Genomic DNA, 144,179 nt, shown 5'->3' with positions numbered 1-144,179 from the left:
TCATGGCCTGACCCTACTGAAAGAGAAATGTCACTGTAACAGATTAAAGCTCACTCTCCTACTCTTCCAGTATATTAACTTAATTTACACATGTTTTTAGCAAGGTGGAGTTATCTGGGTTATTTGGGTCTCAGAATGCATAACCAACTCCAGGGATGAGAGACCTCTGGCCCGCCAGCTGCTGAACTACATCTCCCATCATCCTTCACTGCTGACCATGCTTGCTGGGGTAGCAGGAGTTGGAGTTTAACAACATCTGGAGAGCAACAGGTTAGCTACCCCAGCTTACTCTGTCCAAAGCTAAAAAGAGAACTCTGGATGACAGTTCAGAATTTCTGCAGTAATTTCCGATGGCTAATGCCTTTCTATGATTCAATCTGCAATCCTGCACAACAGGGCTGGGAAACCTGTGGGGCTTCCCATGTTATTGGCAGCATGGACATGGCCAGAAATTGTAGCATAGTAATACCTGGTGGGCTACAGGATCTTTACCTTTGCTGTACATACATCCTAAGTACACGTGCCAGTAAACTACCTGTAACATCATCTTGCCATGCCAGAGTGTGGTACAGCAGCTAGATGACTTACCTGAAATCTTCTCCCTTCAGCGTTTTAAATGTATCATGCTGCCTGTCATAGCATGGAATTATATTGTCATTCCTCTTCAGGCTGAGGAGTGGGTCAGTGCCAGGAACAAATCCTTTGCAGATCCTGTTCTCTTCCATTTGGTCTGCCATTCCAGCAACTGGGGTAGGCTAGTGGAACAGGAATAGCAGGTTTCAGAACATTGCTTCTAAATATACAGCTCCATGTGTGCGTTCCCAAGACTAGGAATCAGAAATACAATTCAGATCAAAGCTGCATTGAAGACACTGCAAGGTCATGTCCATAAGCTGGTACAGTGACCTGAAACAGCACTGAAATGAATAAATTCAGGACTGGTGTGTCTTTGAAGTATATTCAAAGAGTAACAGCAAGTATATATATATATGTGTGTGTGTGTGCGCGCGCGCACGCGCGCGATCTTTTTTATATACTTATGCATCATACAAACAAGCATTAATTAAACTAAATTAAATTAATACCAAAATGGGGGGGGGATACAAAAGCAAAAATACAAGGATATAATCATAACATAAACTACAATAAAAAAATTAAACATTATATTCTCCTAAAAAAGAAAAAGAAAAAAGAAGAAAATTAGAAAAAAGAAAAAAAGTGACTTCCAACTAACTCCATGCAGATCTTTCTTTCTCATATCACTGGTTATCTGTAATGATTACATTTTTGGAGAGATGTCCCAATTACCTGTGAGGTTTTTATTCTAAGCTAAACCAAGTATGAATCTGGCAAATACATTGATGCCTTAGCAAATATGTTGATGATTGGGGGGGGGGGGAATGCAAAGCATATCACCTTAATGTGAACTCCGTATGTGCTACAACAAGGGTATGGACTGGATCCAGCTTGCTGGCCAGATCCTGGGTTCTCAAACCTTTGGGCCATTATACAAGTGGATGGGGCCAATCACCAAATGTCACACCATCCAGTGACCCATTTTCCTTCATAGTGTGGCAAGCCCAAGTGGGGCTTGAAGTTACTGCCCTTCAGCTGACAGGGGTTGACTTAAACCTCCTTTCTGCTGTGCCAACATCTTCCCCTCAATGGCACAGCTGTTCCCAACCTGCTTGCTCTCACTGCCTATCAGCTGATGGGCAGCGACATCAAGCCTCCCTTGCCAATGCACAGGTAGAAGCACACCTTATGGTACCAGATTGTGCACTAGAAGCAGCATTTTTCTTTGTTCCAGACCTGCCAACGCGTTTGATGATGTGTGCGGTTTGGGGAAACCAAACCTTGACAGCCAAGTTGGGAGCCATGCCAGGTCTAACTAGGTGTGCAAACTGGCGGTTCCCCATGACCTTGGTAGGAAAGCTGACCCCTTTAGGACTACCGGGTTTAGGATTTCTAAAAAGTCAATGTTACCAGCATTCTTAGGGACAGCTTGGCCGGTGCATCTTTCAGGAGTCCCTGGAGCCGGGCTAGCTGGCAGCTGGCTTTGGGTCCACTTGCAGTGAGCTCTGTCGATGGGCAGCATCGATGAACTTTCAATCCAGTGTTGCATCGTATCTCTTTTGGAGGCTCTTTTGTTCAGAAACATGTCATTGGAAAATGATAAAACAGAACTATATTATGACAGATTTAGATCCTTAACCCACTTCTAAGTACTAGCCGTTAACGACTTTTGCCTCATTCGTTCTGGTAATGCATCTCCAAATCATAAGCGTAGATTCTTTAGATTACATGATTAGGGACTTCCACTCTGCCATGGACCACAAAGGAGTGCAGGTTGAGCCCTCCGGGGAAAGCCAGAGCTTTGTAGAGAAAACAAGGTTACACAAAGGCGCTGTGGACCTCAAAAAACCTGAAAGGGTTAATTTCAGGTGCAGGGGGATCTGGCTGTGCCATTAGTGATCTCTCTTGCCTCCCGGATCGCTCTGAAAAGAGCAGAGAAGAAAGGTGAGATTGAGGTCTGGGCGCTGGGATTCATCTTTTATCTCTGCAAAAGTGAAGGCTCTGGTTCCTTGTGGATTATAGCAATAGAGTCTCCGTGATTTAAAAAAGGTAAAGGGACCCCTGACGATTAGGTCCAGTCGTGACCGACTCTGGGGTTGCGGCGCTCATCTCACTTTATTGGCGGAGGGAGCCGGCGTACAGCTTCCGGGTCATGTGGCCAGCAGGACTAAGCCGCTTCTGGCGAACCAGAGCAGTGCATGGAAACGCCGTTTACCTTCCCGCCAGAGCAGTACCTATTTATCTACTTGCATTTTGACGTGCTTTCGAACTGCTAGGTGGGCAGGAGCTGGGACTGAGCAATGGGATTTGAAGAAGTCCTAGGCTCTGAGGTTTAACCCACAGCGCCACCCACGTCCCACCGATTTAAAAAAAACCAAATCCTTAAAAAGAACTTGGAATCGATTGGATGTAATTTGTTTTGGAATGATTTGGTTAGTGGCAGGGTCAAAAAAAGAGGTCTGTCCCAACTGCAGTGAGATACAAAATGCATGGAAACTACTTACAAATTGTAACGTCATAGAAGTCTTCCCTACTGTGAGATTTAAAGCTAAAACTTACTACAGAAATCTTTTTATACTCATTTCTGTACCGCTGTCCGTAATTTTTGGGAGGCTCTCCTAAATTTTCATTAGCTCAAAGGCTTACTGCCAAAATCATCAATTGCATTTGTTCAGACAAATACACTCCAGGAAGCCTTAACAGTAAGAAGCTTGGTTTACATATTAAAGGTTGCAGTCCTTTTTACTGTAGGACTGTTGCAACCATTTCCCTCCCTCTCTGCCTGTGCAACCACAGAAAATGCAACCTTTGCAGGTTCATTAAAAAGGTTAGCCAGCCTCTCCAGGAGAAAAGCCTGTTGCTTAAGTCATTGGTGACATTTCCCCACCTCCATCACAACACATTCAACAACAAAGATCCTCATGCATGACAGCCTTCTCTGGGAGCTGCTGTAGCATTTGAAAGCTTGCAGTTGTGGGGTGCAGTAATCTCTGCAGGCCATTCCCACAAAATTGTTATTTTTACACATAACAGCTGCTGTAGGATGACGTCCTGCACCACTGCTCTCAATTATGTAAAGGGAACCTGGATTTCCTGACAAGCAATGGCTAGAACCTCCCGTAACTGCGTAGTAGAAATGGGCATTTTGCATCAACACCCTTAGCTCAAACATGTGCCTTGTGTTAACACACACTTTTTGAGATGCTGGATAAGATGTAAAAGCAAGTGACTGCACGCCAAAATAGCTCTTTCGAACCTGGACAGTATTTCTATATACTGAATGTGTACTTGCAGAGATGCACCACTTCTTAAAGGAGCTAAAGCCACTCCAAGGAAAGGTGTGGAAGCTAGCATCTACCTTCTCTCTGAGTATCAAGAAGCACATGGGCACATGGAGGCTTCTTTTTGTAAAGCTCAAAATCTGCATGTCTCTTGTCCCAAGGCCATCTGTCCCGGTCCGGAATTGTCGTCATGTCACTGGCTTTCACGTGCTCCTGCCATGTCTAAATGAACATTGCAAATCTTTTAGCACAAAAGCTGTCTTCCTGAAACTTCCAGCACAGTATAAACTTCAAGTCACACAGCAATATATGAACATGTCAAATATACCATATTAACGGAGGACAAACGTAACTTCCGTTAAGCAATTTCCTTAAGATGAAAAAGAAGAAAGCCAGCACACAGATACTAATATTTTGTATGCTGAGATAACATCTCAAGACAGTCTGTGATCTATTAGTTGATCTTGTTTCTCAAACAGCAGGTTCCCATGCCAGATGGCAAATGTCTTTTGAACCTGAGGGAACTTTCCAAAGCAGTTTGCAAAATAGCATGGGTGACAGCTAGTCAAAGCAAATGGTGTCTTTTAAAAACACACACCAAAAACCCACCTATTTGATTATCACAGCTGCTGCTATTCTTTAAATTTATTACCCACCTTTCGGTCCAAGGGTTACATTAATGTAAAATACAGTTTTAACAATGGATCCCAGTCAGTTTCAGTGGTAGATAACACTACTGAATACATGCTTTAGCTGATTAATCAGCAAGGACAAATTTTAATTACTCGACCTAAGATTAGAAGATGCATGACTAGGCAAAAAAAATCTTAATTTCACGAATATACTCATGGGATCTTCTCACAAGCTACCAACAGGATGCAGAAATGCATGTGCAGTTTCTTTTCACAACCAAACAACCAAAGCTCTTTTCTAACCCGCCTTTCCACTATATAAAAGTCTTCAAACCAGCTTAGAATAAAAATGGGCAGAGCAATTCTACTGGATCTGGGCCAGAAGCACTATGGCAAATCCAGAGCTCTGTGGAGAAGCTTTATGCCAGCATCTTTTATTCTTTGGCTCTCCGTTTCATCTTTAGTGGTCTGTAGTGTTTATTCTTCTGCTGGTTATCTCCCTCCGTTCTGGGAGTGTTGAAGATACAGGAGGGATATGGATTCAGCAGATCCAAAGCCGAGTCTCCCTTTTACCTCTGGTACACAGCTAACCTACTGATTACCCCAATTTTTGCCCTCTCTGCCGGTAGAGACCTAATGGTAAAGAAGTGATGGCAGCCGACCTTTCTGTTGTGGCTGGATGAGATTCCAGGGGCTCTCTCTCTGCCTGTGGAGAGGGAGAATCTACAAAATGCTATAGTCCCTTGGACAACCTTGCAGGACCACAGGACTGCACCAAAAAGTCACAAAATAAAAAAAGATCTTAAGGGTGCAATCCTGCACATACTTATCTGGGTGTAAGGTAAAGGTACCCCTGCCCGTTCGGGCCAGTCTTGCCAGACTCTAGGGTTGTGCGCCCATCTCACTTAAGAGGCCGGGGGCCAGCGCTGTCCGGAGACACTTCTGGGTCACGTGGCCAGCGTGACAAGCTGCATCTGGCGAGCCAGTGCAGCACACGGAACGCCGTTTACCTTCCCGCTAGTAAGCGGTCCCTATTTATCTACTTGCACCCGGAGGTGCTTTCGAACTGCTAGGTGTATCTGGGTATAAACACCATTAAACACAGCAGGGACTTGCTTCAAAGTAAACATGCACAGAGTTGTGCTGTAGATCTACCAATAAACACAGCAGTACTGTTTAAAACACAGCATATACCTGGGAGAATAAAAACAGTAAGTTCACACTGTTCAAGGACACACAGCATGTTGTCTGCCTTGTGCCTAAATGATCACAGAATCATAGGATGGTAGAGCTGGAAGGGACCCTGATAAGAAGGAGGAGGAGGAGGAGGAGGATGTATGGTAGTGGAGAGTGAATACTGGGCCTTGATCAGAGACGAGTGTCAAATTTGCTTTTGCCACAAAACTCACTGGATGGCCTGCAAGAAGACCCTGTCTCTTAAATCTTCCTCACAGGGTTGTTGTGAAGATAAAATGCCACACGGAGTAGATTACAGATGTGGCAGGAATTTAAAATCCGCCATTACCTCACGCAGCTCCCTCACTCGTGCTTCGTCAGGCTTACGAGGATGCCGGTTGGATTCCATGCTGCTTTTATATCCGGGATACACAAACCCTCCTGGCGAGAGCCACATCATCTCCGATTGGTGCATGGACTCCTTTAGTTCGCTGTCTTCATCTACTGGGTCAAACATGGCTGACAGATATTCATGATTGTAAGCAAACCTGTTGCCTGGATTCTAAGAAAGACAAATGTTTCTCTCAGAAAGAACTCTCATCCTCTATGTTTCTCCACAGAGAAACAAGTTTTGCTAAAAAGAGCAAAGCCTGAACTTTACAACAAAATTCTGTACATGTTCCTAACACAGCAATGATAATTGGGTTGGATTTAGAGTGTACAGAAAACACTTAAGAAACTTAGATGTCTAGAAATCCCAGATACTTAAATTCACTTCAGAAGATAAAGCAATATTATTATGAATTCAACGACAAAAATCCGGCCCTCCAAGTAAGACATGAGGGATGCACTCCCTTAAAATGCTAAAAGGTGAAATTCTGGAGTATTTTTTATTCCTCTCTCTCTCTCTATATATATATATAAATAAATTAAAAATACTCCAGAATTCCACCTTTTTCCATTTTAAGGGATTGCATCCCTCATGTCTTACACATATACACACACATATACACACAAAACACTATGAATCTGAACCACTGGACTCCCAAATCTTCACAAAATTCCTAGAAAAAAATAAAATTCCAAAATTTAACCAGACATACCAGAAATCATTAGATCAATCTTTTACTCTAGCAGAAATCCAAAATGGGGTGTACTAATCTCACCTCTGCCATCTCTTGACGAAGCAGCTTCTTTGCAATTTCTGCAGAATTTAACGTCTGACAACTGTAATTAAAGATGGACTTGCCATCAGAAGGGAAAGCCCTGATGATTTTGCTGCCTTCCTTTTTCACCATCTTGCTGAGCAGATGTATATTCTCAATATTAGACTGGAAGAAAAGTTAACACATGTAATTATTCTGGTCTTGTTAGAGAAAAAGAAATGTACTTTTGAAAATAGACACAGGACTTCTGCCATGGAAAAAGTCGGTAGCTGGACTGGCAGATAAGTCAAATCAGTAAGCTGTCCCCACAGTAACTCAGCCCACTGTCAGATCTTCTAAACCAGCCTTTCTCAACCATGGATCCTTTCACCCCTGACCACCAGTCCTGCTAGGTAGGGATGATGGGAGTTGTAGCCCAGCAACAGCCGGGGACCCAAGGTTGAGAAAGGCTGCTCTAAACAGTCACCAGGCAGCACATAACTGAAGGCGAAGATGTAAATGGAGTTGGAGCTCTAGCTGTGGGGTCCAATGTTGTCCTATCCTTGCTGCCAGCTGCCAACCACTTTTCTTTGGAGACATTCAGCTTCCTATTTTCCACTATCAACCAAGCTAATTTAGTCACTGTAATAACGTTCATATTTTAGAAGTAAATACTTGGAACTTTAAGAAAACATATGGGGCACTAAAGACCATCACCTGCGCATCTTTCACAGAGGCTCTAAAACCCAGCTACTTGCTTAGTCTTTGTTGCCCTAAAGGTGTCAGAATCCACAAAGGGCTCCTTCCCCTTATGAGCTGGCTTTTTAATGAACCCTCAGGCCTACTAGCATAGTGCTCACACAAGTCCAAATAACAACTTCTCCTTTCTGGGGGGGTGGGAGATCCTTGTATCCATTTTGTTCTTTTTCCTTGTTAAATTTGCTAAATAAATAAATCCTCTATGCCAGTGACCTGGGCTGCTGTTCCTAAGGTGTGAGTCCCACTCGATTCACAGGGACTTTAACCAGCTTATGATTTCTGACAGGGAACAATGCAGAGATGGAGAGCCTGCTGGCTGTCCCATTGCCCCAGACCACTGACTATGCTGGCTGGGGCTGATGGAAGTTGGGAGACCAACAAAAAATGGATGGCTGAAGATTCCCCATCCCTGATATGTGTATATGTGAATCACGGGACGACAGAAGACCTCTTCACATGAGCAAACTGTGAGAAGCATCAGGAGCTTGCACCAAAAATAAATGCAGCAGGGTGGGGAATTTGAGCATTTTCTCGCTTTCAAACTAAAAACCCCTCATGTGCATGCTATAATATCACAACTCCATAAAGAAGGCACTTTGTGAGACATAGACATTATCTGAACAATCTCTTTAGATAGGAATAGGCAATCTGTAGCACTCCAGATATTGCTGGACTACAGCTCCCATCATCCTTGGCCACGCTGGCTAGGGCTGATGGGAGCTGTAGTTCGACAGCATGTGGAGGGCTACTGTTTCCCCTTTCCTGTCTTAAGACAACCTTTCATTGCTGTAGCACACACACCTGGATAAAGTCTTCTGGTGTCTGACTTTCCATTTCCCTTTTTCTAAGTAGGTACTCTTCGTTGTGGTTATCTAGAGGGAAATGCCTATATTTTCTCACATACGAATACTTTGGTGGAATATCAAACATCCCTGAGATCTCTGGGTGTTGCTGGATGAACAAGTCATCCCTTTTCAATGGGATCCCAAACTCTTGGCTCAACACTGTGATCATTTCTGCAGATGGCAAGAGATCGTGATGGACCACATCTCTTAACCTCATACTGCGGCAGATAGAATCAAGCCTGAAGAACAAGGCAGAGAGAGAGAGAGAGAGAGAGAGAGAGAGAGAGAGAGAGAGAGAGAAAACATAAGCATGTGAGTAAGGGTGACCCAGCAGACACTGTGTACTTGGCTTTCAAAAAGCTTTTGATAGACTCCCTCTCCAATGATGATGATGATGATGATGATTTACTGAATTTATATACCACTCTATCCCCTGGGGTCTCAGGGAGGTTCACAGAATAAAATCAAGATATAAAACCACAAAATACATAATAAAAATAAAAAACGACAAGACAGTAACACCCACCCACCCAAAAAAACAACATTCATGAGTATGCTTAGAAGACATGAAGTAGGAGGTCCTCTTATGGATCAGTAATCATCTAAACAACAAGAAGCAGAGAGTAAGAATAAATGGGCAGATCTCACAATGGAATTATATATATATATAAATAAATAAATAAATAAATAAATAAATAAATAAAATAATTAAAAAACAACACACAGTATTCCAAGCATAGTTGCACCACAGACTTGTATAATGGCACCGTTCCAATTTTAGTATATGTGCTGCCGAAGCGAGCACATTTGAATGAGTGGACATGAGATTGTAAACAAGTTGATAATTTGTTTGGAAAAAATTTTTAACGATGTAAATGGGAGCGGGAGACGTGAGGGAGTCCAAAGAAGTGTTGAAATTGTTGTAAAAGAAGTAAGATTGTTTATTATGTGTGCATTTATATTTAAAAACCTTAATAAATATTTATAAAAAAAAAAAAGACTTGTATAATGGCACCATGTTATTGGAAGGTTTTTCCCCCTCAATCCCTTTCCTCGTGATCCCTAATACGGATAAACAATGGGTTAACATCCATCATGAACTCAAGAATCCTTTCCTAGTCAGTCATGGCAAGTTCAGGTCCTATTAAGATGTAAGTGGACTTGTGCATTGCTTTACAGCTGTTTACACTGGACCACATATGCCATTTTAAGGGCAGTTCACCCAATTTGGAGAAATCTTTCTCAATTTCCTTACACTCAACATGTGATCAGGGACCCCAATACAGTAGGAGCCCTGATTAAGTGAAGTACCTAGTTCAAGGGAATGAATGGAAGTAGAAGCCCCCTGCAATCCTTCTCCATGCAACACAGGGAAGCTTGGGGACTCAAGGGTATCTGCTATGGGCACAACATTGGGGGCAGGCCCTGTACATCTGCTCTTCCCCCATTTGCATATTCAGATGACTTCCTGAACATACCCTGAAAGGAAATGATGAAGCACATTGCCAGAGGAAAGGATCTCAAAACTGAGCCGAATCCAATTATTAAGGCAGCATAGTGTGATGAGACTACGGAGAATCAGATGATTTCACACACACCCTCTACATGTTACCTTCTCTTCAGCTGAGATGAGATAGGAAAAGATAATCAAAAGTGCTATGAAAATTCTCTCCAAAGGGTCTAGTGGAGGTTCCTCCTCTCCTCCACAACCAACAAAGGTATATACACCAAACTCTAAATATATATAGAACAGTAAGTCAGAAATCCAAGAACAATCAAACCTGATCAGAGCTTCAAAACACGGAAGGGGAACCATATCCCTGATATATAACAAAGGCTGATTCACAATATTAGATAGTGGCTTGCAGAGACGGATATGAAGAAGGATGGCTTCAAGGTCTACATACAGGCGCTGATGAAAAGAGAAGTGTGAGTTATAGAATATTTGTAATCTTCCAATTTTAGATTCACGCAACCTGTAAGAGAGAAGGAATAGGACAGCATTGACCAAATACTTCATAATCTTGTGTTTCCTGACATTTCATAGCACCTTTCCCCTTTCTTAGTTAGTCAAGGGTTTTTGACTTTTAAGTATTATAAAGCTCAGATTAAAACCCTGTATGATAAAGAAGAGAAGCAGGTATCATATCAACAGCAACTAATGCAAGAAAACTTGCATTATTTTAGGTGCATGCATGCATTGCAAGAATAATCATTTTAAAGGAGGCATTTCCTCCTATGGGAGAGATAAATGGAATACCTAAGATGGTGTTTATGAGAACTTGTATTTAAAAAACAAAACAAAACCTTAAAAGTGCTAACTTGAATCAAGCACATCTTGAGTCAAGCAAAAGTTTTTTTTTAAAATTCATGAATACTGCTCCAAGAACATATCCCAGTCCTGGAAAGTTGACCCTACCATATCACCAGTAGGGTCAAATTAGCCAGTCTCACAATGATCTTAATTCCTATCTTTCCTATGTGTTAATTTTAATAGTACTTTAGTTGCAAACCTATAGAAGAATCATTTGGAGTAAGTCTCACTGAACTCAATGGAACACCCATCTCTGTAGGATTGAACTACCAAGCTCCATGTCAAAAGGCAGTCCTAAACATTTTCTTATTCAATTCAGGTTATGCTTGGCATATACACAGATGCTGACTTCTGGAAAAACTTGAGTGACTCCTGCTTCACTGTTTTGGTAGCGGTAGTCCTGTGCTGTATAGAAATCTCATGGGGTGGGGAACCTGTTTGCTCTATTTCCCGCTTTCCTAATTTGCAGCGGCATCCGTAGTCCCATGAGTTTCAAAGGAGATGTGAGACTGACGACGCCAGACTACAAAAGGGCTTCGATTTATTTTGTCAGTGCACACTTCTCTAAGACCTAGCCCTTTCTGAAAAAACAGCTAGTGAGGTATACAATATCTGGCATCTCCAGGTTGGGTTGGGAGGCATCCTTAGAACTCCCACCTGTATTTCTGGGGATTTTCTAGGATGCAGCTTGTAGTGCTCTGAAAAACTCCAAAACCAGCCTGAAGCAACAAGCATAAATTAACACATGGGTAGGCAAACAATGGCCCGGGGTCCAGATCCGGCCCAACAGTCTTCTAAATCCAGCCCGCGGATGGTCCGGGAATCAGCGTATTTTTACACAAGTAGAATGTGTGCTTTTATTTAAAATGCATCTCTGAGTTATTTGTGGGGCATAGGAATTGGTTCACCCCCCAAAAAAAAAACAGTCCGACCCCCCCACAAGGTCTGAGGGACAGTGGACCGGCCCTCTGCTGAAAAAGTTTGCTGACCCCCGAATTAACATATGAGCCCTTTGATAATGAAACCTGTTCTGATTCTGCCTCCAAGTGCATGAAATGACTTTCACACAACCTCAGCCTTCTAAATTCTTTTCCTCCATCTTGCATTCCGTCAGGTGACTCCTTTAAAAGTGACTGGCACTGTAACATGTTAACATTTGTACATTATGACGCTAGCAAGGAAGAATGAAATTAAAAGTGCTCCACAACGTCTTAGTATTGTCTGCGAACTCTGATTATTTGGTTTAGGAAAGATTGTTGGAAGTGAAAGAGAAATAAACCAGTACATTACTGTAAATACAGTTATAAAACAAAATTAACATTAAAGGAAACAGTTTGATTACAAACAGCTCAAGTGGCCGTAAAGCCTTTAAGGGCCAAACTAGATGAGATACCGTTAGAAACTGCATGGTTGGCATTTTAAAAGTAAGGAGAAAGACCCGGTGCAGATCAGAATCCCCCTGGCAGCTGAGGGGAGTTAATTATTTGCCCCGCAGTGTGGTCCCAGGTCACATCAAGTGCCCTGCACCTGCAATTTACATCAGACATATACCCCAGGTTGCTGCAACCTGTTGAAGTCCATCTTGCAGCAACTTGGAGGACGCTGTTTAATGGAACAGCCTTGCCTCTGAAATAAGGCAAACACTATCGACGTATACTTTCAGTGCTTGCTAAAAATGTTCCTGTTCACCCCAGCCTTTCCTAGCCATTGAAACTCGGGTTGTGGCAATTGTTATGCATTCTTGTTTTTAATGTTGTTTTTATCAGATTCTTTTATATTATTGTGGCAAGCCACCTTTGAATTTATTTTAAATGAACGGTGGCAGATTTTTTATTTTTATTTAGAAAGAAAGAAAGAAAGAAAGAAAGAAAGAAAGAAAGAAAGAAAGAAAGAAAGAAAGATTCATTCCATTAGTATGAAAGGGAATTCTTTCAGTGCAAAATAGGAGGCATGCAAGAACTCTGCCATGAGGGGAAAGAGTTAATGCCTTCCTACAAACACACACACCACCTGCTATTTACTTTAAAAAGATATCCACAGCAACTGCTAACTGCATAAATTACCATCTAATCTACCGTACTTTCTCCCTAGGAAGCAGGAACTGCAGCTCAACATCAGACATAAGGTGTGCGCCTCTTCAGTGCCAAGACAGCATTGCACTAGCAAACTTCTAATGGGCAAAATGGGAATGAGGAAAACCAAGTACTGCATTAGACCTGTCTCATTATTTTCATAATTGAATGGTGCATTTTTATTAAAACACAGTGAAACAACCAAAGTACCCCAAAATCTTGCTGCTGAAATTTTGGGCTAACTTTCAATTTTGAAAGCATCCTTGAACAGATCCTGAAAGTCCCGTCTTCTATCCCTACGTGAACTAGTAGAGCAGGGTTAGGAAGATGGTTGCTAAATACTGCAGATTTAGAGCATCATTCATGACAAACATGCTCGTCTGATCACTGCACACCAGAAGCACATTGTAAGAAAAAAGAAGCAAATAAACAAATGTTTCTCTATATACGAAACAGTTATTAAAAATATGAGGTTGAGTCTGACAAATCACCTTTGTAAAAAGATCACAGCAGAGGAAAATAGGCTTTAATTGCAAAACGTTTCTGGTTACCTGTCTATTCGCTTATTCCATAACCTCTTAAGGGCTTTATTCTTTAAGCCTTCCACGATAAGAAGGTGAATGGATCCGTCCAGAATATGAAACCCAGTAAGAACGTCCAGCTGAGAAATCTCCTCGTAAGTCATCCTGTTATTCAGTTTTAATGCATTAAGAGATTTATGAATGATGCGTAGAGGGTACGAATCCAGTTCTAGAGCCTCTGCGTTGATTTTTGTAATCTCCTGCAGCAAGTAACCTATGAGGGAAGTGTTTTTAAAGTCGAAAACATAGATGATGCAGCCATAGGGGCAATAATCATCTTTAGTGTCCTCTGCTTCTTCTTCAGGAGTTAACGGTACAGCTATTTCAACTCTTACTTTAAGAAAGGCCCCTGAGCACACATAATGCCCCACTGGCATCTGGGCCACCGGAGAGCCGTCGGCAGCCTTAGCCTTCCGAGTGGCACTCGTGTCCTGAACGGAGCAGTTGTGAATTGGAGCACAAAAATTCAAGGCCTTTTCACCTAGCAGTAGTTCAGCCAAGCGGATTTTGGCTACCCCATATGGGTGCCACACTTCCTCCATGCCTTTCATGGGATTCTGGGCCACGTATTTCGAAGTGACCGAGCTCAAATGGCTGAGCCTGCGGTCTCCTGGCTCCTCTCCAAACAAAGAAGGCTTTACATCGACATCTTGCCATTTTTTGTCCCGATCATGAACCTCGATTTCCAAGGGTGGCCCTCTTAGATACTCATTCAGTTCGTCACGTCTTATTGTTCCTGCAAGAATCACGTTGGTATCTTTAAAGAAGACATGAGAGCCATGATCCCGGTCTTGCGTTCGATGTGGCTCCATATTATGGAATTTGTATTTGCAGTAAATAGGAAGGCATGAACGCTATCAAAAGGAAAGAGCAGAGAAGGAAGGTGGGAGGGGGCTGTTTTGGTCTCCTTTATCTCTCAGAAAATATATATACACCTTCTTTCAGTAAAATTAATCAAGTATGAAATAAAAATGCACCTTTGATTGAGGTCAGTTTAGGCTAGCCCAGTACATTTTGCTGCCCAAGACACAGCAGCATAGCACCAGTTGCCAGTGCCCAGGGCAGGCAGGGACAGATAGGGGGCGCCATCCCAGCCCTCACCACCGACAATGATGGAGCAACCCAGCCCCACCAAAGCAAAGTGGGGTTGCACTAAGCTGCCTGCCCACCCACACAGGGGGGAGTCAGCCGGCACAGCCCTGTGTGGGTGGAGAGGAGCGCCAGGCCAGGCCATGCTGGAGGCGCCTGGTTCACACCCCCTCTGTGTGCCGGGGCCATGGCCCCCTGTCTACGCCATTGCCAAGGCCAAGCAGCAAATGACCCACCCCACCCTATCATGGGTACCCAAGGCTGATGAAAACTATTTTGGTACTCAGGGCAGGAGAAGCGCAATAACAAATCATCAATTTGCTGTCTTTTTATGTTGCCCAAATCAGTTCTGCCTGAGGCACCCACCTCATTCTGCCTAGTGGTAGGGCTGTCCCAGCCATGTAGCATAATCCAAGGCAGATTGGTGTCAGGGATAGGCAATTTGGAAGCAGCAGCAACAACCTGGTGGTCAATGGCAGTGGCAGCAGGAAGGTGAGAGTGGTGGCCCTCACTCTTCTGTTTCCCCAGTCCACTGCCTGAACTTGCATATTCAGGGAAGGGCCTGCCTTGAGGTGAGTGGGCAAACATGCTCCCTCAATGATTCTATGTGTATATAAAAAGTGCAAACAAGAGTTCTGGATGGGGGGACTTAAATGTGCTAGGTTTTCCACCACCACGTGTTATGTAAATGCAGCGATCCAATTTGGCCACAAGTTCACTTCAGGTCATCTTTAGATTATAACTGTTTTGCAAATAAGAAATGGGGAAATTACAAATGTAAGAAGCAGGAGCTTTTCAGAATTAAATTCTGTTTCCCCCAGAATGTCACATGTAGTTACTTGAGAAGAATGCTCTGAATTACCTGTAGCTCTTTAATTGGAACAGGGGTGTCTGGTAAGCACCTTGCGGAGTTAATCTTAATAATCAGTGGATTTAATTCATGTTTCTGTTTCTCACTCATCAGAGTCCCTTCAACAGAAAAGCTAAGGTATGCGTCCCAAAGTTTAGGGGATTTCTCTCCTAGCTGACTGACCACGCAGCGTTGTCCTGGAAGTGGAATTACATTATTTATATAATCAGTATAGCAGCAGTACTAAAGAAGCAATATGTTCTATGTCATTGCTTAATAGGCTTATTAAACAACTGAGCCTCTTGGGCTGGCTGATGAGAAGGTCAGCAGTTCAAATCCCTGCAATCGGGTGAGTTCCTGTTGCTCTGTCCCAGCTTCTGCCAACCTAGCAGTTCAAAAGCACACCAGTGCAAGTAGATAAATAGATACCGCTGGCAGGAAGGTAAATGACGTCTCCGTGTGCTCTGGCTTCCGTTGCAGCAGAAGCGGTTTAGTCATGTTGGCCACATGGCCCAGAAAGCTATTTGTGGACAAACACTGGCTTCCCTTGGCCTGAAAGCAAGATGAGCACCACACCCCATAGTCACCTTTGACTGGACTTAACCATCCGGGGTCCTTTACCTTTTTTAGGCTTATTCTCTGGAGAAACCACACCACATCATTTGGTCATTTGTGCCACTTTAACAAATGCAAGAACCTGCAGAGAAAGAAGCAAAGACTAGGGCAACCTAGCAGTGCGTTCTTTTCTAGCCAACCCCTGTCACAATTGAAAAGGAAGGAGGGAGCTCCTTTGGGGAAGGGCCACAGCTCAGTGAGAGAGCATTTCCTGAGCATGCAGGAGAGCCTTGCTTCAATCCCCTGCTTCTCCAGGCTAGAGAGCTACTGCCAGTCAGTGTAGACCATGCACAAATGATGGACTCATGGTCCTCCTGTCTCAGTATAAGGCAACTTCCTATGTAGGAATATGACCACCACGTATGACCATGAGTGGGACCCATGGTGTTTTTTTTAAAGGTTTCCTTGGCCTAGACTAGACCTGCTCCCTCCCTTTATTGCTCATGTGTGCCCAACTCTCTAAACATGCTTCCAATCATTGCAGTCCTGCAACGGAACAACATGTGAAATCAACAAGCAGCATCAAAGAGCATCTCTCCCCTCTCTCCCCCATTACTACCTCCTTTCCAGCTCTCCTGCTGCCAACACTTTTAATACTGAATTTTAAATTGATGTAACCTGCTTTGACACCTGCTGGTGAAGGGCGGGCAGTAATTTTAATAATGGTGGTGGTTGTGTTAGTATATGATAAAAACAAACTACTTAGGGGAAAATGACACATAAAACTAAATTGCTTCCATTTTATAAGCGTGATCTTCCCCCCTGCTCCGTTGCTCTTAACCTTCTGACTGCAGCATTTCTTACTCATCTGCAGTCTGTAATTTTGTCTTCCATTCCCCTGCTCCAGCTTGCTTATTTTTACCTCTCCAAAGTTAGTGCCTAATTCTTCTCTCCATTATGTCAGCTACTGGCTTAAAAAGAACCCAACTGTTCATTAGCATCAGTCTCTCTTTCTTTCTCTCTCTCTCACTCATTGCCCCTGTCACATATTTTCAGCCATCTCCTCACAGTCAATGAATGGACAGGCCTTGAACTCAATAGGGAATCCTATTTCTCAAGGGTCATTTTTAGAAATTGTCATTGGACTTGGAAGTGCTGCAGATCACCAGCAGGGGGCAGGGAAGGTAAAGGACCCCTGGACAGTTAAGTCCAGTCAAAGGCGACTCTGGGGTTGCGGGGCTCATCTCGCTTTCAGGCTGAGGGAGCCGGCATTTGTCCACAGCCAGCTTTCCAGGTCATGTGGCCAGCAGGACTAAACCACTTCTGGCGCAACAGAACACCGTGACACAAACCAGAGCGCACAGCGACACCGTTTACCTTCCCGTCACCTATTTATCTACGTGCACTGGCATGCTTTCAAACTGCTAGTTTGGCAGGAGCTGGGGCAGAGCAACAGGAGCTCACCCCATTGCAGGGGCCAGCAGGGGGAGCCCACATGCCAGCAGCAGAACTTCATATTGCACATGAAAACAGGGTGCCAGAAGAGGGAGCACTCCAAAGGAGAAATAGAAGGCAAAGGCTTTGCAAACCTCACTTGCAACCACACGGCATGGAATACTTTTAGCATTCATTGTACTACATCTGTTACAAGTATGCACTAATCAGAACAGAACTGAAGGGAAACAGCCTGTATCAGTAGTAGTGCAGATTTGCTGAACAAAATTACAAAGCGCAAGAGAAACTGAGAGAAGCTCTGAATGTGCCAGAGCGCAGTCCAATTAATGCATCAATGCCCTTGAAGCCTCAGCTTCAATTAAAAGCAAAATGTCCGGAAGCATGCAGCAAAAAGATAATTTGTATGTAAGCTGTCAGCTGAACCAGCAAAGCAGCATGCAGTCTCAGGGGGTTGCTGCTATGTACCTTGCATTCCTAATAGAAGTGAAATCACCATGAGCTTTTACCTTTCAGGCTTTTGTAGTTTGGGCAGCAGTGATGTCAAAAAAGAAAGTGCACATCTCTGCAAATTGTATTAGCTGAACCGTTCAACAGCACAGCAGGCAGGCAGAATGTTCCTATCACCCAACATGCAACATTTTAAAGCCTTATTGAGGCCATATTTCCTGTAAGCTGCTATATTTTTCCTACGTGGAAATATACAGCAGTAGCTAAATTGCATGCACACTGGCTGCAGGAAGAAGAAAAAAACCTTGTGCTCTTTATGTGTGTTTTTCTATACAAAGATTTGTTTGGTGGTGGATATATGAAGCAGCTCTAAGATTAATACCTGCACTGATCTGAAAGGGGGGGAAAGTTCTTGAACTGCAGCCTTTTAACTATATTTAAAAATTTTAAACCCCAACCTTTTCCTGACACTTTATTTTGACAGTTTTTGCAAGAAGAGTTATGTTTGCAAACACTAAGAAAAACCCAAAGGAGAAATCTCAGTAATTTTAATGTCTTTCTTAATTTGCAATACAACAAACCCTTATGAGGGCCAGTCAATTCACAAAACCACTATTCCTGTTACTGGCTGAGTCCAGACAGGAAAATGTACATTAGGAAGTGGGATCTATTAGGCAAATAGATCCACGGAAGACGCTATCACTACCACTCTCCATGCTGCTCTGTTCCATCTGGAGCAGCCGGGGAGTTATGTGAGGCTGCTGTTTGTGGATTTTAGCTCTGCTTTTAACACTATCCTCCCCCATAGACTGGTGTCCAAGCTAGAGGCGATTGGACTCTCCAACTCCACCTGTCTCTGGGTTTTGGACTTTTTGTCAGAATGTTCTCAGAGGGTTAGAGTAGGGTCACATATGTCCACAGCCCTTAGCCTTAACACCGGCTCACCACAGGGTTGTGTGTTGAGTCCCCTGCTCTATACTCTCTATACGTATGATTGTACAGCCATTTATTCCAGCAACAAAATCATCAAGTTTGCTGATGACACTACGGTGGTGGGGCTCATTTCAGGAGGGGATGAGTCCGCCTATCGGGACGAGGTGGAGCGGCTTTGTGCTTGGTGTGGAGAGAACAATCTGGCTCTTAATACGGCTAAGACCAAGGAATTGGTGGTGGATTACAGGAAAAAAAAGGCGGACATTCAGCCCTTGTATATCAACGGGGAACGGGTGGAGAGGGTGGCGGAATTCAGGTTTTTGGGAGTGACTATCGATCAGGGCATGACTTGGAGCGCAAATACCACTGCTCTGGTGAAGAAGGCCCAGCAGAGAATTTATTTCCTCAGACTTTTAAAGAAGAACAATCTGAGTGAGAGACTGCTGGTGTCCTTCTACCGAGGCTCCATAGAGAGCATTCTCACATACTGTATTTGTGCCTGGTTCTCCAGCTGTACAGCTAGGAAGAGGAAGGTGCTCCAGAAGGTCATAACCACAGCCCAAAGGATTATTGGTCATCCCCTCCCATCTTTGGAAGAACTGTACGGTTCCCGTTGTCTTAGGAAAGCAAACAATATCCTGCAGGATGCATCTCACCCGGGACACAGTCTGTTTGTACTACTGCCTTCTGGCAGGAGATACAGAAACATCAAGTCAAGGACAAATAGACTGAAAAATAGTTTCTATCCAAGAGCTGTGGCCTTCTTAAATGCAGTAACTCGATAGTGTGACCTGGGAGTTTGATGGGTGTGGGTGTGGGTGTGGCTGGAATGTGGTTTGTTTGGTTGTTGTTGTTGTTTTGCTTTTGTTGTTTTTAAGGGATGGCATCCAATTTCGTTGCACTTGTGCAATGTTGCACTTGTGTAATGACAATAAAGAATCTATCTATAAAGAATCTATCTAAAATGTACATTAGGAAGTGGCAATCTGAATCCTTTGATCATAGAACTCCCACGCCTGTTATCCTTCTAACCAATACAGCAGCTGTGCCTGTATCTCTCTGCCTTAACCTTCTCATTTGGAGCCTCTGAGCATGCACAATTCCACTTCTGTACACAGCCTGGCAAACTGCCAGCACTAATTAAATACTGACAGGAGTAACATCTTCAACATCATTCATAAGCAGTATCTCAAAGGCAGGGGTAGATGATAACTGAGGAAAAGTGTCACTCAATTGTCTACAGCAGCCTTCCCCAATCTTGGAGTCCACAGATGTTGTCAAAGAGCACTCCCCCCCCCCATCTCCACTCAGCCTGGCCAACCATCAGATATGATGGGAGTTGTAGTCCAATGATATCTGAGGGCTCAAGGTTAAGGAAGTCTTGTCTATAACATGAGGCAATATCCCCCCCCCCAAAAGCTTCACTCACCTTTTGACTTCCCCCCTCCTCCAGCTATTTTAAATTTTGAAAAGTTTGTCCTTCCTTTGCCTTATGGGTGTCAATTACTAACCTAAGTGTACACAGATGGGCTGGTAAGTCAATTCACGCTTGTGGATTTGTTGACAAGGCTGGTCTACTTCGAATCCACAGAAGCTTTCAGAACTCACTAGATTTTCAGCACAACAAGATGCCATCCCCTTTTCTACTCACAGATATATACATGTTATGTTCTGACTTTACAGACAGGATGTACTGCTTCGGGCTATCTGAATTTGTCCACTTTGCACACTCTCTTGGCAGAGCCAGTATTTGTCCCAGCACTTACAATGCAGCTTCTCACAATAAAACAAGCCACCCCCCTCATTCACCTCTGTGACAAGCTGCTCGAGCATTTGACAATACCAAACTACATAACATCTAACCCAGGCTTCCTCAACCTCGGCCCTCCAGATGTTTTGAGACTACAATTCCCATCATCCCTGACCACTGGTCCTGCTAGCTAGGTATCATGGGAGTTGTAGGCCAAAAACATCTGGAGGGCTGAGGTTGAGGAAACCTGATCTAACCACTTCACCCTGCAACCTTAGCCCCCCCCCCCCGCAAAGTAGTGGGGCGGTGGGGGTGTGAAGGCGGGGAAATACCTGACAAGAGGGGCATGAGGTTCAGCTCTAAAAAAGCTATTCCAAACTTCTTTGTCAGAGATGTTGAAGCTGCAGATTCTTTAGTAGTAGATTTCTGGGTGCTCGATGCAGATCTTTTTTCTAAAACTCGTGAGGGTTTCTTTTTTTCTGGTAACTGGTGGTGCCCTGAAAGAGAACATATATTTCAATGGTCAAGTGTCTGATAGAGAACAGAATTTTATCTGATACCATCCATCAACATTAAACAGTACTGGTTTGATATATTTAAGAGAGCAACTGCTTGACCTGAAAAAGGCTGGCAAATTAACGCCTAGGCCATTAGCCGGGTTCAGCTATAAGTGACACAGTCACACAGAATCACCTGCACTGAACACCTTGCTGCGCTTGGGTAAAATAGCTTCATCCAGTCTGCGACCAATTTTCATGCACTTGCAGCCTTACCCACTGCCCTTGCTTCACAGGTGACCAGCGTGTGCCGCCATGCACACTCTTTTCCTTCCAGCAAGAAGGAGGGAAGAGAATGATCTCGACACACAACTTGATTTGTGTATCTCTGGATTCAGCTGAATGTGTTGTGAACAGGTGTGTGGATCTGAACTTATTTCTACGGTTTATCTCTGTAGATCATAGCGTAAGTGTAAAGGTTGACATAACTTAAATACAGTGGTACCTCGGGTTAAGAATTTAATTTGTTCCAGAGGTCCGTTTTTAACCTGAAACTGTTCTTAGCCTGAGGTACCACTTTAGCTAATGGTGCCTCCCACTGCTGCTGCACGATTTCTGTTCTCATCCTGAAACAAAGTTCTTAACCTGTGGTACTATTTTTGGGTTAGTGGAGTCTGTAACCTGAAGTGTCTGTAGCCCGAGGTACCACTATATGCCATGAGATTCACCGGCATGAAACTTGCTTGACCTTGGTAGAAGCCCAATACCTCATCTCAAAATGTGCCATCACACCTTGTAAAGATCAGCACATGCAAATTTAGTTGCCAAGCACAGCCTATTCAAGCTCCTGAATGAGGGCCATCAAGACAAGGGTAAGGCAGAGAGCACACAAAAAGATGGCCAGGTCCTGTCTGGTTCATTTCTCTCTAGGAAATTAAGAGTTCCTTCAAACTCTTAAATCTGCAAGATGGGCAAGGTGAGAAATGGGCAAGGGGGGGGAGAAGAGAGACAGGAATGAGTCACCTCAAAGCCCCTCCCTCCCTTCCCTACTAAGAGGCATTAGCTAACCCCCCCCCCCCGACTTTCAATAGTTAGCTGGCTATCATAGCTATCCCTAGCTCCAATGAGAAACTCTCTTTTTCTCTGTGCTCTCAAGGAACAGCACGTGCCCACTTCACTTTAAGGTATACTCTTCCCTTTCCATTTCTTACTCTTAGTGTGGGCGCTGCTGGCAAAACTGTCTCACCCACATTTCTGTAAATAACTTCACTCCTTAGATAAAGGGGTGTGAGTGGGTGTATTGTAGGAGTTGCTGCTTGCTTAAATTGCAATTTTGCTTTCTGAAGTAGCATTTATGTATTCTATTTTGTATAATAAACCAATCTTTCTTTATTCCTTTGGTGTGAGATGTTCTTGCGGGCATAAGGTTAAGGGTTATTCATAACAAGCACATGTTGTAATTGCAGCAAAAGACCTTAAATTTCTCTTTAGCATATGCGTCCTTGCACACACATGTAGGTTCAGACACATACTGTTGCAGTGTTAATTTACAGGAAGGAAATAAACTTTGAAGAAAGCTACAAAACTTGTTCTATGCACCTGTAGCTGTCTGTCATTTGTAGTAAAAGTTACAGATTTTGCTCTCTACATTTTCACATTAGTTTGAATTTTACTTTATTTTATTTTCAAAAGAGTCCTTATGAGAATTCATCAGCATTTTAGTATGAATTTTTCCTGATATGCGTATATATGTAATCTTGCCCCACAGACAAATTTTTGGAAGGAAATTATCCAGAGCACAATGGATTTTTGTACGCCATTTTCACTAATATATGACTCTATATGCATCCTTTACCCAATATATACAATTTCCACACATTAATTGGTTGAAAACCCGCATTGTAAGTTTCAGAGAAGTGTGCCTTTCAAAGCATGGGTGTGCTTCAGTTCACATATTGTTTCAGAAAGTCCAAATTAAGTACGTTCTCCTTTAAATATGAACTGAAATGAATTTCTTCCCCATCCCTACCCTACGATTCAGATGAAGAACCATGATGTAAATTATTATTGTATCTTTTTATTTTTATTTTAAGTGAAAACTTGGGGACAATAACTACAGCACGGTAAGCAACTCTGGGAGAGAACCGTCCAATCATGTCTCAGCAGGCTTGAATATAACAAGCAAGCAAAACTCCCCAGAAAAGTGTGTAAATGCTTATCAAAAGTGTATAGAAGAAAAGGCTCCAACTGCCTTCGATGTAAAGGAAATAGCAGCTTGAAGATTAAGACACAATGTGTGGAACTGATCTCATAAGTCACGGGTCCCTGGAGTCATGGGAAAGAGGGACTTAAACAGAGCCACAAAACAAACAAGCAGACATGGCGAAGGGCTGAGCTTCTCAAGCAGAGACGCCTGCTGCAAATCTGCATGTGTGAGAGCAGGCTACAAAATGCTCTCTATTCTCTTTGCTTTTGCGTCAGATAAAGGAAGTGTCTGACCCGCAGCAATACTGAGTTCTCCAGCGTTAGCAGGCTTCAACGCTGACTCTCGGGTCAGGAATCAGAGCAGGGAAAGTGTCACTGAGAAACAGAAAATTGCAGGGAAATCCCACCCAAAAAACAAAAAAACCAGTTGCATAGAATGGGCTACTTGACAGGATCACCACAAGAACAGATTTCTAGATTATTCAGGGAATGCAGTAGCCACTCACAAAAGTGTGTGACTATTTGTCAGATTGTAATATAAATATCTTGCACCATAATAAGCTGTCAGACTATTTGTCCAATTAGCCCTGTATCATCTACTCTGACTGGCTGTCCAGGGTTTTAGGGAAAGGTCTTTTATATCATCTGATGATTCTGAATGGAGATCCCAGGTATTGGACCTGGGGCTTATTCAGGCAAAGAACATGATCCATCACTTTAGCTACTAGCCTCCATGCACGAGGTGTAGGAACTTTTAAGTTTTAAAGTTAGGGCCAAGTTCTGCAAGTGGATGAAGATTCCAAGGTCAAGAGTCTATGGTGTCACAGCTGGGGATTCCTAATCAGTGGTCTCGGAGTTACAACAAGCCCTGGGTAAGGTTCAGTATTGCGGCAAGGAACTAGGAGCCTTAGAGGAGGCTGAGGACAAGCTGTAGGCACCATGGGTGGGTATGCTGAATGAATCCTGAGCCCAAGGGAGAGATGGCACCTCAAATGCCAGACAGAAACCCAACCTATCAGAAGGCAAGGACGCCATGGAAGTAATATCCTCCTATTGAGCAGACCTCCAGATGAAGACAACTGGCAGGAGTCAGCTGGATCTACTGTGTTGTTCCAGCAACTCCAGCTCAAAAAAGCCCAGTGCCTGGCTGGAACAGGAGCTGGAACAAATGTTTTTTCAGCAGCACTGTGACCAATCTGACTGGTTAGATTGCATCTGAGCTTGGACTGCCCAGGACCTGGTCATTGCCTATGCTCTCGACTGTTCACAGACCAACTTGAACATGACTTTGACTGCCCTGACCTTGCCTCAACTCTTGTTTTGGACTCTGATGACTTGGGCTCTGACTCCAGACCAGCCCTGGATACCACTTTTGCACAGCACAGTCACACTTGAGCTTTTAGTACAGCTCTTCAAATCCTACTCATTACCCCCATTTCTACACCACAATCAGACTAAATTAGTTGAGCTAACGTTAATTCCTATGGGGTAGGGGGCAGGGAACAGACCTAAAATATTTTTCGTTTTTACGTTCTGCCACCCAAATGAAGGCATGTAACACACACAATTTAAGAATGTTTCATCAGGTGTTAGCTTGTGGGGGAATGTATTGTTTTGAGGTTTTGCATTATTTGTTGAATACCCCTTAATAAATGACCCAGTGTCTACCTATTGCATAAAACATTTGTCACCCATTACAGGCAAACTTTCCTCCACCGCTACCCTATTATCTTAAGTGGTTTGCTATTTCGCCTAAAGCTACAATCCTATATACAGGGTTTTGGGAATAAGCCCCAGTAAACTCAGTGGGACTTTAAACATTCATAGGATTCCTCTTCACATCCTTTCTGCACTCACCTCCATCTGGTGTCTCCTTCCTTTCTGAATGCTCCATCGTTTTTCCTATATTAGTTTTCATAATTGCCGAGGCTTTACCATGAGGTTTCGAATGCGATTTCTGCTTTATAGCTTTAGCTTCCTGTAGAGTTCTTTCTTTCAGGGAAGAGGGTATGCTCCCAGAAATACTGACTGCACTTGAAGAAAAATAATTGTTTTTTTGGGGGAAAAAACACCTCAGAGGCATTTGGAAGATTAAAAAAAGATACACAGCAACGATAGAAAAAATGAAATTAAACTCAACACAGCAAATTGTACAACCAAGGGAAACATCACAAACTTTTTATTATTTTAAAAGATGTAGCTGCCGTTATAAAACTATGTACATTGTAAACCAGGGATGGGGAAACATACACATGAGATACTACAGCTTTTGTCTGCTTTAGGACGGGCACATATGAGAGGGCTGCCAGTTGGCTTTAAAGTTCTCTCCTTCATGCAGCAAACCATCTGCATACAGTGGTGTGCCAAGGGGATTCCCTCTATATACCGTTTCAGTCTTCCAATAGAAAGCTTTTCTGGTGCCACAGAGGGGAAACATCCGTCCTTCCCTTTGGGAGGCCCTGCACACAGACAGCTTGCCATATAAAGACAGCCATGATGGGGATGGCTTAGCACCCTCTCAGTCAAACGCATGATGCCTCACTGAGCACAGGACAGAGCTCTTAGGTTCTAGATCTAGATTCTGCCTTCAAACATCTCCAGTAATCTGCCCTATCCTACACAGGGTTGTGGTGTCATCATGTATCAATGGTACTTCTTTCACAAGGAAATGTTTCGCACTAGCAGGGTGTGATGCGCTTTGCTTACAGAACAGACCCAACTTTTTGTATAAACCCTGCAACTCTTTGCTGGAGGACGACACACTTGGATCTTTAAAGTGGATTAGGAATATCCACGGGCTTTTCAAGCACTAGTTTATACTTAGAAAGCGAAGTCATCTACAATGCTATTTTCTGTGCCTTTTCTACATGCCTATTCTTCTATATTCCTAGTTACAGGTAGGTAGCCGTGTTGGTCTGCCGTAGTCGAAACAAAATAATAATAAAAATTCCTTCCAGTAGCACCTTAGAGACCAACTAAGTTTGTTATTGGAGCTTTCGTGCGTACCTGAAGTGTGAATGCACACGAAAGCTCATATCAATAACAAACTTATTTGGTCTCTTAAGGTACTACTGGAATGATTTTTAAAAAAAAATATTTTGTTTCTAGATTCCGTTTTCCTAAATAAACTGTATTTTTTGCTTAACTGGCTTCTTCTGGGTGGGTGGGGAAAGGGGAAAAAACAAAAGGCAGCTCCTCCATTCTGCCACTGGGGGCATTTTGTTAATGGAGCTTTGGTCACAAGGCCCTTTCACCAACCACTAGAACCTTAGGTTCCAAGCCATAAGTTTGCCAATAATAATCTTTAAGGCTAGACAGTTGGAAGTATAAAAAGCCACTGGATAAGCAATTTCTACATTGCTCCTCTGACACCCTTGGAAGAAACTCCTTTGGGAGAAAGAATACACTAGGCATGGCCATCTGTTGCTCTAACAGAAGAAGGCTGCCATTCTGTTTAATGTTAAGAATTTAAAAACAAAAACAAAAAAAAACCACCAACCTCAGAACATTCTCATTGCCTTTTTGAAAGCAGATATATTGTCAGGATATAATGAGACAATTAATAAGGTGTGTGCTATTAAAATGTTGGATTCTTAATTAACCCATTTAAAAAATTATACATGCCAAGGGAGGTCTCAGTTTTAGATATTGCTTTACAATATTTTGGAACAGTGATGGCACAGGATTGTTAAAAAGATTCTGATAAAAAGTTCACTCAGAGCTACATTTTTATTGGCGATAATTAATTATGTAATTAATCATCACATGACATTAAGTAGACTACTCGTATAATGTAGATGAAATATGACCAGTGTTATGAGATTTTGCAGAAACTGACACACCAAATAATCAAGTGAAAATTGATTTATGCTAATGCTAGTCAAGCAAATAATTATGCCAGGCAATGTGTGGAATAGCCAACGTGAATGGAGAATAACCTATCAGGCTGGCTAGCAGCGACCCAATACCAAAACCCAGCAAATTGTTCCTTCAAAATGTTTAAGCAATCATCAGAACAGTCAAGTTTTAGATTCCTATTCAGGCATTGATGATAAAGAGACATACCGTATGTCTAATGCAATTGAAGGCTCAACTAGCTGAAAAATTGAACAATTATTGAAATTCTTTCTGAAGCACAAAACCTAACTAGCATAGTTAAGGGGGAAAGAATGGTTAATGGTCAATATTTTTAATACTGACCTCTAAGACCTCTAAAGCATGTGTTTTGGGAGACAGCTGTGCTGGCTGAGGTTGGTGGAAGTGCTAGACCAAAAGCATATGGAGGGCACCAAGTTGGTCTGCATTAAAATGTGCCTCTCCTAAAATCCGTCATTCTACATCCATTCAATTAGGGTTGCCAACTTTGTTCTGGCAAAATACAGGACAGGGCAGGGTAGGGAAGTTGGGGGGCATTTTCCCCTCATCTGGCACTGATGTGAAAGCAATCCATTCTGATCTATTGCAGTCTTACAGGATGCCCCCTCTGGAATTTCACACACACAAACACACACAAATTTCTAAATCTGTCTGCTCTTGGCTACCTAGAGCTTAAATATGGCTCAGTTAGTAGAGCATGAGACTCTTAGGCTGGATCTAGACACATCAAAGAAGCGATTCAGTTAAGAACGTTGTAAACTTCACAGAGGGAAATCCCGTTGGCGAAAAATGGGATTCCACAGTGCCATCTGGTGTCACAGTGTTATAACGCACATAAAGCACTTTATCTTTACGAAGGTAGCAGAGTTCTTAATCTCAGGGCGATGAGTTCAAGCCCCACGTTGGGCAGAAGGTTCCTACATTGCAGGGGACTGGGCGAAAGGACTCTCGAGGTCTCTTCCAACTCTACAATCCTATGGTTCCTATAACCGTTTACACACCCCTTCAAACACATACATTTGGAGAGGATTCCTAACGTGGGAGACAGAGAGAGAGAGTGTGTTGAAATACAGGAAAAAACTGTATCAATACAGGTCGTAGCATTTTACACTGAAAAATGGGACAATCCTGTATTATACGGGACAGGTGACAACCCTACATTCAATGAATATGTATCAAGGCAAAATAAAAAAATTCCTTCCAGTAGCACCTTAAAGACCAACTAAGTTAGTTCTAGGTATGAGCTTTCGTGCGCATGCACACTTCTTCAGATACACTGTGTATCTGAAGAAGTGTGTATCTGAAGAAGTGTGCATGCACACGAAAGCTCATACCTAGAACTAACTTAGTTGGTCTTTAAGGTGCTACTGGAAGGAATTTTTTTATTTTGTTTTGACTATGGCAGACCAACACAGCTACCCATCTTTAACTGGAAATATGTATCAAGGGTGAGGCACTAATGCAGGCACCCCCAAACTTGGCCCTCCAGATGTTTTGGGACTACAATTCCCATCATCCCTGACCACCGGTCCTGTTAGCTAGGGATGATGGGAGTTGTAGTCCCAAAACATTTGGAGGGCCGAGTTTGGGGGTACCTGCACTAATGCAAGAAACATCCCCTCCCACCCGACCTTCACTGTATGGCCAAAAAAGCCCTACTTCCTGCACATACAAGCAGAGGGCTCCCTCTGAGTTTGGAAACCTGTAAAACCAGTGCTCCCAACACAAGAGAACTTGTTATATGCACAGGGACCTTTGTATGAGAACTGCAGCGTGCACAGCCAGGACCAGTCTAAGCTACACAGAGCAGCACTCTTACACATACAGGGAACAATGCAGATGCAAGATACCACAAGAAGCAATTCTGTAAGTGGAGCTCAATTTAAAAGGGCATGCTTGAATCCAGCATTATCCCTGCATGCTAAGTACTGTCAGTGACTAAGACTTTCACATTCTCTGGCAGGCTAACCAACCACAATCCTACATGGTTGGTGTGTGTGTCCTCAGTTAAAAAAGGTAAAGGTATAGGACCCTTGATGGTTAAGTCCAGTCGCAGATTACTCTGGGGTTGTGGCGCTCATCTCACTTTACAGACCGAGGGAGCCGGCGTTTGACCACAGTTTTTCTGGGTCACATGTCCAGCATGACTAAGCCACTTCTGGCGCAATGGAACACTGAAACCAGAGCAGCACATGGAAACGCCATTTACCTTCCCGCCGGAGTGGTACCTATTTATCTACGTGCACTTTTTGGCGTGCTTTCGAACTGCTAGGTTGGCAGGATCTGGGACCGAACAACGGGGGCTCACCCGGTCACAGGGATTTGAACCGCCAACCTTCTGATCGGCAAGCCCAAGAGGCTCAGTGGTTTAGACCACAGCGCCACCCGCATCCCTTGTGTCCTCAGTTACTCATGCATTAATTACACCTAGCTTGAACTACTGCAATGCTCTCTACGGGGCTAGCTTTAAAAACAGTTCAGAAACTGCAACTAGAAGAAAACAACACAGCTGCCAGAACCTTCTAGGTAGTTGGAACCTATTACACAAATCCAGTTTCAATTTAAAGTGTTGTGTTAAACTCTTGAGTTGCCTGTGGGTAGCTTAATTTAAGGATCACATGCCAACGTGAACCTGTCAAAGCCCTGAAATAAGCATCAGAGTCTCTGCACTCCAGCCTTTTAAATAACCCGTTGGCGAATACTAGGAACGGGGCCTTCTTAGGGTGGCAATTCTGGAATTGTTTCCCTTGGGTGGTCTGTTAAGCATACTCTCTTCCTGTTTTTAAACAGGGGCATTTTCTTGTCTTTATTTTTAATTGGGGTTTTTTTGTTTTCAAGCAGGTAAATTTTAAAGCTGATTTCCATTATTTTCATGCTGTCTCCTTTAGCCTTAATGCTTCTTTGTTCTGTACCATTTTATTTAAATTGATTTTAAATCTTTATTTTACTGTAGTCGGAGGCTGGGGGTTTTTCTGGCAAATCACTTGGGGAGGACTAAGTGGGGTATACAATAAAATAACCCTTCAAAGGTCCACAACAGTGGAAGGGACAATGCCTAAAAATAAGCAAGATGTTGATTTGGCTCCCAGCACTGTGTGTCAACTTAATGTGTGCAGTCATACAAATTGTTCAAGTCATGAATATAATGCTACCATAATGGGGTTCAGAACAAATCTCTGAACAAATGCAGGATTCCTCTGCACCCTAATCTATTTTCACAACACGTGGCTATCTTCCGGTGGATGAATGCATATAATTTAGGATTATAACAACACGCCACAAGTCAAGTGCAGAAATTAACAAGGTGCTCTCTTTCACAGTACAATTCCAGAAATCTGCATTTTTAGTATGCCCTGAAATCACTGAACAAGAGATTATATTTTATTAAAGGACTAGCACAATTTGAATGTTTTATTTCTAAAGGCACAACTCCCTCATAAATTTACAGCTCAGACATTCTGACTTAAATCACCTGGGAGAAAAGCTGTTTGCTTTTTTAAAGGATTCAAATGTCATATTTGAAAGCCAGAATCTGTCTAATTTACAACCATATCATGAAGAATTCTTTTTCATCACAAAGCTTACTTTCAAGTCAGATCCAGTAGTTAACACTTTAATTATATGAGGCACAATTTATAACCACATAATGAAGTATTCTCATTCACACCCCAAGTGATATCATGTTACTTTATTTACAGGCAGCAACAACAAAAAGAGACTAGCATTCAAGACCACAGGACCATTCAGCTACTCACAACCTATACCATGGGCTGCATCTAACAATATCATCTGATTTATTCAAGGACTTCTGCTTGTGCAAAAGAACTACTCCTCACCCTGCATACTTCTCAGATATTATTATTATTATTATTATTATTATTATTATTATTATTATTATTATTATATGTTCTGGGTGTCCTCTGCCATTCTCCAGAGCAGATTTGAGAGGCGTGCAGGGGAGGCCTCTTGAAGGGGAAGTTCTGCCAAGCAGAAGTGGAAATGGAACAACTGTTGGATACAACCCTAAATCACCAGTATCAGAAAATATATGCAGGCAGACGAGATGAAATTAATCAAAATTAATCTCTTCTTGTTGAAGCCAATTGTGGAGCCACACCCATGCACTTAGGACTTCCATTAAGTCCATCAAAGCACCAGTGTGGTTTAGTGGTTAGAGTGATGGACCAGCACCTGGGAGACCAGGATTCAAATCCTGATGCAGCCATGGAGTTCCCTGAGTGACCATGGGCCAGTCACTGTCTCTGAGCTAGCCTACTTCACAGGGTTGTTGGTGGATAAAATGGGGAGGGGGAAAACCATGTGTGCTACCTTGAGCTTCCCTTGTAGGAAAGGTTGGGTACAAATCTGAATAAATAACTTTCCCCCTTTCTACGCACATGTATGCATGCGTGCAAATGCAGGCAGTGCTACAGGACCATTATGGGAAGCAGGGGGCCTGGGTGTGCCTTCCACACTAAGAGGTAAAAAGGTAAAGCACCCATGGACAGTTAAGTCCAGTTAAAGGCGACTATGGGGTTGTAGCGTTCATCTCACTTTCAGGCTGAGAGAGCCAGCATTTGTCCACAGACAGCTTTCCAGGTCATGTGGCCGGGCATGACTAAAGCGCTTCTGGCGCAACGAAACACTGTGACAGAAACCAGAGCGCACAGAAACACTGTTTACCTTCCCACAGCAGCGGCACCTACCCATCTATTTGCACTGGCATGCTTTTGAACTGCTAGGTTGGCAGGAACTGGGACAGAGCAATGGGAGCGCACCCCATCGCGGGGATTTGAACCACCAACCTTCTGATCGGCAAGCCCAAGAGGCTCAGTGGTTTAGACCACAGCGCTACCTACTTGTTGCACTGTTGTGTGCGTGCTTGCAGAGGAAGGAAGAAGGCTCCGTTGAACTTATGTGAATCCTCCTGGTATGGGTGCTGTAGCAATGGTTAATCCAAACACATTTGATAAGAGAGACTGCAGTATTATGATGGCTTTTGCATGTTTCTTAAGGTACCTCAAAACCTTGCCCCTGAGACTTCCAGTTACTTCCTTTACTAGTGGGAGCAGAGAAGACTGAGCTGGGGTTACAAGTATTGCAAAATCAGAATGAAGCGTCAGAAACAGGCTGCAACTTAATTAACCATATTTGATATGCTAGAAATGGCCAAGAGTTGACCAGTGTAGAACTTCTCCCTATTATGCCATATAAAAACAAATTATTTTCGTGTGAAATATTGCAGCGAATACTTTAGCATTTCCACTTGGCAAGAGAAAGCCAAGTCTACCCCCTTGTGGCCCACACAGTTCTCATATAGAAGGTGTTTGAATAATTCAAATGTGTACCACAATTAGGCATTAGTCAAAACAATGGTAAAATCAGTTCTATGCCTCAAGAGCGCCCTAAATATAAAATAAAACCTACATTTACTGGTGGATATAAACTATTACACAGGTAGGAAATAGGAAACATTACAATTCAAAGCTGAAATAACTATGGTGGTTTCATTTGCATTAGTGGCAGAAATGAATCCTTCCTACAGCACAGTGTTAGAAACTGAGGTATGAAAGCTAGGAGCTAAATGGCACCTTAAACCTAAGTTATGGGTGCAACAACGGAATAGGTGCACTTTTTTATAACAAAAATACAAAGCTGAAAATGAATGAACTGTAACTAAAATCTGATGTTCATTTTTCACATGACCCAGTCCTCATCTGAAGCCTTCAAAAAACAAAGCCATGCTTTCCCACCTGCCTCCCTCATACTCTTAAGAGGCTTCCTTCTGCAGTCTTCAGAGAGTGGCTGGAAGTGGGGAGGCAGAAAAATGTCCTCCTTTCCTTCCACTTTACAGACAAGCCCTGGATTCTCCCTACACCCCATTTCCTTCATGTAAACAAATCTTTTTGGCACCACAAATAAGGCATATTAAAGGCCTATACAACTGATGGCACAGACACCCATCTTGAGTGTCCAGTTCGCAAACCTAAGACTTAAGTGTCCTTCAAAGATCCCACTCCAAAATTTGTTTTGACTTTAAGCATCACTGTAACTAACTGGCTAGTGTATTTCAAATTAAAAGTACATGAAACAAGGCAACTAAAACCTAAACAAAATATGTTGGGTTTAAAAGAAAAGAAAGTTTTCAGGTCCCCAATCCATGCACGTTTTACTTAGGAGGAGACCCCATAGAACTTGGTTGGAATTTACTTCTGAGTAACAATGGCAATTTTAATCTGAAATCTTCAGCACAGAGTTCCGAAACTGCTCACGTTTATGAAATTCCCTGTCACAAAATGCGCCTAGAACAATGGGAATTTCAAACGCTTCTGCAACAGGCCGGAATACTTCTGAGATGACCAATAGTAAATAAGAATCTCCAGGTGTTGCAATTAAAGCAAGAAGCTAATAGGTACATGGTATGTGTTACAACTGTCACAATTAAGGATTTATTGCTGGGCTTCTTAGAAACAAATTCTCACTTGCCCACTACAGACAGAACACTACAGAGGTTGCAATACCATCTGTGGGAGTTTACAATCCCACTGAGATTTTTTTTGCTGGAGCTGAAAGGGGAAGAAAAACCCTGAAATACTGTGGTTGAAATGTTCTTCATCCCCCACGCACACCAAGACTGTGTGCTAGGACAAAAATAGCATTTCTGTCCAGGAATGTATGTTGTTCGCCAGATGTGATATTTGCAAGACTTTTTTGTGACAGTAATCACCGGTACAGAGTAGCAGATTTTTTCTGCTGGCACTCAAAACACTTTTATTAATTTAAGAGTACTGGCAACTCATATTTTACCCCCCCCCCAAAAAAAAATATACTGAATATATGTAACAAAATTGTGGATGTGATAGGGCTGCAGCTCTGACTTTTGGAAGACCAAATGTTCGTGATCTTTAGCATGTCACACATTGCAAAAAAATTATTTAATTGTTATCACCAATTATATCAATTGCAGTACAATGTCAATATTCTTTTTTTTTAGCTGACTTTTCCCCATGACTAACTTAATAAGGTACCCCACCTATGAGACATCATGGCGGACATTATGATACCTGACTTCATGGCTCACAGGGGTTTGTTGCTTGTCCTATTAGGGTGTTGCCCACAAGCCACTGGTCTTGCAGTTTTACTGTGGAAGCAGCAGGCTGTGTGCTATGTCCTCCTTAAGATAATTATTTGGGCAACAGCAGACCAAGTCAGATCAGATGCTTCCCATGTGCACAAATTCCTAGAAGAAAACTGTGGACGACCGCTGTGTTGACACGGCACAGTAAGCCAGTTAATAGGGGGATGAGGCTTGTTTCATTTCAAACACACATGATGTGAAGCAAACCACAATCCCCACTTCAGGCATAACACTGAGGCAGGCATGATAGTTTTATTGTTCCCACTAGTAGTAGGGGAGAACTGAAACAGGAACCATCCCGACATTCACAGTCAACTATTAACTATGACAGCACCATAGTTACTGTGTCATGCAAACTGGGCCAAAGTGCGCCTCCAATGGCAATGGCCCCCTTGCTATACATTTTCAACTGCCCACACTTAGTTACTGGTGACACATCAATGGCCAGACAGAAAAAGGCTTTTAGCACTCTCCATTTCAAAAAATTGTCCCTGCCCAATTGCCTAGTGTTATTTCTTCCTAACTATGTCTACCTACACAAGAAGGTATTTACAAGCCTCACTTAAAATGTACCCATGTATTTTATGTCAACCAACTTGCTTTCCGATGTCAAGTGTCCAGAACAAGACATAAATGGTAAGTGGCTGGGGAGTGGCTTGGGGAAACCCAACCATATTATTATTATTATTATTATTATTATTATTATTATTATTATTATGAAGTCCCACTTCTGCTCTACTTCCCTTCCATGCTGGAAACATCTAGCAATACAAAATTTGCAAATGATGCTTCTCTCCACTGTGAATTGCCCCATCACATATGCAGAGCTAATGATGTGAAGTACAGACAAGGAAACCTGCAGTGTTTTGCATTATCACATTTTACCAAGCAAGGAACCAGATTTATTAGCTACTGTCCATTAGCTTTTCTTCAGAAGGTTTAATTCAGTTTTTTGTTTTGTTCAGCGGAGGATGCTCTTACCTAAGACCATATCCCACACTTAGTAAAACTGAAATGTCATGTCTGGCATGCCTCACCCTACAAACTGCCAAGAATAATGGTTCTTGGAATATGTTAGCTAGATGAGAGGAATTAGACATATACAGCAACTTGGATCAACTTGTACCAAGCCACTTGTGATTTATGTCAATGCCAACCATCTGCCACCATCCTCCAATTATAGAATCAGGGTGTCCTGCAGTGCAAAGCATCATTAATAGTCAAAGAACTATTAAATGAACTTTAAATAGGATTTTAGTTTCTGGCGCTCTATCCAAACATTAGTGCCAGCAAATCTGTTTGCAATGACAGGGGAACATTCCTGTGATGGCCAGTATAGCATAATGTGTGATGTTGCCCTGATAAAGACAACATTTTGTTTGGCTGCAAACCTTATGTCTGTAAGGTTTTTGGAGATGCCAAATCTACCACACCCAAGTTATCTGGCAATAAAATGGTGTAACTCCATTTTCTAAGTACCAGTCAAAAATAATGTAACTTGTATTTTAAAAATGTCTACAAAAAATGGACTCGTGGGCTTTTCTTAATATGCTTATTATCATCCTGTGAGACTGTTTTCCTACTGGGAAAATAAGAAGAGAAAATTATTGAATTGGCACGGACTTCAAACGACAAGACCAGGAAATGGGTATTTAGTCTACAAAGCAGGAACTAAGTACTGTTGAAGAAAGGAGACGCAGCAATTCAAGAAATCTTAAAATAGCAGCAGGAGGAGATTAAGCACACTGTACAATTTTCTCAAAAATCAAAATAAGCTTAACCCCATGCAACAAACATTTATATTACCCAGTGGCTTAAAGTAGTATTTTACATCAACACCTCTGTCCTATGAACATTATTCAGCTGTTTACTAGGAATCGCTTTCCAAGTTGCAACAGATAGCAGCAATCCATGGTCCTATGCACTCACCAGAGCTTCCTCACATCTTTCCGATTTAGAAGCCCCTTCCCCTGCCAAACTGCATTCAAGCTTCCTTTCACCTAATAAAAGCCACTTTGCGGTTCAGGGGGAGAGCCGCTAACGAAAAGGATTTACAAGGCACCAGATGCACATGCAAAACCTGCCTGAAAGTCTATTAGCTGCTTCTCCACAATGCAGTCAATATACATTGCGATAGGCTGGCAAGATAGTATGGGTGGGGAAAAAACATTTTTATGCTAAGGATCTCTCTCAACTCTCATAAAACATCTCTTGAAATAAAACCAGTCATGTTACTTGCATACACTCCTACAGTGTGGCCGTCATCAAGCTGTATTTTACAGCACCCTATCAGCTGGGTGGCTGACAAGGGGAATAGCACTACAATAAATCTGAAGTACAGGAATGTGCCTGAAATGAAGAACATTTTCAAAAGTTCAATTTCCTCCTATTTTTCCAAGAAATTAAAGGTCATCTGAAAATGTCAAAGGAAGAAAGTAACAAACGATAGCCAGCTCTGTAATCTATCCCAAGATGCAATGATTAAAAAGTGAGCATGTTGTGGCTGCTGCCTCTGTCTCTTCATCTAGCTACCAACAGAGTACTTAGACTGAGTGCAATCCAGCCTCTCCCGGCTCCCTTCCCTCTTGCTTTTTTCCAGATATCGGGCCCTGGCCAAGCTTGGAGTCAGGCTGCCACTTGCCCATCCTGGTACAAGCAGACTGAGATCCGAAGGGCCAGAGGTAGATAACATAGCCAAGGAAAGACAAAGGTCATGTTCCACATCACATAAACCAGGGATGTCCAACAAGGTTGATCGGGATCAACGGGTCGATTCCCGGGAGGTTCTGGTCGATCGCAGGCTCCTTTTCCTTTGCTTTTGCCTAAGAGCATCTGCTCCCGCTCCCTCGCCCCGCCCTCCGTTTCCACATAATCGCTTGAACGGGAGACATAGTTTTGGCTATGAGGCAGATTGTTTCCATAGCGATCTTTTGGAGAGTGACTAAACCCCTTTTCCCTTTACTGTAGTCTGACATTTCCCTCCCTAAAAAAACCTCAGCAACTTTGGCCTGAACGCCCCCCCCCCCCAAAAAAAGGGGTAGATCACTGTCAGTATTTTTTTCCTGTGAGTAGATTGCCATCTCTTGGGAGTTGGGACGTCCCTGACATAAACTAATAGCAAGGGCTGGATGCAGGTCACAGACAGGCTGGTGGTAGCATAAACACACTGGACGGATGAGGCGAGAACAGGCAAGAAGAGAAGCCTACATAGCTATTGAGCAAACATGTTGCTCAGACTCAAACAAGTGATACAGAGTCAAACATGCACCCATTGATTCCTTAAGCCATCTGGCTTGGCCACAATGATGAGCTGCATTATCATTTTGAGACATTACCAGGTAGTGTCAAGAAACTACTTCAGTCTCCAGAAGCTGCTTTAGTGGCACTGGGAATATAAAGCACTTGGGCGCTGCTGCCAAGAGCCCTTGGCAGTTTGAGTCCCACACTGCCTTACAAAAATTGTGGAGAGGCACATGAAAGCAGCCACTAAGTTTTGCACTATGGAGAAATGGCACAGAGTTGGTGGCAGCAAGCAGTCCTGGCCCCCCTTTGTACCTCGTGGATTAAAGTACTGGAGACAAGAAGAGATCCATAAATAGGGTATGTGTTGTGACCCACCACTGGAAATTTTGCAGTTTGGCTGAGGACTTGGCTGAGGACAAGTTTTGTGCGGTTTCCTCGAGGGAAGAACCACCGGTACCTTACTTTGGGCCCTCCCAGCTAGAGAAGACAGCCTTGCCACCATCCCCTGCCTCAGAAAATGAGGCACTACCTCTGTCTGCCCAGACTTGTAGAAGCTAAAGGCTACAAGATAAACCCCCTTGCTTTTTTTAAACCAACAAACTTAACTAAGTCTAGTGCTTTGGCAGCTTGCCAAAGGGGAAATGTTGCAAATTAAGACGGTAAACAAGAAAACAAGAGTTTAGTAGTGACAAAAGCTGTTGACTCAATTTATATATTTAAAGGAGGCAAATTTGCTTGTTGCAAAATACGTTGCTATTGGTCTTGCATTTTAAAGCTATAAGTACTTTGCAATCTTACACAAGTTCTATAGATGTCAATGTCTAAGTATAAATTACAGCCCCAGGTTCTTTTGGGAATATATAAATCAAATCAATATATAAATGACATGACATGACATCTGGGGAAAAACAGCTGACTTCAGTTTTCTTTAAAGAAGTACATGCATGCCCCAGTAGAAACAGAAATTGTTCCAATAGCCCTATGCCCTGGAGAGATTTACCTCAGCGAGTGAGCTGGGGCACCCACAATAGATTTACGGGAAGTTTTTTGTTCAATGAAAGAGTCTTCATCCAGAGGCTTGCTTGCAGCCGAACCAGGAGAACCTGTAACATACACAATACTAATTAGGGCTGCACTGTTTGATTAACTGGTCATAGGTTAATTAATTTAAAAAGCACTTGACTGACTAAAAGTAAAAGTTTTTATTTTATTTATTAAAGTTCTACACCACCCTTCATCTGAGGATCACAGGGCAACTTACAATATAAAAACACAAAGATAACAAACAAACAAAAGAACCACTAATTAATATGGAAGACATTTTTAATGATAATGATGATATAATAATAATAGTACATCTAAAATCAGGAGTTGGAAAGCACCATTGTAAAGAGGCATTCTTATGGAAGGCCCATAGTTCAGTGGTAGAGCATGTGTACTGATAAAGAAAGTCCCTGGTATTTTCAGGTAGGGACTTGGGAAAGACTCTTGTCTGAAGTTCTGGAGAGCCACTGCCAGTCAGCATGATGATACTGAACTAGATGAACCAATGGTCCTCTCTTAAATAGGAGAGAATGTATTTTCTAAGATGTTGCCTGCTATGAGACAGGGCGCATTTTCTCTTTGAAACTAGAATTATCCCCTTTTATATTTTCAAATTTCTCAACTGAGAGTTAAATAATGTCTTTTCTTCGTGAGTTACCTTTAGAAAACTCAAGGTACACAAAATTTATCTGAACAGTTCTTGAGTCATTTCCAACCAACTGAGCCCTTATGTCCCAGCCCAATCACTGGGATCATCTCAAGTTGCCCCCCGTATTACAAAGGCCCACCTGGCCTCAGCCAGAAATCAGGCATTTAGTCCCTGGCTGTGGAACACTATTCCAGAAGTCACTCAGCAAGCATCCTCACTTGTGACTTTCAGACTTTTGAAGACTTTAATGACTACAGGCCTCTGCAGTTGTTTACAATTTTCTTGAACAGCCCATTTTTTAAATTATTGTTCTGTATTGGTTTTAAATGTTTTTATGTTGATGATGTGTTGCAAGAGAATGGCATATACCGTATTTTTCGCTTTATAACACGCACCTGACCATAACACGCACATCGTTTTTAGAGGAGGAAAACGGGGGGGGGGATTTTTGAAGAAACAGTGGATATATCATTTTTGTGCCTCATGCTGTGGCCACAGACATGTGATCTGATGGTGAATTTGGGGTGACCCAATGCAAAAATCTTGAGAATCCCTGTGGATCTGTGCTTTGTAACCACATTTTTGCACCACTGTGGCCCCAGGCAACAGTGGGTGCATGATTTTTTTGGTGCAGGCTGTAGCCATGGACATGCTATGTGATCTGATGGTGAATTTGGGGTGGCCCAATGCAAAGATCCTGAGGATCCATGTGGATCCATGCTTTGTAACTACATTTCTGCACCATTGCGGCACCAGGCAACAGTGGGTGCGTGATTTTTTTTGTGTGCAGGCTGTAGCCATGGTCATGCTATGTAATCTGATGGTGAATTTGGGGTGACCCAATGCAAAGATCCTGAGGATCCATGTGGATCCGTGCTTTGTAACCACATTTTAAGTGGGGAGGGAAGGAAAAACACAGAAGGGACAAGGAGCACGAGAGGGGTGTGCAAAGAAGCAGCTGGCTAAGAATGCAGGAGAGGGGTTTAACGGGAGGGAGGAAAGGAAGGCAAAAGTTTCCCCCCACCCAGCCACCCAAGCCAGCCCTCTCTTTCTCTCCCACCTGCATGTTTTCTGGCTGCCTGTGAGTCCCTAAAATGCTTCCCTGGATGCAGCAGCACCAGAGCACGGAATGGAATTAGAAGGAAGGACGCAATCCTTTCCTTTCCCCTCTGCTTGCCTGGAGGGGAAGGGATTTGCCTGCTCTTTGTTCCGTTTGAGCAAACAGCAACCGAAACAGAAGCGGGTGGGCAGTAAGACCCTGAGGCAGAATGCAGGAAAGCAACAGCTTCCTCTCTCACTTGATTGGATTTTTGCCTGATTTTTGCCCCTGCGCTCGGGACAATCGACTCCAGGGACCACACATTCACTCAATAACACGCACAGACATTTCCCCTTACTTTTTAGGAGAAAAAATCTGCGTGTTATAGAGAGAAAAGTACGGTAAATACTTCCACAAATAAATAGGAGCAATTGTAAATGGACCATTTACAGATACATACTTCATTGATGCAAAGGAGGCATTTGACAGAACTGAGTGGATGTACCACGTGAAAATTATGGAAACACTTAAAACTGGAATTAATCTTTAAAAATGAGTGAATTATTTTACACAACTCCAAAGACAAGGTGGTTGTATAAGCGGAGTTAAAATGGGAGAGCAAGAGTGCCCCCCATGAAGTAAGGTGTGGTGGGCGATTGCAGAAGGTGATAGTAGCCAAACTTTGGAATATCCTCTCCAGATAAATACAATGATGCCATTTTGTAGCCAGAAAGATCTTATTTTCCCAGATTTTTAAATCTGTTTTAGCTTTAATCTGTTTTTACTTTCTCCACTATTTTCATGTTTATTTTTATTGTTACTGAACTTTCAATAGTTATGAGCTGCTATCAGAACTGCGCCATAAAAGAGACTATAAAATAATATATTGGATCTGGTCAGAGTTTGTCTCCCACAAATGAAAGGCATCCTTCTCTCTGCAGAAAGCTGTTGATCCAGTGGAGAAATGCCTCTGATGGAGGAAAGGAGGAGAAAAATTTGGCTGATTCCTGAAGGGGCTACAGATCTGCTCCAGAGGGTTGGGGAAGCTCCTCGCCCCCAAATAACATGGAGATGGCACTGGGGGAGTAGGCAAATCAGCGAAAGACATCTCTACTTTTCCAACAATAGGAGCAAGTCTGGATCCAACCCACTGTTGTTAAATACAGTGGTACCTCTGGTTACGAACGCTTCTGGTTACAAGCTCCGCTAACCTGGAAGTAGCTGCTCCTGGTTGCAAACTTTGCCCCAGGATGCGAACGGAAATTGCGTGCCAGAGGCGCACGCGCAGCAGGAGGCCCCATTAGCAAAAGCACCCCTCAAGATAAGAACCGTTTCAGCTTGAGAACGGACCCCCCAGAACAAATTAAGTTTATAACCAGAGGTACCACTGTAACATGTTATACAAGTTCAAAGGACAATGAAGGCTGAAACAGGGAGATGGCTCATAGTTTCTGTTGAACAGTCACATAATGTAGCACCATGTTCATACTACTGTACCTGTTATAATGCCAACTGCTGACTTCTCCGATATGGGGGACACTTCTGGTGGTTTAATTTTTGTGTAACTGGCTTTGGGTTGACATTGTTCCAAGAAGTTTCTTTGAAGCGAAATCATATTCTTTACTGTACATTGAGGGGAGGAAAGGTAAGAAGAAATTACATTCAGGACTCATGAGTTTGTTAATATGTGGTTACCTTGTCATGTTCTCATTCATTTATTAGGCCATAGTCAAAAATAAACTATGGCTTACTATCAATGAGAAGTTTTCTGGTTTGTTCCTATCTTACTACTCAAAGATGCTGTTTGTGTGTGTTGGGGGGGTGCACAAGCCCTGGTTCACTCATAATACTAAGCCAAGCCTTCTGGTTGTTTCTTCCAAACAGTAGAGCAAAAGCAACTGTACCATGTTTTATTTCTGAATATGGATTAATGTTATATGTGAAGAAGGCCCAGTATCCAGTTTTTCTGATTCACCTTACAAAGCAATCATCCCTGAAGCCTACCAGGCTATGCTCCCAACAAAACCCTAAATAAGAACAGAAGCTTTCTGCAAAGTAAAATATATCTATACTAGCAAAGACTCAAGAGTTCACGAACAGATATTTGCATGGGAGGCAAGTATATTGGGTATTCAGGAGCAGAATGGAGGAGGAATCCGTTTTAAAACTGATTTTACACATGGAATCTGGCAGTTCCGAATTCTGCAACTTGCAAGAGACCATCAGCACCTGTGGAGGAATCTCTTTTCTCATAAGGTTTTAGAAGAAAATTGGACAAAATCTGAAAGGAATATTTCAACTGATTTGGATGGGGCGTCAATATAGTGGTGCCCCGCAAAATGAACGCCTCACAAGACGGAAAACCCGCTAGACGAAAGGCTTTTCCGTTTTGGAGGCGCTTCGCAAAACAAATTTCCCTATGGGCTTGCTTCGCAAGACGAAATGTCTCCTGCAGGTTTTTTCCCCTTTTCCCCCCTTTTCCTAAGCCGCTAAGCCGCTTATCAGCTGATCCGCTGATAAGCCGCTTATCAGCTGATCCGCTAAAAGCCGCTAAACCACTAATAGCGCTAATCCGCTAAGCTGTCAATGGGCTTGCTTCGCAAGATGAAAAAAACGCTATACGAAGAGCCTCACGGAACGGATTAATTTCGTCTTGCGAGGCACCACTGTATAGTCACTGTATAGGCAATGACTAAACTGAGACCAGCTCAGGGTTAACCACAGCAGCCTGTGCCCTCCAAGGACATTCTTCAGTTATTTAAAAAACAACAAAAACAACAACAACATGCAAAATGGGAGGAAAACCCATTTTAGCAATGTCACAAATGCATCACTGCACTGAGGTGGAAAACCAAACTGCTAATTCCTTTATCTGCACATAGTGTTTATAAAATATTTTGTTACTTAAATACTCTGCTTACCTTCAAGAGATCCTTGATCCGATGGTGGTGCAGCAGTCTTTGCTTTACTATACTTGGCTTTTGAACAAACCTTATCCTTGGTGTCCCATAGTCTCAGCTTTATACTATGATCTCTTAGCTTCATTAGAAAGTCGGTGGTAACATTAATTTCAACACTATGATTCCATGACACCCATATCTGGTCGTGTTCAAGCCATGGTCTCACAACCTATTTTTTTTATTTATTAAAAAAGCAAACAAACACAAATTGTTTAAAAATAAATAAATTAGGGGCCACAATTGTTCTTTTTGCATTTCAAAAGAAACTTAAGATGTATAAACTGGGCAACTTACAGGGGTTGCTGAGAACTGCTGTCCCTTCTTTAGTACCCACCAAAGCCCTCCTGGACATCCTGGTTTTTGGTGCTTTTTTATTTTATTTTACCCTCCAATTGCTCCACTCTATCCCCCATTTTCCCACATTATGTCTCTGGGCTCCATGTGACACAGAAGCACACAAAGGAAGGGAGAATGGTCAGAGTTGCCAAAGGCCTGGCCTTTGCTTTCCTGCATGAGGGGAGCCCAATTTGTCTTTTTTTAAAAAACGGGGGGCTGGGACAAAAAGGGACTTCAGCATCTTAAGCAGGGAGTTGTTGTGGGTCAGTGGAGTGTGGCGAAAGAAAACCCGTAGCAGGGGGGAGTAACAGAAGCCAAGAAGCATTTTTACCTATTGTCAGCATCAGTATCCTAGAGCTTTAGGGTAGGAGAATTTTATCTCTTTGCCTCCGCTGCAGTCCTGAATTTGACTAGGCCCACCTTGCATTGCAAAAAGAGGTCTTACTGAACCAAACGGGTCCTTTTCTATATTGTAAATTGCAGGTTTGGGAAGGGAGACAGTTTGGATTGAGATCACAGTGAGAGGCCAGAGAGTTAAAGGCCCTTTACGCCCTATGTCCTAACCTGGATCAGTCCTCAATTTCTGAAAATTTCCTTTCCAAAAAAAGAAAAGAGCCCTATTTGATTCAATGGGATATAACCATCAGGAGCATGTGAGTGAGATCCTCAATTTTCCAGGTGGGGGGTAGGAGGGGGGCAGTGTGGAGCAGTGGAGCATTTTATCTTGCATGTGGTTACAACGTGGTGTGGCTTGTAGCTCTGCTGGAATGTGATTGCTGGATTGTGGGGTGTGTTTGATCTTTATGTGAGGAGCATTCCATTGTCCTTTTTAGGGTCAAACAGTGGTGTGGGCCTCAGACTCAACCTCCACCTTGTTTTATGGGAAAACCATTTCACCTCTGTGACTGGGCAATAGCCTTTTGTGACTTGTAGGGCTCTAACAGCAATCATTTTGTGGTGGCGCCCACAATGGTTTTTCCAAACATGCTTACAAGCCACAAAAAGCCTGACAACTTTACTGGAGCTTGAAAATATATTGTATGAAACACCAAAACATTAGAGAAGAAATAATGAATTTTAAAAAGCATTAGTTATTCCTCCCCTTGCCACCAACTAGAAAGACATAAAACTGTAATATTCTTAACTATTAAAATCCACATTAAGATTGAGCAGGGCTAAAAAAATTGAATTCTCTCAAAATATTGAGTCATATCTTACTATGAAGGTTGTGTTCTGGTGACTTGCCTTCACCCAAAACTATAATTCATAGCCATCTGAAGCTGCCTTATACCTATGAGAAATCCCACTTTTCCTGCTGTGCTCAGATCCTGTGAATTTTATTTTTGCAAAACTAAAGCTGAAGTTCATGGGATCATAATGAGGAAAAGGTACTGGTTTGGATATGCAGGAGAAAGAAAATATATTCTAAGGGGTAGGAGCAAAATACGGTAGAGTCCAAAGTCCAATAGCATTTGCCATCTTATTTCACAATTTTACCATTTTCTTGCTATATTTGGAGATCAGCTGTAGCAAATGAACAAAGAGACAACATCTTGTTGGAAGGAAGTAGGGAAGAGAAGCATTTTTCAACAGTTCCCTCTGCAGCCTTCTATGCTAATTCCCATGCTATTCAAGACGATACTCCAACCCTCTGGAGCAGCCTCTCAGGAGCGCAAGAGGAAGGGGAAATCGGCAAGTCACCTTTGTTCCCCATTTTCCTCCAGGGAATAGTCCTATATAGTACACAGTGATATCATTATGATTTCATTATTGCCTGACGAGAGCCTTTGGCAATAGGTATTTTGTGATGTCATAACAAAACGCTATCATTAAGAAAGCAATGTTCGTAACAGAAACTACGGAGAACTCTAGTCTCACTGCCAATATCCAAATATAATCAGCAATTCCTTGGAATGGAACATGGTGCTGGCCACATCTTTCTAATTCAGCATCAATGGAACAGTTGTGATTAAATGGCGCCACCACATAAGAGAGTGTTCTGCCACCGTCCTTGAGCAAAGGCCAACAGGATAGCAAGCTCCTACATTCTCCACCTCAGATTTAGCAGGCATAAACTAATTTCTAGAGCTGTCTTACAATCTTATACGCACTCACTGAAATATGCAGCGCGGATGCCTTTTTCGACTTGGGCCGCTCACTGTCTTTTGGAGTCCCTGGCTGATATAGTGAATAGGAAGAAAGAAGCAAGAGCAAAGGAAAGGAAGAGACAGGGGAAATGTAAAAATGTAAAGAGGTACAGCAGCATGTTTCAGTTACGCATCTCATACAAACTACACTACAAGTGCTTTCCCTTCCCAACAACACTCCCTCCAAAGCATTCACCACTCTTATCTTTCCCAAAACCTATATGGCCTGTACGGATTCTCCCAAAGCCTCCCAGAGTGGCTGGAGCTGCCCAGAGTGGCTGGGGAAACCCAGTAGGATGGGTGGGGCATTATTATTATTATTATTATTATTATTATTATTATCCCAATTTCTTGTGCCAACTGTTTCCCACCATCCAGACTGCTGCCCCTGCTTCACAATCCCTGCTCCCCCTTTTCTCCGTTCTCTCCCTCCCCTACTCAGGCTCTCTCCAAGCTCTCTTTAATACAATATAATTTGGGGAAGGGAGGGGAGGGAAGGAAAGGAGAGGAAGGACAGCACAGCACAATCATTGCTGTATCCCCAGCACAGGAACTATTGTGACATATGCATGCAGAATTAAGAAGCAGCTGCTACTAATTTTGATTGGTTTCTTAAACTGCACAGGAGCCACCACCTGAATGGATTAGGGAAGTGGTGTTTCTCTCACAATCAGGTTTGCAAACCACCGAAAAGGCAGAGTCAATAGCAGTGATTTACAAACCCAATTACGAGGGAAATAACACTTCCCTCTTAAAAAGGAAAGTTTTACTTTTGTTCTGATTTTAAACATCAAGGATGCCAGGAGTTAAAATTGGATAGGAGGTGTGAGAATACCACAGGAAAATGGGTTTCAGAGATCTGTGATAGTATCTCTTGAGGTCTTTTATCAAAGCTTTAAAACAGCTTTGAGGGGAGAAAACTGTAGTATGAGAATGCACTGAAGAGGAGGGTGCCCCCTGAAGCTGCTTTTAGCAATGGGGGGCGGGCACATACCACACAAAGTGCACATCTCTCTTCCACAGCAGCACTCATAGCAGCCAAAGGAGGGATATCCACTATGGAAATGCCATGGCGGGAAAACATCAAGCTTTCAATACTGTAGACCGTCAGGCCTCTCCACTGACCTGCAGCCGCTTTTAGTTTGTTCTCAGTGGTCAAAGAAGCCTATCCAACCAGACTGCCTTGGACAATCCAGGAAATGGATAGCAACACTGTCAGATGTTGCCTAACTCCTGTCAGCCTCTGTTGGCATGATCAGTGCCCAGGGATAATGGGAGTGATAGTCTAGCAACATCTGGAAGGCCACAGGAAATCCCTGTGTATGAGACTGCCATGCTCCTACATAACATTGTGAGCTGGGAGTGGGAACGAAGGTGGACGCCTACTATTCTCCCACTAAATAGAATTCTCTGTAGTGAATGCCAAAGTGATAAAATACAAACCATCTTGATTGCAGGAATAATCTTTAAGTCAAACAACCCCTCATGCAACTGCTTCCCTTTCAAACACCCCAATTCTATAATTACACCTGCATAATCTGCCTACCCATCTTTTCCCGTGTGAAATCAGAAAGATTAAGCCTCCTAAATCCAAGCAGACACAGCAAGTTACCAACAAAAGATGTACCGTATTTTTTGCCCTATAGGAAGCACCGGCCCATAGGACGCACCTAATTTTTTTGGGGGGGACCCCAGAACATGCAGCTCTCCGCAAGCCTTGGGAGCCCAGGCCGGGCTCCCACGGCTTGCGGAGAGCTGCACGAAGCTAAGCCTGGGCGATCTGTGCCTCCCCGCTGTCCCGAGCTTGCGGGGCTGGCGGCGGAGAGAAGCGTGCTTCTCCCTGCTGCCAGCCTCCAAACCAGGTCGGGAGGCAGTGGGATGGCGCACTGCGCCTCCCAGCTGTCCCCCAAGCTTGCGGGGCTGCATTCGCCCCATAGGACGCACACACATTTCCCCTTCATTTTTAGAGGGGGAAAAGTGCGTCCTATAGGGTGAAAAATACAGTACTTGTCAAGAATACTTACCTTTTCAAAATAATTTCAACCTTCAATCTAAAAACTTTGTTTTATTTACTAGAAAAATGTTTAGAAACTGTGTGGGTTTAGAAACAGGGGGGGTGTCACTACTTTTACTCCAATTGTTCAGACTGTAGTAGCTCTGTGATTCTTATTCTGAGCTGAGTAGCCTGTAAACCACAACAAGCAGCTCCCCCTTCCCAAATTTCATATGAATAGGATGACTGCATAAATCAGGCACCCCCACACTCGGCCCTCCAGATGTTTTTGGACAACACCCCCGACCACTGGTCCTGTTAGCTAGGGATGATGGGAGTTGTAGTCCCAAAACATCTGGAAGGCTGAGTTTGGGGTTGCCTGGCATAAATGTTATGGGGAATATACCGTATTTTTCGCTCTATAAGACACTTTTTCTCCTCCAAAAATTAAGGGGAAATTTGTGTGCATCTTAAGGGGCGAATGCAGGCTCCATGGCTTCGCGTTGCTTTCGCTGAAGCCTGGAGAGCGAGAGGGGTCGGTGTGCATGGACCCCTCTCACTCTCCTGGCTTCGCTTTGCTGGAGAGGCGCTGTGCAGGGAGAGCTGTGCAGCGCCTCTTCAGCGAAGCGGGAGGAGAAATGGAAGGGGCTCCGTTTCTCCTGCCGCTTTGCTGAAGGAGTGCTGCGCAGAGAGGGAGAGATTTTTTTTCCTTGTTCACCCCCTCTAAAACTAGGTGCATCTTGTGGTCCAGTGCATCCTATAGAGCGAAAAATACGGCAGTTATTATGCTTTAAAACTGCAGAATAATTGGCAGCAGCCTTCCCCAACCAGATGCCCTTCATATGCTTTGGACTAAAACTCCTATGAGCCCTGTGCCAGCTGGGGCAGATGAAAATCATAGTCCTAAACACCTGGAAAGCACCAGGTTGACGAAGGCTGCTCAACGGAGTTCAGTCCTTGCCTAAGTATACAGACACTCCAAAATTAGAGTACCATTTGTATCAGCGTGGGAAAGCATTATTTGAAATTAATTGCTATTATTTCTAAAGCTGCTTGAATTGCTATGTTGGTATCTAACTTCTTCAGAATCCATAGATTACTTGCACATGTTCCAGCTGAAAAGCAGGACTTAAAACTAGAGAACAGGCCAGGAAGTGGCCTGTGAAGGCTGTGTCAGGTTTCTGCCTGTTCAGGGGCTGAGTGACTCTGACATAAGACTCCCTAAGCTTCCTGAAGGAGGAGTAGGAAAGATGTGTAACAAACAAACACAGCTGAACTTTTCAAGAAACAAATCATAATCTCCTCTCGCTGCATATCAACAGTAACAAAGGACGCTGTCTGATGCCAGGAGCAAATATTTGTCTATGTAGTCTATCTAGCCCAGGGAGTGGGAAACTGTGGTCTCTAGATGTTGCTGGAATTCAGCCCTTACCACTGGCTGCTATGCCGGCTAGGGCTGATGGGAATTTGAGTCAACAACATGTGGAGGGTCACTGGTGGCTTTCCAGGGTCTCAAGAAAAGGTATTTCACTTCACCCTTTAGTAAAGATACCAGGGAAACTACCTGGAACTTTCTGCATGCAGATCATGCGCTTTACCACTAAGCCAAGTTTCTGAAACTAGCTGCAATCTAGTTAACAATAAGTGACCTGGATCTACTGAACCCCCTGAAGTTAGTGGGAGACAGATTCAGAAGAGACACGTGGGAACAGATGCTAGGTTCACCTGATAAGATATAGTCCAGGTTATTGTCATATGTACTGAAGCTGGAGACAAAGAAAATAACTTTCGGAATATCTACTGACAATCAGGGCAGTTCTTTTGTACATAAACGTTTGTTATAAGTTGTTTTATAGAAACCTCAGAAGAACACAGAGTAAGTATTTCAAAAATCCTTTGAAACCAGTCTGGAATCCAAGGAGACCAACCATATAGGATTAAATTGCTATGCAGTAACCCCTTTCCTCAGATTTCAGTAATATTAGTAAATGTTGCTTGTTCTTCTTACCTTAGATTCTGATTCCAGAAACAGTTTAGCCACTGGACCAAATAGCACCAAATCTAATTTTCGGGGTTCAACATCATCGGGCAGAAGAAAATATTCAATATGATAAAAACGATGCATTTTTGGAATATACATGTCTCTCATTTTAGATGCTGTTCTTGAAATATCTTGTCTAGAGCCCATCACAGGCTTATTTGCTAGAAAAATATCCCAACAGAAATTGGAAGTGGGAAGAGAATCCAACTGTTACAAAATACCATTTTCCACATTTTATGTAAACAAATCTTTCCAATAATCTTATTTTTCTCACACACATATGAACACACACATCTTCTGCAGAGCTGTTGGGGTCCCTGCTAGGATCTGGCCTTCATTTCTAGTGGAAGTTGTACATTCAGTTTAGCTCCCTGACAAAACCAGTAACTCTTCCCAAAATCTTTTCTCAAAGGTAGTTTCCAAGCTGAGCAGGAGCATTAGTTCCTAAATTCTGTAGGCATGATACACGATAATCTTTCCCAGTTCTCCAAACTTCAAGAGTTAGCAAAAACCATTCCAATCTGAAGTATTTATCTACACAAGCCTAACCTAATTTTTCCTTTCCAGAGGGAAAACATGTTAAGCATGTTGCTGGAAAACAACAGTCTTGTGGTACTATGACTGTGAGAATGTGCAAGGAAGCCCACACTATTGGAAGATGCTAAAGGAACAATAGAGTGGCAGCTACAAAGGGCCAAATTAGGCCCAGGAAGGTGTTAACAGAGCATGATGCTCCATAATGGAGGGATCCACACCTTAAACTATTAACACATGAACTAAAAATTATGCCAGTTTCAGGCTCACAAATATACAAGACCTGGGACAATCAGCCAAGTCACACAATATGCCAACATGTGGGCATTGACAAGAACACAAAAATAGTAGGTACTCTGCATCACTACCAACTGTGAGACAACCAGCGATGTAACCATTGGGCAATGCAGAATAAGGGTTTTACATAACTATTGGGGGGGGATGAAACAGTTTTTTTGGGTGAGGGGCAACATTCTCCTTAATATTTTGGGACAACATCTTCTGAAAGAAATGAAAAGGACTGATAAATGCAATTTACCTACTTGGAGCTACAACTGGAACAGCCAACGAGACTGAGAATGTGCAGTTAATCCGGTGCTCAGAATCAAGCCCTTCACTTCTCATGGATTGAGAGCATGTTGTGCTTTCATCTTCAGGGGTAGGGTGACCACCCTCACCTGCCTCTGGGCTTTCAGTTCCAAAGGTGCTGTCCGAACGAACGGTGTTATCTGATCCTTTTGCCTCAACTGGCTCACACTCATCCTCATCTTGCTCCTCAACATCTGGCAGTCTACTTGCCATCCTGTGATAGAATTAAAATTATTAGTTCTTTGGACTTCCAATTCCTTCTGTTCTGTTTTAGTTCCCAGAATTGAGTGTTCCGGTTTGTGAACATTTTTTGGAAGCAGAACGTCAGATACAGCTTCTAATTGAGTGCAGGAAGTTTCTGCAGCCAATCGGAAGCTGCACCTTGGTTTCTGAATGTTTTCAGAAGTCAAATGGACTTCTGGAATGAATTACGTTCGAGAACCAAAGTACAATTGTAATTTATACAGTGCTTTTATTAAGCACTTCAAATACTTCAGATACATTATGAAAGGGCAAATTCACATATGCATAATCATCACTTGATAGCCACAACATCAAGTGATGAGTTGCACACCTGAAATTGCCAAATCTAACAAGACTACCTCAGGCACATTGTTATTTCTGTGCTCACACATTCAGCTGGGGCTCAAGAGATTATAACCAACTGAGTGATGAGATGAGAAACCAATTAGCGTGTGATTCAGCCACCGGTTAGTTATCCTTAAACTTGTAAAGTAGAATTATAAATAGCCACTCATCTGGTCACCTGTGGCAAGCAACAATTGCCTCCTGGCAGCCAAAAAGCAAAGCATTTGTAATTTGGTAGATAATTATTTTCTTTTCCAAGGTTATAAACATACCAGAAATGGTCAATATTTATAAGTGGGCGTTCTGGCCATCTAGCAAACATTTATGTGGGCTAGAATGGAAATGTTGCAGTAAGAAACACCAGAGTTAGTCCCACAGATCCAAGGGCAACCCTTCTGAAGCTAAGCTGGTCTAGGCCTGATCTTGAGAGATCACCTGAGAACCCTCTGACCACCACCACCTTGAGTTCCAGGAAGGAAGGAAGGAGCAGAAATGTAACCAACAGTAAACAAAATATTGCACACGGAACACTAAAGCTAAGAGAGGGAGTTTGCTTAAGGCTGCTTTCAGAATGAGCTGAGATTTGACACTAGGACTTTGTGCCTCATAGCTTACAATTAATCACTATGCTACTCCACCCTCTCTAATGTTGACTGAGCAATGTACCAATCTGATGAAGACTTATCACTTCTCCCACAAGATCTGTGGAAGTTGAATTGAAGGGGAAAGGGGTGGGTGGGAAAACGAATACCCAGGCAGCCACAGGCAAAAGAAGTAACATGGAATAACCAATGGCTGAGCACCCCAAACCAATGATGGAAATGTGCATATAAAAGCAAGCTTCCTTTCACATTCCCCACTACACCCAAAAGGGTGTCATGTACATGATTCCCATAGCTGTATCGTACTTAGCTTTCCCACCATGTGCATTCAACACACAATAAACACATTGCCTAATTTAAAACCGAAACTATCACGCTCCCAATATGCAAACTAGGCAAATAACACTGCCTAGTTAGATGGGAGAATTAGTACCACATTAAATGTATGGGGCGGGGAGAGCACAGACATCTGCTCAGCTTTGCCATTTTGAAGACTGATTTAGGTGCTACCCCCATCTGTAGCTTTGTCTCCTGTTGATGCTACAAGTGGTGAATGCAATATCAAAAAGCTCTTTATCAGACGTACAGCCACTAGCCTGTAAAGCAGCATCTGCCTTGCAACCTTGCATACCACCTGTTGGCAGGGGCGATGGCAGGCAAATGCTACATGTGTTCAAAGCTGAAAAAGCACATCCCCAACTGAGAAGAATCTGCACATCTGCAACAACAACAAAAAGCTTGACTGGAATTGAGGTTTCCAAAGTAGAAATATATTTCCGGTCAAGCCATTTCTTGGTTGTTAGTACAGTGGTACCTCGGGTTACAGACGCTTCAGGTTACAGACTCTGCTAAGCCAGAAATAGTACCTCGGGTTAAGAACTTTGCTTCAGGATGAGAACAGAAATTGTGCGGTGGCGCGGCAGCAGCGGGAGGCCCCATTAGCTAAAGTGGTGCTTCAGGTTAAGAACAGTTTCAGGTTAAGAACGGACCTCCCAAACGAATTAAGTTCTTAACCTGAGGTACCACTGTATGTATGTGTGAACCACCACCATGTCCACATATAAACCAAGAGTAGCCAACATGGTGCCCTTCAGACCAAGGTAGGCAGACCCTGAGGTTTTGGATTACAACACCTATCCCCCCCCCCAAATCACTGACTATGCTGGTGGGAGCTAGTGGGAGTTGCAGTACAACACCTTTGCAGGGCACTACATTGGCTACCTCCCCCAATATAGGTTGGTTGTCATCTACGGTAATCATGCGTAAGTGTGAATATCAGCTGGTGCCTTTTGCACTACAATATGGAGATTCATACCTTAACAAAAAGGTGCACTTTCAGGGAACCTGAATGCATGTGTTGGCCATCCAGCCACTACCTCACAGATAAACTAGAGAACCCAGAGTACTGGGCTTGTCTCAACAAATCATATGATTTCAGCTTGGCACTCATTAGTGTGGCCATCAAAGATGAGGGTTAAAGCACAACACATCATCAATACACTCAAATTCAGAAACACACCCTTTCTCTCCTTCAAAAAATGACACTATGTGCACAATCAAGTTTCTCTTGTTTCCAGGCCCTCTGCAGGGGAACTTATCCTCAAACTCCACAAAGAGGTGTTTTTAAAACCCTAAATACTAAAAATAAAAAAGCACTCTGCACATGGTCAGCGCCTTCCCCCTTTTGTCCCCTAGGATTAGGTCCACTAAAAAACAGAGGCAGCCAAGATGTAACAGTATATATACAGAGAGAATGGAGAGCATCTAACCTTCATTCAGACACACACCTGTGCTAATGGTGCGATCCCTACTTACCTGAGAGTAAGACCCACTGAATTCAATAAGGCTTAATTCTGAGCAGGGATTTAAGTAGGGTGGGAAGGAGCAACAGACTCCAGAGGCCTGTTCAGAAACCCAGTTAGAGAGAGGCAAAAAGTGCTTCAATAACCAGAGAGATGTGAGATGAAGTTTTCTACTGGGCAGTTTACAGGGCAAACCTATTCGGGTCTACTCGAAAGTAAGTCCCAGCGAGCTAAACTGGGCAGAAGTCCAGCAGCTTTCGTCCCCTTGCAAAGCCAACCAAGCTACAAGAATTATTTCACTTCACAGCAAATGGGGAGGAAAATATAGAGGCGCGGGAGGTTGCTCAGCGCCTTTGAACACCAGAGTCCCCGCATTTACCTCGCCCGACTAGTGTCCCGCGCCATCCCGCCAACCTCGGTAGGAAACTCGCTCTGGCCTAGAGGCGCGCGGCAACACCAACAAAACTAAACGCGCCTTAGGCGTGGGCGTTCTCCATTCCATCTCCATCCGCCACTCTGAAAAGAAGTCCCACTCCCGCCCCTTCCAGCGCCGCAATAGAGCTGCCCCGCGTGCTCGTCGTCCGCTTTGATTGACGATCCTCGGCGTAGGGATCCCGAGAGAAGCACAAGTTGCTAAGGGATTCGTTTGCTCGACCGCAAGAGGCTTTGCCCGAGAGCCCGCTGTTTGCAGAGGCAACAGCTGTGGGTAAACCCCGAGGGGAGCCGAGTAAGTCGTGCAGACGCCAACGAGGAAGGAGCACTGGGAGCCCGAGGAGGGTCACGAGGAAAGGGGCGCAAAACGGCGGGAGCCAGGCCGCAGGCAATACGAAAAGCACGACCTCAAGCAGCGGCCTGGGATGTTGCAGACGCGCCGTCGCGTTGCTAAAAGGCTGCCCGGCGGAGTTCCACGTGCAACGGACGCGTTCCAAACGACGCTCATGAATGTGCAAGACTCCTAAGAGAACACTAGGAAGCCCCGCAGAACTGGGACATACACATACTTATGATGTGAAAGCATGTTACTTGGTGGAGCAAAATAAATATATGATGTCACCAAATATGCCATTCCCTACAAATTTCAGTGCCAGGGCCATGCAACTGGCACTCCTGCATTAGTGTCATCAGTTTGTGGGTGCCAGACCTTTTAACCCCTGGGTGCAGCAAATCTTAAACTAAAAACCATTTTAGATTATAAACCAGTGTGTGACAGATTGTGGGGGGATGGGGAGAGGAGGGCCTCTCCCATCACGAGTAGTACAGTAGTGCTTTATAGGGAATATAAAAGGCTTGGAAAAGGCCACAATCCAAGAAAGGTAAAATGGCTGCAAAGATAATGGTGTTATGCCTCCTGGGTGACTGGCTTTGATAGGCTCATTGCTGGGTAATAGGCATGGGAAATGGTTTCTTGATTGCCAGACATCCTTGGCTGTTTGACATTATATATGCATCAGAATTTGGAGTCGGTGGCCCCCTGCAGCTTGAGGGAGGGGCAGGGAGAGATGAACACGGCCTGGCCTTAGTTTCAAATGGTATGCCTTTGGTGAAGGTTACACAAGTTCTCTGGGGATCTGCTGCCTGCTGACAGCATGCTCTGCTTGCATACTTGTAAGTAAATACAGTGGTACCTCTGGTTACGTACTTAATTCGTTCCGGAGGTCTGTTCTTAACCTGAAACTGTTCTTAACATGAAGCACCACTTTAGCTAATGGGGCACCCTGCTGCCACTGCACTGCCGGAGCACGATTTCTGTTCTCATCCTGAAGCAAAGTTTTTAACCCAAGGTACTATTTCTGGGTTAGCGGAGTCTGTAACCTGAAGCATATGTAACCTGAAGCGTATGTAACCCAAGGTACCACTGTATTGCAAAGATGCCAGTCTCCAACGTACTCTAAAAGGAAACCAAACACTGAAGTATTACTCCACTTATCACTCATAAGAGAGAAGTGCATATCGATATCTTTATCTATCACAAGCTATCTTATTATATATGTAACATTTCAAACATTAACCTGACTTTTTCTTTTGCTTCTAGTTTTTTTGCTAAAATCAGCTTTGCTGTAGTAATTAAACTCTTTTAACTCACTGTGTTGAACTTTTTGAACACTTACATACAGGCCTGGCTAGAACATTGTCTCGACTATGAGCCAGAGAGTACAGTCAACACCCATCATACACACCCCTTTTGATTCTCTCACGTTATTCCCATCTGGATACAAAATCTGCCAAATCCTGCGTAAGGGGTTATGAGATTGGAGAAGAATCCCAGCTGTTAATGGTATGATGAACACCAGTTCTTTTTGGTATCTAGTGCATGGAAAGTGAGTCATACAATGGGAAGGCTTTGCTCTTGCATTAAATTCTTGAAAGAAGGGGTACTGAGTTATACTTAAGAAACATAACAGAGAGTGGGATTCACCTAACATACCGTATTTTTCGCTCTATAAGACGCACCAGATCACAAGACGCACCCAGTTTTTGGAGGAGGAAAACAAGAAAAAAAATATTCTGAATCTCAGAAGCCAGAACAGCAAGAGGGATCACTGCGCAGTGAAAGCAGCAATCCCTCTTGCCGTTCTGGCTTCTGGGATAGCTGCGCAGCCTGCATTCGCTCCATAAGACGCACACACATTTCCCCTTACTTTTTAGGAGGGAAAAGGTGAGTCCTATAGAGCAAAAAATACGGTAATCCATCAGGGAAAGCTCTGCAGAAGGACTTCTGCTTGCAAAAAGGACTTTCCTCCTTCACTCCTTACCCCTGCCCCCAGGCCTCAAAAACATCAGCCTTCCTACAGCATCTTTGGCTGAATTAAGGGAAAATGAGAAGGAGCCATGGGCGTGGTCAGGATTTTTGTTAAGGGGGACAGAACCTCAGCTGTGTATTTTGATTGATTTAGGGGGGCAGCTGCCCCCTCCCTACCACCCCTTGGCTACGCCCATGGAAGGAGCTATAAAAGTAGTGGGTGACCCTTCTTATGTGGCTTTTCCATAATACAAGCATTGCCAATCACAAACAGCTTAGCAATTCCATAAACTGTTGTTCAAAGCACTTGAAAGAAACAAACATGGCCACGCAAACCTATAATAAAGACAACATGGTGGCCTGTTCTCAGAGACTGAATGACATTACTACTGGATTACGACATACAGTACAGCCCTGGTTTATGTCTTCTTGTGTAAACAAGATACTGTGGTCCTTGATGCTGACAGACCACCATGTAAATCCACTGAGATCTATGGTTTGACTGTAGATAGGAGACAAAACAATGCTACGTTGCACAATGTCCCAGCAAATTGGCAGGGGGGTAAATAAGCAGATCAAGAGGCTCAAAGTCTCTTTATTTGCTCTTTGTGGATAGGAATCCCAGATGCTGTTGATTACTGTGAACTCAATAGTGGTGGATGAAAGACAATGCAGAGAATCTGAAGCAAAATGAACAAAGTGACCCTGGACAAAGGAACAAACAATGTAGGAAATACTATTTAGCCAGCGACTAAAGCAAGCTCCAGTAGAGTTGCCTACATTGCAGTCTCCTTTTGTATTCCCCGCCCCATCAGCGTATCAGTTTATAGGGGAAAAGACATAACTACCTGGAAACAACAGGTTGGTGGAGAGACCTTTCTATGGAACCCATCTGTTACTAAGAAGGTACAGAAACCCCGAAAGCCTACCTTGCCAGTGTGGTATAGTGGTTAGAATATTGGAGATGGACAGGGGAGACCCAGGTTAAAATCCCCCCTCAGCCAAAAAGGTCACTGGATGTTCTTGGTCTGTTCACTCTCAGCCTACCCTACCTCATAAGTTTGCTGTGAGGATACAATTGGTGGTACAACTGTGTACATAGCCCTCAGCTCTTTGGAATAAGAGTTTAAGGAGTCAGATTCCCTTCCTGATATCAAGCAGCCTGTCTGTTGGGAAGCGTATGTATATTATAGCTATAGCCATAAATAATGGACTTTAACTTTCAGTGTGTCTGTCTTTCAACCGTGTAGGTGATTTAAAGAGCTTAGTAGTATTTGTGTGGCTAAGTCACTGATGGTAAAACCTGAATCCTATTGATGGAGAAAAGGAATCCATTGTCTCCTGTAGCTACTGGTCTTGAAGCCACATCTTAGTTCTGCTGCACATCAGCAGAATCCGTCTTTTAAAAATAAACCTGGTAACAGCCAGATTTATTTAATACAAGTTATTTAATGTCAAGATTTTCAGCTACAGCTTCCTAGATGCAGCTTCTTAATCTCTTACAATGCAGTTCTTTTCATTTGTTTCCACATAAGCAGATTGTTTATCTGCAGTTGCTTTTACAACATTCTAGTATCATCACAGTGTTTGGCACCAGCTGTCATATTGTAATAATTATTGCAAAACATTTCCACAGCAGAGAAGTGGCACTCTAGCTAGCAATAGCAGAAACCTTCACAGCAGCTAAATGGTGTTGATGAACTGCTGGTATTTTAACTTTGTGTTGCTCAGTCCTGCTCTCAACAGGTCTGTAGGGAGTCACATGGCTTGGCCACCTTTCTACACAATAATACTGCAGTCTTGTCCCCACTTACCTGGGAGTAAACCCTATTAAACTTACTTATCAATAAACAAGTAAAGGACTGCAGCACAAGAAAGGCTCAAAAGCCCATAACTATGTGACTCTTGTGTGGTTAATGTGCCTTTAAATTGTTCAGGAAAGGGGATTTGATGCAGCTAATATGTGCTGGGACAATTGTTATAATTTATTAGTCCTCTACTCACAAATGTGACTCAAAGCAGCATACTACACAGTATAAACACTAAAACTATTTACAACAAACAAACCAATAACACCCCCCCAAAAAAAAACCCACCTCCATACAAATAAAAAACAGGTCTTACAGAACCTGCCCCATCAAAAGAGATACCGTGGTTCTCAGAATTAATCCATTCCGGAAGTCCATTCCAAAACCAAAGCGTTCCAAAACCAAGGCATGCTTTCCCATAGAAAGTAATGCAAAATACATTAATCCGTTCCAGACTTTTAAAAACAACCCCTAAAACAGCAATTTAAGAAGAATTCTACTATCTAACAAGACCATTGATCCATAAAAGGAAAGCAATAATCAATCTACTGTGCTATAAAATAAATAAGACAGTATTGTAGATGATTAAAAAAATATATTATTTTTTTCTTACCTGCACTGATGATAGTCATTGTTTGGGTGCTTTTATCCATTTCTGCATTCACATAGTCAATCAATCAGTAGCTGAACTGGGTTCCACACAGTCAGAAAAACAATTTAACTGAAAAAGCCTCAAAAACAAAAACGCAAAATAAATAGCAAAAGCAAAAGTGCCAAACAATCCATTCCAGAAGTCTGTTTGACTTCCCAAATGTTCAAAAACCAAAGCGCAGCTTCTGATTGGTGCAGGTGCCCTGGAAACAATAGCCAACAACTGCATCAGACGTTCGGCTTCCGAAAAATGTTCTGAAACCGGAACACTTACTTCTGGGTTTTCTGCGTTTGGGAACCAAGGCGTTAGAGAACCAAGGTACCACTGTAATGGATCTAGAAGTACTCGCAAGGCTATGTAGCTTTAAGTAGCTACAGCGGTACCTCGGGTTACAGACACTTCAGGTTACAGACTCCGATACCCCAGAAATAGTACCTCAGGTTAAGAACTTTGCTTCAGGATGAGAACAGAAATCGTGCTCCAGCGGTGCAGTGGCAGCAGGAGGCCCCATTAGCTAAAGTGGTGCTTCAGGTTAAGAACAGTTTCAGGTTAAGAACAGACCTCCGGAATGAATTAAGTACTTAACCCAAGGTACCACTGTATATGTAAATACATGTAGATAAGTAGATATAAGCATTGATACTGAACTTGGATTCTTAAATCTCACCTCAGCTAGCTATCACTGGGTAGATTTCAGCAGGCTGGCATCTCTACACATAGGTCAGTGTTATATGAGGTGGCTTGCTTCCCATGCTATTTGGCACATCCTCCTCCTTGCAGATAGTTGTGCTAGCATGATTCTTTAAATCTTCTGAAGCATGTGGAGTCTAGAGACCAGCTTCACATGTGAAGGAACAGCATGCACACAGCATCAATTGCAAGTGACCACCATGGCACTGGCCTTCATTTGGCTACATGAACAAACACATCAAGTGGTGATTTGCCACCTGTAAAATTAGTGTAGACTATACCAATACTGCTGTCCAAATTCTGAAAGTCACAGTGTGGGTTCTCTGACCAATGGGTTACCTGCTTTGAGGAATCCGCATTGAAATCAATGAGACTGAAGGTGACTAACACTGATTTCAGTGGATATACATTCAGCAGGATGCAATCCTAAACCTGGGAGTAAGTCCTATTTAATTAAATGGGGCTAACTTCTGAGCAGACATAGCCAAAATTGCACTGCTAAACAATTGTCTGATGTTGTTGTCGTCGTTTAGTCGTGTCCGACTCTTCGTGACCCCATGGACCAGAGCACACCAGGCACTCCTGTCTTCCACTGCCTCCCGCAGTTTGGTCAAACATGTTGGTAGCTTCGAGAACACTGTCCAACCATCTCGTCCTCTGTCGTTCCCTTCTCCTTGTGCCCGCAATCTTTCCCAACATGAGGGTCTTTTCCAGGAAGTCTTCTCTTCTCATGAGGTGGCCAAAGTATTGGAGATCTCAGCTTCAGGATCTGTCCTTCCAGTGAGCACTCAGGGCTGATTTCCTTAAGAATGGATAGGTTTGATCTTCTTGCAGTCCATGGGACTCTCAAGAGTCTCCTCCAGCACCGTAATTCAAAAGCATCAATTCTTTGGCGATCAGCCTTCTTTATGGTCCAGCTCTCACTTCCATACATCACTACTGGGAAAACCATGGCTTTAAATAAATGTGATGTCTCTGCTTTTTAAGATGCTGTCTAGGTTTGTCATTGCTGTGGTAAAATTTGCTGTCATTGTCTGATACTTTACAGCAAATTATTATTGATAAGAGAGCTTAGCCCTAGAAGTGTTGTATCCTCATTTCAGGTACTGCGTGATCTAGTAATGGTTCATAAGGAAAACGTCAACTAGACATTTGAGTTTTCCAGTTTTGTTGGAGCATTAACCTGTATGCTATGCAGTTACGGTATATTGTCTGCATTGTGCTGAATTATTTCAATTACAGAATAATCATGTTATGGAATGGAATCTCATGCCCTAGAAATAAGGGGAAAGAAGGACAGAGAATGTATTGTATCTCAAAAGGCTCTATCAGTTTATTTAATTATGAATTGTCATCATGTTGACCTACACTTTTCCTTTTTATCACATTGAATAAAAAGTAAAAGATTTACCTTCAAATTATTCATCCTCTATTCTTTTAAATCAAAAGACCAGCAGATGGGCAGTTAGCAGTTCAACAAAGGCCCAGTGTCCTTCAACACCATTTTAATGCCTTTGTTCCAGTGAGAGAAGCGACCAAGAAACTCAATCACCACTCATGTGGAAACTGCAGGTGTTGTGGTAAAATTTATGCTGACACTTTTATCGCCTGGTAAAGATTTTGTTAGTCTTTAAATCAATTATCTCCACTTGGGGACATTTTACTATTTAAAATAGCTGAGACAAACCAAATGTAATTGTTTCAACATCTGCCCCCCCAGGATCCTTCTGCTGTAGTTCTTGCCTGAGAGCCATTTAGTCGACAAATGCAGAAAAACAGATGTAACTTTACACAGTATTTGGTGGAAAAAATTAAAATCAGCGAGGCTTTTCTACTTATTTTTCCTTTTCATATTTAATTATTAATCAAAGGAATATATTTGACTCAACCTAAAAATGTTGTACAAATCAAGTCAATACAAAAAAGATGTACAGCCCCCTCAGAGAATTGATCCATGTGACATGGATTTTTGTCAGTACAGCCTATTTCCATTTCCTTCCTTGTATCTGCCAACCCAGCCTTTGCAGTTTTCATGGAGAGTCCTTCTCACGGACCCATCAGTGGGTAGGGCCCATTAGTCCTTAGGGTCTTTTGGCGGTTCAATTGTTTCCCTCAAAGTCTCCTTCACTTTTCTGCATCAGCTTAAGACACATCTCTTTTACCTCCATTGCTTATTTCCTTTATTACTGGATATTGTGGCTTTAATAGTGTTGAGAGCTATTTGAATGGGATCCTATAGAACAAAAAGCACTTAAAAATATAATACATACATACATACATACATACATACATACATGAAGATGGTGGCTGCTGCAGAATAACTTAGTGTAATCGGCCTCCCAATCTCTGTTGAGCATTTTGGGATTCCAGGGGTCTTGGGCTGTGTTTCCTTCAGAAATTGGGAACAGTGGAGATGACACTGTCTTTCAGCTATATCAGTTGAGTCTACTGTGAGGAGACTTCAGAGCATTTACCGTATTTTTTGCTCTATAAGATGCACTTTTCCCCTTCTAAAAAGTAAGGGAAAATGTGTGTGCGTCTTATGGAGCGAATGCAGGCTGCGCAGCTAAGCCAGAAGCCAGAACAGGGAGAGGGAGCACTGTGCAGCGTTCCATCTCGCTGTTCTAGCTTCTGGCTTAGCTGTGCAAAGCCTCTGCAGGGCAGCGGGATAAAGGCACCCCACTGCCCTGCAGAGGCTGCATGGGCTACCCCAGAAGCCAGAACAGCGAGACGGAGCGCTGTTCTAGCCTTGGGGTTAGCGGCGCAAAGCCTCCGCAGGGCAGCGGGGTGCCTTCATCCTGCTGCCCTCCGGAGGCTTCACGGGCTGTCCCAGAAGCCTCTGCAGGGCACGGAGATGAAGGCTCCCCGTGCCCTGTGGAGGCTTCGCGCAAAGCTAGACCAGCTATCCCAGCAGCTATCCCAGAAGCCAGAACAGCAAGAGGCTATCCCAGAAGCCAGATCCCTCTTGCTATTCTGGCTTCTGGGATTCAGAATTTCTCCCCCTTATTTCCTCCCCCCCCCCCAACTAGGTGCGTCCTATCATCTGGTGCGTCCTACAGAGCGGAAAATACGGTACATCTCAGAGGGACTTGCTTCCTGTTGATGTGAGGCAATATTATATTTTGCAGAGTCTGACCACAATAGATAATACAGGTAATGGGTGCAAAAAGGGGACCCAAGCTTCCCATTTACTGAGCTATGCAATAGGCAAACAGACAATGGGCCCATTTTCCAGATGGATAGACACACAGCTGGCCCAACCATTAGACAGAGTAAAGCAATCACTTCAGGTAAGTGATTATTGGTGTCCTGAAAAGGCAACAGACTGTTATTACAGTATTTTGTTATGGTATTTTCACTGCCAAGGATGGGAAGAGAGACACTTTTGATGTTTTCTACCTTAGGTGTCAAAGCAGTTTGACCTGTATTGGGGTGGGATGAAGTAGGAGGCATCATTTACTGCCTTTCCTTGGACACCAAAACGTATTGGGCCAACCCTGGCTGGAAGGATAGATAGGCCATATAACCCAGAACTGAGAAGACCTTTGCTTCAGGCTGTAGTTCACTAGAAGAACATAGGCTTAAAATAGTTCAAGTGCTCAATCACTGGCTTTTGCACCACAGACAAAAAAGCCAGATAGCCTTGAACCAGTACCTTGGCTTTGATCCTAAAAGAAAGTTTATAATGTACCACCACCAGCAGCAATTAATTATTGTTGTCTACAAGCAAAAGATGGCCATGCCTCTATGCCTAACCTAGCTCCCAGGGTTGCTGTGGGGATTAAATGAGGGAGAAGAACCAGGTGTATCACCTTAAGCTCCCTGGAGAAACAGGTGAAGTATAAATGCAGTAGAGTAAAGAAATTTCCAGTTCAGAGCGATGTCACCCTATCAAGCACACCCTGAATGGGTATGGGATACTTGCTAACCTGGTCCCCTTTACCACTACATCATAATTCCATCCTTCACTAGATCTTCATGCACATGGTTCTGGCATTGTGTCCCCGCACCGCATAAAACTAGTGATATAGTAACACACTGCTGCCATAAATCCACTACGTGTTTGGTTGTTCCCTTGTCATCAGGGGTTTAGTAGTAACATTTCCACCCAGTGAATGTAACATGCAGATAGAAATCTGTTAGGAAGACGTTACTAACATTTCCTTTCAGTTTATGGTCCTGTCAACCTACAGGACTCAAGTGTGTATGGGAACACAAGGCATTACTCCTGCCATTTTGAGCTGCTGTGGAACTAATGGAGTGGGAGAGCCTAAAAAGTGCTTATGTTATGAATGTGGACATTTCATCATATGAATAGCCAGAAATCTGAATTTTATTGAAGCAGACAGGTCAATGGGCTCCTTTGTTCCTCAGAAACAGTTTGCTGTGGATATTCCCAGACAGATGAAATTAAGTAACTATCCTCAACTCGCTGTGAAAGGACAGTCATTTTAATCAGCAAACATTTATTATACCATAAGCTGCCTGTCCTAATTGGGACGGGAAGCTCAATTTATTGCAACTACTCATGTGAAAGAAAGGGGACAGTTTTAAAATCTGTACAAGCACAACACGCATGCTTTCAACCACTTTATGCTTTGCCAAACATTTTGTAGGGTTAAGGGGCAAGTTACTTCATCAGTGAAATATTTCTGCCTTCACAGCTTTTTCAAAAACATGTTGATTTGAAGCAAGGTACTTTTAATTATATGTTGTGGTGGAGCAAATAAACATCTTTTAGGAGTTATAACCAGCAAATCATAAGATGCATAATTATTTTTAAGCAGAAGCCCTTGAAATCCGCAGCATAATGCAGAAGAACTGCAGCAAGAAACAACAGTGTGACAGCAAGGTGTTTTAAAGTGTTTGGCTACGTGTAAACATCTGGAAGCCTGTCTCCATCCCTTCCAACCTTTGGGTACTGATATTTCCAGGGGTGGGGGCTCTCTTGGTAGTTCCACCACCCTCAGAAGTGCAGGGAAGTGCCTGGAGGGCACTTTCCCTGTGGCTGCCCCTAAACTGCTGAACTCACTTCCCAAAGAGGTGTGTTTAGCATCTTCCTTGCAAAGCTGAAGATGCATTTATTTACCCCGGCCTGTGACAGTTGAAGTAATTTGTTTAGTTGGACCCACCCCTTTTATACGGTTCTGTTCCATCTGGCACTGTTCTACATGTTTTATTATGGCAACGGTGTTACCAGTTTTTATAATTATATAGTCTGTTGTTGAACCCTGTCTGGGACCTTATGGTGAAGAGCAGGTAACAAATAAATAAATGCCCAAGTAGTTTCATTGTCTTCCGGGAGTCAGTTCAGCTTTGTGAAATGTTAAACATACAGTGCAATCCTATGCATGTCTGCTCCAAAGCAAGTCCCCTTAGGTCCACTGGGGTTGACTGCCATGTAGCTGATTATATGACTGTTGCCTTACGTGCCTTGAAAAATGGGCCCGTAACATTTCTGATCCTAGTGACAGCTTAATTATTGAAACTTTATGAAGTTAGAAATGAACACTGAGACCAGCGCAAATGCAATAAAATAATAATTAAATAATGAGCTATTTGCTGACAAAACTCAGGAATGAATAAGCTGAGTCATTTACTTTCATCCTTCAGCAAAAACATAGTTGAATTTATTACTGTTGCTCTTGAGTGGTACTACTATAACAAAAGTTCTGTAAACACTCCCATTTTAAAGTCCTGTTTCTGAAGATTAATTCTACTGAAACAAATTGCTTCAGGCTGACAATAGTGGGAATGTTTTCAGAATGAATAGACTATTTTAAAGGCTCAGCTAATTAGGAGACTGAGATTTACCAGTTTCAAGGGCATTTTTAAATTGCCTGATCGCTATTTATTTTTCCAATTGCATTTGGCTGGCCTTGGTGTTAATTTCTAACTTCACCCCCCCCCCCAAAAAAAAGAATTAAGGGGGAGGTATTTCACGCGCAAGTACAGATGTGGGAAGATCCGAAAACTGCTGTCAGTCTCATGTGCAAAAAGTTTGCAGAGTTTATTGATCTGAATCAGGTGCACTGCAAGCTTCTATGCTTGCAAGTTTAGAGTTATGTGGTAGATACTGCTTTTTAATAATCACAACTTTTTTATTATTTGAAAAAACAAACAAACGTTCAGCCAGAAGTATGAAGGGCTCGGCTTTCGTAAGCAAGTTGTATACAGTACTGCTAAATACCCGCATTCTGTGCTGGGGGGGGGCGGGGCAGGTACTTGACTGTAGGAGAAAAAAGTGGTGGGGAGATCCGCACCTCTTAAATCCAAATTTTGCTGCCCCAACGTGCCTTCTGATATCTGATCCCCAAAGTTTCTCGAGGCTGCTGTTGCTCATGTGACGTTAGTTGCTTCCCCCCCCCCACCCACCCCCTTTTGCTTTGCTTTGATGCCTAGCGGTTTTTATCATGCCTAGAGCCCTTTAGCAGGCCGGCAGACGTGGTGCTGGTTGCTATTATAAACATCTAGCGAACCAGGAGGGAGGCGCCTTCTCGTTCAGCAGGGCTGGGGCGGAGCGAGGCAGGAGGCGTGGCCCGGGGAGCTCTGCCCGTCCCGAGCCGGGGAACTCGATTGCAAGCGGGAAGCATGGTCGGAGGGAGCGGCGAGCAGAGTTGCGAGGAGGCGGCAGCGGCGGCGCGCCAGGATGGAGCCGTCTGATGGCTGGGATCCCTACGGCCGCCCGGCGCGCCGGACCCAGTGGCTGGTCAGCGCCCTGGCATACCACTACGGGCTGGACCGGGGCGTGGAGAACGAAATCGTGGTGCTGGCCACGGGCTTGGACCAGTACTTGCAAGAGATTTTCCACCACCTGGACTGCGAGGCCGAAGGCAGGATCCCCGGCGAGGACTTCCGCACCCTGTGCGGGGTGCTGGGGCTGCAGGCGGACGGCGGCGGCGACGAGGCGGCCGCCGACCCGGAGGAATGCGCCGGCCTCTACGAGGACGTTGCCCCGGAGCTGACTTTCCGCCAGTTCCACGCCAAGCTGTGCGGCTACTTCAGCGCCAAGGCCGGCTGCCCTGCGACGGGCCGGGGCGTCGCGGGGGTGGCGCGGCTGCCGGCCGGCAAGGAGAGCGAGCACATCGAGACCCAGATCCGGCTCCGCAGCCCGCTGCGCCGCCGCCGGGAGAAGGAGGCGGGAGTCGGGCGCGGGCCGTCGAACAAGAGAGAGGGCGGCCGTCGGAGCAGCAGCAGCAGCAGCAGCAGCAACGCCAGGGGGTCTGCTTCCACCTCGTGCACCTCCTCGCCGTCGTCCTCGTCGTCCTCTCCGCCAGCTTCTCCCCCCGGGCCCGGCTCGGATCGCCGGCTGGTGCCGTCGGGCTCGTGCTCCCGGGAGTGCTACGAGGAGATCGTGGCCTTGGAGCAGGCGGAGGACCGCATCGTCAAGCTGGAGGACGAGAACGCCAGCCTGCGCGAGCTGGTGGAGGACATGAGGGCGGCTCTGCAAAGCAGCGACGCCCGGTGCTTGGCGCTGCAGGTGAGGGGGCCGGAGGGGGGAGGCTGTCCAAGCGTGGGCTCACTTCGTTGGAATTCAGGCAGAAAAGAGGTCACAGGAAAGACGGGAGTGCCTGTGGGCACGTGCAAAAAAAGGGCCTTTCTCGCAGCACCCTGTAAAGTTTCATCAAATAGTTTTCAGGTAGTTTAAGGACTGTTACATCGACAGCGCGGGGCTCTCTGGGCGTGGGAAATCTCCCCAGGCCACGCCTCCTCCATAGGCACGCCCACTCAAGGCCACGCCCTAAAGCAGTGTCAAATTCCACCTTCTACTCTGACTTTTCTTCAGATCTTATAGATCACCTTTTACTAGTTCCCCTTTTTCTTGAGTGTTTTTACCTGAATGAAATGTGTCCTTGATCCTGAATAATGGCTCTCTTGGTTGCTTGGAGGAAGGAAAGAGACATGGATATGGGGGTGGGTGTAGAAACTAGCCCAACAAACAGAAGTAAACTTTTCATTTCTTGCTTCATGCACTTGGGTCTTCTGGTCCTGCCCAGCACTCTCATGTGGCTGCCAGAAGGTTGTCTAGATGGGAAGGAGCCCCTTGATGTGAAGGGAGTTCAGAGTTCTGGCACAGGTGGTGGAGCAAATTTGTTTTTTGTTGCCCAGAGGGTGGGACCTGGAGGAAAAGGCCACCAACTAAAAGAAAATGGATTTTGACTAAACATGAGGAATAACTTTCAATCTGTAGCACTTGTCGCTGCTGCCACTCCCCACAAGTTTTCCTCATCTTCTCCTTCCCTAGCTGAGGAGATGGGTGGTCATAAATACTCACCAAAGTTACTACGAAATCTGACTCTGCTATGCGTCAGGTCCCTCACCTGCACACATCTCTGAGAAGGTGTAATCCCACTCTGTGATAACACAAGGCCTTATTAGTGGGAGCCCCCACTTTGTGGCGCTTCCTACCCAGGGAGGGCCCTTTGGCGTCCATGTTTCCTCTTTTTCATATCAAAATTGTCCCGTTTCAAAAACATTTTTTGTTGTGTGCGTGTGTGAGCACACTTTGTAATTTGCTTTAAAAAAGACCCACTGTGCCATTTTTGTTGTTGTTTTATTTATAAGTGATGATAGGTTGGAGCAACTCTTTTGAAAATGGAATATAACTGTTTTAAATAACATTTAAAACTCCTGCCTGTGCAACATGACTTCCTTCTTCCCTCCCCTTATGCACCCCCATCTCTGTCCCAGAGGGTCCTCCAACTCCCTGGAGCAGATTGTGAGGAGTTCCACTGCACAGGCCAAAGCCTATTCTCAAGCATGGACACCACTGGATACAACCCAATAAAAATAAATAGTCATAAAAGCAGCTTTATCCTGTACTGATGTGTGGGTATATTTACCTTGAAGGTAAACATAAATACAGCTTCAAAAGAACTTAAGTTTGTGCTCATAGTGATGATACAGTCTGCACTTCTACATTTGATGCAACAGATCTTAGTATCAGCCTCTGATACTTCTGATGCACTTCTGAATTTCTGGCAAGCTATTACATAATTGTGTTTGTGACTTTGTGAGAGTTAAAGATACACAGAATACACTCTCAATTGTGTGTTCTGCACGTTTGTTCTTGTATGGCTTCTAATGTGTTCATTGCTTAGCATGCTTCATAATGACCAGCCTCAAAAATTGGTTTTAGTACCATTCTCCTAAGACCCTCCTGTTCACGGGTGTATGCCTTGATCAGTTCTTGTATTACAAGGAAGCCGCCCCATGTATTGGAATGGAGCTGGGGAGAGAAAATTTGAGTACAGCAAGCCCCAAACTTACACACTTAAGTACAAGACATTCAGCTATGCACAGTTGGCTCTTTTTTGTAATTTGTTTAAAAATAATAATAATTGGGGGCAGGCGTCTGGGGAAAAAAAAAAGATTTTGGCAATCCCACCCACCACTGAACCCAACATTTTTTGACCATGTGTGATTTTGGCTTTAGGTGCGATCCCCGAAATGTGACCCTGTGTAAGTTGTGGGCTGACTGTATTCATATTAATGTAAGAAAATGTAATGTATGGTAGTCACAGGTTTGTGCATGGGTGGCTATAGGAAGGAACGTAAAATAGCAGCAGTTTGCTTTCCAGCCTGTAACCATCACAAAGCAGTACTGTTTCTGTTCCACTGCAGTTTGGTTTCCATCAAATACTAGGTTATTTGTCTGACTGCCCACTATTTTAATTATACTGTTTGATGTAAGCTATATAACATGCATTGTTTTTACTTTTCATTTACATTAGAAATCAGTGTTAAAAGAATCCATTAATTATGTGTTATTTGAGGACTTAAAACAACAGTGATGTTAGCAAATATAGGTCATTTTTGCTGACTGATTTCCATTTGTGACCATAGGCTAGGATGCAAACTATAGCAATTTCATTTCCTTTTCTTGGTTTCATTGGAAATTTCTGACATCTGTAGGTCTATGGTTCAGTCTTTGTGGTACTTTAGCCTTGTTTGAGACCTATATGAGCTGGACTTTCTAAAACATCATGGACAAAAGTGAATTTGAAACAAATCTGCTTGATTAAAGTGTAGCTTCTTTCCTTCTAATTTATATTTCTACCTCTGCCCTGTTGATTGTAGGTAGGATTGTGGAAGAGCCATGCTAACCATAAGAATAATGGGACCTGTTTTATAAGCAACCGGAGACAATTAGCTAACGGTCAGTCCCAGACTTCCAAGTGCCTTCAAAGTGTTCTAAAAGAGGTTGAATTAATCCGAAGTTCTAGGGATGGACAAATTGAAGAAGCAATTAGGTTCAACCAAGAACTGGAAAAAGAACTGAGGAATTCTCACGAAGCTCTGGTCGCCCTAGAAGACTGTAACCGCAGTCTAAAGAGAGAGCAAGCGGAAATGAGGAAAAAGGTTGAAGAAGCACGGTATGCTGTCCTTAACAGCCTAGGAAAAGTAAAGGAACTCGAAGCTAAAGCCCATAAAATGCCGCAGCTGCAGATATATATTCAGCAGCTAGAATCAGAGCTACAATATTATAGGTAAGCCCGAAATTGCCAAAAACAAATATCAGATGCAGCGTATATATGTGGTTTGCAAACTCAGTTGTAAACGTCTTCTGAAATGTGGTGGGTAAAGAATTGGCCTCTACCTAGTTATTTTCTTAGTAGGGACTCTCAGCAAAGCGTCACTTATCTCCCTTCTAGTTAAGGCCACAGCAAGCATGATTTAGTGGGAACAGGAAAGGCTATCAAAGAAAAGCCCAACACGTCATTGACAAAAATCAGCAGATGTTAACAATCTAATTTAGGAGACATTATTAATAGTCTTGTGGGAGTTGATGTTTAGAAAGGGCAACATGTAATCTAATGGGAGAGGCTGCGGGGGGGGGGGCGGAACCCACCAGCTGGTTATCATTAAGGGCATTGGTTGCAATCTGCATTTTAGCTTTATGTGAATATTTGTACAGCGCTACCCATTGGGATTCCTCATGTTTTGGCACTTCATAACTTCTCTTTATGCTGTTATACGAAATATTTTGGGCCACGCTTGAAGAAATTTTCTCCAGGAAGTTAAGAATGGTCATTTATATTGCTGTTTTTTAGGTTAGGCAACAGCTGCTTTGTCAGGATGATCTTCTAAAGTGAACTGCATTTGTGGGTTTGTCCATTTAAAACTAGTTTTAAAACTTGAAACTTAGTTATCAATATATTCACTAATCAAAACGGCAGTACGATGTGATATGTGCTAGCATCTCGTTTTGTATATAGTTGCGAGCAATTATTTCCGTTTCCCCAGTCATGATGAAAAGAGCTAAGTGATCCTGAGAAAGGGGATCATAACACTACATGGATGTACTATGGAAGCTTATTACAGTGCAATGCTATATGTATGGCTATATGTATGCTATATGCTGTATGCTATATGTATGCTATATGTATGGCTAGTCAGAAGGAAGTCCCATTCAGTTTACTGGGACTTGTTTTCCAGGTAAGTGCATGTAGGATTCTTGCTTTAATGACTTTACTTTACTTTCTTTGCCTTGCAGAGGTGGGGTGAAAATTTAAGAAGGAGTGAGCCACCTCTGCTTGAATTGTCGAAGGGTTGTGGCTCAGTGGTCGAACATCTGCTCTGCATGTGGAAGATCCAGGTTCAGACCCTGGAATCTCTAGGATGCCTAAGAAAGATACCGGCTCCAAACCCTGGAGAGTTGCTGGATATTAGCGTTCGTAGACAGTGTAGTGATAGATGGACCAATAATTTGATAAGGCAGATTCCAGTGTTCCTAAGTAATTTGACATACTAGTATCAAGAAAGCCAGTGTGGTGTAGTGGTTAAGAGCGGTATACTCGTAATCTGGGGAACTGGGTTCGCATCTCCCTCCTCCACATGCAGCTGCTGGGTGACCTTGGGCTAGTCACACTTCTCTGAAGTCTCAGCCCCACTCACCTCACAGAGTCTTAGTTGTGGGGGAGGAATGGAAAGGAGAATGTTAGCCGCTTTGAGACTCCTTCGGGTAGTGATAAAGCAGGATATCAAATCCAAACTCTTCTTCTCTTCTTAAGTCCTAAAGATCTGCAGTGGTGCATCTGTTTGTATTAGCTGTGCAGTGCCCTTCCAACATAAACGTAAAGGAGCTTTGAAATTTATTTATGCACACATGCATGCACGTACATTGGGGCTGTGTTTGGCACACTTATTTGCAGGTGCAGTACATTTTTTAGGACTGGACTGTAAGTGCCATTAGTATACTATAAATATCTGCTTATAGTCCTTTTTTTAAGGATCAATCCTTTCTCATGGTTAAACTCAGTGCATTGCTAAGCACCCTTAGGCTCCATAGATTCTGGAGAGGCAAGCATACATAGATATGTGTAGAATTATGGCTAGTGTTTACTACTGTAAAGAAGGCATTTTGCTTCTTTGTTCTGTGCTCCACGGGTAAACCAGATGATGACCCTCCAAGACAAAACGAGCCAGGGTTCATAGCTCTCATTATTGCTGACATAGTACACTTGGCTCTCCAAACAAACTTAATAGTGACACCAATTGTGGATAGTACCGATTCCATGCCTGGTAGCCACTAAATAGGCTTTCACTCAAGACGGACTAAATCAGACACCAAAGCCAGAAGCAATTGAATAGACGGCTTTGCATTTTTTAATATACCTGGGAGCTCACTTTACCGTTTTTCTTAATAATGAGAACAATTACAGCATTAATTTGTATGGGGTATATCTGACCAAGCATGTTGTACTGAAATCTCATACAGCCCTAATGTAAAGAAGGTTGGGGGGGGGGGTTGTGGGCCAAAGATCTTTTAGTTGGGAAATAACACTGGTTATTTCCAGTGTTATTTTTCTAGAAGAAGAGGTGCCGGAATTCACCATAAACACCTCCCTCGTTCTCTTAGAATGGCAATGGCACCCCATTGAGAAGTGCCGGAATTGAGTTCTGGCTGAAAAAAAGCCCTGGTTATTTCCAAAGTGGCCTAAAGTGCATTATGTGCTTAGACCACTCAAACACACTATATATGTGCTAGGTGCATTTATACAAGTTATTCAAAAGCAGAGATTCTGAAATCTCTGAGCAACTACAACAGCCAATTTCCCTCTGAAACCTGACATTTCCTCTCAGTCGGCTTACAAGAGTTCCAACTGAGTTATATGGGGAATCAAAGCTATTGTGTCCTGTAATTGTGAGGTAAAAGAAGTTTTAAAAATAGCCCAGTGCCATTTTTATAAACGTTGTATACATTCTTATCTAGGGGTCTGCAGTAATGGAAGAGTTTGTTAAATGGTTGGGGTTTTGCTTTTTTAAATTAACCAAAGCTTTTGTCATTGGCAAGTGGATTCTTTGGACTTTCATCCCAATTTTAAGCACATTTCTTAAAATTTAGTTTCATTAATTTTAGTGGTGGACAGTTCCCAGTGCTGTGTAGAATTGGGGCACTGTACAATTGTCAGAAGTGGGTGTTGACCAAGAATGCCCTTTGCATCATTGTTGGGAGAAAAAAGGCTTGCAGGTGGGTATGTACTGGCCTTGGTATTGAGGGCTGAAGCTCAGCTCTAGAATCTTGCAAAGTTGTTTTTCCATAGTTTAATGGTGCATGAAATTCATCTTTTAAGAAAAGGGAGATTAACTGGTTACAGATCAATGGGAAATGAATCCTGGGCTTGCCCAGGGAACACTTCAGAGAGCTACAGCAATATGACAATCTGTGGCTGGAGTGTTTTATGTGTGCAGCATGTGAATAAAGGCATGTTCCTTGTAATAAATGATCAGCTTATCTCAGGCCTGGTTGGAGGAAAATGTGAAAGCGTGGGATTTGGGAAATTCAGAATATGGCTTCCAATGCACAATGTAGCAGCGCCCATAGAAACCTGGAATCTTTACTTCAAAAGAGAGAGGAAGTGAAAGAGGAAGTTTATGTGTAATTTAATAAACTGTAGAATTGTGGAAGAAACTGTAGGAACCAGAATACTGTATGTGCTTACCTCTGTATCTAGGGCAAGTGTGGCTCAGATCTCTATTTACACTTTATTATTTGATGAGACAACTCTTCCCCCTCCCTTCCTTCTTTTTTATTTTTGGAAGCCCCTTTAGAAGCTTCAGAATTTAATGGCAGAAGAGGGGAAAGGAAACAGGATACACACGAGCAGGCCATGCTTCCTATCCTGTGTGCTGCTTTGTTGTGCTGCCCAAAGCGAAGAGAGGTGTTAAGCTTGTTTTGTATTAACAGCTTGCAAATTTTACCACTGATGGAGTTTCAAAGTTTATGTTTTCAGCTGTTCTTTTGGCCGTTTTAAAGACTTGCAGAAAGCAGATGCGATTGACGCAGAGTCACCTCAAAGCCCTCCAGAGCCCAAACCTGTGCTTCCAGCCTATAGTTGAAAACATTCTGTTTGTTTTAGCTTTTGCTGTTTCTTAGAAGGCCATCAGTCACTGTTTGCAGCTAATCCTTTGATTATTAGATTGTCTGCTGGAACTTCAGCCTGGGAGTGAATTACCCTTGTATTGGCTGGAGGCTGCATTAACCTGAGCTGGATAGGACACAGTGAGAACTATATAAAAGGAAGCACTCCGTGTTTCAGGGGTCAGGATCATGTTTCTCTGAAGTGGGCCCCGGGGCTGATAACCTTGTTTATTTGTGGTGCTGAGAAACCAGGTGAAACTAGAGCACTTTCATGAATGTCCATGGACAGCATTAATTATAGCAAAATGTTTCCATTGTGGTTTTGCAGCACAGGAGCAACAGCACCACTGCTACCTAAACTGGGTGCATGCCATACATTTAAAGCGCATGGCTTCCCCTGAAGAAACGTGGGAACTGTAGTTTGTCAAGGGTGCTGGGGATTGTAGCTCTGAGAGGGGTAAATGACACCCATTTGCTCAGTCCACATGGCACTGAGGCAGGCTGGAGGACAGAGTCTGAAGAACAGATCACATGTGTTCCTTTGTCCATCAGATGGGAACTCTAGAACCAACATTTTTGTTATCGTTTCTTTTTTGAAGTTAATTTATTTGAGAATTGACCCTTCCATGATGCTAAACTGTGAATATGTTGCAGGAGAGTAGAGTGGTACAATTCTACCCTAGTTTTCCCCCACCTTCTTTAAATCTTGCTGTTCTTGGAGTTTGTCTTTCACAGCATATGCACGAAAGTTGGTTATAGCATGAAAGCAAATATTGCCTTGCCATCCACGGAGACAAATCTCTCGAGTACTTTACCTGTTTAAAGTTTCATGTTGGAAGTGGTCACAAATAGCAGTAGGATTAAGAAGGGTTTGGGGGAGTCCTCAACAAATATTTCAGTTTAATTAATTTAAAGCCACAGGTGGGCAGAATAGATGGGAATCTACTGGTGGATATCTGGGTGATTTGTGCAGTCTTGTCAAGGATTTCTGACTTAATTGTTCAGCAACAGCAGCAACTCCCCCACCCCAATTTAGGTTGCTGCAATTAAAAAAGCTTTGTTGGGGGAGAGGAATGGATTTTTGTGAGAAAGGACAGTGAGCTCACTTCTGGCACAGAAGGACAGCGAGCACACTAAGTTGTATTTAGCTTCTGTTGGTGAACCTGTGAGTTCTAGGGGGGAAAGCAAAGTAGATCTTGCTAGCTTGGAAGCATGTAGACATTACTAGCTTAAAACACAGCAAGCTCCTTTACATCGCCTCTGATGTCATGACCTCCACCTCCTTGATCCAAGAACCAAGATCTGCAAGTTTTCTCTCTGATCCTTAAGGGCTCTCAGTTGTTGTGCCATTCCTTCCATTGTATTAAGAGAATAGTCTGCCTGAGTTCCTCTGGTGGCTAGCTGCCATTTTTGATGCACTTAGAAGAAGAAGAGTTTGGACTTGATAATCCCACCTTTCACTCCCCTTAATGAGTCTCAAAGTGGCTAACAATCTCCTTTCCCTTCCTCTCCCACAACAAACACTCTGTGAGGTGAGTGAGGCTGAGAGACTTCAGAGAAGTGTGACTAGCCCAAGGTCACCCAGCAGCTGCATGTGGAGGAGTGGGGAAGCGAAGCCGGTTCGTCAGATTACGAGTCCACTGCTCTTAATCACTACACCACGCTGGCTCTCAGCAGCTACAGCAGATGGAGACCTCTGGGAGGCGTTTTTATATTTTAGTCTAAAAAAGTCAGTAAGATAGGAATCTTTACATTTGCCTACTTCTGTCAGCACAACGTACCCAGGGCCATTGTTTATAGCCAAATCGGCATACGCAGGTCTTTGTTGTGGGCCAGAATCGGTCAAAATTTTGAGGAGCTCCACCACTGCATGTCCCTCAGCAAGTTCTGCCTTCTCCACAAATTTCATTCCTTAAATTTCTTTTCAGTGAATATATTCAAGGAGGTGTCAAATTTTGTTTTCTCTCAGAACAATTCCATACTATTTTCATCTTACTCAAGTGGGACCTAAAACAAGATGTTGAAGTGTGGAGTACTCCTGTCCAGGTGTACTCCATACCCTTTCCCAGGATACTCTGCAGAGCTGGACATTTAATGAGGAACACTGAGACACATGCCTTAGGCAGCAGATTACAAAGAGTGGTGGATTATGCACAGCCTATTTGCCACCCATAGACCTGCCCTGACTCCCTGCTGCTGCCACCAGCTCTGTGACTAGCTGCTACCTGCCCCCACCCCCATGGCTGTTAGTGCCATGGCAGCTGTCACCACCTCCACTAATAATCTCCCTCTTGGTCAGGCACCCCAAACTCGGCCCTCCAGATGCTTTGGGGCTACAGTTCCCATCATCCCTAGCTAACAGGACCAGTGGTCAGGGATGATGGGAGTCCCAAAACATCTGGAGGGCCAAGGTTGGGGTGCCTGCTCTTGAATGGGGCTGGGTGCCATATTGGCTGCATAAGGATCTATACTTGGAAAATGAGTTAGCTATTGGTTTATATAATTTACTGATAATTTGACAATGGTGCTGTGGGCATGGACGTTTTGATTGCTGTATTTAAAGCTGAAAGAGAAATGTGGAACTGGGAAATGAAAATATGAATACTTAAGAACAGCTGACGCGGCTACCATAAATACGATCACTTTCAAGGTTAATGGGAAAACACACTGAATGGGTGTTGAACTAAGCACAGACTTCTCATTTTTAGTTTGACATTTCAGCTGTTTGCAACAAACCTCCAGCCTTTTCTAGCTGATTGCACCTCCCTTCTTTTTTTTCTTGCCACCCTCATCCCCTCCATTGTTCCCATGGTCTGAGTGTAGTTTATAATTAATTTGCATGCTGAACATCAAAAAAGAAAAAGTGATTTCATGATACGTGAGTGCATTTTCTGGTCTGTTAACTTCAGTTATAATGTTGAGCTGTAAAGAGTATCCATTATACTAAGTTATCTAGAATAAGGGATAAGCGTGTATTATGTGTGAGCTAATCACATTTTCAGTATGCCAGCCTTATCTATTGTTGTCCTTATCTGTTTAACATGACAACTGGACAAAGCAAAATCAAGCCTTTTCAGTTTTGAAAATTTTATGGAAGTTGCATTTTGTTACACAGCGTGTTATTTTTAGGTAAGATTGCTAGACTTCTAATTAAATCTCCCATTTTCTCATTTGTTCTTTGTTAAAAAAAAAAAAAAAAGGCTGGGGGGCATTGACTTACTTGGGTTGGAGCAATTCCATGGAAGCACAATATAGTGTCACCCACTGTTCATTCAATCAGTTCTACATTTGCACAGGCTGAGAGATTCCATAAACCTGTGTGGGAGCTGGTCATTGCACATATTGTAACTGTCACTTAGCAACCTGCATTGTGATGCACAACTTCTCTGTGCTAAATACTAAGGCTGTGGAGCACGAATGGAATGGAAAACGGGGACAAAAAAAACCTTGCAGGCCAAAGGATCAAGGGAATTTTGTCACAGTGTGTGTGGTACATTCTTCACCATAACAAAGAACCTTACAAGGTTCTGCCTTAAAAAAAAGAGAAAAGAATAAAGTATGCATATATCAAGAATTAGAATGCACACCATGTATATTTCTTTCTTTTTCTTTTGTTTTCTGAAAGCCATTTTCAGTTTATTTGCTTTTATAACCGTTGTACTTTGTTTTGTTTAGTATTTTATGCTAAGTTCTATTTTGTGATTAATCATGTACTACCAGTGCATTGGGTTGTATACGATGTTAGTTGGAATAGTCCCATTTAAATTAATGGAGGTTACTAACTTTGGTTCATCAATTTCAGTGGGTCGTTTCTGAGTAGAACTTAGCTGGAATACAATTGCCTGAAGATTATAAGTAACGAGGTCCAGTTAAGTTTCTCTGCTGACTCTATGGCTTGTTGTATTTTTCTTCAGGAAGCGATCTTATTTATGCAGCTGATGTTTCCCATCTTACATGTGTGAACTGGAACTAACAGTGATACAGCATCAGAAACCTAAATTTCCATGTTCTTAGCATAAAACAAACACATACTTCACTTCTACTAGGAATGTTCCAGTTGCCAGGTTCATTGTATGCGGTTCTGAACGTTTGAGGTTTAGCAAGAGTGCAACTCCTGGTTTGTGATATAAGAATCTAAGTAAAACAATAAAAGCCTTTCCAGACTTGAAGCATTTTCATGATACCAACTGTATCATGCTGAATGCACTTGAATAGCACCAAACTACAAACACATGGGAAGTCGATGAAGATTACAAATGAGTGGAGCAATTACAATTGCCACATTGCATTGTATAATAGCAGCTCTGCAAAAGTACTGAAAAATTGCATCCCTCCTTTTGGGCAACTACTGCCTTCTTGTTTAATAACCAATGAATTTTAGCACTCGCATCTCAATACCTATAGTCACTGAAAGTTTGGACATTCCCTGTAATATCTAATCTACATGTCCCTATTTGTGCAGCTGAAAATGATCCAATAATGGCTTTTAGCCCTGATTAAACTTTGAGAAGTCTCTGATAAGTTAATGCTCAAAAGACTGGGAACACACGCAGTAGATGTGCATGCTATTGATGGAATTGCTCGTGAGTTTCCTGGGTGTACCGAATGCTGGGTACAGAATGCTGGACATTGGGCCAAATGCATAAAAGTGATCCATATGGTCTTGTGACTGAATGGTCCTTTGAAAATGCACGTTCCTGCACGAAATAAAATTGGTTTACTAAAAGCAGCCTCTTTAGAACCTACTGAACGCTTCTATGTGTCTGTGACAAGCTATGGAAAGTTCCCACTTTCCAGGTACTAGCTGACAGCCCCTATCATTGACATGGATGATAGAGGTGCTAAGTACTAGGTAGCAGGTGGCTTTGGAAAACCTCCAGAGAATTTATTTATTTTTTTGCCATAGAACAAGATGAAGGTTGAGTGCTCTGTTGTGATGGAGTGTTTGTTTTCACAGTGCAGTGATTTAGTGGCGACTCATGATGTCACATTAGTCATAACACAGAGAAATTGGCACACAGTGCGTATCTGCTCTGTTTTTTACTCTCTACACTTGACACGACCCCCAACCCAGTATACTTGGCAGTTGTTCATAAAACACACTGGAGGTATTTAGTAAAGCATGTTGTGAGGTTAGCCAACTTTTAAGGTCTGGGAGATTTGAGTTTAGCTACTGGTTGCTTGAGTTAAGAATAATTGAAAATTCTTCACAGCAACCCAGTAGGTCTAGCATTGTGTTTAATGTCAGACTTGAAAGAAGCCGTTGAAGATGAAAACCAGCCTTTGGCCACCTGGTGCCAGCCAGATGTTTTGGAAAGCTGATGTAAACAATCCAGCTTCATGTAAAGCAAAGGCATCAACTTATGCTATTTTGGATTGTAAATAAGAGAACACAGTGGCTAGAATTACTTACAGTACTTGGCAATGAAACTTGCTGCAGAATTAGGTGGAGGAAGTTGAACTCAAGACCCTATGCATGCTGATAGCACTATATAAGTAATGGAAGTAATATTGGGATTTTGAAAAGGAACAGGACCAACTTCCGCACTGGAGCAAAGAGGATGTCTTTGGCAACTTCTACCCAAGAAGCCCAAAACAAGATCTAAAGAGGTTGGTCTTTCTCACAAACATTTGCATACACACAAGCCAGGCTGCACATGCAAATGTTGGCATCTGTCTGGCTCAAGAGACAATGCAGTGCTCTTCTGGGGGTGAAGCCAAACTGCTGCGTTAGCACCGAAGTGACCTTCCCCGGGTGCAAGGCTGGGCAGTGTGTATGGAGGTCCTAGGCTGCCCAGACAACAATTCTCTAAAAATTGTAAGGTGACTTTTCATAAAAGAAAAGTGAGTTGCTGGGAAAGGGATGGTGCCAAAGTTCATTCTCTTCCTCAAAATACTCAATAGCAAAGTCCAGATTCTGGGGTTTTCACCTGCTTTTAAATAAGTGTGATAGCCCGGTTTGCATGTTTATCTCTACAGTGGTATCTCAGGTTAAGTACTTAATTTGTTCCGGAGGTCCGTTCTTAACCTGAAACTGTTCTTAACCTGAAGCACCACTTTAGCTAATGGGGCCTCCTGCTGCCACTGCGCCACCGGAGCACGATTTCTGTTCTCATCCTGAAGCAAAGTTCTTAACCTGAGGTTAGCGGAGTCTGTAACCTGAAGTGTATGTAACCCGAGGCACCACTGTATTCTGGTAGCAGGAACTATACATCCCCTCTATCCTCTCCCAGCCCCTCAATTCCTGTTTTCAATTTAAGCAGGTAAACTTGAGGGTGCAACATTAACGAATTTGTGAATCAGGCGGGTCTATACAGGCTGCTACTTTTAATATTGTGTGAGTTAATTCAATTTCTTCTCTTTTCCACTCAAGAAACTCTTAGCTGGCTGCTTGCATCCTGATTCTGGCTTCATTTCTGCCCTTCTGTGGAGCTGGAGTACTTTATGATATCCCTGTGACGATGCTGTTTGTTCCTTCCTTTGAACGCTTTGGTTTTTCCCCCTCTCATTTCTTTTAACATAAAAAGAATATTAAAAAAAATACATCCAGAAATAGCAGGGCAGCATCTTCAAAAAGGGACATGGTATAGAATTTCATATAAATAAAACACTACGTTTTGCAAGAAGATGGATTGTGCAGGGATTCAAATCTCCCAGGATGTAGAGTAGTATTAATCATTGGCAAAGTGTTCATGAGTGGACAAACCGCATGTGAACAAATCATTGCAGTGAATCCTTATGGGATGATACCTATCAGAAAAGCTATTATGAATGTGTACAGATAGAGGTCATGCCAATGAAATGGTACTGGAAGCAGCAGAAACCACATTTGCTATTTTCTCCATTCTTATTTTAGTAGCTTGTGCGCATGTGTGTTAGTTAATGTTTGGTCGGATCTGGTAGCAGCACACAGCAGAGGTAATGCACTGGAGAGCCCATGTGGAGTGGTGGTTGGAACTAGGACCTGAGAGGCGAGAGTTGAAATCCCAACTCAACCATGAAGCTTGATGGGTGACTTTGAGTCAGTCAGACTGTTCCTCAGCCTAATCCAGGCATAGGCAAACTCGGCCCTCCAGATGTTTTGGGACTACAACTCCCATCATCCCTAGCTAACGGGACCAGTGGTCAGGGATGATGGGAATTGTAGTCTCAAAACATCTGGAGGACCGAGTTTGCCTATGCCTGGCCTAACCAATCTCATAGTTGCTATAAGGATAAAATGGGGGGGCCCTCTCCCACCACCTGCATTTAGGTAAACTTGGCTCTGCTGGGAGGAGGAGCCCCTTGCTTCTGGGTGGGAGGTCTAGCAAGCTGTCTTTGATCACAGTCCTCTGAAACCTGGTGCCTGTGCTGACAAATATCAAAACACAAACAGTTGTTAAATTAAATGGGCAGTTGCTAGCTAGGAAAACAGAGAACTTTTCTGTGACCAGGCCCAATATTGTCTTACACACTGCCCCCTTCCAATATGTACCAAACAAAATTCTGCTTATTCAGTCTCTTTCTGTTGCTCTCTAGCTGAGAACTCTCACATTTTCTTATCTTAGAAACCTTGGGCATTTTCTTTTTTTAACTTGGAAGCTTATCACGATCAGGCTTGAGAAGCCGTATTGTAGACAAATCATGACAAAAAGTATATAATTGATTCTGAAGTGAAATTGGAGCAGACCCAGTGAGCAAAAACACCCCCCCCCCAAATTGGAACAGTTTCCTTAAAACAACTTAATTCAGAATATTGGTTTTGCCAAAGACTCTAAGAGGTTGTAGACCCACTTGCAGCGTGCCCCATAGGCAGAGTCATGAAGTGATAACAGGTGGAATAAACTTGACACAACTTTAGTTAAGACTCGGCCACAACTTTATTGATTACAGATTTAGGTAGGCTTTGGCTTAGGCATTGGGTGTGTATCCTATATCAGCCTTCTGTGGGAAGGCTGAAGTTTGGACAGGGTCATGCCTGGGTTATGGACCACCTCAAGAATAAGCTGGTCCTCCCCAGGCTGATTCCAGAAGTTCTATGGCACTTCTACACCCGCTTGGCTTCAGGACAGAAACTTCAGAGGAAGAGGAGGTTAAGGGGTGATATGATAGCCATGTTCAAATATATAAAAGGATGTCACATAGAGGAGGGAGAAAGGTTGTTTTCTGCTGCTCCAGAGAAGCGGACACGGAGCAATGGTTCCAAACTACAAGAAAAAAGATTGCACCTAAACATTAGGAAGAACTTCCTGACAGTAAGAGCTGTTCGACAGTGGAATTTGCTGCCAAGGAGTGTGGTGGAGTCTCCTTCTTTGGAGGTCTTTAAGCAGAGGCTTGACAACCATATGTCAGGAGTGCTCTGATGGTGTTTCCTGCTTGGCAGGGGGTTGGACTCGATGGCCCTTATGGTCTCTTCCAACTCTATGATTCTATGATTCTATGATTCAACTCAGACCCCTTTACTAGGGTACCCTGAAATTGGTTATAGATGCAATAGCACCTGATATTGGACTGAAAAAAAATCTGTGTTTTGCTTTTGTAAAGCAAAGAACACACAAAGCATCCGATTCTACAAAGATCGCCTCCTGTCTTCCTATCCCTTGCATGTAAATCTGATTTTTAAAAAATGGATTAAAGTCTTACTGATACTGTAGATATAGCAGTTAACCTTTTAGATCATTTAATAGATCTGAATGTCCTGTTTGCCAATGTAAAGAAACTTTGTTTTTGATGAGAGCCAAAGTCATTGGTGTACAGCCTGCACGCTTTCTGACTGCGAGGTACCCTGATGAAACTTTAATGCCATTTGTCAACAGATATCCTTTTATTGTATACAGGAAACAAGCAAGAGTTAGATAAGCTAAAAATAATCCTCGGGCTCAGCAGGGGCTCCATTGGAGAAGCCCACATGTGGAGGCACAGAACATTATATGTGGAAGAGACTTCTGAGCTGATCCCCCAACCTGTCCCTCTGTCCCCTCGGGGTTCCTTTATAGAGGAAGAAAAGACGATAGTAAAAGGCCGGCGGGGAGAAGAGAGTGCAGTTTGGTTCATTACTGTGAAAAAGAAGCTGTCAATGTGTCACTTTCTTTCATTCTTCCTCCCTTGCCAGGCCTTTCTTGATCCAGGGAATGGAGACTTAAATCAAACAGTCAGGATGAATGATGAAACCGCATAGTGTGTGTAAAACAAAACAAAGAAGAAGAAGAAGAAGAAGAGGGCAACCAAGAGCGGGGCTGGATGTGGGGCACCATCTGGAGGCAGTGGAGAACAGTCCGCTGATTGTTTCCTTTATTTCGCTGAGGGCAGAGTCTGGTAGTTGAAAGGCCTTGGTGGGGAGGCATTCTCTTGTCTCTGTGTAACAAACAATAGCCAGGCCTTGTAAAGCCCTGGCATCTTCGAAGCATAGGTACTGTTTTTTTATGGTACAATAAGACCAGAGGAGCAAAGAAGTAGCATTGCCTATCAGCCTTCTAGGTTGGAGGGACAATGCCTTCAGTTTTTAAAATGGAGCCTGATAGGTCCTTCTGTGTAGACTCTTACTTGTTTTTGTTTCTATTTACAGTCATGCCTCCGTTTACATAAGCCTCTGGTTACGTAAACTTTGGGATGTGTGCGCGGCAAACCCGGAAGTATTTTACCGGGTTTTGACGCATGCACAGAAGCGGTCCTCAGGTTGTGAAAACCTTGGGATCCGACCGGACCTCTGGAAAGGATCCCGTCCGCAACCAGAGGTACTACTGTGTTTATTTTGCAAAGACATCGGTTCTACTGGTCAGATGATAGACGTGCAGCACCAACAGTTTCTTGCAGCATATGCAACCTGGTGCAGAAGCACATTTAAGGGAGTGCGGCCCATTTGCCCACACTGGGCACCCAGTTGAGAGGGTGCAGCAGGAGGCACTGCAACAATGTCTAATGACGGGGTGGCCACCAAATTTTGGCATCTCAGGGCGCCGCTGAAATTTTGATGCCCAAAGTCTGCCATTTCCTGGTGCCCTCCTTGTTCAACTTCTACATTTCCTTTTAGTCCAAAACATGTGGAAGGCACCAGGCTGGCAAAAATTGGTATATGCTATAAAGATTGCTTTATGGAGATGTTGCAAAATATAGTCTCTTTGCAAAATCCTTTGCAAGTGCGATGTATGTTCTAAATTGCCAGTGGTACTAATCATAATGTTTCCAAATAAATAAATAAGCACTGAAACCTCCTTGAGAAAATGGGGTTGGGAGTCTGGGCCTCGCAACAGAAGAGGCCCCATCTCCAGTAGCCACCCACTTAGCCTTTGAAGGTGCCTGAAGCTAGGCCTCAAATAATGTCTCAGCAGGTTCATACAAGCAGCCCTCCCTCAGTTTGCAAAGTAGTTCATCAGGAGTGTGTCACTTCCAGACGTAAGAAACACTAAGATTAGAAGCCTGTTGGTGAAGTTGCCAGAATCTCTTGTGTGTTGTTTGGAGATCAGGACTGTTAATTTACATTTGTTTATTTTTATTGTTTTCTGACTGTTTTTAATAAATTTTTCTGGATGTTTGGGGTTTTTGAAATTTTGAGGGGTTTTTTTTAAAAAAAGTAAGTTGCTGAGCTACTTGGAATGCTTCTGTGGAAAGGCACACTATAAATGTGATAAATTGAACAGTGTATTTTTTACCTCTTTTTAATGCATCTGTTGATACCACAATGAACTGTGTCATTACGCAAATATGGCTGTTCTGTGGCTCATAGTTTCCTCAACTGTGTGCGGTCTAAACTCCCCTCATTATTGTTCACAGCCTGCCTCCACTGAGCAACCAGCAGAAGGACTTTTCCTGTGTTTACATTCAGCTTCCACAAATCATAGCTTGTCATTACTTAGCAACAACTGTCATTTAAAACAAAGTTGTAAGTTTCCAGCCAAGCTATTTCCAAACCATGGCTTATGAAGCTGGCTTGTTCAACTAATCCAAGTTTGATTTAAACCACAAGCCCTGGTTTGTACATAATAACAAACCAGGTTTAGTGGATATTGAAAGTAAACACAGTAGTAGGATCGTCCCTTTCATTCTCTCTCTCTCTCTCTCTCTCCCCCCCCCCCGCCTTGTGTGTGTGTGTGTGTACATGATCCCAAGTTTTGGTCAGACTTGGTCTGGCTCACACATGTAGCACTAACCTATGGTTTAGTGTTTTGTACAAAACAGCCCATTGATTTGAGTACTGCATTTTTTTTCTGTTTTCAGCTTTTTTATTAAAAAAAATAAAATAAAGGCCACTTAAAAAGTAGCAGGTTATATTTAACTTCCCTGTGTCTTTTATTTTTTTTCAAGATTTGAGAAACTCATTTAAATTCTTTCTTGCTTAGATTAAAGGCTCCATGGTTAGTACTGTTAAAAGGATGAAAGAACAAACATTTGCAATGTATTCTTTTACTCATCTCAGAAAATAACTGGAAAAAATTATATGCACCAGAGCTTTCCGTTGTGTTGTTGGGTTTATAGTTTCCTGTTCTCTTTCTGTGCATGGCCCCCTCTCTGTGTGTGAACGAGTCATACACACACACACACACACACACACATATTCATATAACAGATGTATGCATACATACACAAAATATTTGTGTGTGTGTGTACACATTCTGTAGACAGATGAAATATGGTCCACTGGCAATTTATTATGCATAATTTTGGCTGTGTTCTTTGCAGCATATTTATTAATTTATATCTGCTAGAAAAAGCTCTGATATTCCATATATCAATCAATATGTTGTAATGGACATTGGCTACCCCCCCCCCAATGGCATGCATAGTTTTCTGCCTCTAAACAGGTTTAAAGATCAGGTTCAACTTTCCTTTAGGAGACAAAATGATAATTTCTAAATGTAAAAATGAAATTCCTTATTATTTTAAGGTACTCATTCTTGAGATCCATGTTGGTGCGCATATATATATATATATATATGCAGGTTTTGGTGTCCTCGGGTGTCTTCCCGTGTAAAAGTTGGGGTGTCTAGGCGACGTTTCGACGAGGTCTCACTCGTCATCTTCAGGCTGGTGCTTTCGGCTTCTTGTTACTGGAACAGAGCAGGATCTCAGTGTTTGAGTTCCTATAAATACTGTAGAGGGGGTGTGGTGTATAGCCTCCAATGTTCTGGGCAGAGAGGAAGTTCCCAGGCTAGTGTGCCTTTTCTTCTTTTGTTCCTTAATTACTTGAGAGATATCTTGAGTGATTTCTTGAGTGATATCCTGAGTACCACTTAGGTGGGTCATTAGGTGTGGATTAGTTGTTAAAGTCTTTGTGTCTTGACCTCTTGAACTTTGTGAAGAGTTTTCCTGAGAAGATGGCTGTACTGTACTTAGTTGTGCTCTGGCTTGGCTTCGTGTATAGGGGCGAGCTGTGGTTTTGTGGCTTGTGTCAGCCAGATCTGTGTAGGGATTGCAGGGGGGTGCAGCATCCGGAGGTGCCACCATGGATTGGCTACTGGATGGTGTCTGTAATTCATCTGTGGAGAGGGTCTGGGTTTGGGTCTGGTGTGGTTGATTGGTGTTGGCGTTCTGTGTGCCTCTGGATCTGGTGTCAGTTTTTGTGGGGAGGGCTAATTTCCAGATGTCTGGCAAGCGGGATGTGTCGTCACGCTTGTTCATGTTGTGAGGGTGTTTCTCTATCTCGATGGCTTCCATGATTATTCTCTTGTGGTGATGTTCCGTGTTAAAGAGCAATTTGGAATCTGCAAAATTAATTTCGTGTCCTGTTTCTTTCATGTGTTGGAAAAGAGAGGAAGTTTTTTCTTCTTTTTTGACGGCATTCTTGTGTTCTGCGATACGTGCATTTATTCGTCTGTTTGTTTGTCCAATGTACGTGGCTGGGCAGACTTTGCAGGGTATTTCATAGATCCCTTGGTTTTCCAACTGGATTTTATCCTTGGGGTTTCTGAGGATATTGGCTATTTTTTGGTTGGTGCAAAAGGCTGTTTTGATATTGTGATATTTGATATTGTGATATTTGATATTGCAAAAGGCTGTTTTGATATCCAGAACCAAACGCCTGGCTGACAAAGACCACTTGACAACTGAGTTACAGAATCTCTCAAACGTGTTAATTGCCAATGGATACCAGCAAAACAGAAAAACCAAGACACAGAAGAAAACAATGGCATGGCCCTCCTTCCTTATATCAAGGGCACTACAGATAAAATTAGCAAAATCCTCCATAAACACAATATCAAAACAGCCTTTTGCACCAACCAAAAAATAGCCAATATCCTCAGAAACCCCAAGGATAAAATCCAGTTGGAAAACCAAGGGATCTATGAAATACCCTGCAAAGTCTGCCCAGCCACGTACATTGGACAAACAAACAGACGAATAAATGCACGTATCGCAGAACACAAGAATGCCGTCAAAAAAGAAGAAAAAACTTCCTCTCTTTTCCAACACATGAAAGAAACAGGACACGAAATTAATTTTGCAGATTCCAAATTGCTCTTTAACACGGAACATCACCACAAGAGAATAATCATGGAAGCCATCGAGATAGAGAAACACCCTCACAACATGAACAAGCGTGACGACACATCCCGCTTGCCAGACATCTGGAAATTAGCCCTCCCCACAAAAACTGACACCAGATCCAGAGGCACACAGAACGCCAACACCAATCAACCACACCAGACCCAAACCCAGACCCTCTCCACAGATGAATTACAGACACCATCCAGTAGCCAATCCATGGTGGCACCTCCGGATGCTGCACCCCCCTGCAATCCCTACACAGATCTGGCTGACACAAGCCACAAAACCACAGCTCGCCCCTATACACGAAGCCAAGCCAGAGCACAACTAAGTACAGTACAGCCATCTTCTCAGGAAAACTCTTCACAAAGTTCAAGAGGTCAAGACACAAAGACTTTAACAACTAATCCACACCTAATGACCCACCTAAGTGGTACTCAGGATATCACTCAAGAAATCACTCAAGATATCTCTCAAGTAATTAAGGAACAAAAGAAGAAAAGGCACACTAGCCTGGGAACTTCCTCTCTGCCCAGAACATTGGAGGCTATACACCACACCCCCTCTACAGTATTTATAGGAACTCAAACACTGAGATCCTGCTCTGTTCCAGTAACAAGAAGCCGAAAGCACCAGCCTGAAGATGACGAGTGAGACCTCGTCGAAACGTCGCCTAGACACCCCAACTTTTACACGGGAAGACACCCGAGGACACCAAAACCTGCATTCCTGTACCCGTGAAAATCTACGAAAGCATATATATATATATATATATATATATATGCACCAAGATCCCTGTTAAGGGCAAGTCTTCTTTGGTGAGAGAACCACAGTAGAGATTTAAAATCACAAAATATGCAGCAAAGTAAAGCGTGGAAATATAGGTTGTTGAACCTTTAAAATACGCTCCTCCAAGTGAATTGCAAAATGTCCCCTTAAAAAATTTCTTTCCAAAGTTTTATAATCCCTCAGCATAGGAAAAAGACCACATGCTTGGTATGTTAAAAACTGGTTTACTTACAAACTCTTCAAAGGTCAGGTTCATGTGCTGCAGAAAAAGTTGCCCAGGCAGTAGCTAGCTTAGCTAGAAGTGGTAAAAGTTCCTAGTTTATTGGTATGGGAACTCAAGAGAGGCTTGTTAAAACTATGTGGCTGGAAGGAGCAGCTCAGAGCTCACACACTGAAGTTCACATGTAGACTGGAGGAGAATAAAGCTTGATTACCTAGCTCCTCAAAAGGTGAGGGGAAGTGGACATAGCTAAGCCTGGCAGCTTACTTTATTGTATTAACTCTGTCACGTGTGACTTAAGCATGATGGTCATACGAGTCTGGTTATCCCACAATCCAGAGATACGGTTAAGTTAAAAATACATATTTTTAATATATACACGTAAACACACACAGAAATAATGGTCTGGAAAGAATAAAAAGAAAATCTAGAGTGAGTCTGGAATCCAGGCAGTGTGCAAAGATATCAACTGCTACCTTTGTATTAAATGGCGAGAAGCAATAGAACTGAATTCCAGCCACCATTTTGCTAGTGCCTCACTCCAAATAAGCTAGCTCAGTTCATGTAGATACAGTGGTACCTCGGTTTGCAAACACTTCGGGTTACAAACACTTCAGGTTACAAACTCCACTAACCTGGAAGTAGTTGCTCCGGGGTTGCGAACTTTGCCCCAGGATGAGAATGGAAATCATGTGCCAGCGGCGCGGTGGCAATGGGAGGCCCCATTAGTGAAAGCACACCTCAGGTTAAGAACGGTTTCAGTTAGGAACGGACCTCCGGAACAAATTAAGTTTGCAACCCTAGGTACCGCTATATTAAAAAACAAAATGGGGGACAAGTCAAAACCCTGTGGGACATCATAGTGCAAAAGTTATGGCATCAAACCATACCCCCCCCCGGCAACCTGACAGGCCCAGAACCACTGCAATACACAATGCCTGAAAGGCTCCACCCAACCAGGCAGAATAATATAACAATCTATGGTATTTAAAGCAGCTGAGAGGCCTTAAAGGTCAAAAGAACATCAGAAGAGCCTACAGGATCAGGCCAGTGGTCATCTAGTCAAGCATCCTGTTCGCACAGTGACCAACTAGATGCCTATGGCAAGCCCCAAAGCAGGAACTGAGGGCAACAACACTTCTATGGTTACCACCAACTGGTATTCAAAACAGACAAGCTCCAACACTGGAGTTAGATTTTAGCTAATCAGCCACAGTGGTCAGTCTTAGTCCCATATCCCGGCCAAAAGCCCAATGGAAATAGGTCTAGATAATCATTAACTGTGATATGTCCGGAGTTGTGAGGCCACCACCATATATTTCGGCTTAGATTATGTGATCCTAATGACACTTCTATGAAAGCTCTGAACTTCCTAGAATATCACCTGCAGGTGATGTTTTAATTTCTTCGGAACGATTTGGTTTGGCCATCCTTACATTATGGTCACGACGTTCAGTCACGGTATCTTCCTGTTTCCCATCTTTAGAAGGTGGCTGCCTCTCTATTTCTTAGATATGTATAGCACACCATTCTTCTCAAATGTTAATAAATGTTCCATTGCTATTTCTGGGCGAACCCTTTCCTACCCATCTTCTAGCAATCCTAATTTATTGCTGTTTTCAATTATGTTACTTAAAATCTGGAGTTGTCTTTAAAGTTGTTTTGTTTTGTTTTTGGAATTTGTATTGCATTTCTTGCGTTGTTTCCTTTTAGTTAGGAAATGTAAATTGCTTTGAGATTTCTGTTGAAATGTGAAGCGGTATGTAAAATTAAATAAATATTATTTCTAAAACTGACACCTGCTTTCACTTCCTCAATCAGAGGCTGAAAGTTATATACAGGCAACTCCCCATTCACGTGCATTCAATATGTGTGTGACTGCGCATACATGCATTGTGCCCAGCCCTGAAGTGACTCAAAAATACCACAAAAACATCACAGAAAGGGGTGGGGTGGGTGGAATTGAGTGTTTGCACACTTTTTCAAATATACGTGTTTTCACTTAAACGCATGTGGTGCCTTGAACCCCCACATAAATTTGGAGTTGCCTGCATGCATATGAAACTCATTTGCTAAATTCATACCATCTAACATTTTGAGGCCAATCTTGCACTGCACATTGCCCTTGGTGTGCCACAACAATCTATTGATTGCGCAGAATGAGATGCATGGGGAAGGTTTAATGTTATAATTCAACGTTGTGTAAAAGTATTGCAACCTTTAGAAGTTTGGGATAAGGTTTCACTCTTATGTGAATGGGGCTAAGTTCTTCCATGCCCTAGTGAGATGGATCGTCACCTGTGGTGCCTTAAGAACAAAAGGTTACCAAGGCTGTTGATATAATTAAAAGTTCATTTAGTCCTGCCCTGAGGAAGTAGATAGATGTGTGGCTCTTAAAATTGGATTTCCACAAGAGAATGCAACCCCACACTGGTTGCAGCCCAAACCTCAACAGGGTGTGTGCATTTGCTGCTGTGTTCACTGGAGTTGTTAGTTGGAGCAGTTCTGAATTCCTATGCCTTCAGAATCACAATGTGAACTTGCATACTATGGCTTCCATATGGAGGAATCTCTCCTTGGCAGCTGTTACCACACTGTGCCCAGTTCATGTGCAGCAATTTGCCACATGGATCAAGCAGTCTTCATCCCTTCAAACATCCAGAAAGGAAGATTGCATTGCCAAATCTGTATGTTGAGCCACTGTACACAAATGATTTCAAGTGTCATATACATGTTGGTCATTGTATGCAAACCAGGCCTTAGAGCCTGCCTTTAGACATCTTGAAACAAGTTTATATACAGTCATTTCCCCCCATGTTAAACTCTTGGCAATGATGGCAGAACCCTGCAGATAATATCTGGGTGGAGTGGTGATGGAGAGGGGTTATATTTTGTGGGACAGGGATATTTAATGCTTATTGTGAACATTCAAGATGAGCTGCTTATGAAGTATTGCTTATGTGATGCTCCATTGACTGTGCTTGCAACATAGAACAGGAGTTAAGTAAAGATCTATTATTTCATGGCAGGTGAGTTGAGCATTCCAAATGAATGCATGCCCCACATTATATTTAGGAGAAGTCTATTGATTTCAGTGGAAGCACATGCAAGAAACCAGTTTCACCTATAGCTGGGTGTAGTATATGGTAAGTCCTTTATGAATTGAGAGGCACGGTCAGCAATAATGTTTTGGGGAAAAGTTATATACTATGGGGTAGCTATCTAAACATTTCCAGTATATAATCTATGAACCACTACATTAGCATGCATTATTGTGTATAATGGTCTCCCAAAGTCTGATGAGAGCTACTAGTGAGTCAGTTTGTCCAGTCTCTGTGAATAAATAAATACAAATCTTTAATGTAAGTATAACTCTTATTATTCAGTGGGACCATGAAAACAAAGAAATAGCCTGGGAGCTCTATAATATATAGTTTCTTTTTTTAAAAAAGTGCCTTTGGGTCCCTCCAGCCCCATGTATAAGATCACAGTCTGGGTTTATTATGATACTGTAAACAGAGGAAGTGGTCTGTCTATTCAGCTAATAACTACGAACAGCTGGCTGTCTAGTGTCCCCTGATGCAAGTAAAGCTGGAAACAAAAAATAAATAACTTATGTCCGATTTCCATCCTGTATGGGGCCACCATTTTGTACGTTCCCATCCACCGCCATTAAACTTTATGTGTCCTTGTAGTGTTGTATCATGCTGGCTAGAACAGCTATAGTGGGAAGATTCCATGAACTTGTAAAATTGCTTACTGAACAGCCTTTAACACAGATCACAATGCTCAAGCTATTAACCTGATAATATATCAGCAGCCCTTCACCAACACCATAGACTGATACATGACTTCCTTTAATTTAGCTCTTTTGGTAATTTCATTTGTTGTTCTTATTATTATCCCTACTGTATCTTTTCTCCAACATAATTGCCTCACTGTGGGTTTTCCTTATTCTGTAGCCTCCTTTCTTACTCGTTCTGTAGATGAAGAATATGCGGGTTTTTTTCAAAAGTTGGAATTTATTTGGGGCAAAAGAACCTCTCAAATAATTAGCAGGAGATGCAGATGCAAGGAGACTTTTGTCTTGGAATCCTATTAACGTTAACATTCGAATTCTAAAGTAAAGTGTGAGGGAAAAGTGAAGCTTCTGTTGTGCTGTCCAACCCCCACTACTGACAACATCTTTAACTTAGAAGAATATTATTGCTTGGTATGGAGAGCCATTGCTGTATTAGTTCTCTGAGCAAGGTGTAGAACAGGCAATGTTATGCACCATATATGTGCCTTTTTATTTGATATTATGATCCTGCTGATTTTCTCATTGTTGTACATTCCTGCTGTATGGTGTATATATATATTTAAAATCTTGATTGTTGTTTCTATTTTTATCACTCTGTGAATTGTACAAGCCACCCGGAAAGCTAGGGTGAGCCCTGTGTAAGTAAAGACAGCTCATTTTCAAACAAAATTCAATCTGCCAAATCCCAAAGAAGGGCACATTTGATGTACTGGTTAGAGTGACAGACCCTTGTTGATATTCCTCCTCAGCAATTGGGAGTAGAACCAGGAAATGTTTGCTTCTGTGTGTGGTTTCCCCATGTGGTGAACTGCTAGAAGGAATATTCTCAACAAGGATTAAAGGCTGACTCTTGGTTGTGTTGAACAGTAGGCTTCAAAAACTGAGAACATCTTCCTGGTAGTGAAGTATTTCTCATAGTCTACATTGCCCCCCACCCCACCCAGGGTGGCACTGGACCCTACTGGAGAGGGTAATAAAAAGCATGTTGTTTTTTTAATTGTGGCAGGGCAAGTCTTCTTGACTTTGATGTGTTTCCATGGATTCCTTGAATGTGACTCACTGGTTCAGCTCCTGACCTGAAAGATGGTTATGGGTTCAGTCTTGACAGCCATGAAGCTCACTGGGTGGGCCTGTCTCTCAGTCTCCCTAATCTACTTCCTAGGGCAGTTTGGGAGGGAGGGAGGGAGCTGCTCTAACCTACCCACCCCACCCCTGCAGACTGCCATTCGCCAACAGTGAAAAATATATGGATACTAATATCTGTTGCTGATTTAGATTGGAAAAATGAGGAGGAGGGAAGGGCTGGAGTTTTCCTTTTTCCTTTGTACATATAAAAGCAGCTAGGAGATCTGTGGCTTACTTATTTTTCATCATTTGTCGGATTTATTTGCAAATTCATTCAGCGTGAATATATGTTACAGGGAATTCAGATTTGCCACCACATATTAGTTTATAGACTGGAGAGAAGGCAAAAGAGTAACCAAATTGTAGCAAACACGGTACTATAACCTTTTCTCCCTCTGTAGATTTAAGAAATACTTGCATCCCATTAAATGTAGCAGTTCAGGTTTTTTATAATTGTAAAGGGAATCGGTTTAGACGAATGCTGTAGTTTTGATCATAATATGCCCTTTAGAAAATGGGAGCTGATAAATGACTTCAGAATGATATATGATATCTGGTAAAGCCATTTGAAAAGGGAACAGTGGCAATGAATCACACTTTTCAGCGATGTGGTTGCAAATATTGAATGTAAAGCGGCACATTTCCCCTAGCATTCAGAATCAGTGTCCTTTGCTGGATTTTCCTTCCCTGTTTGTTTCATTATTTCATTTTTTATTTCAAGAGAATGGTTGTCTGTTTTCTGTAGCAGTTGTTGCTGAGCTCCATAGCTTACTTAAACAGACTGCCTACCAATTATATTTTGCTTAGAGAAATTTATCTGAGGTGATTTAACACATGTAAACTTGGAGGGGTGCACCTCACGTGGATATATATGGGTACCATATTGTGGATGGAATTATAAATCCAGATCACTCTCTCTCTCTAAGATATGGCAGACTTTGGTCATTTTCACTAATGGTCTGTATTTAGGTATACAAGATGGGGCTCCAAGCAGTCAGAATAATTTTGTCTCCTGAAAAGAAACCACTTTCTCTAGAAAACACAAATTCCCTAGCTTGAGCTTTGACCTTTAGGTCTGGGCAGGAGAGCAGTGAAGTATAGAAGAGGAATGTGACCCTAGGCCAGCCCCACCTACCCAGACTGCCTTTGGTTCTTTGGATTCTGGTCACTGTTGCTCTGAGCCCTTGGGATTGTCAGTGCATCAAATAAATAATTTTGTGTTCAGAATCTTTGTTATTCTTGCCATGTAATTGCTTCCTTTTCACAGAATTTGTGGGTTTGATACACAAAGACAGAGCAGCCTTTGTACTAAGGTACTCCCTGGTATACTGGGTATGGCCTAGCTTTTAGTGTTTTTGTTTTCTCTAAGTCTGAGGGGAAAAAACCTATTGCCAAACTGTTGTTGGTGTTTAACAGTAATGATACCCTTTGAGCTATCCTTTGATCCAGCCTAACTTTTCAAAGAGCTCAAGTAAACAGGCAGATGTTTTGAGTACTGATGTTTTAGCTATAGCTTTGCACTCCAGTAATGTTCCTTTCTATTATTATTATTATTATTTAATTGAAAAAAAATTGCATTGAAAAATAATGCGGGATTTGGCAGGTGACTCACTGCAGTCTGTGCTGTGCTCATGTTTTCTTGTCACCAACATTGTTTGAAATGAAGCAGTTGCAATCCAAATGCAAGGGGTCTTCAGAGGAGATTGGGGCAAACTTGTATGTGGGTGGCACCTTCACTTACTCTGCCAATAATTAAACACTTTAATTAGAATTTTTCAGTCAAAAACCTGGATACCTCACAACTAAACAAACAAAAAAAATCCTGCGGAGAAAGTTTCCATTAATTTACAAGGCATGCCAATCTATAACCAACGATTTCCATCAGACAGTTCTTAATGGAAGTTAAGATTCAATGTCAGCTAGTAGTTCCCTCTTAGATTTGAACTGGGATCAGTTATAGAATGATGTGTTCATTCTGGTGTTTCCTAATTTTGGACAGGACAAACATTAAACTCCGACCCTCCTGATGGAATCCAGATTTCTGAATGCTTATGGGATGGCATCATTAATCCCTTAAGGAAATGAATTTACAGCTGGCTTCAGTTACAGACAGCAGTTTCCCTCCTCAGAAGCATAATTTCTTGTGAAATATTTGTATTTACATAATATCCTATTCAACTTGCTTACTTGTAAATCATGTTGTTATATGGGCAGTTATAACTATTAGCCCATAGTTCCTAAAGGAGGAAGTCCAATAAAATAAAACTTTTTATTTTACAGCTTATTTAGGTTGCAGTCCTGTCCACATTTACCTGGAAGAAAGCCCCACTGAACTTGATGGGACTTACTACTGAGCAGGCATGCATAAGATCCATCCCATCTACATACATTAAATTATGTGATCTCCTCCGTGTACCCCTGCCCTGTCTAGTGGCCCCGGTCTTCTGTATGTGGACCCAGGACATTATTGGGATTTGTAATTGTTGAGAGTATGTGAGTGAGTACTGTGACTACCTTAACCAGAAAGCATAGACTCAAAATGTCAACATACAGGGTTGTATCCAATAAAGTCATTACAGTGGAACATCCCCTTCCTCTCCCCCACCCCCAATGTAACTCCTGAATTCTAAAATCTGCTTTGTGGGGTTAGGGAAAATCCCAGAGATGATTGGGAGGGCACAAAGGGGAGAGACAAAGGGGGCAGAGAAAGGAGGATATTCCATTGCGGAAGCAGAAGTTGTTCCACTCAAGCAATGACTTTGTTGTATGCAACAACACATTTTTTTGAGAATGCTCACATTCATTTTTCCATAGTTAAAAATGAAAGGAAATGCAATATTCAGAAAAGATAAGATATATCACACTGGGAGAAAAAGTAGTTGGGAGAAAAAGTAGTGATGTAGCTTTATCGGTTGCTTTTGCATCAAATGTTACCTGTGATTTGTAGCTTGAATTACATTTATTTCAGGTTTTCCTCCTATCACTGTTGCTTCCCTTTTCCGAGTGTTGTTCTTCTGTTTTCATCCATGTTTCCTCCTTTTCCTGTGGATATCCACTGAGGAAATTACCGAAAAACAGGAAAAAACTGTGTCTGGGAACTTGCAGGGTTGTCAAAATGTATTTTTAAAAATAATTTCCTAAATTCATGGTGATCCTACCAATTTGAGCTTAAACTCAAATCAGGGGAAGTTGTGATTTCCATATATTTGCAAATGATGGATTAGAACTCTGCAGGACAGGCACCATTTCAGATTTTATTGATGGGGGTGAGGAGAGCAAAAAACATCCAGGGACAGGAATATTCTCAACAAGGATTAAAGGCTGACTCTTGCTTGCGTTGAACAGTAGGCTTCAAAAAGTAGTGTTTTTTAAAAGCATGTCTTATGGCTGATACATAGCGACGTTATCGACACTGTGATTTGTGCATTTGGCATGCGCACCTGGCACATGGATCCATTCCATTGTTATGGTAATAGTTGCTCAATGTATAAATTCAGAGAATTGGCTAGAACTCTTGGCACCCCTGTAGAATAATTTAATGGGATTCTGAAGCCTGGGAGACGACCCTCCTCTTTTCTCTCACTCCCACTTTCAGCAGGGGATTGTGTGAGTGGACTCCTCAATGCTGTCAGTGCATGAGAGACCGTTTCCTCTTCCTGCTCAATTCCTCTTTGCATTAGCTCACCCTCTGCTTTACTGACTGCTCCCATAGGTATTCCAATGTGACCCTGAGATGCGGAAAGATATATACTGTCACTTGCAGTGGTATACCTAGAGGATGGTCAGGTTGGCCCCTGCCAAGGGCACAGGTCCGGGGGGGGGGCACAAAAACTGCACCTCTCTGCACTGGCTTGGAGTGACTAGGAGTCAGTTCGCCTGCTCTGTGGGCTGCTCCCCTGCTGCTCTGGGCACCTGGTGTGCTGATTCCTCTGGGCACCTAGACAGAAGAATCTGGTTGCTGTTGTAGGCCATCGCAGCAGCCCTGCTGGGCCCCCTCCCCAATTGACCAGTGGTACTATTAGAAGTGTGAGTGGAGCATCCAGAGGGGCTTAGAGGGAAGAAAGAGAGAGAGAGAGGAGGAAAATAGAAGGGAGGGAGAAAGGAGGCAGAAGGGATAGCAGTGAATAGAGGCAGAAAGGCAGGCAGGCAGAGGGCAGAGGAGGGGAGGCAGACCCAACCCCAATGGTCACAGAGGTGGAAAGCAAAAGGCAATGAAAGCAAACTTTCTGAGTTTCTGGTCATGGTCTCTCCTGGTTTTGGAGACACCAATACATCTCCTTGTCTAGGCATGCCTCTGGTCAAGTGTCATCTACTGTGATTTCAAAAGGTTTTTGCAACTTGCTCCCCCTCTTCTTTTGCCCTCTTCATTCAAAAAAGAAAAAGCCTATATCCACATTTGTGATTTGGCCATGCCTTCTTTGGCCACATCTGCTTTCGTGTGTTGCCCTAACCCTGCAAATGTTGCTCATGGGTCAATGTGGCAGCAATGTATAGTTGATTGATTCGTTAGAGTGATGCATTAAATATTTCTGATCAACTAAAAAAGGTGCCATCAATTGAGCAGTACTATTTAATGCAAGTAAAAATAGTACTGCTCAATTGATGGCACCTTTTTTAGTTGATCAGAAATATTTAATGCATCACTAAAAATATTTCTGATTAATTTCTGATTAATGCAAGTGGGACGCAGGTGGCGCTGTGGGTAAAAGCCTCAGCGCCTAGAGCTTGCCGATCGAAAGGTCGGCGGTTCGAATCCCTGCGGCGGGGTGCGCTCCCGTTGCTCGGTCCCAGCGCCTGCCAACCTAGCAGTTCGAAAGCACCCCCGGGTGCAAGTAGATAAATAGGGACCGCTTACTGGCGGGAAGGTAAATGGTGTTTCCGTGTGCTGCGCTGGCTCGCCAGATGCAGCTTTGTCACACTGGCCACGTGACCCGGAAGTGTCTCCGGACAGCGCTGGCCCTCAGCCTCTTAAGTGAGATGGGCGCACAACCCTAGAGTCTGTCAAGACTGGCCCGTACGGGCAGGGGTACCTTTACCTTTACCTTATTTAATGCAAGTACATGTACATACCAATACGTGTGAGAAAAGGGGGAATTCCTCTTCTCAGATGATGCCTCTTGTACTTGTGTGCATCATGAAAAAGTATGCATTTTTCTTTCTTTAGAACAGTTGTAAAAAATTGTGTTTGACAGATTAATAGTGTGATATAATGGTTAGAGCACGGACCGGGGAACCTGTGGCTCTCCAGGTGTTGCTAGAGTACAGCGGTCATAATCACTTACCATTGGCCATGTTGGCTGATGAGAGCTCAACTCCAACTACAAATGGAGGGCCACAGGTTCCCCATTGCTGAGTTAGACATGGCCTGGGGAGAGCCAAGTTTGAGTCTCCACTCGGTCATGAGCATCTCTCAGCCGAAGCTTCAGGATTGTTCTGATGGTAAAGTGGAAGCAGAAGAACCATGTGTGCTGCCCTAAGTTCACTGGAGGAAAGGCAGAATATAAATGTTACAAGGAAATAATTAAGTTGTTATCTGTTTAATCTGATGACTACCTTAGTGATATTGCCTATAGTTCTGTAGCTGACTTCCTTGGCCTTTTTCAGTTTCTATGCTGGCCTGTATTATGTTACAGGGGCCAAACATAGTAATTAAAGATAAGCAAGATATACCTTGGCTTAGATAATGTTTACTTTTTGGTTAAAAGACACAGAATTGAGAGCAAGTGGGCTGGTTGGCAGACATGTCTCCTCAGCTCCTGACCTTTGTGAACATGACAAATGTTTAAAAATCACATGTGATTTCAGTACAGCTCAGCCTACTTAATGGCTCTAGCCTGAAATGAGTTCTTATCCGAAATCTCTTGACTTGTGTGACAGTGGCTATTCACAAGGAATGCTAACCCTTATGAATAATATTATAGGGCCACTGCTGTTGGAGTGAACAGAACAGGCTGTTTTCATGTTTTCAAAACTGATATAATGGGGCAAAATTTCACCAACAGTAGGTAATGATGCACTGAATGAATTGAAATGAATGAGTTTAAATGAATTCGAACAAATCCTATATCTAAATTTTTCAACTAGATTTAATTTATTCTGTCTGTCCAATATATTTAAAGTGCCAGTAAAATTGGAAGTACTTTGAGTGTACTCACTCCCCATTATAACTGAATTGTCTCCCACCCCCCACCCCCTTTAGGTTAGTCTCTAGTTCTGCTTCCGACTTCTCTGTTTCCAAACTCTGGAGCAGCAGCAAGAACAACAACAAAAAAAACCTAAATAAACAAACAAAATCCTGGGACAAGATATTGCTACATAATTTACCATCTGTTTCTGGTTTCTGACAGTCTGCTAGGCTCCACAGAATCTGGATGAAATGTACTCCTGAAAGGATTTGTATTTTAGCTGGAGATGAGGATTTTTCAAAACCAAGTTGAAAGCAGTCAGCATAAGCACCCTTCCAACACTGCCCGATTTCCAAGTCAAATTCCCTTTCATCTTTTTTTGAGCACTAACTCACCTATCCCCAGTTAGATCATACCAAAATACATTAGACCAATGATATAGAGACCATTAATTTAATTATTTATTAAGGAATTTCTACATTGCTTTGGCCAAAAATTGGCCAAGACTTGCCTTAAAAAATAACAAATGGCTCCAGGTAGGTTTCATCACCACTACATGGTCTGCAAGGTACATGTTTCTAATTTGGTTCCATCCTTGACAGATAATGAAATATAAGAAGACTCCATTTAATAATGAAGCAAAGCCAGATGGGTGGGAGAAAAATGAACGTGAAAGCAATAGTAAGCTTTATTTACAAACCCGTTCATCAATTGCTTAGAGCAGTTGTCTCTCTTGTCTAAGTAGAATTTCAGACCCAAACCCCATTCTTATAGGTATTCTATTAGAAGAAGCAAGGGAGAGAATGTCAGTGGTTTGTTACTTCCTCATGCAAGACCGCAGCAGCCATTTTGTGGCATAGCTAAGGCATAATCACTTAAAGATTTATAAGCAGTACTTAAGTATGCCAGTCTCCAAGAGTAGTCCTCTGGAGGAATATAGATTGAACCCTGGGTTTAGACAGAAGTATATGTGTATCTATTAGGCACTGAAACACTTCCCCAGATTTTTCTTACTCACCAGTTTGTGGAGTAGTACATTAGCTGTAATAGGAGAACTCACTGAACTGTAACACGTACCTTAATCAAAGTAAAGGCTTCGACAATAAATTGTACACAATGCATTAATTAGCAAAATGGAATGGAATTATTTTGAAGGTATTGGAACAAAAATCCTGGCTTCCCTGTTATTATTAATTGTTGTCTGAATGATATGCTTAGCAGCAGACACATTGGCTGAGCCAGGCAAGTGCTGTTTGGAGAGAGGAGGCTCGATTTTAAATATTAGCTTTAGATTGTGGTTTCTAAGAAGAATGTGCTCATCAATAGTTGTGTTGAGATTAGAGAGAGCTAATTGGTATACGGCTACACTATATGGTGACAAATTTCTCAGGCCCCTCGCAGTGATGAGATGTTTCTCCTGTTCCTAAATTTTATTTTCTTTAGACCCATTTATCAGGATATTTAAAAACCTCTGAAGCAATTTATCACAATGTAATCAAAGTAATATCAGAGTGACGCCTAGAGGAGAATGAAATAACACCATGCTCTCTTCTGGCTACGTAACACAAAAAATTGTGGACTTCTCAGACTTCTAAGGAAATAAGGATAGGATCCAGCCAAATAGCTTCAAACTTTGCTAGCTGCTAATTTGTTAGGTTCCCTCTCCCCAGGCAGTTTTGGAAACTGGCCCTTGAGACAGTCAGAAAGCTGCTTCTCTTTCCCTGGGTCTAAACAGCTTTTCAAGCAGGGGAAAAAAATGAATTGGCTTAAGAACAGAAGTGCCAAATAGCCAGGTGGCAGGGACGAGGGAGGGATTAACCAGAAAGTCAATTCTGGATCCAGTCAAGCATGGGTGGTGTTACAGAAACAAAGGGTGGGGAGAGGAATGGAGCCTCCTAAATTTATGAAAACCCCGTGTGGTTCTAAAAGCAGGAGTTACCATGAAATAGACAAGAGCCCCTTTCAGTATTAGCACCTGTGTTTCATTGTAGAACAGATGTCTGTAAGGAGGAGGTCTTTGCCCATATAGCTGTATGCCCAAAAGGCTTCCACAGAATCTGGTACATCCCATTGTTCAGTGTATGTCAGGGGACAAGCAGAACATCAGTATAGTGCTTGGTACAGGCAGTGACAACAACAACAACAACAACAACAACAACAACAACAACAACATGGGAGTTAGCAGCATCTGAAGGGGGCTCTTGTTGCTTCATCTATGTAAGAGTTGCTTTATTTTATTGTATTTATTTCCTTTGTATCTACTTTTCTCCAAGGAGCCTAAGGTGCCATATGTGGTTCTTCCCCTCCTCATTCAATCCCCACAACAACCCTGTGAGGTAGATTAGGCTGGGAGGCAGTGACTGCCCAAGGTCACCCAGTGAACTTCATGGTCCAGTAGGGATTTGAACCCTGATCTCCCAGGTCCTTGTCTGACACTCTGACCGCTACACCACACGCAGTAGGATTTAATAATGAAATATTCTATGCAATTTACGTGCCAACAAGCCCCACTCAACACAGTGGGACTTACTTCTGAGTACCATAAATGAACATAGGATGTTAGTCTTACAAGGCATTATAATGTATGTGTGAGAATCATATAGTGCTCTAGAGATCTGCGCAGGTTATATAACAAATGATTCTGTTGTGGAAGAAAGCTGAAATCAATACGGTCATTTTTGTCAGAGAATAATGCTTTCAAAGAGCAGGAAGTATGCCTCAGAGTATTATTACTATAGAAGGCAATATAATTCCAGCAGGTCTAGTCAGTTTAAATAAATCCATTAGGCTCAAGTGCTCTGCATTTAATTTGCTGCGAAAAAGCACTATTTAACTCTGTTTTAAGATGCTGTATAGAAAGGCTGAAATTTTAAAATGTTTTTATTTCTAGAGGAAATGCTAGTCAGTCCGCCATCTGTCTGCTTGTCTGCCACTCACTCACTCACTCACAAAAAGGACCTAAGGCAGACTTCCCCAACCTGATGCCCTCCAGATTTTTTGGACTACACATCCCATCAACTGAGTCAATGTGGCCAATGCTGGCCAGAGCTGATAGGAATTCAGTTTGATGCACCTGGAGGAAACCAAGTTGGGGAAGGCTGACCTATGGAAATCACAGCAACGTAAGAACATTGTGATGTTGAGGGAATGAAGCCTTGAATAATATTTACACCAGTTGTGGTTGGTTTGCAGAAGATAAATTATTTCACCTTCTGCTGGAGAGATGGTCTTAGAGACGGGAGATCGTGGTAGACACAAGCACCCCTCAAGCTTCATTATGAAACCAATTTACCAACTATTTTGAAGTGATAGTATTAAGCAAGTAATTGTTTAGTTGAGCAGTTTTCCATTAGAGAAGAACTGCTAAACCAATATCCTCAGATTTAATGACTGGAGGAAAACTATCATTGGATTGTGACATTATTTAAATTTAATTCACATCACCTACTGGCTTTGGCTGGATCAGACCAAAGGTCCAGTTAGTTCAGCTTTCTGTTTCCAACAGCCAAATGCTTTAAGACGCCACAAGCAGAGCATGTTGGAAAAACTGAGCCTCTTTATTCAGAGGTTGCTACTCAGATTACAAGATGCTGGAGGCAAACAACCCAGGGCAGTGGTATAGTGGACAGGGAATACAGGGAACGCAACTCTGGTACTTCTTTCACAACAAGAACAATGATGTCATCTGCTGAAGTGGTGTTTGGCCACACCCACACCATACATTTAATGCACATTTAAATTTAAGTATTGGGAACTGCAGTCTGTTAAGCGTGCTGGGAATTGTAGCCCTGTGAGGGTAAATTATAGTTCCCAGGAATCTTTGGGGAAGCCACATGCTTTTAATGTATTGTATGGATGTGACCATTCTTGGTGTAGGAAACTTGGGCAATTAGAGGACAGGCCTGACTTGGCACACAGTCCCTTTTTAGGTTGCCTAGGCTCAGTTAATGATTGACCCAAAGGCTGTTCAGGGATCTGATCATAGCTGACCAGGGATCTGAAGTCATGTCTTCATAAACAAAGTCCAGCAGGCTAACCATTACACCACCCTTTGCCAGTTCACTCTATGGGATAGATGGATAGATAGACAGACACAGCTGCCTGCAACCCTTTGGGACATTGTTATGGAATTCTTGGGCTATGAGGACCCCCATGATATCAGCTTCTGCGTTGCAACATTTCCCACAACACCACTGCCCAGCCACTGATAGTCCTGTCCTCTTTAAACACATAAGCATATATAGAAATGTACTTTTTATCCAGTTGGGCTAACAAGCCAAACTAATCTCAGTTTTTACGCTAGTAGCAGCTGCCTCAAGTTGCAGCTAAACGTTTCACTGATAGTGGAATAGCCTTAATTAAAAGCCAATTAGTCATGGACATTACTTTGAGGTCCAACAATATACAGTCTTCCCTGCTTCTAGATATTCCCTCTTTCATGCTTCTCATTATCTTCAACACAAAAGCCTTAAAATGAATGTGGTCTATTTAGCTGTCTCTATGGAAACCTTGCTATACTGCATGGTACACACGCACTTCCCAGAGCCAACCTCTCCTATGATCTTTGCTCCGCACAGACGTGCTGCGTATTCACTCTTCTTCGACGTTTATGAGATGTTTTATGAATGCTAATGAAAAAGAGCCAAGCCCAGATTTGGGGGGGGGGGGTGACAGAGGTTCGATGAGATTTATAGTGCTTGCCTTAGACATTTTTACATCTAAAGCAAAAAAAGCTAAAGCTGTTCATTAAGAACACACACACACACACACACACACATATATAAACTTGCGGAATGAGAATTTGTATGCAAAAAACAGACAACCCTTTTTGAAATTTACCACCTAGATTGTTTCTTCCCCTCACTTTGTGGTGAAGCAGGTCTTGGAAATTTGCAATGGACTGGTACAGACCTATACTCAGGCCTATACTTGACCTAGCATATGACACATCTGAAAGTTTCTCTTTTGGGAAGGGGAAAGATCACATATTTGGCAACCCAGCCAGATGGGTGGGGTATAAATATTATTATTATTATTATTATTATTATTATTATTATTATTATTATTATTATTATTATTATTATTATCATCTTATGCTATATCCAGCTTCTGCAAGATACTGAATTTAATGCTGCAGAATATATTAGGCAAAAACAACAAAACCAGTAAAATAAGGGCTCCTTGGTGCATGTGCTCTAATAGAGAGAGGGAAAGAATGAGAGTTAGCTATCTAAAGCAAATAAGGCACTGTGGGTAAGTGGAAAAAAGTAAATATCTAAGTAAATGCATCCAAAACCTCATTTTTCCCTAGAGCAGGGTTGTAACTGGGAGAGGGGGCTTAGAGGTCTAGGTCTCTTAGGGGTATTCCAGGGCCTTGCTTAGAATTTTCAGCTTTCTATAAGGGTGGCGGAGAGTGGTTCTAGCCTTTTCACTTATTGTGGCATCAGAAAAAAGCATGTAGGCAGTATCCACCCATATCTGGTTGGGTGCCGATTGGGAATGGCAGGGCAGAAATAAGGAAGGACAACAGTAATTGGAGTCATGACAGACGGAGCCAGTGAATTCTAGTTTTGTCCCCATCCTCCCAGCTGAGTTCTACAAGGGCAAAACTGAGACTGAGGTGCTAGGAGGAAGCTGACAGCCAGAGCCACTGCCTGGACTTACAACTAAGTAATAAGGCAGGCAAGGTGGAAGGCTGGCTGATGGCCAAGTGAGATTTGTGGGACGATGCCCCACTTGCCCCAATGAACCAACCTCCGTTGCCCTCATGAATACTGACATTTAGACCTTCTCTTTGTAGCTGGCCTGGACATCATTTAACTCTTCAAGGTGAACATAACTCAACAGCCATGTATGGCAGCTAGACTTTAGGAGCTTGGAAAGTCCTGTTTTTGCTGTCTCCCTGTGACTGCAAAAACAAGTAAGTTGCCAAGCACCTGGAAGGATGCAGTACTATTTCCAGACTTAGATGATGTCAGAAGAAGGTACCTTCTCCATCCTAAGGTCTTCTGAACAAGGCGATAATTGTTCACACTGAATTACTTCATACTGTCTGATACAAGTTCATAATATTTTTATTATTTCTAAAATATATTTCATTGATTTTTCAAAATAACATGGAATAAAACTTTAGGATAATATTCAGCTTTTATTTATTTATTTGTTTGTTTGTTTGTTTGTTTGTTTGTTTGTTTGTTTTCAATCAATCAATCTGGGACTCCACCATCCAATGGCAGTCAGTACGGTCAAATCCTAAAAAGGTTAACTACATATGGTGAGAAGGGTTATTTTTCATTACGACATTGAATGCATGGATAGCATTCAACTCAATTATAGCCAGAATCCCCAGTGTGAGAAACCAGAATGAGCAGCAGGAACCATTAAACTGTGAAATGTTCAAATACATCTGTTAAAAAAGATTTTCACTCTGGCATGTGATGCTCAGTGTTAAACTTTAATTTGTGGGGTTTTCTTTGCATGCCCAAACAGTGTTTATAAACTGCTACAAATGCCTCATTTTTGTTCCAGCTCTGAAAATTCCAGATGAAATACAAATGTACTACCTTCACTCCATAATAATCGTACTATTTTGTTTATTTGCATTGCAGGGGCAGAGTTAGTTGTTGTTAGTATTTTCGGCAGAGGTCTCTTTTTGATGCACTTCTAATTCTGCTGGACCATACAATTGCTGAAGAACATCACACGTGTGACATTGACACCCCCCCCCACTGCCTTCGCAGGCTGGCGCCTCCGGGTCCAAGAGTCTGTGACACGGCCCTGACTAGCAAATTGTGGCTTTCCCATAATGTCCGAACTGGGCCACTACTAACATGAACTGCACAAGCTGCTGTCAGCATATACAGAGCAAACTGTTCCAACATCTGTCAGTGCAAGCATATCCTTAGTGAAGCTGGTTGGGTGTTATGGAGCATTCTGCCATGCAAAGTGTTTATTGGCTTTCTCTTCGTTTGGCTTATTTTGTCTGTTTACCTTTGTGGTTTTTTTCAGGTTGGAAGCCCTGAAGCACCAGCTTCCTTCGCAAGGCAGCTCGGACCAGAAGACAGCAGTGGCTGGTGGCCAATATGCCTCATCGGTTGCACAGCGAGATAGAAGTTCACCCACTGGAGGTGCAGGGATGTCAGAGAATGGTATGGAAACTCAGTGTGCATGTGGTACAATGGCCACCAGCTTGGATGGCTTTAAAATAGGTTTAGACAAATTCATGGAGAAGGCTATCCATGGACCAGCCATGATGGCCATGCTCTGCCTCCACGGTCAGAGCCACTAATGTTTCTGAATACCAGTTGCTGGAAACATCAGTAAGGGAGAGGGTTCTTGTGCATGGGTCCTGCTTGCAGGTTTCTTACAGGCATCTAGTCGGCCACTGCGAGAACAGGATGCTCATCTAGATGGGCCATTGTCCTGACCCTGCAGGCTCTTTTTATCTTCTTAAAGGAGTGCACCATTTAGATCGAGCCATCTTTTTGAGCGGCCATTTTGTGAGGGGATCATTTTGTGTGGTGATTTTCTGTATTAGCTCATGAGGAGGCAGCCATCCCAAGGAGCAACCTAATGTTTCCTCCCCAAAAGATGGGAGTTTCATTTGCACCGTCTTTCTTGGGCTTGATAGAATTCTCTTTTTACCAGAACTAGCTGGGGCAATTTAATTCTAGTGGGTTTCTTCTGGCTTGCCAGCGTGATGTGCTGCTGCTTGCTTTCAGATACTGGCCATGAACTTCAGGCACTATCTGGTTCAAGAAAGCATTTTTGCAGTCCTTTTCCGAATGGAAAACGCATTTAGCACATTATTCATCAACCACATTCATAAAGAGAGTGCTCTGTGTTTGTGAGTCTTTGCCTGTTATCTGACAGGCGATACAGAGTTCTTACTCATGACTGCAGGTTCACCAGAACTGCCTCATTAATATTTTTCCAAAGCAGTGCTAGAGAGAAAAACACACTTGCAGTATTCCACCGCCACCCCTTTTCCAATTTATTCTCCATTCCTGCTTTTAAATGCATTGGAGGGTTTCATGTGAGTTTATGCCACTGCAGCAAAGTGGCCATGGCGCAAGAGCTCCTAAAGGCTCCCTGGGACGATCTCACGTCACAGTGCCTCACTCTGAAGAAGGACCCTAGGTCATTTTCTCAGAGAGTCATTTGTCATCAGCACTTCACTGTGGTGGCTTATGCTGTTTAAAGTTTAAAAATGACTTGGAAAACTTTTAAACAGTTGGCAGCAACCATTCTAGTCAGCAACAGACTGCTCCATGGCCAGCAGGCATATCCTACCCCAGCTGTCTCTGCTGAGCACAGGACAGGCCGCTGACGGCAGGGCAGCGGAAGCAGATTGGCTGGTGGAAGCAGCAGATGGATGCCAACCAGTAACAGGCAGCCCTGTGACCAGCTGACAGCCGTGTGTGTGTGTGTGTGTTGTGAGGAAGGGCGATGTTACCATCCACCACCCTTCCCAATCCACTAAGAGTGTTTCCTGAATCAGATCATAGTTCACCACTTTCTGGGAAAGCTAGAAGAGTCTAAGCTGAGTCCCATTTCTCCTCTACATTAAAGCACTGCTTTAACAGTTATTGGCAGCCCCTTCAGTAGCTGAACACATTCGTGCAGAAGTGAGGAGTATCTCCTTGAGTAGTAGGTGGCAGACAGGATGAAGCACAGAGGGCAAGACTGTTAATAGGGCAAGACTGGAGCATGATGAGAAATGTGTATGCTATAAAACGGATTACATGCACTCAGTTTTATATGGGAAAGCGAATCCCAGACAGGCTGAAATCTCAAGTTGATACAGCTCAGTGAGTGGGATTTTACTTCTTTCCCTGTCTTTGTTCCCCCATTGCTAACATAAGCTTAGTAATCTCACTGCCAGCAACAAGAGCAACATTTGAGGAACTTCTAGACAGTGTATTTACCATTTTCAATAGTTATGATTCAAGCTGGTGTTTTGATTTTAGAAAAAGTGAGGCCCTGTGCAGGAAAAATGACAGCAACAACACTATCATCCATTATCTGCCTCAGTTCTTTCTACTGAATGTAAACCTTGGTAGGGAACCATTTCAGGAACCACAGCAGACCTAGCATGCCTTGCCTTGTTCCCAATAAAAGGGAATTCCTTCAGTGACACTCAGTGACAATTACATTGAAGCCATTTCCTTTTGCTGGCAGCAAACCTGTGTAAATTAGGGGTTGTACACTCGTTGCATGTTGCATGTGAATAACCATACAGACATACAGCTTAACGACTTGTGCACATGGGAACACAGATTGTACACTCTTTGAATGTAACATGGGAACACCCTTCTAGCTATTTGCATAGGAAGAATCTTCGGTCTGTGCTCCTGGCTGAGATGATGTATCCTAAAACTAAGCTTAAAGTTTGATGTGCTTTGACTAGCTCCAGAGCACAGACATGAAAGTAACGAAACTTTCCCCAGTCTTGCGGGATGAACTGCATTTTACCACAGTGCAAATCCCACAGTGCTTGCCTCTTTTGGTATTCCCTTTAGCTGCTGTTAATTCTTGCAGTCAGACAGAAGCAGTGTCAGTCAGCTTAAGAACTAATCAGGAGTGACAAGGTACTGTATCTGAAGGAGAGGCTTGAAATCTAAACGTTCGGTTTCAAGGTCATGCCATGTCAAACTAAGTGAAAAGCGTCGGCATAAACAACTGTTTGGTAAATGGAAGACTTGCAAATGGGAAATAATAATACTGGATCATGTCTTTTAGCGTACTGTGGGCTAATGTGGTCAGCAATTTGCAGAACAAACCCATGCAGAAAAGATATTTCCATTCTTGGGCAGGGGTGAGGGACAAGAAGGATTGTTTAGCTGTGCAGGCAGGAAGGCTGCTTATAAGTTCATGCCTCCTGCGTGTTTGTAAAGAGCTAATCTGGGTGTCTACTGTACCCCAGTGACTCCTAAAACAAAAATGTAATCTTGGAGGTCAGCCTCATCATTGGCTTGTGGGTCAATCTTCTCTGCTTGTTCCGCCATTGACCATTCTTCTTTGAACTCTTATTACCAAGAAATGTAGACTGCTGCCTGGAGCATTTTAAACTGATCTATCGCCAGGGTGAGCTGGCAGATGATGGGGATGGGGCAGCAAGGTGCTGGGAGGACAGAGTCGTGAATGCCATGTAGTCTGCCCTGCCCTTCCCAACCTTGCCTACTGCCCTCCGGTGCAATGGAAGACGCTGCAAGTACTGAAATAAGATTAAACTGCAAGTCTGGTTGGTAGTTGTACATGGAATTGGGGTGAAAGCAGGGGAGAGTTTGCCCTTTGCCTCAGACAGCAAAATGTCTTGAGCCAGCCCTGTCTATCACAGCTGGAAGAGCAGTGAGGATTTGTGTAGTGCCAAAAGAGAGAGGATTTATGAGGGAAAGGGAGATGTGTGGGGGAAATTTGCATCCGTAGCAATAAGGATGCAGGCTTGTAGTACAGTATTCTCACTCTGCTCTTTTCTGTTGTTATCCTGCAGCCCTGCAGTGAGTTGTTTTGTTTAGCTCCTGCTACCATGTTTCTGTGTTTGCTATTAATGAAGAGTTGGGAGTTACATTGAAATGGAAGGCTGTATTTATTCAGAATGACACTCTTCCCCCCCCCCCCCCGCTTTATGCTTTGTGCTATGTCACTTCCTGGCTGAGGGCGTGTTCCGTCAAATGATGTCTTTCCCCTGTGCCACCAACTTTATCCTCCTGTCTGAGTTTCTGACTCTCTCAGTTTTGCACACTTTGTCTGTGTGTGTGTGTGTTGTTGCACTAGAAGAGGAGGAAAGTTTACATGACACAATAACTTCCTTTCTGCTAAACTGGTCAAACTGTATTGGCTTCTTGTTCATTTGTTTGTTTTACAACAGTGCCCTCTCCTGGGCAGCATGAAAATTGTTCAGCATGTTTTGTCGCTGGCAGCAAAATATGCACAGGAAGATATTAGAAGTCACCCCCTCCCCCCCCCCACTTCCACTACCACTCTATGCTGCTTTCTCCGTCAACCCAGCCTTGTGCCATCTCTTTTAAATGCCTGTCAATCAATTGGTACAAAACAACAATCATGTGACATAATCCAAGAGGCTTCATTTCAAAATATCGTAGCTGAACATCTCTCACTGCCCACAACACTAGTCATTTATTTATTGCCTTTGTAGCCTAAACCTTCCACCAGGAGGCCTTATGGCAGCATCTGCTATAAAAGGCAGTGAAATTGCAAGAACTGTACAAAACAGCAAAATGAGAATGGCCAATAAAACAACAGGACCAGAGAGTGAAAACTAGATAAAAGCAGCAAATAAAGCTGTTAAAGTGGGTCATGGATATCACTTAAAGCAACAAAAGAACTAGGTGGAATTTGGCACCTCAAAGTTAGCAAAGGCAATGCCAGGCCAACATATTTAGGGAAGGAGACAATTTCGTCACTGCCACACACAAAAAAGACTCTCCTCCAGCTGGTCAACTAACCTCTGAAGGCAGGAACACCCAGAGAAGGGGCTCTGATATGGTCTTTATTATGCTGGAAGTGAGACCTTACTGTTGTCAGTTGACATTGTCCATCTGCTGTTGTCAACCCAGCCCTTGCAGACACAGTTCTACATTAGATTCTCATTATTTCCTTGGGTTCCTAACACTTTGCCTTTCCAGTTGGGAGCCTTATATTCTCTGTGGTTTCAGTCTCTTTCTGCAGATGGATCAAACTAGCACATTTTTGAACCTGAAATGTAGAAAGATGCCACGAATATACATGCACATCAAATTCCTCAGCTCTGTCCTAATGTTAAAGAGAGGCATCAAGTGTCAAACCGGCATAGAAAGAAAAAGGAAAAAACACCAAACAGGCTCGTTAAAGCTGAAGCCCCGTCTTGCTCAGCCAAGTACTGAGCAGCGGCAGTGCAGGTGACGGCTGATGGAACTCATTCTTTTAGCATATGTGGCAGAGATTCATCTCTCGAGAAGAAGGCTGTTTGTATTTCCCTAGCGACACATACTGTGATTAACGGAAAAACCTAGCACTCCAGTTTGCAAAACAGCTACTTGCGATGAATGTGTGAGTAATGGCCAGCAGCACTCTTCCAACTCCAGTCTGTAAGGAAATCCATGTCTATAAAGCAGGCAATTATCTTAATCCCTCAGCCTATTTCTTTCTCCCTTGTGAATACACCCACATAGCCGGAATAGGAGTGACGCTACCTAAAAGCTGCAAGCCTCTCCTCCTTTGCAAGCTTCTGTAACTTGACAGCATTGCAAAAATATGGTCCTTCCTCTGTGTCCCCACTGCGGAAGCTCAGCTTCACACCCTGCTCACCACTTGCTGGCCCCGCTGCTGCACTGACTTTTCTGCCCGCTCTTCTATTGCCTCACCTTAATCCTCTTACCTCTGTTCAGCATTCTGCTGCTACAGAACATAGGAAGCTTCATTGTACTGAGTCAAAGCCATCAGTCCATTTGTTGCACATTGTCTACCTTGACTGGCAGCAACACTCTAAGGTTTCAAACAGTAGCATTTCCCAGGCCCTATTGAGAGATTCAGGGATTGAATCTGGGACATTCTGCATGCATGCAAAACAGACACTGTACCACTGAGCTTCCAACATAATTCCCTTCTTTCATCACTCTGACTATATCACTTCATAAACCCCTACGCCGGCTCCTTATCCACTACCAGATCCTGCACAAGCTTCTTGTTTTTATCTTTAAAATTCTCCATGGCCTTGCCCCACTCCTTATTGTTATTTTATCTGTTTGTTCTTATATGCTGACTTTCATTGCATTTAGAGGGCACTTCCAGACATTTCATTTCCTATTCATTTTTGTGCTTTACATGGCCTTTCACATACTGCAAAAGCAACCTTTGGAAATCTAGTGGAAGTTTAGTGCTTGTTTTTGTGTTAATTTGTGTGCTTTTTGGGAGAGCTAGTTTTACAGTATGTTTTGGATCTGGGGGAAAGGTTGGTTTATATGGAAAAATGAAATATATATATATGAGAGCATGGGGACAGGATGTGATGGCCGTGGGCAGGGCCAAGGACTAGTATTTGGTTCTATACTGGAACAGGGCTGAGCGGGGATCCATTCACAACCAGGAATCCGTCTCAGACTCTTTTTGGCATGCCACTAGTAGACTCTGATGCAGAAGTTGACATAGTATTTCACTTCCCAAGGGGAAGTTCTCTTCTATCCAGTAATGAAACTTTTAGCATTTCTGCCAATTATTCATTTAAGATTACCCACTTGATCTTGCTTAAATTGAATCTCATTTGAAACTACTGTTTGAAGAAGGTGTTACGGTGAGCGCCACTAGATTTTAGGAAGAGGTTGTTCTTTGTTTCCAGGGGAAGAACAAATGTTTCGTTCTGTGGAAGGCCAGGCTGCTTCTGATGAAGAAGAGGAGAAATGGTCAGGGGAACAGCAATCCCAGGTGGCCGAAGTGAAGAAACTCCTCGCTAGACTTCCCTGTTGCAGTAGCGGGTATGTCCCAACGAGAGCTTTTGTAGGACACTTCTTCATTGTCCGAGAAAGCTACTGGTGGCAATTAACGATGTATCGCAGGTACAGTTGCATTTGAAGCAGAACATGCAATATGGTTGTATCAAATCAAAAGGGTGGTAGTACACTGAGTACATCAGTGATTATCCCCTGTAGTTGTAGAACATATGTTAATTAAATCCATCCGATTCAAGTAGATGTTAGGGATGAGAACGGAGCTTCCCACACTGCTTTCCCTGGCATCTACAAGGTTCAGATGGTAAATGAAATTAATCTGATTCAACGCCAGAGAGTAATGCCAAGCCCTATAATATTAGACAGCATAGCAGCGCGTTCGGGGAGAACTGTGCATGCAAGCCAAGGTGTCTCTGCAGCTTCCACTGTAGTCACTCACGCAACTCGACAGGCAAGCTGACCTTAAACATGAAAACCAGCTTGCCTGTGAAACCCTGTGAGCTGCTGCTGTAGAGAAACTTCAAAGATATCTCCAGCTGCATGCCCCATGCCCCATTGTCTAAGCACATAACTTTCTGGGATTGCAACCACAATTGCAATCCACAATTTGGTGAAGAAATTCTTTTAAATTCAAACAATTTCTTATTAGTTCTAAATGCCACATTTCATTAGCAGAATTCTTTCTCATGGCCTATTTTTCATGATTTCAAATGGTGGAGATTTCACAAGTAATATTATTATTATTATTATTATTATTATTATTATTATTATTATTATTATTATTATTTAAATTTGTTAGTTGCTTTATCTTGACCAGGGCAACCCAAAGGCATGCTTTCATTTCTTGCCTATGCAGTTGAATCCTGTTTTGTTTCAGAAAGGGATTTTGTTCCCAGGGGTGCACAGTTCAAATATTTTATGCTGTGCAACGAAGGGCATTCATTTCTAACTTTATGAAGCTACAGTGGAGAAACACACAGTCACTGGAGTCTTTCTGCCCACAGGTGTGATGACACAATTCTGAAGAAGCTGATGGCCTCCTTTGGGAACATCAGAAAGGACGACCATGAGAACACCATTGTGGAACTAGTTAAGCAACTCTCAAAGTTAACGGAACAGCTTGAGATGAAAGGGCAAGAAGTGAAAACACTGGGAACAAATATGGAAGAGGTAGATGTGTGTGTATTATGCCTTTTGGTGTGTGGGGGGGGGAGCAAATGCAGTGTGTCACTGAAGACTGGCTGAGATCCAATAGAGTGCATGAATATTGCTGATCTCCTTGTTTTGTCTCTGATCACAGCTTTTGTCAGAAGCGACCTCCAAAAACCCTTCACATTTCAGGAGTTTTTTGTCAAACAAGTGGTTTCAGCTGGAGGTGCTCAGAAGCTCTGCTGTGCATGTTCACTTTTTGTACAGTATCGGGAGCAGCTGGCAGAAAGGGACACCAGGGCCACACCTGGCTTCCCAAGTACCATTGCGGCTTACCAGGAGGGGTGAGGTGGCGGGGAGTTTGGTGAACTGGTGGAGCCAATGCAGCACTTCTCCCAGTGCATCTGCATTGTGCCAATCTCCCAGCCATCCCTTCCATCACCTTTCGCCTTTGCCCCCTAGTAAACCACAGCACTGCCAGTAGTAGGAGGACAGGTAGATGCCCCTCTCTCTCTGCTGGCCGCTGCACAGCCCTCTGGATCACAGCCAATGCTAATCTCTATTTCTATCTCTTTCTCAAACGTGTAGGGCACTATCTAGTGAATTAGATCAGCCAGCGCAAGGACAGAATTTGCCCTCCCTCTCTTCTCCAAGAGAAATTCTCTCTGCACACACACCCTCCCAAATCTGTTTCCCCAACTCTTTTGGAATAGATTCGGGGAGGGCACAGGGTGTGGAGGGGAGAGAAGAGGGAGGGGAACGTCCATTGCACAAGCAGAAATCCTTGCACTAGTGTAACTGTCTTGCTGGATATCACCCACGTTCTCTTACGACATCCTCCATAGCTTGCTGGCAGAGAGTTGTTGCATGACACTGTCCTGCCACTGTGGAGTGACACAGTATATATTGGGAATGTATATCTGTATGTAGATGCAGTACATGTAAATAATAGCTTCAGCAAGAATGCAATATGAGGCTGCTTCTGGCATGTGTAGGTTGAAGTCCCAAAGCCCAGTAGTCTGTCCAATCTATGCTGATTACTGTTAAGAGGCAGATTCCATGCCTCAAAAATTGGATGGAGTGATTCAGTTCTCAGAATTTTCAAATGATCTGTGCATCTTGGACTATGTGTGTATAATTTTATAGTGTAACAATTATGATATCCCCCCCCCCATCAGTAAATATCAAGCATCTCTGAACCTGGAATAAAATCTAAGAGTGGGCTGAAATAGCCTCCTACTCAATTATACATAAAGCTTTTAAGTTAATATAGGAATTACTGCCAGACTGTCACTTTCTATAGGCAGTTTGCTAAAACTGTACCTAAATGGCATGGTGTGCTCTTATTTATGCGTTCAAAACAGTACCTTTAAAGGCCGTTCAAACAAATGAAGCACAACAAAGTTCCCTTCAGCTGCAGGCCGGCCAAGAGTAACAGCCACACGTATGGATCAATAATTGATCCAATCTAAAAGTACAAAGGCCAGGAGATGAAAAAGGTTGTTAACTTTGATTCCTTTTTAAGTATGCTCCAGTATGTAGCAGCAGTAAATTCAAAGAGCTGTCCTCCAAAGAAAGAGCTTAATGAAGGTGTCAGGTCATAAATGATAGATTGAAGAAAACATTAGTAAATTTTGAAGATAAGTTGATGCTTTACCAAGCCGAAAGTGATAAAATATTGCCAGTGGCATAGAGACTAATACGTGGCTTTTGCTAGACAAATGAATCAAAAAGTGGAGTTGCTTTCATCCACCAAGAAGATGCCTAATCTTTATATAGGCAAAAGCAATTGGGCATAAAAGCTGCTCATACACAAACACTATCTTTGCATGGAGGAACCATGGTCATGTAATAATGTCAAACCATGGTTTGGTGGTGTGTGAATGGACCCAGTACTCACATGTGCACATCCTCCTCCCTCTACCCACCACACTCTCATTCCCTTCCTCAGTTCCAATCTTGCATTAAACCATAGTTTGATGTGGCATCCACAGTGGGAAATCATGGCCAAATCAAAAGTGAAAGAGGGGGCTAGAGCGGGAGAGGAAATTAAATGGACTGGGGCTTTGATCATGTAGCACCAAACTAGGGTTCCATTATATCAGAACCAATCTGTTGTCTTTATTTCAAAATGACCTTAAAGGTAAAGGGTAAAGGGACCCCTGACCATTAGGTCCAGTCGTGGCCGACTCTGGGGTTGCGGTGCTCATCTCGCTTTATTGGCCGAGGGAGCCGGCGTACAGCTTCCGGGTCATGTGGCCAGCATGACAAAGCCGCTTCTGGCAAACCAGAGCAGCGCACGGAAACACCGTTTACCTTCCCGCCGGAGCGGTACCTATTTATCTACTTGCACTTTGATGTGCTTTCGAACTGCTAGGTTGGCAGGAACAGGGACCGAGCAACGGGAGCTCACCCCGTCGCGGGGATTCGAACCGCCGACCTTCTGATCAGCAAGTCCTAGGCTCTGTGGTTTAACCCACAGCGCCACCCGCGTCCCATGGATGGACCTTATGCAACATCAATTCTGTATTCAACCATATTGTAGAGCTGCAATCCAGAAAACCAATTTTTAAAAACTGTGTGCCTCCAATGGCTGTTGGAGGGAATGTGCTTTCGGTATTTGGGAGGAAATGGGAGTGCGGTAGTAGTCTAAATAGCCCTTTCTAAGCCTTGCATAAACCTAAAGGTGATAATCTGGATTGTGCTTCAAAACTCTCTGTTTTCCAGTGGCAATTGTGATGTAATAGTGGCTTTCAGAGATGCCCATTACCAGCGTATGTGGATCCTGGCCAATTCCAATTGCACTTCTGCCACCAGGACCTTTAAAAATCTGTAGCAGCAACCATGATTAAAAGGATGAGAAGCATTACCATCTACATCCAGCCTGTAGTGTTACATAAACTTCAAAGAAAATTATGAACTTGTGGCTGCAGCACAGTTTGTACAATAATTACAGCACCATTCAATAGCATTGATCAAGGAGAAAACAAGCTGTGTGTGTCCAACATGATAAAGACCCTGAGTTGCTTTGTGGAATTTCTTCATTGGTTCTGAAAAGGCAGGTAGCAATTAGCTTCTTGATAAGCTGAGGACTAGTGGATACTTGCAAGAGAGCTCGTAATTGCCTTTGTTTATCTGTTCCAAACAAGGAGAAACAGGCGGAGAATAGAGAACACTGTGGAATATTCACACAGTCAAAGTAAGCATGTGTCGAATTGAAGCTCAAGAGATCCAACAGCGTGGCTAAAGAGGGACACAGTTTTTGAGGGTTAATTGCTTCGCGTGAAGCAAATGCAGTCCTCCTGGCCTCTCTGGTTGGCATTTGAGACAGGCCAGATCCTTCTACAGACCACTCCTGTGGTTCCACCCTATCTGCCTCTCCTTGCTGGGGACAGGAGAGAGATTCAGTTTGAATCAAATCTATTGGATTTGTACTCTCTGAAACAATACGCAAACCAAACCAAAACAATCCATCAAAATTCACGCATATCCAGGTTTTGCTATGTAGTTCTCCAACCAATGGTGTGTGCGTGTGTGTGTATGGGAACATTAGTGCACAGGAATGAATATATTACTTAAAAAACTTACAAACATGCATCGTATTAAGAGTGATTGCTTGCAAAAATGCGTATGTTAGTCAAAAATGTGTTTATTAGGATAAATATGCACAAGTGCCATGGAATTTTCATGAGAGATTTTTTTTTGTTTTAAATGAAAATTTCCTGCAGAAATGTGGAGAACTGATTTTAAGATTTGAAAAATGAGAAGCGAGAAAACCAAAACAGGCAGTCTTGCATCCCTAGTCCATAAATGTGAGAACACATCCTTTGGTCTGAAAAAGGTTCCTTACTACTGGTTTAATGGATAGAGGGAAATATAGACTTTGAAATGGATTCTGGATTTGGGGACACCTCTCTTGTAATGTGTCAGTAGTGAATAGGAAAATAACCTTGCTAGACCAAGTTGGGGTGGGGGGGAGTGCAGTGAAAGTAATCTACCACAGAATCACACTGTTCTTGGGAATCATAGCTACTTCCCTGGAGGCGAATCTGATACAGACAAACGCTGAGGGCAACTTTTTGTTTGTGTTTCGATGCATTGGAAATGCATGTGGAAATGGGAGTGCAGAAATCACTGTTTGGCAGATGTCCTCTACCCATGCTGCAGATTGACAGAGGAGCTGAGAAGGAGCATTTGCCCTAGGCTAAGACATGGTTTAACAACCTTGGGGGGCCTGTGAGGCACATTTGACCTGTCACAAAGTTGATTTGGAGCTCTTGTGCAACCAACATGGTTCCCCTCCCCACCTCACTCTAAATTGGCCTTTTTGCAAGAAGGAAAGTGATGAGGAAATGCATTGGAAAGCCTGGAACAACAGTTGCTTGATGCAATGTTGTCTAATCTTCCTGCAAACATACTTGTGGGTGGGATTCAACTGATGAGCCCCACTAGTGGAAGCTCACGCAAGGATTTATGCTAGTGCAAGGGGGCATACCCCCTCTCTTCCCCCTGTGCTCCTATGTTGCACAAATTGGCTCCACAAGGGTCAGGAGAGCCCCTAAAACAACACAGGGGAGTGGGGGATCATTCCATCTGGCAAGCTTAAATGCTTGTGCTGCTTGAATTATTACCACGGCACTATGTTGGATACCTCCCCATATAAATGCTGAATAAACAGCTTGTCTGGAAGTGTCCTCATTATAAATAGGCAAGCTGTCACAGTTTTGGGGAACATATTTCTCCTTTAAAAATAATAATGACAGTATTGCTTAAATAGAGCACGAACTGGTCCATGTTCAAGAGCATTGCCCCATGATTAGCTGTTAAACTGAATGGAACTTGTGACCACACAGAAGATTCAAGATGAAGCTTGTGTGTTGAATTACAGTGGTACCTCGGGTTACAGACACTTCAGGTTACAGACTCCACTAACCCAGAAATAGTACCTCGGGTTAAGAACTTTGCTTCAGGGTGAGAACAGAAATCACACGGTGGTGGCGTGGTGGCAGCGGGAGGCCCCATTAGCAAAAATGGTACCTCAGGTTAAGAACAGTTTCAGGTTAAGAATGGACCTCCGGAACGAATTAAGTACTTAACCTGAGGTACCACTGTATTCAGCACAGGCGCCAAGATTCAGTGGCTCTGCTTCCTGCATTGTAACATTAACACTGCCAACTGCACTTACCTGGAAATAAGCCCCACTGAATTCACTAGGACTTACTTCTGAGTAGGCATGGTTAGGCATGTGCGCGTGTGAAGGAAATGAATATTTTGGTGACAAAGATGTTTACTTAGACCCAGCTGGGTGGAAGTGGGTATTGACATGACCTTCAATTCAATGAAGCCCTTGACTATGTTCTTAAAAGAAAGAGGCAACCAATTCTAAAGTGCATGTTTAACTTGATCACACAGGTGGTCCCCCTGAAGTTAATGTATATGCCAATATTTTCTCTCCTGCTAAATGGTTCATACACTTAAACTTTAAGCAATCAAAAGTGTTTCACAGGAGTGCAGTGAAGCATGTGTTTAGTTAAGTAAGGGCTTTGCAAAATACTAATGGCTCAAGGAGAATGAAAAACACCAGCTGAGATCTTGATTTTATTTCTGCTACAGCAGAACCACCAGGCATACAGGTGCAATAAAAGCCATGGGACAGAATTGGTGGTGGAAGAGGTCAATCCTATCTGTATCGCTTCCTTTTGAAAATATATGTGAACCTACAAGGCACACTCAGAAAACCTGAAATCCCCAGACAATCTTGGCTATGTTAAACAGCCCATGAAATTCCCATTTATTTATTTATTTATTTATTCATTCATTCATTCATTCATTCATTCATTCAACGTGTATACCACCCTTTATCAAAAGATCCCAGGGCAGTAGACAACATTAAAAACACGTTGCAGAACATCCGTGATAAAAACACAATATAAAGCATACTGACAGGCAGCCTAATAATAAGATAGTCATAATAACAACAGTCCTCTCCCAAATACTTTTACAGGCCATAGATTATTTAATAGCCTGGGTAAAGAGGAATGTTTTTGCCTGGTGCCTAAAGACATATAATGATGGTGTCAGGTGAGCCTTTCTGGGGAGAGCATTCCACAATCAGGAAGCCACCATAGTAAAGGCCCAGAATGCGGATCTTTGCCTTTACTTCCTACTCACTATATCCTTTAGTGACACTTTCCACTTGGCAAAATTAAGTTCATGTTCATAATGGGCATTTACCGCTGATTAAAGAGTTGGGGAATACATTTAATGCTTGTGCTCCAGTACTTTTCATGTCATCTATCGTTGTCCAGATGAAAGGCCCATTGCTAGGGGAACTGCAGCAGAAGTTGGAGGAGACTGAATTGCTGAAGATGGAGATGCAGATGTTGGAGACAGAGAGAGTAAGGCTGTCCCTGGTGGAAGAAAAGCTCTTGGATGTTTTGCAGCTGCTTCAGCAACTTCGGGACCTGGTATGGCAAGAAAATAGTGGGAGGTAGCTGAGAGTCTGGACCCTGACCCTCCGTATGGATACACAACCGTGTATCTTTCCATGAGCTTTCCATTAGGTGGCCACATCCAGTGTCATTTTGAGTTTGCTGCAGGAAAGCTTGGCAGCGCATGGCTGCATTAGGAAATGACAGCCCAAACATCCAGATGAATAGCTTTCCCATCAGAGATATTCATCCTCTCTCTCTCCTAAGGAAGGTTTAGGCCTGAGATTGCTTCAGATTGATCTAAAATAACTGTTAATCTGCTTCCCCATTCAGAGCAGTTGATACCAGGGCTTGAGAGTATTTGATTGGTGTGTCTGTGCAGAGGGAAAGCTTCTTGCGAGTAGCTTTCTTAACAAGGCTACTTCATGTGAACTGTCGTAGCATCACAGTTAAAAGACCGAGTTGCAAATCAGGAAGCCCTTGGTTTGGATCTCACCTCTGCCATGAATTCGCTAGGTGGCCTTAGGCACTCTTTCTCAGCCCCCACATATAATAATACTGTCTGACTTTGCAGGGTTGTTGTAAAGATTGCAACTGGTTAACCCATGCGAAGTGCTTTGAACACTTAAAGCTGCTATGCAAATGTTTAGTGTGAGTGGGGCAAAACTATACATTTGGAGAAAACCCAAGTCTGGGAAAGTGGGAAAGTGAACATCCGAAGAGGGGAGGAACTTCTCATTGCCTTTGAACCACAGGGTTGTAGAGCTGGAAGGAATCACAAGGGTCCAACCCCCTGCAATACAGGAATATTTTGTCAGTGTGGGGCTCAAACCTACGACTCTGAGATTAAGAGTTTCGTGCTTTGCCAACTGAGCTATCCCTGGCCCAAGTTATTATGTGATTTAGATGGAAGGAGCAATAGACAGGGAAGGAATTCTAAATCTTCTACCCCTGCTCTCCCTTCCTCCCATCATTGTTCTCCCACCCACTGCAAGCACATAAGGATGAGTGCAGGGAAGAAGAAGCAGTTGAAGGGGGATTGCACACCCCTTTGATACCTTGCACGGAAATCAGCATTGTGAGAATCCCAACTTCTCCAACCCTGATTTTTTAGAAAGCAGTAATAGTGGTGGCAGCTTCATCATTAGCACAACCATGGAAATGCTAGACCTGATCCAGCATCAGTGCTGTACAAACATGCAGAAAAAGGATGGTTACAAGATGAGAAAGTCTGCTCACTTTCCTATTTTATTCTTCTACATGTCTATATTAAAAGGTGGGTAATTGGCTTGATCAGGTTGTAAGCAGCTACCATTATAGTTAATGTTATTCCTAAAGATTTTTTTTTAAAGAGAGAGAGAGATATTGATTTATGTGCTAGACAGAAGCTATGCATATCATTTTTTTTTAAGTGTTTTAAAGAATAATGGAAATATCTACACAAGCAAGGAAGGGAGCCTTCCCAAAAGGTTATATGAATGCTCATGTGAATACATGAATTATGATATACTTGGGGGTAGGGGTAGGAAATCAATAAAACTTTAAAAAAATTATCCAGGCAGGCAAGTGAGTGGGTGATCTTATGGGATAATCTGTGCTTGGGATAATTTGCATGTAGAAGGTCCCAGATTCAATCCCAGGCAGTTTTGACCAATGTACACATTTTGCAAGCTATTTTACCTAATGTAGCACAGTTGGTATGTTAGTTGCACTACTACATTCATTATTATGCACACTTACTTGCAATGTTTGTATTTTTTATAAGCATTGGTTGGAGATCTGTGTCACAAAATATGGAATTTTGAAGGATGATTGTGTTTCAGTTCTCATAATTGTTTCAGGAAGTGGAAATATAACAGATACGCCTCTAAATTCAAGCTGAATTGAACTTCTCCCCATCCCTTCTCTGTGCACAATTGTTCCATCTGGCAGGCTGAAATTGCTTGTGCTGACAGAACAGTAGACACAGCATGGCATGGATTTCCTCCTTTAGTGGAACGGAAGACACATGTATTTCCCTGAAAGCATCCTAGGGCATTTAGTGATTAGATGATTTTAGTTTCACCTGTTAGCACATCAAACATATAACAAGCTGTACAAATATTATATATACAACAAGACGTTAAGGGCAGATCATTTTAAAAAGTTGCTTTCCTTGATTCGTAGGACTGGAGTCATGGTGACTGTGAGAAGCAAGGTCTTTCAAAACCATTTCAACAAAGCAAATGGACCTGCTCTGGATCTGCATCTGGAGTTCACTCCTCTTGCTTTTAAATGCATGCAAAGCTGTTACTTATTGTGAATGTGATTGACTTGATGATTGCTTTATCATGCTTGAAATATGCCTCCGTGCTTCTGGAGGCTCTCCAGAGTAAGTGTAGCTTTTTTCTATTATGTTAACTCACTGCCCGGCTCGGCCGAGCCTTCATATCCTGAGTGTGGCAGTGCTTGCTCTTTGGATCAATAACAATCCCACAAAGGATATGCTATTAAAGCGCCATGACTGATTATGATTGGCAGAAAGCATTGCTGCGTTCTGTGTCAGGATTCTGTGACATGTCCCTCATTGACCGGCAGTCTCACTGAAAGTCATCTCGGCTTAGCAGACGATCCATCAAGCAGTGTGTCACACCACTCTGAGAACAGTGTCATGAGTCCTGTATGCTGTCATATATTGTAGCTCAAGATGGTGATAAGATCTGTCAATGAATAGGGTGAATTACAGCACCCTGGGGGAAATGCACAGAATGCCCCCACATTGTTAGGGTCTTGGGAATCGGTAAGGCTTTTGTTCTCTCACATGAAACTGAATGGCACTCTTGTAAGCCTGAGGGAGAACAGTTTCATTTCTTGCTTTCACTGATGGCTAGGAATATTTGAAGATGAGGGGGGCTGGGGGGTTTCTAGACACCAAAGCTGCCTTCGAGAGGACTTCTGCATCCTGAAAAATTCCTCACTCTCATGATGTCCAGTCCTTGCTTCTGCGCCTCTGAGTATCTATTGCTGCCTATGACTCATGTATTTCTGCTTTTCACTCCTCTGTTATCTCGGTGCCAGCCAAAATACAGTGGTACCTCGGGTTACAGACACTTCAGGTTACAGACGCTTCAGGTTACAGACTCCGCTAACCCAGAAATAGTACCTTGGGTTAAGAACTTTGCTTCAGGATGAGAACAGAAATTGTGCAGCGGCGGCAGTCGGAGGCCCCATTAGCTAAAGTGGTGCTTCAGGTTAAGAACAGTTTCAGATTAAGAACGGACCTCCAGAACAAATTACGTTCTTAACCCGAGGTACCACTGTAATACAGTTTGATCACATATGGATAAACTATGTTCAGATATCCATTGTTTCCATCCACCTGTCCCGAGAGACAATGGAAGAGTATGCCATCAGGGGTAAAGTCAAACTGTTGGAGAGTTACGGTGCCTGCTGTGGCTGTAGAGACCAAATGGGAGAGACATGTTTTATTGCAAGTGGGACAGATGAAGGTGTCTGGTTTCACTGTTACAGATGCACCATGGCGTTTCTTCTCTCTGCACTGCTCTCAGCTGTCATTTCTCCTCTGGGCACTGCTGTGGATACACAACCTGACTGTCTGTCTCCAGGCACTCCAGTTGTCTGCAAGGGATACCCACACAGTGGGGCTGATGTTCCAGCCTTCATGTCACATTTGCAGACATCTTTGTAATGCAGAGTTGGTCTGCCACGAGGCCTGGTACCTGAAGCCAGCTCCCCATAGAGCATGTCCTTGGGGATCCTGCTATCTTCCATTCTGTGTACATAACCAAGTCAGCATAGATGTCGCTGAGACACAAGTGCAAACATGCTGGGAATGTGGGCTTGGGAGAGCACGTCTTTGTTTGAGACTCTGTTCTGCCCTGTAGTGCCCCCAAAACAGGTAGCAGGTTGACATGAGAGGCCTCCTTATATATACTTTACAAGTTTTACAAGTGATGTGGTAGGCTAAACCCTCATGTGCACAAAACTCATGAGCTGGGGCCATATGTGAACTGGACTCACTTATTCCATTGCAAATTGATATGCTATCCACTTATACATTTGCTTAAACTGCCATTAGTATTATGCCATTAGCCCACAATCACTTTGAATGCTTTCTTTATTCCATATCCTCTGCTTGCATTTTTGTTGTGTACAACCATGTACCCAGGTGTGTCCATGCATCATTGCATAGGTACTACCCTCTGAAACTGCACTCTAGAATTTATCTCTTGGTCAAAACATGACAAAGAATAAAAGAATGCCAAAAATAAATCATGTTTCAGCCAGTTTATAGTTAGCAGTCTTTAGCTTTTTGTAAGGAAAAGGCACAGTATCTTTTAAATCAACAAAATAATGAATATGAGGTGGGGGTTTTTTGGTTAGATATAGTATTGAGTTTCCTTTTTAGTTTAGGGAGACCAAGTTTCCTTTTTTGTTTAGGGATTACTAATGTGCTTTCTCTTTAGAAGTGTGCATATAAGCCTCTGTTGAAGCTAAATGTTCCCTAATATTTTGTGTTTTGAAGAACATATCTAAGCGCGCCTTGGGGAAAATCTTACTGAGCACTTTGGAATCCTGCTGTGACCCAGAACATGGTAAGCAAGTAAAGCCATGCACGGAGAGCCTTGCCATTCGGTGTCACTGTCCATAGAGAGGCCACCTAGAGCAGCAATTTGGACGGGAACATGCTTTTGCTATTGCAGTGGATGGAAGAGACTTTTCATTCCAGCACTGCCTGGTACATTCTTTTGTTACCCAGAAATGGCTAGGGAAGGTATGGGGAACCTGTAGCCATCTGGATGTTGTTGGACTCACAACTCCCATCATACCTAGCCAACATGGCCAATGGCCAGAAATGGTGGGAGTTGGGAGTACAAGAATATCAAAAGGACCGTAATTTCCCCATCCCTGAGATAAAGAGAAGATGTTACACTCTTGAGAGTCAGGGATAGGTCCAGTTAAGGAAATTCATCTAAGCACCTGCTGATAAGCAAGGTTTTCTATGAGCTCAGGCATTGGTCAAAGGATAGAACTCATAAAGACCCCTATGACTGTTCTCTGATAGTTGGGCAAGAGAAAAGGTGAGATGGGTGAGCAGCTATTAGGGCTGTAGGAAGGCAAATGAGGTAGCAACCCTGGTAGAGAAGGCACCACTTCCTGTTTTTGTTTAGAGGGGTCAGCATGTCTAATTGCTGTCCTGACATAAAGCAAGTTGCAGGGGAGATGCTTTTTGTCATTTGACACTTTTGGTGAGAAATAAATAAAATCTTAATTTCACCATTGCTGTGCTTTGAGAGACGGGGAATTGTTACTTGAAGACATCTATTAAATCGAAGGTCTTCCCATCTTTGAAATTACATGGAAATGGAAACATAACTAGATTCTGCCATTAGCATGAACTTTGTGCATAACTGGAGACACCTCCCTCTCACTCAGTCTTTTTATCATTGACTGTAAGCTTTGCCCAAATGCATATTCAACCTATTCCTTTTCATTGGGGTTGTACAGATATGTGAGAAAATAGAACACACCCTCTAGGCTAATTTTTCTTCACTGCATAAAAGTTTCTTTCCTCCCTACAGTGTAACAAAAGAGAATATAGCGGAAAGTAGCATCCTTTAGTGAAGGAAGTGGGTCAGATCTTCTCTGTAATAACCTTTCATGTTCATATGCAAAGCCTAAATCTGCTGAGTCCTCTCCTCAGGCGGTAGCCCCTCTGTGCATAAGCTGTTGTTACGAGAACCTTTATGACCTGATGGATTTTATTTGATTACTTGGTTTCTAATTGCAAAGTTTTTGCACTGACCTCCTTGAGAGGGACCTGGCATGTTGCACACGGACAGTCTGCAGGGAAAGGCAGAGCTTTTCATAGAGCAAAATGGGTTGAAGAATGGATGAAAATATATGAGATAACGATTCAAAATTTAGTCTGAATGATCTAAATGCAAGTAATGGGAGGGAATTAATGCATACAGAAGGTTTTTATTGTTTGTCATTATCTCTTTGTCTCCAGCAGGGATTCCTTGTCCCTCAGTGCTAGGCATCTGGATATTTGAACCCTTCAATACGAGTCCTTCAATAAATGGCAAATAAACTAAGTTTGTGCCAAAATCCCCTCCCTAAAAATATCCTGCCCCCTACAAAAGTGAGGCCTGGTTTTCTGTTGTTTTCTTGAGGGAGTGGCATGGAAGAGAAATTTCTTTGACTTTTTTAAGAGACTTAAGCTGAGAAGACGCTATGGGAAGTGTTCAACATGATCCTAAGGTGAATGTTAGGCCAAGCATTTCCCCAGGCAGAATGACCACCCTCCTCCCCCTCCTGTGTGCTGTTCTAGGGGTTCTTCCATCCTGCCCCATTTAGGCAATTTAGGGGGCCTGCAGGGGGAAGAGAACAGGGAAAGGCCCACTGCACAAGTGGAAGTCCCTTTGCAGGGCTTATGCTGATGGGGCTCCTTAGTTAAATCCTGCCCCGTACCATTAAAGCACATTCAGAACACATTTTACACTCAAAGAATTCTGGGCACTGTTGCTGGGAATCGTAACATTGGCCCTGTCTGCACTATACATTTCAATCTGTATCATACCACTTTAAACAGACATGGCTTCCCCCAAAGACTGTGGGGACTGTGGTTTGTTAAGTCTGCTGAGAAGTGTCAGGAGACCCCTATACACCTCACAGAGCTACAATCTTTGGAGCTGTCTAACGATCAATCCACATTCCCAGGGAAATCTGGGAATTGTAGCTTTGTGAGGAGCATGTGTGCACCTTGAACTTCTTGGAGGTCTGCTGCTTTTGTCAACAGTCCCGTGTGGAGCTTACAGTGCAGTTCCCTCCTTACTTCCCATTTCTTCCCTTACTTCCCTCTCCTCCCCGCTTCTTTCCCCAACAAATAGAATTCTCTGCATCACAAATGAAAAGAAACTCAACCCACAAGCATTCTATTTTAAGTCTGCCTCATTTGCAACATCAACCTTCTTTGTACTCACTACTGCACAAATTGCATCCCGAAATCTTCGTGCGCAGCATCTGCAGGACATCGCTGGCATTAAAATTCCAGCCCATATTTCCCCCCATTTTATCTGGACTTACCTGTTCCATGGAAAACTAGATAAGCTATTAAAAAAAAACCCATGTTGCCAGTGACTGGGTTGCAAAATCTGATTAACCCATTTGCAATATTCAGCACCTGACTGGAAGCACCCACAATCAAACGTTACCAGGTGGATTTGGTTAGCAATTTTCTCTCATTGTAGTGAGAACTCAACTTTGATTTAGGCATGAGATTAATTTTACAGCCCAAAGGCTTTATCTGTGGCTATTTATTTGTGACTACAGCTTCAGGGGGTTTAGCCTTACAGCACACTGCCAACATACAGAGACAGATACATTTCAAAACTCATCTTTGTGTGTTCAAGGATGTGGATTAACTGACCACAGTGTGTGAAGCAGAAGGAGCAACCAAGATAACTGAAGATTGCTCCACTCTGCTTCACTTTGATATGAACAAGAATGTGTTCACAATGCAGTCCTTCAAAAAGTCTGCATCAAATTTTGGCAATTATGCCTATGTTTTGTAAGAAAGGACATGTTATTGATATTCATACTGCTTCGTCTTCGTTTTGTTAACCTTCCAATTCACTATTTGCATTTCTTTCTGTTTTAAAGGAAAACCACATATCATTGAAGTCTTAGATACTCTCTACCATGAACTGACTGCCTGTGAACTCATTCAAAGCAAACCGCATGAGAAAACTCCAGGTCACCAATCCTTGGCTAACTCTTTGGTTATCTCCTGTTGAGCAACAGTGCCACCCACAATGCATTGTGACTGTTACCACCCAGAGGGCTTAAAAGCTACAACACCAAAGCACAAAGTTCTCCACAATCTAGAAATGTGTAAAAGCTGGAAGAATAAAAGACAATTGAAGATATGAAGAGCCATTACAGAGCCCATGCACTGTCAGCAGTGACTTGCAGTGGGTCTTGAACACATCTCTGGGGTCTGTGGCCTGTGTCCTTCTCAGACCATGAGCCCTGCTCCACAGGAAATTCCAGAAATTCAAATTTGAGGCCTTATCTGTATACAACCTGTGTTCTGCCACTTGTTCATTCTCTCACTTTGAATTGTGAAATTGGGTATGATACTTCTGGGAAGTTCTGTAATCTCTCATCTAATTTCTAAGCAAGCCTTATCCAGGAGACAGCTCCTTGCTCCCAAGGATAAGTGGCACCTAAAGCCTTCATGTTATTGGTACCAGAAATATTCTGATCCGTTGTATTAAAATTATCCTGTTACTAACCCTGTAGAGCTTTAGCTTCCTGGTTATAATAAGAGAGATTAATGTTATCTGCTACATTTCAGTAGTTTGTCTTCCCTGGAGCATCTAACAGGTGTGTGTGTCAGGGAACCTTCGTAATGTACAAAGGGAAAATGAGTGTATAATGAAAACACACCAAGGTCTCTTAAACGAGGTAGCTATTGGTTGCTATCACTACCTATAGTCATGAGGGACTATGTGTCCTGCAAAGGGCATACATTTGTATGGTGTCAGTATGCATGCTTGTAAACACAGACCTTATTTAATTCTTATACTTATGTCTGCATTTCTGTCCAGCCAGATACTTTATTTAAAATGGTAGCCACTCTACAAATGTAGTTTTGCTTTGATAGTAGCTTTTTCACTACTGTCGTATTGCAAATTTTAGATTGCTATATTAAATGCTACCTTTATCCTTTTGAAATGATGGCAGTGAATCTTTTTTTAAAAAAACATTGTTTTTTTTCTATATTACATCACAATGCAAATATACCAAAGCCATCACCGCATCCTCCCCATCCCCACATAGATTTATCATTTAAATCATCAATCAAACACAGTATTCTTTTGTCCCTCCCCCCGCTTCATCTTTTATATCTTATACATTGCACTCTATTGTTTTGCAATTTGCATTCTGCAAAATTCAAATTGTAATACAATAAAATAAAACAAAACACCAGGAAGTTATAAATATACAATTAAAACCCACAATGAGTATTTAATGTGCACATAGCGTGGTCCAGCTAATGAAACATACAAACCACTGGTGGCCCAGGAACCACAGTTTGGGAACTCCTGATCTAAACTGTTGGCTGTACTGGTTTGATCCATGTTCAGTTATGCCTTTGTAGTAACTAAATTGTTAGTACATGACCTTGGTCTACATCCAGTGCACCTGATTGGGAAATTGCTTTCCATAGCAGGTGCTGCTATACCACACCAAGAACAGATTCTCTCCTGCGTGCATATCACTCAGGAACACACTTGATGCTTTTGAAGCTGAATGCTTGAACCAACTCCACTGAAAATGGTTGCGTCTTGGGCGCTTCCTCCAGCGCCACAGTCCAGAATTGTTGGAATCCCTGCAAAAGTTTCAGCCAAGTCGTTGAAACAATGCATGGACCTAAATGCAGCCATTCTTCAAAGTTTTCTGAATTTTGCAATGAAGTTCTCCAGTCAAGTGATGTGTACAAATATACACAGACCAGGGCAGATGAGCATAAAAATGTACATTGTAGTGAAAATAACATACAAAAATGCATTTTATTGTGGGAAATTGATTTGCAAACTGATATGGAAATGTGAAAAACTGAACTTCAGACTGGAAAAAATTAGAAGCCAAAAACAATGGATGTGCCCATCCCTATTCTTACCCCATTGTTCTTGAGCAAAGAAGAAATAAAAGTCAGGATGTCTTATCTTATTTATGAAATAATGTGCAATTTTAAATAGGCACTTTCCCAGTCCTTAATGGAATAAGATTTTGGATTTGGCTGCAATAGACAATTCAGGATGCAGAAGAACATCTAATTCAAAATTAAGCCAAAGTTTCCCTGGGGGAAATAGTCACAGACTCATTTTGAATGTGATTTTTTTCATAAATTAGTGATGTTTGGTTTTCACACCACAGAGCAATTACTGTATAAAATACATCCTCAGCTACAAAATAGTATGCAAAGCTATGCCATGTGCTGACAATACTATGAGGTTGGTATGCAGATAGCAAAAGCAAGGTCATGGTCTGAATATATTTTCACTATTGTTCCTGTAACTGATGCATGTATAAACAGAGTGATATTTTGCTCAGTTGTGCATAGATAACATAGACAACACAGAAAGCCTCAAGAGAAGAAGTCATTACGGAAACAAGGGAACTGGATCTCTCACAAAAGAGAAATATAAGTGTGTGCAACCAAATTAAGAGACCATATGTTTCCCTTCCTGCTCCATGATAATTGAAGACCAGACAGTTCCCATACTAGAAGCAGCGGAGAAGATAAGAGAGAACAGCAAAATGCAGCATGCAGCCCACGGAATCTGAATGCCACATCATCTTATATGCTCTGAGAGCGACCCACCATGCATTCCAGATGCAAGCCACCATTAATATACGATTCCTATATAAGCCTCACTGGAAAAAAACCAGAGGTGTATTCTACTGCCTATGCTTTTCATAAAGAAGCAGAGAGGAGAAATAATAGCAGGGAAATACATGACATACCTGACAAGGTATATTGTCCCAAAGGATGGCTGTGCCCTCAGGTCATTTACATGTGGATTCTGGGTGTATTTTTGCTTCCCTTCGGTATATCCACTACATTAAGCAGTCATTTCTCCTAATGAGAAGCTGGGGAGCTATGTAACCCAGATGCCCTATAGCCCAGACAAAACACCAATTACGGTGTAACCAGAGAAAGGAAAAAAACTGTCACTGAACACAGGTGGTTGCTGCTGTGAAGAGCAGAGTAATGAGCAGGCGCTGAGAGAAGATTCTGCTAATAAATTATACTGGAATAAGCTTGATGCAGGAAGCAACAAGAGTCTGTTCTTGTGGAGCCAATCGCGAAGGGCCAAACTAGATGTGATGGGGATCAATGAACAGGATATTCCACATTTTCCCCCAAAAGTGTTAAGAGCAGCTGTGAGGAAAGGGTGATTTGAGCAGGGCCAAAGCACTGGCAGAAGCAGGGGCGAACCCTTTTTCGCCACGCATGCCATTTCGTCATTGGAAAGAACACATTTTCCTTAAGGCGGTTCAAGCTGCCCACTCTTACCAAAACACACAGGTCATCAATCACGCAGGTGCCTGCAGGGTTTGCCCTGTGAGGTAAACAGCACAGAGCATAGGAGAAAATATTAGCTGCTCCCTCCGGCACCACCACACTGTATGAGGCCTCCCGTGCAGCTGCTTTAAAAACAGTTTCACAGTTTTTCCCATGCCATGTCCTGTTCGGCTCTGTACTGTGAGGCTTTTCATTGTGACGACAAAAATAGAGCATACTTGGGCACTTTCACATCCTACATTTGAAGCACTGTGATACCACACTGAACAGGCATGGCTCCCCACAAAGAATTTGCCAAGGGTGCTGAGAGTCACTAGGTGACCTCATTCTATTCACAGAGCTCCAATTTCCAATCCCTCTTTATAAGCAACTTTTGGAATTGCACCTCCATGAGAGGATTGGGGGTCTCCTAACAACACCCAGCCCCCTTAACAAACAACAGCTCCCATAGTTCTTTGTGGGGGAGCCATGGTTCTTTAAAGCTGTTTCCACAGTGCTTTGAACATACATTGTGAGATAGTCTAGAGGGTTTTACTGAACATGTCCAAGATGTAACAACCATACTGAAAAATAGAAAGCAAAATATTCTACATGGAATAATAGGTATATTTTATAATAGGTATCTTCCTTTTTCTGAAGTAAGTTGCCCACAAAATTGCTTTTTACTGCCCACAAACACTAGCTGTCTCTAACTGACTGTTAGAGGTAAATAAGAGACTTAAGAGATTCCTCCCATACCACCATTATGTATTCATTCTCATTTGAGTTGGAAGGAAGAATCAGAATTTATACCTGAAGTATATGCACTCCATGTAATCCCAAAATGTCCAGTAGTTCTCCCCAACCCCCCATAGCCGATTTAAGGGAAGCACAGGGCACTGCATAGGAATGATAGATTTCCAAAATATCCCTACCTTCCCATTCCTCTGATAGATTCTTTCCTCCAGGAAACCGTCACTGTTGGATACCACCCTTAGTCATTAAGGTGCTTCAAGACTTTCTTGTTATTTAGTCCTTGTCACTGCAAAGAAATTTGTAATGGAATGACTAATGAGTTTCCAAAATGGAAATGCATCTTTACACAGGAAAGTCACAGCACATTAATTAAATAGATTAGACATATACCTTGATCTGTGCCTTTTAGCAATGTGACTTCAGAAAGGAATTAACTTAAACTATATTGATAAGGTGCTGTGAAATCCAAATTGGTTTCCGGCATGACAAGAGGTGTTTGCACTTAGTTCGTTGTTAAAATTTCTTTCCCCATCGATATGAAGTGGTGTGACTGCTGCATCCAAGCATCAACATATTCTGCAACTGGATTGTTTCTCCAGAGGTTTTTCCAGTTTGTGTCATTATGGAGTGGGGGGCTTTATCTGAGTTCAGACTTTAAAAATGCTGATCTTCTATTTGTGGCCACTCTGGAAGAGGAGAATGGACATTAGAGCATTTTTTCACACAACACTAAGCCATTGTTGCTATGCATGTGCAAAGTCAGGAGATCAGGTTTAAATGTTTTTTTAACCTTTTTAAAAAACAAAAACAAAACACCATTTGATTTTAAAATCAATAAATGAAGGTAGATTTAGAATCATCTTTCAACCTTCCTCTGTATTTGTTTCACTTGTGAGCAGGTGCATTGCTTTGGAAGCACTTTTAGTGCTCCACCCACTATGTTTGGAGTTGGTTCTATACATTTAAATGTTACGATTAACCTCCACATTTTAATCTCAATTGTATGAAAGTATGGAGGGGAAACCTTTTCATCTGCAGTATCCCTCTCCCCATCTCCACTGAACCTCACAACTGAGAGAAGGACTCCTCTCTACTCATGAAACTGACACAGTAAATCAGTTTCTCAGATGATTCCTATCATTTCCCCAGATGCTGGAATAACTTTGCGTATCCATCCTTTCCCCCAGTTACAGCTGCTGCTCCATGGAGAACAAATGGGGAGGAAGCACCCTCACAGGGAATTTATGGACCAGCAGTTCCTAAGGGGTTCCCTAGAGCTCAGCACCCTTAACAAACTAAAGTTCCCAGGATTCTTGGGGGGAAGCACTTTAAATGTATGGTGTGGATGTGACCTATGACCCTATCAAGTCAAAATATATGAACAACAACAACAACAACAACGAGAAGCCCACCTAAGCACACCATACTCTTGCTTACCCTCATTAATCTGCTTCCACTTGCCTCCCAATCCCTTATTTTTTAATACTCATATCTGGTAATTCTTCCTGAATTCCTTTTCCTGATTGTTCTCTCATAACCTCTTGCACATTGAATTATGCAGAATTTTAGGCTATGAAGGTGGCAATAGTTCAACATAACTAATAATCTTTGCAGGATTGCATGGGGGGATCCTTTTTTATTCCCCCTCCCCTATTTTTCCAATTTCAGAGTAATCATCCTTCCAACGAACATTGTGAAAAAGCCTTGCTTTTGAGGGTAAGCATGGGAATGAAATGACTCAGCTAGACAGCTGGCGGCCTGCTCTTCTGCTTATTACTTCAATCACAATACTCTGTTATTTTGGGCTCCTACCCTCTGCACGTCAAGTCAACCTGCTGTCTTGGATTGCCAGCTCGCCCTAGCGCACATTTAGACCTTAATATAAATGTACATGCATGAGAGACCCATTGACATAATGGCTGTTAGCTCACTTACGGCTGGTGCTTTTGTCATTGACTTCAAAAGTATTAGCCTTGCAGGTAAAGACTGGCACCGATAAGGACATCTCAGGTGCATGTTAATTATCCACTCCATCTGGCACCAGAAACTGCCTGCAAGTGCAAAAATAAAGACCATTTCCTGAAGCAAGAGAGTGACTTTGTATCACAGACACATTCTATTTTAAAAAGAATGATGTGGAGAAATACCTCATTTCGGAGGTTAAGTACTAGCTGTGCTATAACTGTCACAATAAGTCATGTATTATATTTCTTACTTATGGGGATGGCTGTTGAACCAAGGAATGAGCAAATCATCACTTGTGTTTGAAGCCGTGACATAGCAGCCTGCATCTTGGCAGGATCATCTGTGGCAGTGATGGGAAACCTCTAGCTGTCCAGTGGGACTACAGCTCCCATAATCTCCGAGCATTGGCCACATGGACTGTAGTTGATAGAATTTAAAGTCAACCTCCAGATGGCCCAAGGTGGGTGGCCTTGATCTCTTATGACCTTGAGTCACCTAAGCTCTACATTTCCTTGAGTTCTCAGATCATGACTATAAACCACCAGCATTTGTTTTCCATTACATGGAGAAACCCTATTTTGCTTAGTAAGTAATGACCATCGCTTCTGAAAAGTTAGGGACACTTAAAGTTCAGTCCTGCATATGCTTACTCAGAAATAAGTTCCACTTTTGTTCCATTTCCAAATAAGTGCAGAGAGCAGGACAGTTTTAGCCTTCAAGTAAACAGTCTTGCTTAATATCCTTAATATGCATATAGAAAGAGCAAAAAATGTATTTTATATCTACTTAGATGTAATTTTGGAATGCATGTTGGCTACATGACCTCAACTTTTGGAATGTGCTTGTTTTTAAAAGCCTCTGTTTGGGGTCAACCTACATGTAACGCTTAGCCTTGTGGAGCTTCTGACATTTTCTGTTTATACCAACTTAATCTGTGAAAACAGCTGAGGTGAAGACTGGCATTGGAACGGCATTCTGAATGTTGGAGAATTCGGGACAGACGAAAGGAAGTACCATATTTTTTGCTCTATAAGATACACCAGACCTAAGGCGCACCTAGTTTTTGGAAGAGGAAAACAAGAGGGGGGAAAATCTGAATCGCAGAAGCCAGGACAGCAAACGGGATCACTGCGCTGCCCTAGCTTATGGGATAGCAGTGTGCAGCCTCTCCTAGGCAAGGGAAGCCTTCATCCCCTGCCCGGGAGAGGCTGTGCGGCTAAGCCAGAAACCAGGACAGCCAGCGGGACTGCAGCGCTGCGATCCCACTGGCTGTCCTGGCTTCTGGCTTAGCCTGTCCCCTGCAATGGGAGCCAGTGGGTACTTCTTTAATGTTGTGCAGAATTGAATTCTGACACAAGAGGCAGGGATGGCCATCAACTTGGATGGCTTTAAAAGAGGATTTGGCAAATTAATGGAAGTAAAGGCTATCAGCTGCAATGATGGCTATCCTCTGGCTCCATGGTTGGAGGGATACCAGTTACTGAAAAACACTGGAGGACAGAGTCGTCTTGTGCTCAGGTCCTGCTTGCTGGCTTCCCTTAGGCATCTGGTTGGCCACTGTGTGAAAAGGATGCTCAACTAGATGAGCATGCTCTTCTTATGTTCCTTCCCTTTCTTTCTGCTAAAAATTGCATCCCCAGCTGCATTTCCTCCTACAGGTCTTTCCCCCTGTAATAAGAAGAGCAGCTTTAGGGGTATTTTAACAGAAGAAAAGTACTAGGGGTGGGGGGAGGTTTAAGAAAGCTCATTCTCTTTGTGGTTCCACACAGGCCTTCCACTTTAGACTGTGGTCTCATGGTTACATTTTTTTAATAGAAAAAGAGAGAAGGCAGGGGAAAGCCTGGAGAAGACAAGCATCAGGTACAGTTTGGCTCTAAGCTACAAACAAATATGCCATAGCAACTTGTAATCCATGTCTTCTAAGAAAATATGTGAATTTAGAAACAGGAGACTTGGTTTAAATCAACAATTACAACTGGCATTTGCTTCCTTTGTGATTTAAATAAAATCAATCCATCCTCTGTGTTGATCCATCATGCAATGTGTTTAAATTATGGAAATTATTTTGCAAGTGCACATTTTGATTTCATCGTTTGTGGGGAGGGAGGAAGCATTATTTTACAATAGAATTCCTTTGCAAATCCACATGACAATAAGACTCCCAGGATGTGTAAGTGACAAATCATATTACCACACAAAAGACTATCTTTAAGAAGAGTAATTTCATGGAGGTTTATTTTTTTTTAAATAATATTTATTACTTTTAAAGCTTACAAAAAAGAAAAAGAAGAACGAAGACAAAAGAACAAAAAAGAACAAAAAAGAGAAAAAACAATACAATACAAAACACAACCTTAACACATTAAACTAACACAATAAACTAAACCAAACCAAACAAAGACAATTTAAAAACATACATCATACCTTTTCCATATTCTATCTTTCATTCCCTTGTATCATTTACCTCCTCTCACCTCCCTCTTTGTATTCCACTTCCATTAATTGTTTCAGCAATTCCTTTCCATCTTTCTCTATTTTCTATCATATAAATGTCTTAACATATTTTTAATCTTATTTCCATTAAAATTAGTATACTTATTTAAGCTTAACTCCTTATAGCATTTCAGCTAAAGCCATAAAATTTCCTTCCATTTTTCTATCACTCATTAATTTTACAATATTTATATATATAGACTTTAAATTTCCAATCTTCTTCCACCATCTCCTCTCCCCAGTCTTGGACTCTGCCAGCCACTTCCATCAACTCCATACAGTCCATCAACCTGGAGATCTTATGTCCGAGGCTCTTAACTCTTTTCCATGTCCCTTCTGCCGGTCTTCTTCATATTCTTTGATGCTAAAGAGCAGATCTCGGGGAAACTCCAATCCAACGATACTTTTATTCCTTCTCGACAGGTCAGCCAGATTTCCATAATTAAAGCTAGGATCCATAAAGTATTTCAGGGCATGTTTCAAAATTCCTCCAAATCCAAAGGCCCCCAGAACTCCAATCTCCTCCTGACCCAGGTCCATATTCCAAAAGTCAGTTAATCCCTGCATAGAGGGATCTTTCCAACTTTCCTTTTCTAGTCCAGGCCAGGCTCCGATCTTCAAAATCTGACTTTTTCTAGTCTCAATCATAAAGGGCCTCAACTTGTAGTCCTCAATTTGCCTCTGTAAGGCTAAGGCTCCCCCTTGTGTTACTTTAGGTTCGACAACAGCAACTTTCTCCTTCTCCTTTTCAGCAATTTGTCCTGTTGAAATAGATTCCTGTGCCAAATCCTGAATAATTTCTGTATTGGTGCTCACTTTTGGTTCCAAAATGTCAATTTTAGTAGTCATAGCATCCATCTTTTTATGAAGCTGTTCCAACAGGTGGCTTATCTTAGAAAATGCAGTCCATAAGGCTTCTCCTGTCAACATTCTTGAATATCCAAGGTCAATCTCTAGTTCTCACAGTTCTTATCAAGCAGCTGGAGATTTCCCAGCTCCACTCTTGTAACAGTTTCAAAAGCTCCCTCTAGAGGGGAACAGTCTCCACTTGTATCAATCTTTTCCAACACAGATCAAAAAGTAAAGATAGTTTCAATTTTCAGATACTTTTCCTCCCTTTTAAACGCAGAAGCGGACAATGGAAACAATATATTTCTCTTATTTAACTGACTGTCAACATCCATTCTCTTCACTGTCAATGAACTCTCCCGAAACGTCAATCACTGGGAGCCCGTTCCCAGGTTCAGAGCAGTGGTAATTTAATTTTAATCACTCTCTCCTGCAGGATACACAGTCCAAGATTTCCCCCCTCTTCTCCTGCTTCCAAGGGGGGGGGTCTAATAATTTCAATCGATGGAAGTTTAATCCTTTACATAAGGCTTTCCAAGACCTTAACTTGTAAGCTCTTTGCTTCAGTCTATTTACAAAACGGGAAGGCGGACTTCCTGTTTTGAACCTTCCCCGTTCGATGCCAAATTAAGATATTTAAAGATCCAATTTCCCTTTTTACTCACGGGTTGTTATTTAAAATCCAATTGTCCACAAGAAAAAGTCAGAGCTCTCCGGCAACAGCAATGCGGCTTCACTCCGTGAAAGAAGCGGTCGATTCAAAGCACTGCGCCGCTCACCCCACGTCGCTCCGGATCCCCAAAACAGGGTTTTCCCGCGAGTAGGGGAGGCGCAAAAGGTACCAGCCGAATCCCAGGTTCACAAGCTTCTTCCGCCTGTGATTTCAATGGGTCTCCGCCTTCGCCGTGGCGGTTCAGACCCAACTTTCCACGGAGAAAGTTCCTCCCGATCGGAGGAGCTCCGCCATTGCCGGGGGCACCAACCCGGAAGTCCCAATTTCATGGAGGTTTAATACATAACCCTTAATTTTTACCTTGGCATACTTGTTGAAAAAGCTACCCATAACTCTGCATAATGCCAGATTATTACAAGTGGAGTCTTAGCATGAAATTTAATTGAGCACCACTTTTCTTTCTGAAGCATTTGGATTTACAACGATGGCTTCTGTACATTTACGGCTCCAATCTTATCCATCTCCAGCATGGTTATCTTTCTTCATTTTATGTGTAGGGCAGCATGGTGTGTGTGAGGCCAAAAGAACAAATCTCTGTTTCTGGATGCAATTAATTCTTGTGCCTTTTGAAAGAAACATAGAAAAGACTGACGTGGATGAAAGGAAAAGCAAACAACAGCCTCCCCTCCCCCAGCTCCACCCAAGAAAATTAGACAATTGGGGTGGGTGGGGAAGAAGCATCAAAGAAGATAGTGCAGATCAAAAGTATGAAAGGAGGAAAAACAAGCCCAGATGCAGACAGAGAATAGATGCTGAAGACAACTTAAAAATATATCTGAAGCACAAAAGGAGTTTTTTCCCCCCAAGTGAGGAATGAAAAATAAATGAATAGAAAACTATATCCCCTCTAGTAAAAACAATTTCAAAAACCTGAATAATTAGTATAGGTGGCAATGGCATATAAGGTTAAACTACAGGCATATAATCAATGCAGCATTTTAAGACCCCTCTGAAACCCCTTGCTGAAGGTTTTTGTTCTATGCTGCATTTTGTTTCGCTTTTACCATATTTTGTAAGCCTCACTGTGTTACTATGTAAAAAAAGGGAGGAATACAAATAAAATAATAAGATTAATTTGATTTTGAGGATAAGCAGCAGGTGGGAAAAGATCTGAGGTGATAGAATGGCTTGTAGTACTTCAAAGACTAAATGGATAGGACCAAATTTTAAATGCTGTCCTATATAAAAGCTTGATGCAAGAACAGAACAGCCTGAACTTATGAAATAAAAAATTGATAAACTCTTAACTTGAAGTGGTTGTTATGTGGGAAAATATTGAAAAATACCACACCCCACCTCCTGAGTGACACTGGTTTTCTGGATCCATTTCAAACCGGCTTTTGGTACAGAAACAGATTTGGTCATCTGAATGGATAACCTATACTGGCAGAAGAATGGGGACAAGTGCAATGCCGCTATTCTTCTGGACTTCTTGGCAGCTTTGATACTGTTGACTGTGCTATTCTTTTGGTTTGTCTGAATAAGGTAGGAATTGAGATTGGGTACAATGTCCTTCAGTGATTCCCATCTGAATGTCCAATTCAGGAAGGTGGCACTAGGGGACTCCTTCTTGCCCCACGGTGGTTGGCAGGCTTGTGTTTTCTTCCCCATTCTGTTGAAACCACTGTGAGGTCATCCAGGGACTCCTGCTAACCTAAAAACTTCAGCTTTTAAAAATTTTCATATTTTGAAAATTAATAAGTAAAACAGGAACATTATGGAAACTTCTGTCATGTTCAAAATACATAATCTAAACAGTAGTTTTCCATTAGAAAAAAGGGGAAATGGAGAAAGAACCCTGGGGCAAACTCCAGCTATCATAGCTGGCACTTAAACATAACCAGTCAAGTTAGAAATCAAATTCACAGCATGCTCAGTTTACTCCCTGCTAGCATGGAGAAAAGCTGTCTCTTTGTCTCAAGAAATTCACTACGGAATGGGAAAGTTGTCAGGCTGTGTAGACAAATGACTATTTAAATAGCTAACAAAACAAGGAGACAACTCTGTGAAACCTGTCAAGCACAAACCCACCACAGATAGCTATTTTATTTTCAAAGTTTTCCCCCCCCCCGCCCTTTCTAATAGCCCAAGAGATCAACAAACCTCACACATTTTAAATTAACAGGATTTTAATTTCACATTATACAAGCTGTTTCATACATTTCACACTTTCCATTTCAGAAGGGGAATAGTCTCATTTGAAAAGATGGTAATTTGCATTTTAGAAAATATTAATCAGAACCATCAATTAAAGGGACTGTTTTCAAAAGGAACTATAGCAATGGATGCACTGATTCTAGGGAAACTGAAATTAAAGCTCACGCCGCAGAAGCATGGCCAATACTCAGGGATGATGGGAGTTGTAGTTCAAGGGCATCTGAAAGGCCACAGGTTCCCCATCCCTGCTGCATAACAAAATAACGAGAAGGATGTTTGAACTGCTCTCGAGGAGGAGGAAGAGCACATGCTCCAAACAGTTCCATTGGTAAGTCCCTTCCAGAGTTGCCATTTTTCAACCAGGCAAATTATGGAAACTCCATATATTAGTTGCACTGAGGGAGCAAAATCCAACTAGGGTCTCAGTTGCTTAAGTGAAAAATGATAATGTCTCTGGAAATCTAGTCACAGTAGTTTAATAGTGACTTCCAGGGCTGCAGAACAGGCCAAGAATGTCTACTAGTTATTTGGACCTGAGACACTGTACCCTTTCCTAGACAAAAAAGGATACAGCTACAGTTGTTCATACCTCAGTGAGGTCCAGGTTAGACTATAATAAAAAGCTCTGTGTAGAACTGTCTTTGAAAAGTGTTTGCATATTACAACCAGGAATTCAAAGAATTCAAAATAGGAATGGGGAACCTTTTTTTTTTCCCCCAAGCTCAAGGATGCATTTCTCCTTGTGTTACATCAGGGGTCAGCAAACCTTTTCAGGAGGGGGCCAGACTATATTGGGGGGGGGGGGAATGAATGAATTCTTATTCCCCACAAATAACCGAGAGATGCATTTTAAATAAAGGACACATTCTACTCATGTAAAAGCACGATGATTCCCGGACCATCTGCAGGCTGGATTTAGAAGGCGATGGGGCCGGATCCGGCCCCTGGGCCTTACATTATGTGTTACATTATGGAGGCCACTTGTTAATGGTGCGTAGAATGGAAGGATTTGTCCATTTGGTTTTCTCAATTTCTCATTTCCTCAGTCTTAAATTGAGTTCTCCACATTATTTAGCAATTGGCAGATTAAGTAGAACAAAACATTTCATGTAAAATTCATCAACATTTTAGTGCAAGTTTTCCCAATAAACATATTTTATATGCCATTTTAACTAATATCCACAGTTTTGAAAGCAATTTCCCCAAATATAATGTATTTTTGAATGTTAATTTTCATCAATATCTTCATGGGGGGGGGCACTTTGGTTGGATAACTGCATTGCAAAATTCAGAGAAGTGTAAATTTCAAAGAGAGCAGAGTTTTTGTTTGCATGTTGTTATGGAAAGTGCAAAGCTGATAGATTCAGCTTTAAATGTGTACTGAATTTATCCTCCATCCCTAGAAGAGCCAGAAGCAAAAGTGGGCAAGGCAATAAATGCAACTCTTACTGGTGGTCCTCAACAATAAATGAAAAATAAAATTATGGAACTCCCTTCCTATGGAAATTCACCTTGCTGACATTCAGGTGTCATTTTTAGAAAACTCTCTTCCAGAGGCCTTTTGCAGTTTAGGAAAGCCTTGCCATTGCTAGTAGTCATTTTATGCTTTATGATTATTATAGCCCTTTCCTGTCTCAGGGCACTGGATTAGTAGCAGCTCTCAACTGTTGCAAAGCAGTCCTTAAGGTTGGTCAGGTTTGATGGCACAAGATCTGTGTACTTCAACATCAGCACAGAAAAAGGCACTACAAAACATCTCTTACACAGCCATGTTCCAAAGCTTACCATCACAGTTTGCAGAAGAGTGCCCTCCATTCCAATGACTTTTTCCCTTTCTGAATATGAAGACACTTTTTGTGCATGACTCAAACGATGTAACTGTTTGGGTCAACGGAAGGTTTTAGCAAGTATAATGAAGCATTGGATGGAGGCAGCTATACTTACGACAGAAAGGAAAACACAGCTGGAGATGCTTTTTCGTAGCTGACATAACCTAAGAATAAATAGATCTGGCTGAGCCATGAATTTGCGTCATAAAATCAGAGTGAAAGAGACCACTCAGCTGAATAATAACATATTCAATAGCATATGAGAGGAGCCGTTTCAAACAAAAAAAATAGTTTTTATCACATAGCTTCTTTCCTTCTCCTTTTTCTCCTCCGTGTGCTTCAGCACAATTAACTCTCCAAGACGAGGAGACATATATTTTTGGCATTCTGACTAAATTTTTATGAATGCTAAGCTACTGCAGGCACGTGACGCAGAAATCCCTTGTCTAAAATTCAAACATTTACAACTCGTAAGACTAGGAGCAGATTTGAGAAGGGGGCCTGACTACAGAATGTTGCAGTGGGGTGAGGAACCTGAGGCCCAGGGACCCCAGTTCTCTTCATGTGGCCCTTGGGAATCCACCCAGGTCAAAGCCACAGTGACTTTCCTCTAATGATTTTACTTGGCTGGAATTTTTCCTTGAACTGTCACAATTCCATTTGCTTGCTTGGGTGAACAGTGGTGCATGTCTGGCCCAGAAGATTATTCACAAGGGAATACAAAACGGTGAGGTATGAGGAAGTCGGGGAAACTAGGTTCTGAAAATAAGGTTTGAAATTATACTTGTTGTTTTATGTTTGTATTTGTATGTTTCTATTGAAAAATTTAATAAATATTATTTTTTTTTTAAAAAAGGAATGTGGTCGAGGGGCTAAAAGAGGGTTCCCACCCCTACCAGGAGACTTCGTCTCGAGGGTTTCTCCCAGCTAGCCAGGCATAAATGCCGCCCTCCATTTTCCTTTCCTGACAGTCAACATTCTGTGGCTGCTGAGCATGCTCAGTCCTCACTGGGCTATTTTTGTTTAAAGGAAGAATTACCCACTAAGGATTTTATTGTTAGTATTGTACTTCTGCAAACCTCGAGGTTCTCCTGAGGAGACGGATGCCTGTCTCTTGTTCCATTTCTGCCAGGAACCAGCATCTGAGTTTGCTCTGTTTGAAGGAATTATATCTGCAGCCTCACATCCGTGGTCCTAACTTGGGCATCTTGATAGTGTTCCTCCTCTATATGAGCTCTGGGCTAAGAAGAAAAGAACAAATGTGAATTGCATTTCAAACGCTTTGCTAATATGAAATTGCCTAAGCACAGCAATAATAAGATATTTCACTCTACAAAATCCACTGTCTCTAAAGGAGGTTTATATAAGTAATTGGAAGAGATATATAATTACTTCACGCTTGAAGGGCAAACTGAGGCGGAAGTCATTTTGTTTAAATGCTTTGCATCCTAGGAAGTAGATTGCACATATTAAAAATTACTGATTTTTGAGAAGTTGGATTTTACTTCTGCAGCTTGAAGACTGAGGAAATGTCTACATAAATCGTGATACTGATGGATAGGAATATCCAAATAGGGATTCAGTGACTTTTAAGAACTTTAGAGGAGCCCTACTGGATCTGGCCAAAAGCCCATCTAATCCAGAATCCTGTTCACACAGTGACTGACCAGATGCCTATGAGAAGTCAAAAATCTGGACCTGAGTACAGTAATACTTTTCTCACTTGTGATTATAAGCAACTAATATTCCATTATTCTACTATGTTATTATTAA

At 42.6% G+C, this 144,179-nt stretch overlaps 2 protein-coding genes and 1 long non-coding RNA gene across 17 annotated transcripts in view; 1 reads left to right on the top strand and 2 right to left on the bottom strand.

The window, feature by feature from the left end:
* The window catches only part of CFAP92 (cilia and flagella associated protein 92 (putative)), a 57,351-nt gene extending 2,603 nt beyond the window's left edge, over positions 1 to 54,748 (bottom strand). The window contains exons 1-18 of one of the 6 annotated variants that reach the window (XM_081848815.1): positions 54,122 to 54,744; positions 50,705 to 50,964; positions 49,596 to 49,789; positions 45,563 to 45,625; positions 43,073 to 43,280; positions 41,649 to 41,774; positions 38,420 to 38,522; positions 25,020 to 25,195; positions 20,793 to 20,957; positions 15,333 to 15,517; positions 13,352 to 14,235; positions 10,196 to 10,390; positions 8,371 to 8,653; positions 6,832 to 6,996; positions 6,015 to 6,227; positions 3,935 to 4,079; positions 1,987 to 2,144; positions 589 to 755 (exon numbers count right to left, since the gene is read on the bottom strand). In XM_081848815.1, the coding sequence (XP_081704941.1) occupies positions 589 to 755; positions 1,987 to 2,144; positions 3,935 to 4,079; positions 6,015 to 6,227; positions 6,832 to 6,996; positions 8,371 to 8,653; positions 10,196 to 10,390; positions 13,352 to 14,235; positions 15,333 to 15,517; positions 20,793 to 20,957; positions 25,020 to 25,195; positions 38,420 to 38,522; positions 41,649 to 41,774; positions 43,073 to 43,280; positions 45,563 to 45,625; positions 49,596 to 49,789; positions 50,705 to 50,964; positions 54,122 to 54,147 (3,716 nt within the window). In that variant the 5' untranslated portion in view covers positions 54,148 to 54,744. Of the gene's footprint in view, positions 1 to 588; positions 828 to 1,986; positions 2,145 to 3,934; positions 4,080 to 6,014; positions 6,228 to 6,831; positions 6,997 to 8,370; positions 8,654 to 10,195; positions 10,391 to 13,351; positions 14,236 to 15,332; positions 15,518 to 20,792; positions 20,958 to 25,019; positions 25,196 to 38,419; positions 38,523 to 41,648; positions 41,775 to 43,072; positions 43,281 to 45,562; positions 45,626 to 49,595; positions 49,790 to 50,700; positions 50,965 to 53,755; positions 53,776 to 54,121 lie in introns of those variants that run through there. The other 5 variants (XM_081848816.1, XM_081848817.1, XM_081848819.1 and 2 more) reach the window with 5 other exon arrangements.
* Positions 54,749 to 66,037: 11,289 nt separating this feature from the next.
* Positions 66,038 to 129,286, top strand: EFCC1 (EF-hand and coiled-coil domain containing 1). 8 transcript variants are annotated; one of them, XM_081850586.1, is made up of 9 exons: positions 66,038 to 67,112; positions 69,713 to 70,122; positions 106,528 to 106,667; positions 112,856 to 112,991; positions 113,969 to 114,134; positions 120,422 to 120,580; positions 125,070 to 125,140; positions 126,760 to 126,808; positions 128,210 to 128,318. In XM_081850586.1, the coding sequence occupies exons 1-8, from the start codon at positions 66,282 to 66,284 to the stop codon at positions 126,770 to 126,772; spliced, it is 1,926 nt and encodes a 641-aa protein (XP_081706712.1). In that variant the 5' UTR covers positions 66,038 to 66,281; the 3' UTR covers positions 126,773 to 126,808; positions 128,210 to 128,318. The 8 variants fall into 8 exon arrangements, with proteins under 8 accessions (XP_081706712.1, XP_081706715.1, XP_081706714.1 ...); XM_081850589.1 differs by having other exon boundaries at positions 66,039 to 67,112; positions 120,422 to 120,511; XM_081850584.1 differs by lacking the exon at positions 126,760 to 126,808 and having other exon boundaries at positions 66,043 to 67,112; positions 125,070 to 125,139; positions 128,210 to 129,286.
* Positions 93,154 to 143,643, bottom strand: LOC309335526. 3 transcript variants are annotated; one of them, XR_014153557.1, is made up of 10 exons: positions 143,514 to 143,643; positions 142,363 to 142,570; positions 139,712 to 139,803; positions 138,721 to 138,983; positions 134,316 to 134,431; positions 132,771 to 133,066; positions 132,560 to 132,666; positions 98,677 to 98,876; positions 96,329 to 96,436; positions 93,154 to 95,136 (listed from the first exon to the last, which is right to left on the bottom strand). It is a non-coding gene; the product is annotated as an uncharacterized lncRNA (long non-coding RNA). The 3 variants fall into 3 exon arrangements; XR_014153558.1 differs by lacking the exon at positions 143,514 to 143,643 and having other exon boundaries at positions 142,363 to 142,918; XR_014153559.1 differs by lacking the exon at positions 143,514 to 143,643 and having other exon boundaries at positions 138,814 to 138,983; positions 142,363 to 142,916.
* Positions 143,644 to 144,179: the final 536 nt, after the last annotated feature.

The sequence above is a fragment of the Podarcis erhardii genome (assembly GCF_964252035.2).
Source record: "Podarcis erhardii genome assembly, chromosome: 2".
Lineage (NCBI taxonomy): Eukaryota > Metazoa > Chordata > Lepidosauria > Squamata > Lacertidae > Podarcis > Podarcis erhardii.
The sequence above is the reverse complement of the archived record's forward strand: the minus strand, read 5'-3'. Positions and strand labels throughout refer to the sequence as shown.

Bases quoted from the DNA above. Each gene is read 5' to 3' on its own strand.
- EFCC1 (XM_081850584.1), top strand. From the start codon at position 66,282: ATGGAGCCGTCTGATGGCTGGGATCCCTACGGCCGCCCGGCGCGCCGG. The intron at 114,135-120,421 runs GTAGATGTGTGT...ATCGTTGTCCAG, and splicing joins TGGGAACAAATATGGAAGAG to ATGAAAGGCCCATTGCTAGG. The intron at 120,581-125,069 runs GTATGGCAAGAA...TGTGTTTTGAAG, and splicing joins TTCAGCAACTTCGGGACCTG to AACATATCTAAGCGCGCCTT.